The sequence below is a fragment of the Curcuma longa genome, chromosome 11 (genome assembly GCF_044706935.1).
Source record: "Curcuma longa cultivar G26 ecotype Majalengka, Jawa Barat chromosome 11, ITB_CL_G26_1.1, whole genome shotgun sequence".
Classification (NCBI taxonomy): domain Eukaryota; kingdom Viridiplantae; phylum Streptophyta; class Magnoliopsida; order Zingiberales; family Zingiberaceae; genus Curcuma; species Curcuma longa.
The window spans coordinates 17,186,813-17,305,372 of record NC_133871.1 but is presented as its reverse complement, the minus strand read 5'-3'; the positions used below and the strand labels follow the sequence as shown (position 1 = coordinate 17,305,372).

General features: G+C 36.7%; 23 protein-coding genes across 25 annotated transcripts; 16 read left to right on the top strand and 7 right to left on the bottom strand.

Moving 5' to 3' along the window:
• Positions 1-579: 579 nt before the first annotated feature.
• Positions 580-2,885, top strand: LOC141838801 (mitotic spindle checkpoint protein BUBR1). The gene is made up of 11 exons (XM_074726383.1): positions 580-842; positions 930-989; positions 1,064-1,208; positions 1,335-1,492; positions 1,804-1,882; positions 1,951-2,017; positions 2,085-2,139; positions 2,264-2,429; positions 2,493-2,572; positions 2,660-2,746; positions 2,825-2,885. The coding sequence occupies exons 1-11, from the start codon at positions 580-582 to the stop codon at positions 2,883-2,885; spliced, it is 1,221 nt and encodes a 406-aa protein (XP_074582484.1).
• A 1,466-nt stretch (positions 2,886-4,351) lies between these two features.
• On the top strand, positions 4,352-5,740 carry LOC141841511 (putative methyltransferase At1g29790). Its single transcript, XM_074729684.1, has one exon. It carries the CDS (start codon positions 4,358-4,360, stop codon positions 5,597-5,599), a length of 1,242 nt encoding a protein of 413 aa, XP_074585785.1. The 5' UTR covers positions 4,352-4,357; the 3' UTR covers positions 5,600-5,740.
• A 2,308-nt stretch (positions 5,741-8,048) lies between these two features.
• Positions 8,049-9,136, top strand: LOC141840588 (uncharacterized). The gene has a single exon (XM_074728628.1). It carries the CDS (start codon positions 8,086-8,088, stop codon positions 8,701-8,703), a length of 618 nt encoding a protein of 205 aa, XP_074584729.1. The 5' UTR covers positions 8,049-8,085; the 3' UTR covers positions 8,704-9,136.
• On the top strand, positions 8,545-12,419 carry LOC141840589 (RING-H2 finger protein ATL79-like). The gene is made up of 2 exons (XM_074728630.1): positions 8,545-8,690; positions 11,706-12,419. The coding sequence occupies exon 2, from the start codon at positions 11,736-11,738 to the stop codon at positions 12,234-12,236; it is 501 nt and encodes a 166-aa protein (XP_074584731.1). The 5' UTR covers positions 8,545-8,690; positions 11,706-11,735; the 3' UTR covers positions 12,237-12,419.
• A 1,754-nt stretch (positions 12,420-14,173) lies between these two features.
• LOC141841049 (Golgi SNAP receptor complex member 1-2-like) lies at positions 14,174-17,914 on the top strand. Its single transcript, XM_074729174.1, has 6 exons — positions 14,174-14,457; positions 15,610-15,806; positions 16,425-16,514; positions 16,596-16,667; positions 17,123-17,252; positions 17,355-17,914. The coding sequence occupies exons 1-6, from the start codon at positions 14,325-14,327 to the stop codon at positions 17,450-17,452; spliced, it is 720 nt and encodes a 239-aa protein (XP_074585275.1). The 5' UTR covers positions 14,174-14,324; the 3' UTR covers positions 17,453-17,914.
• Positions 17,915-18,181: 267 nt separating this feature from the next.
• Positions 18,182-21,853, bottom strand: LOC141838541 (monocopper oxidase-like protein SKU5). Its single transcript, XM_074726047.1, has 9 exons — positions 21,610-21,853; positions 21,413-21,522; positions 21,048-21,318; positions 20,823-20,961; positions 20,078-20,444; positions 19,296-19,661; positions 19,121-19,199; positions 18,653-18,855; positions 18,182-18,535 (listed from the first exon to the last, which is right to left on the bottom strand). The coding sequence occupies exons 1-9, from the start codon at positions 21,778-21,780 to the stop codon at positions 18,424-18,426; spliced, it is 1,818 nt and encodes a 605-aa protein (XP_074582148.1). The 5' UTR covers positions 21,781-21,853; the 3' UTR covers positions 18,182-18,423.
• Positions 21,854-25,833: 3,980 nt separating this feature from the next.
• LOC141837243 (oleosin-like) lies at positions 25,834-26,438 on the top strand. The gene is made up of 2 exons (XM_074724681.1): positions 25,834-26,194; positions 26,338-26,438. The coding sequence occupies exons 1-2, from the start codon at positions 25,834-25,836 to the stop codon at positions 26,436-26,438; spliced, it is 462 nt and encodes a 153-aa protein (XP_074580782.1).
• A 597-nt stretch (positions 26,439-27,035) lies between these two features.
• On the top strand, positions 27,036-30,434 carry LOC141837986 (uncharacterized). The gene is made up of 6 exons (XM_074725360.1): positions 27,036-27,235; positions 28,477-28,543; positions 28,765-28,887; positions 28,966-29,049; positions 29,896-29,982; positions 30,085-30,434. The coding sequence occupies exons 1-6, from the start codon at positions 27,165-27,167 to the stop codon at positions 30,169-30,171; spliced, it is 519 nt and encodes a 172-aa protein (XP_074581461.1). The 5' UTR covers positions 27,036-27,164; the 3' UTR covers positions 30,172-30,434.
• A 1,149-nt stretch (positions 30,435-31,583) lies between these two features.
• LOC141837985 (glucose-1-phosphate adenylyltransferase large subunit 3, chloroplastic/amyloplastic-like) lies at positions 31,584-42,447 on the top strand. Its single transcript, XM_074725359.1, has 15 exons — positions 31,584-31,895; positions 32,047-32,160; positions 32,267-32,440; positions 33,134-33,226; positions 34,139-34,222; positions 34,300-34,355; positions 34,833-34,926; positions 35,664-35,776; positions 37,275-37,347; positions 38,668-38,748; positions 39,341-39,427; positions 39,643-39,747; positions 39,851-39,957; positions 40,055-40,115; positions 42,104-42,447. The coding sequence occupies exons 1-15, from the start codon at positions 31,695-31,697 to the stop codon at positions 42,203-42,205; spliced, it is 1,545 nt and encodes a 514-aa protein (XP_074581460.1). The 5' UTR covers positions 31,584-31,694; the 3' UTR covers positions 42,206-42,447.
• A 1,099-nt stretch (positions 42,448-43,546) lies between these two features.
• LOC141838686 (serine/threonine-protein phosphatase PP2A-1 catalytic subunit-like) lies at positions 43,547-48,922 on the top strand. The gene is made up of 6 exons (XM_074726233.1): positions 43,547-44,006; positions 44,158-44,272; positions 46,948-47,056; positions 47,147-47,224; positions 47,701-47,892; positions 48,412-48,922. The coding sequence occupies exons 1-6, from the start codon at positions 43,754-43,756 to the stop codon at positions 48,583-48,585; spliced, it is 921 nt and encodes a 306-aa protein (XP_074582334.1). The 5' UTR covers positions 43,547-43,753; the 3' UTR covers positions 48,586-48,922.
• Positions 48,923-49,698: 776 nt separating this feature from the next.
• LOC141840543 (RNA polymerase sigma factor sigC) lies at positions 49,699-53,170 on the top strand. 3 transcript variants are annotated; one of them, XM_074728561.1, is made up of 8 exons: positions 49,699-49,805; positions 50,725-50,882; positions 50,984-51,157; positions 51,236-51,556; positions 51,640-51,870; positions 51,957-52,097; positions 52,186-52,386; positions 52,706-53,170. In XM_074728561.1, exons 1-8 carry the CDS (start codon positions 49,718-49,720, stop codon positions 52,982-52,984), a joined length of 1,593 nt encoding a protein of 530 aa, XP_074584662.1. In that variant the 5' UTR covers positions 49,699-49,717; the 3' UTR covers positions 52,985-53,170. The 3 variants fall into 3 exon arrangements, with proteins under 3 accessions (XP_074584662.1, XP_074584661.1, XP_074584660.1); XM_074728560.1 differs by having other exon boundaries at positions 50,984-51,556; positions 51,957-52,091; XM_074728559.1 differs by having other exon boundaries at positions 50,984-51,556.
• A 397-nt stretch (positions 53,171-53,567) lies between these two features.
• On the bottom strand, positions 53,568-57,050 carry LOC141837397 (clathrin interactor EPSIN 1-like). Its single transcript, XM_074724808.1, has 11 exons — positions 57,010-57,050; positions 56,872-56,923; positions 56,523-56,602; positions 56,351-56,429; positions 56,158-56,241; positions 55,915-56,060; positions 55,573-55,827; positions 55,042-55,220; positions 54,455-54,612; positions 53,857-54,239; positions 53,568-53,668 (listed from the first exon to the last, which is right to left on the bottom strand). Exons 1-10 carry the CDS (start codon positions 57,048-57,050, stop codon positions 53,862-53,864), a joined length of 1,452 nt encoding a protein of 483 aa, XP_074580909.1. The 3' UTR covers positions 53,568-53,668; positions 53,857-53,861.
• An 898-nt stretch (positions 57,051-57,948) lies between these two features.
• On the bottom strand, positions 57,949-64,094 carry LOC141839400 (uncharacterized). Its single transcript, XM_074727137.1, has 3 exons — positions 64,009-64,094; positions 63,611-63,836; positions 57,949-58,524 (listed from the first exon to the last, which is right to left on the bottom strand). Exons 2-3 carry the CDS (start codon positions 63,800-63,802, stop codon positions 58,168-58,170), a joined length of 549 nt encoding a protein of 182 aa, XP_074583238.1. The 5' UTR covers positions 63,803-63,836; positions 64,009-64,094; the 3' UTR covers positions 57,949-58,167.
• Positions 64,095-65,366: 1,272 nt separating this feature from the next.
• LOC141837402 (uncharacterized) lies at positions 65,367-70,443 on the top strand. Its single transcript, XM_074724813.1, has 3 exons — positions 65,367-65,760; positions 67,643-67,924; positions 68,886-70,443. The coding sequence occupies exons 1-3, from the start codon at positions 65,470-65,472 to the stop codon at positions 69,963-69,965; spliced, it is 1,653 nt and encodes a 550-aa protein (XP_074580914.1). The 5' UTR covers positions 65,367-65,469; the 3' UTR covers positions 69,966-70,443.
• A 325-nt stretch (positions 70,444-70,768) lies between these two features.
• Positions 70,769-78,836, bottom strand: LOC141837242 (uncharacterized). The gene is made up of 9 exons (XM_074724680.1): positions 78,729-78,836; positions 77,882-78,109; positions 74,897-76,874; positions 74,625-74,689; positions 74,338-74,415; positions 74,136-74,246; positions 73,937-73,981; positions 72,692-72,865; positions 70,769-71,768 (listed from the first exon to the last, which is right to left on the bottom strand). The coding sequence occupies exons 1-9, from the start codon at positions 78,834-78,836 to the stop codon at positions 70,812-70,814; spliced, it is 3,744 nt and encodes a 1,247-aa protein (XP_074580781.1). The 3' UTR covers positions 70,769-70,811.
• Positions 78,837-79,502: 666 nt separating this feature from the next.
• On the bottom strand, positions 79,503-84,291 carry LOC141840640 (uncharacterized). The gene is made up of 7 exons (XM_074728688.1): positions 83,898-84,291; positions 83,015-83,116; positions 82,764-82,928; positions 80,971-81,132; positions 80,436-80,552; positions 80,256-80,363; positions 79,503-80,177 (listed from the first exon to the last, which is right to left on the bottom strand). The coding sequence occupies exons 1-7, from the start codon at positions 84,276-84,278 to the stop codon at positions 79,866-79,868; spliced, it is 1,347 nt and encodes a 448-aa protein (XP_074584789.1). The 5' UTR covers positions 84,279-84,291; the 3' UTR covers positions 79,503-79,865.
• Positions 84,292-86,326: 2,035 nt separating this feature from the next.
• Positions 86,327-88,635, top strand: LOC141840962 (putative glycerol-3-phosphate transporter 1). Its single transcript, XM_074729072.1, has 3 exons — positions 86,327-86,407; positions 86,825-87,855; positions 87,949-88,635. The coding sequence occupies exons 2-3, from the start codon at positions 86,850-86,852 to the stop codon at positions 88,512-88,514; spliced, it is 1,572 nt and encodes a 523-aa protein (XP_074585173.1). The 5' UTR covers positions 86,327-86,407; positions 86,825-86,849; the 3' UTR covers positions 88,515-88,635.
• A 531-nt stretch (positions 88,636-89,166) lies between these two features.
• Positions 89,167-93,873, top strand: LOC141841034 (uncharacterized). Its single transcript, XM_074729161.1, is given in 8 exon segments — positions 89,167-89,182; positions 89,185-89,238; positions 89,241-89,395; positions 90,246-90,312; positions 91,264-91,312; positions 91,921-91,965; positions 92,940-92,976; positions 93,615-93,873. Coding segments are annotated over 8 exon segments (534 nt in total). The 3' UTR covers positions 93,726-93,873.
• Positions 93,874-94,470: 597 nt separating this feature from the next.
• Positions 94,471-97,409, bottom strand: LOC141836894 (uncharacterized). Its single transcript, XM_074724360.1, has 2 exons — positions 94,897-97,409; positions 94,471-94,737 (listed from the first exon to the last, which is right to left on the bottom strand). Exons 1-2 carry the CDS (start codon positions 97,407-97,409, stop codon positions 94,650-94,652), a joined length of 2,601 nt encoding a protein of 866 aa, XP_074580461.1. The 3' UTR covers positions 94,471-94,649.
• Positions 97,410-97,628: 219 nt separating this feature from the next.
• LOC141842207 (uncharacterized) lies at positions 97,629-98,273 on the top strand. The gene has a single exon (XM_074730430.1). It carries the CDS (start codon positions 97,649-97,651, stop codon positions 98,063-98,065), a length of 417 nt encoding a protein of 138 aa, XP_074586531.1. The 5' UTR covers positions 97,629-97,648; the 3' UTR covers positions 98,066-98,273.
• A 2,320-nt stretch (positions 98,274-100,593) lies between these two features.
• On the top strand, positions 100,594-105,952 carry LOC141838705 (ataxin-3 homolog). The gene is made up of 2 exons (XM_074726261.1): positions 100,594-100,977; positions 105,152-105,952. The coding sequence occupies exons 1-2, from the start codon at positions 100,723-100,725 to the stop codon at positions 105,812-105,814; spliced, it is 918 nt and encodes a 305-aa protein (XP_074582362.1). The 5' UTR covers positions 100,594-100,722; the 3' UTR covers positions 105,815-105,952.
• A 2,487-nt stretch (positions 105,953-108,439) lies between these two features.
• On the bottom strand, positions 108,440-109,643 carry LOC141838706 (protein G1-like5). Its single transcript, XM_074726262.1, has 2 exons — positions 109,414-109,643; positions 108,440-109,236 (listed from the first exon to the last, which is right to left on the bottom strand). The coding sequence occupies exon 2, from the start codon at positions 109,195-109,197 to the stop codon at positions 108,640-108,642; it is 558 nt and encodes a 185-aa protein (XP_074582363.1). The 5' UTR covers positions 109,198-109,236; positions 109,414-109,643; the 3' UTR covers positions 108,440-108,639.
• A 3,838-nt stretch (positions 109,644-113,481) lies between these two features.
• LOC141841488 (uncharacterized) lies at positions 113,482-118,461 on the top strand. The gene is made up of 15 exons (XM_074729662.1): positions 113,482-113,583; positions 113,742-114,147; positions 114,291-114,368; positions 114,467-114,522; positions 114,995-115,114; positions 115,232-115,302; positions 115,525-115,618; positions 115,831-116,043; positions 116,235-116,489; positions 116,708-116,816; positions 117,537-117,604; positions 117,770-117,839; positions 117,929-118,003; positions 118,075-118,166; positions 118,254-118,461. The coding sequence occupies exons 2-15, from the start codon at positions 113,848-113,850 to the stop codon at positions 118,333-118,335; spliced, it is 1,683 nt and encodes a 560-aa protein (XP_074585763.1). The 5' UTR covers positions 113,482-113,583; positions 113,742-113,847; the 3' UTR covers positions 118,336-118,461.
• The last annotated feature ends 99 nt before the right edge of the window (positions 118,462-118,560 follow it).

The window sequence follows — 118,560 nt, the reverse complement described above, 5'->3', positions numbered from 1 at the left end:
TTTAATTAATATTGAGGCTTGATAACTTTAATTGATTGAAGTTTTCCTCATCAAATGAAATCGAAATATTTCTTTTCTGCAGAAGAAAAGAAATATAACTTTCATATTTCTAAGAGAATTGTCAAATTTAGAGTTGCTAAATTTTAAGAAAAAAAGTTTTTCTGATAATTTTAATTAAAATTATTATATTATTGTTCTTAAGTTGTTGATGGATCATGAACTCTAATGATTTCTCTCTAATATAACTATCTATTGACTTCTCTATAATATATATTTTGATTTATTTGAAAGGTATTTAGGATTTAAAAAAAAAACGGGTAGGACTTATTATTTCAATTTTTCCCCCTATATATATATATTAAAAATTATATTTCATGTTTATTGACTTTATAATGTAAAGTTAATATTTCCTTTTTCTGCCTTACTAATTAGGGTTCTTATTGAACAGTAGCCGTTCAAAATTTGAATTCCCATTTGGGATCACAACGGCAACGAAACAACAGAGCGGAGCCTGCCATTTTTATTTAAACAAATCTCCCTTTCACTCACCTACAACGTTACCGACCGTTCCAGAGGATAATGGCGGAGGTGGAGAAGGAGGCGACTTGGGCGGCCGCGGCTCAGGCAGATCCGGAGGGGGCGTTCTTGCTGCTCCAGCGACTTGTGGAGCGGGAGGCGGACGGCGCCGGAGCAGCGGCTGGGACGGCAGCCGGGTTCGAGTGGGAGTTGCATAAGGAAAACGTGAGGCCCTTGAAGCGCGGCCGCAAGATTAAGCTCCTCAACAGAGCCCTCAAAGCACAGGTCGATCGCGACCTTAAGGCCTCCCTCCTCCAAACCCGCAGGTGATTTTCTGTCTTCGAGGGTCTTTTTTTAGGTTCCCTCTCCTGAAAGATTCACGATCATTTTCTTTTTGGTTGTATACGCATCAGGAGGATGATCGAGGCGATTGATGAGTACCAGGGAGAGGATCCCCTTCAGCCGTGGCTCGAGTAAGAATTTCTGTAATTTTTGTGCGATTATCTGCGTCGAGGTTGTCTAATTATTTTACATGACCGGAATCAAGTTGCATAAAATGGGTTCAAGAATCATTTCCGACGGGAGGAGAATGCTCGGGGTTAGTTGTGATGTATGAGCAATGCGTGCGCACCTTTTGGCATGACGAACGTTATCGAGAGGATTTGCGGTACCTCAAAGTGTGGGTGGAATACGTGAGTGGCATTCTTTCATTTCTTTTTTTTTGTTTAAAAAAAAAATTGATATGTTCTCTCCATCTGTATGCTATATGTGATCAGTACTAGTATTATGAATATGATGGATCGTGTTTGTTTCCCAAGGCGGCCAATTGTGCTGATGCTGAAGTCATATACCAATTTTTGGAGGCAAATGAAATCGGGCAAAGTCATTCAATCTTCTACTCATCCTATGCCATGCTGCTGGAGTCTAAAAACAAGTTCAAGAAGGCTGATGAGATTTATAATCTTGGATTAGCTAGGTGAGGGGTCTCTGTTTATCTGCTGCTGGAATGAGTTACACAAGATCATGAAGTGGTTTGTTGATTCCCAGTTTGTCAACTACCTGTTCTGGTCGTTTGGCTGGGTACAATTAGTGCCTTGTTTGGTATTCTTTGGAGTTAAGATCCATATATAAAGCTTTCATCTGACTTTTGTGGAGTCTTCTTTAGATTAGGTTATTCATATTGATGTAGCGAGACTTCACTTATTTCATATATAAATGCAAAGAACTACAATCATTTATCTATATGCACTATCAATCTTCTGATTAGTGTCGTTACTCTTATCGTAGGAAGGCAAAACCAATCGAGAAGTTGGAAGCTGCATACAGGGCATTCCTTGTGCGTTCTACAAAGAGGCGCAACAAGGAAGTAAGTTTCAATGAATTTGATCGATCATGTTGAATCTGTGTTCATTCGCTCCATGTTTAAATGTATAGGAAGAGTTGCTAGATAAAACCTTGCCAGCTCGAAGCTTTGGGACTGTTTTAACAGCAGTGGACTCAAGTAAGCAGTACAACTCATTATTATTTGCATGCCGCACAAAAAAGGTTAATCATTTGTTATTTCCCAGGAAGACAAGCTGCAGAAAATCCAAGCTCATCTAGAAGGATGATCCCTCTACAGAAGTGAGTGAACTGCATAGATTTTGATCCAAGATTACTATGTTTCTTTGTGTTGAAAAAAGAGGATTCAAGCACGCTCTAAATCGATAACTGTTGCATTGATGCGTTTCTATGTTTGTTTTTGCAGGATCAATAATAATCGACCCCTCTCAGTGTACCAAGATGAAAATTCAAATACAAATGATCAACACCCGAACATGAATAAAAATGACAAGTCTTGGAATTCCCTAGGAAGTCGATCCGATCGAAACAAGGAAAATACCTCAATGCCCACCAGATGGACATCATATAAGGTTGAAGAACTGCCTTCAAAGATACCCTCGCTTACTCCATAATCATTTTGTTTCATTCATCAGGTTCCACAAAAAGGACAGGGAACAAGTTCAGCAGCACTAACTCCACTGATTGAGGTGTATGTTGATGAAGAATGTGCAGGGTATATTCACATCAACTTCATTTTTTTTTTACTTTTCACAAATTACTGTTTGACATTTAATCTCACCTCTTATTTTGCATGCGTCAGGATAAACTCAAACTCAGTTCAGGCTGCAAAGAATTTGAAGACTTCCACCTTCAAACTCGGAAACCCAGCTAGCGCAAACTTAAAGAAGTATGAGTTTGCAAACTTCCTTACACACTCTGTTGATTGAGGTTATTTGCCTGATCATCTTGTCCTCTTCTTGAACAGGGAAACAGAAATGCTCAAAGACGATCCATTGAGGAACTTTCGCTTAAGTAGTCTCAGATAGCCGGCATCCAGGTCAATGCTCTAGGTTGGCTGATCTTTCAGTGGGTGGCTATATGTATTCCCGACGTGTGTGCTTCTCGTGTTCGCACTCGAGCTGATTGAATTGATGGAATGTTGTCATTTTAAAAACCGCAATTTGTTTCATTTGAAGCTGCTTGGTCATTCATTTCCTGTGATGTCCAAGCAAAGCAGTCTGTTCCACTGAACTCAGTTAATGATCGCATGCATGAGTTCAAGGACGATTCATTCATTCCTTTAATGTCCGCTTGCATGGTGGTGACCACACATGGATGAAGTAGTTAGTGTTGGACAACTAAGAAAGTGTGATGGGAGGGAGGTGGTGGTCTGGTGGAGAATAGTTGGAAGAACACATGAGCAACGCTTGGGCCTCTCCATGTGCTCCATGATCCCACTCATCTTGTCCATGGCACATTTATGATCCATGAATGGATAGATGATAGATGGATTACATGTAGTGCAATACAAGCAACTATTCCACTCTCTCTACTCAAGTGTTAATATATCTTTTTTAATAGTTTTGTTATTATTTTTTTAAAAATAAATAGTTAGACATCTATCCCAAAAGACTATATAAGAAAGCATTGGACAGGAGCATGTCTTGCATGAAATGGGGCTCCTCTGGCAGAGGACACTCACGCTGTGTTTAATGTGTTTTGCAGCTTCTTCTTCAGAAGCTGCTCTTTTCCATCACCATTCTCATCCACCAAATCGCAACTCCACCGCCGCCGGCGCCGTCGCGGAGAGAGCAAGTGACCAGCTTGTATATCATCCGGCTGCTTTTCCCATACCCGCGGATTCTGCCATCGGCGCGCGTGTCAGCCCACCGGCCGGTGGGATCAATGGTGGAGGAGGTGGCGGAGGCGGCAACGGCGGTTACGGCTACGGATGGGGTAGCGGCAGCGGCGGCGGGGGAGGAGGCGGCGGCGGAGGTAACAGCGGGGGCGGAGGTGGAGGCGGGCAAAGCGGCGGTGGAGGCAGTGGAGGGAATGGCAGCGGCGAAGGTAGTGGCTATGGAGGAGGAGATGGCAGTGGAGCAAAGAACGGTCATGGAAAAGGTAGCGGCTGCGGCAGTAGGAGATGCGGTGGAGGCCGTGGAACTGGACATGGCCACCGCCGTGGCGGCGGCGATTCTGTTGGCCGGAGCTTCAGACCAACCAATCCACGTGGAGATTAAGGATTTGGTCCTTAATTAACAGATCAAGAACGTTTTATGTGGTTGATGGTTCCTCATTGTGCTCTAATTTCTAGAAATGTATTATTATCTTTTTAATTTTTGCCTTATAATTAACATATGCGGGCAGTTTGACGAAACCGACAACGATCTTCGTCATGCCCAAACGCGCGGCAGAAACAAAAACACGTGTCTTTGAACGTGAAAGAGAGAGAAAGAGGGAGGAGCGTCACGTGCTAACTCGCTCTCCCTCACTCACTCCTCCGCCGTGCGACACAACCATGGGCTCTGTTTCCCTCAAGATCGGCGACGGCACCGCTCGCTTCCGCCGCGCCACCCTCTGCTCCTCCGCCCTCCACCTCCTCATGCTCGCTTCCGTTGTCACCACTAACCTCTTCGCCCTCTACGCGTTCACCTTATCCCCCTCCCCCTCTTCTGCTCCCCTCCTCATCGACCCCGGCACCGCCGCCCATCCCCGCAACATCTCCCTCATCTCTGAGAATGTCGCCCTCATCGTACGCGAGATCGAGGCCTCGGAGCGCCGACTCCACCAGATCGAGCGCGAGCTCGCTGGCTACGACACCTTCGATCCAGCCAAGTCCTCTCTCCCGCCGGACCTCAAGCTTTTCCTCGCTCGCAACCCCCTGCCCCTCGGCCGCGACGCTCGTTCCGGCATAACCGAGATGGTGTCTTCCGTCGCTCACTCTTGCGCCCGGTCTTCCGCCGCCGATCTCCTCAACCGCTATATGTCCTATAAGCCCGCTGCCCCTTGCCCCCTCGACGATCCCTTCCTCCCTCAGAAGCTCGTCGCCAAGGCCTGCGAACCCCTCCCTCGGCGACGCTGCCTTTCGAGCTCAACAGCTACCGCTGCAGCCTCTCGCCTTCCCTTTCCTCAGTCTCTCTGGAGCCCCGGCACCAAGAATCCTGGCGCCGGAGTCTATGGCCTAGACAAGCAATTATGGATCAAACCCCGGTGGAAAAGTGATTTCTTGATCGATGCTGTCCTGGCTCTCGGCCGCGGTGGGATCCGGATCGGGTTTGACATCGGCGGCGGAGCTGGGAATTTTGCGGCCCGCATGGCTGAGCGGAACGTCACCATCGTGACGTCGACCATCGAAGTAGGGGGGAAGCAAATGAACGAATTCATAGCTGCTCGAGGCCTCTTTCCTCTGCTCCTCTCCCCTTCACAGAGGTTTCCATTCTTTGACTCGGTATTCGATCTGGTGCACACAATGAATGCCTTGGACGAGGGCGGAGCTCCAGCACTGGGGCAGGCAAGCCGTACACAGGCGCTAGAGTTCTTGCTGTTCGATATCGATCGCGTCCTCAGACCAGGGGGATTCTTCTGGCTCGATAACTACCTCTGCGCCGGCGATGAACGGAAGCGCATGGTCACCAGGCTGATAGAGAGGCTGGCGTACAAAAAACTTAAATGGGAGGTCGGGGAGAAGGCCGAAGCCAGCGGCACGGAGAAGGCACAACTGTATCTCTCCGCTCTGCTACAGAAGCCAGCTAGAGGCTGAAGTGCATCACTGTCGATGGAGGATACATGCTATCAAGGTAAGTGGAAATTTGCAGTTCAATTCTTTGATCCCCATTGTTTTGGTTGAATTTATATGGATATAGTTCCTTGACTAGTAAATTTCATGGAATTCATTGATCAAGTTACTGAATGAAGAATAAGTGTAACACCAGAACTGTGTTTGTTCTCTCATTTAACTGGGCTGCTTCAGGTGGGTTTAGAGTAGCTGATTATGTGCTTAAGGATTACAGTGCTACCATGATTGAATTCCTTTCTGAAACAAAGGAAATTCTCCTACTTCTGTTATAGAATATGCACTTCATTATCTTTTTTGTCGATGTTTGTTAATCTTCTGTGCAATGACTAAATGGTCTTAGGTTCGTCACCAAAGGATAACAAGACATTTTTTATTATCTCAACAGCCAAAGTTTGAACATGTAAACCTGTTATACAAATAGTTTCAGTTGCAGACTTTTATGTGAATCCTTTAAATGCTTTCAGGTACCATTATTGAAATGGTATGGCTGAGAGCATACCATTCTTTATGGTTCATGATTGAATGCAAATTTTATGAAGCCTCTTTCCTTGCATAGTCCTTTATGTATCCATTCTTTAGACCAAGTGTTTCCATTTCCTTTATCATGTGTGTCATTCTTTGAGGCCAAGTTTACCTGGGAGGAGAGTTCAGAAGAAAGAGAGATGGCAAAGGAGAGGATAAGTGAAGAAACTCTTCTCATTCCTGGTTTAATATTCACAGAATTTTATAGTTTTTCATCCGTCCTCTACATTCCTTTTTTTTTTTTAAGAAGTGATGATATTTTTGTAACTTTATATATATTTAATCTTCCTTCCCTTTCTTCCCAAACAAGGTAACACATGTTACGTTAGTGAACCTTCCATTCCTTCCAAATAAGAAGAACATAACTATTTTTTTTTCTCCCGTTCTCTTTCTTCTCTTCCTCTTTTTTTAATGAACTTTCTCTCACCCCATCCAAACGAGTGTAAGTGTCAGCCCTACATTGCCTCGCCTGCCAACCTGATGATTGCAACCACTGTCTCGCCTGCCTAACCCAGCACTACCTTTCCTCAACCTACAACTGCCCGAGTCACCTTCTTGATGAAGACTCGACCTGCTTCACGTTTTTCTTTGATGAAAGGGAAGTGACAAATCAGGAAATTTCCTTCCACAGCAGTACTGCATCTGCCCTGTTTTGGCTGGCATGAGTTTTTTTGGGTACCAACACTTTGTAAAGAGAGGAGGCAGTTTCTTTCCTCCAGATTTGAAGCAAGCAATCTAGGGAGCGTTGAGATACAATCAAAAATATATAGAAAAGATTCTAGAATGATAAGACAGGAGATCTTATTAGTATGAAGCATTTTTGGTAACAGGGAGAGCCTTTCAGTGTGAGTTTGGCAACATTCTTTAGATTATTCACATTTGTATTTCTCTCCTTGGGTGGGAATTGCGAAATAAAGAGAGACCCTTCTAAAAAAAAAATGATAAAATTTAAATGCCTAGCATCCTTTGATTGCGTTCCCCATTTGGAAGAAAATTCTTACAAATACGTCATAGCTGGGGATCGAACCGCGGGTCCATAAGTCACAATCCGAATGTCCTACCGTTGCACCATTGCCCCGGAGACAAGAGAGACCCTTCTCAAGGGATCTCTTTGGATTGTCTTCGTACGAGTTTCCTTCATCGACTTGTGCTGAATAACTATATTAACCTCTTTAGTTACTACACATGCTTCTGCAACACAATGTTAATCTGATCTGTTCTAAGCTAACTTAAAAAGTTCAAAACGAAACTGGAACAATGGGCATTATTACTCTTCCTATGGTTTCAGCTTATTGACAATGCGTACAACTATTATCTAAGTCAACTACTCTTAAAATTTACCAAACTCGGACCTCCGATTTCTTCCATAGGGAGGGAGATCTTTTGGTAGCAATTTTTGCGTCTGGAACAGCATTTTCATATGTTTCTTTATGAAATGTTTATGCTACTTCGACTGGGCTTCTAAATGACAACTATAAGTCTCCATATCGCTAACAGCTTGTGTTGTTTCTATTTGGTCCTTACTTCAATTTCTGAATTACAACGTATTGTTAATCAATGTTTGCCCTTACCTGCAAACTCTTGGTCTCGGATCCCCAACTCAAATTATACACACCAGATTATATTGTGTGATAGATTATATAAATCGAGAAACTGCAGTTGATCATGATGAAAGAGTATATTGTTTCTGCTTTGTTTAGATTCGATCTCGTTCATTTCAATAATTTTATTTCGTTGTAATTAATTCAACGATGTCTCAAGTGCAACTGGTTAAGTAATCACGCGTCGTATGATTTTGACTTAACGGGTCGGATCCAAAGAGATAGATCTCAGATCCGTCAAAGAAATCTGAGGGATATGCGTTTAGTGGACTCGATCGTAACTTCTCTCTTGTTGCCTTTCCGATCGAAAGTCTTCCGACCACTAAAATGAGCCGCCGCCTTCGCCGCGGGGGAGATGATCCGGCTGAGGCCGATGTCGACCAGTTACTCCGCGCTGTGGAGGACGATCTCCTTCTAAAGCTCAGCGTTGGAACTTACTCCTCTCGCTCATCGCCCTTGGACCCACACCTCGCTCGCCGCTTCGAGGACCTGAAGTCGCCCCCTCCGCCTCCATCCTCGGCGGTACAGCCTCGTCCTTCGGATCCTCTCAGAACCGTGACGAAGGGAGGAGCTTCGTTGGCATCGGACGATGGGCAGTGGGGGGAGGTCCTGGGGGATGACCTCGCGATCAGATTCGCGGCCCTCAAGGGATCCTCCAGCTCGGGTGCCGGGAGATCGGATCCGGGTATCAAGAATTCAGGTCTGGCGACGCCGCAAAGGAAACTTCCCTTCGAAGAGGAGGAGGAGGAAGAAGAGGAGGAGGAGGGTGGAGTTTCGAAGAAGGAGGTGGATAAATTGCTGCAGTGGGCGATGGACGCGGCTCGGCTTGATCCTTCGAAGAGCGACGATGAGGATGACAGCAGCGAGGATGAGGAGGATTTGGACTTGAAGAGGAAGATCGGGAAAGACGAGAAGGTGAAGCCCAAGAAGAGGTTTTTCTTCTAGCTCTGATTTCCATTACATACATATGTCATGTTCTTGTCATTACTAATTGTTGGTCTGATATTTAAATGCAATTAAAGCATTTATGACTCTAGATGTGCCTATATATTCTGGTGAATGTCATAGACGAGATTGTTCTCTTTACAATTTTGTTAATCTCAGTAGAAAAAAGGAGAGAATACTCAGTATGGCAATTCAATTCACATCGACAAAGATGCATGTACACACAAATTGAACGGTTACAACACAAAACAATGAAGCAATCCAGTTCGAGCTCAAACAAATATATAGAATGATCTAAAACATTTAATCAGTACACCAAGAAATAGGAAGAGAATACTTTGGACTTTCTTCTTCTTGCTTATTACTAGGGGACCAATGATGATTGGAGTTTTAGAGGAGCTTGAACTAGTGCCTCTACCCTTTTCTTGACCATGCAGTGGAACACCCTTCTCCGATGTTCATGTAACCTGTCTCCACGAGCTCAGCTGCCTTCACTGCTACTTCCTCGCGTGCAAAGGCAAAGATCCACCCTCCTCAATCATCTCTATGAACTCCCTATTGTACCCATCTTCCTTGACCAATCCCCTTTAATGTGACCTTAAGGGACCATTGCCCTTGCCCATTGCAGGTGATGACATGGAGACGATGGGCTTGATGTCCTCATCCATCCACTATCATGGAATGACAATTCCATGACTAAGGCCATAGGGTGAAAGCTAGGAGGGAAGTCATTTCATATAATGTGAACCATGGTGGTGTCATCAGCTTTCCTATTGCTGCAAGGGGTGGCCAATCTTTGGGTTTTGGTCATTCTACCCATAATTCTCTGAGCAGTATTGACCCATTAGAAACTTAAAGATTGGTTAAACTAGATCCAAATATTTTTAAAAGTGAAAATAAAATAAAATGTAATAATTTAATAACAAGATAAGAAAAAGTAAAGCTTCAAAACTTTAACAATATTGAATTTTATTTTTCACTTGCTGATACTGCTAGAAAAGTAAACCATCAAATCTTACCTTATCAGAAAAGTAAAATTTTGTTCACAGATACTAATCAAATCAATAAAATAAGTTTATCAATCAACAATATCAAAAGTTACATAACAGTGTGGATCATGTATATTAAATTATTAATATATGTATAAATAATGTTGGATCATATAATTTATATTAAATAAAATGATTTATTAATATTATTACTAAATATGATATAAGATGAGCTTTAAGTTGATTTAAAAGGATTTTTTAATTTGTATTGCTTGCTTTGTCTTAATTTTAAAGCAATTAGTTAACCATGATAATGATATCATAATCCAATAGTTTTCATATTTAGTTATTAACAATGATTTTAGACTATTATATGTTACAATATTTTCAAATAATATTATTTATTAGATAGATTAATGAGATGCATTATAATAATAATAATTTAATTTAGTCAATTATGAACTCTTGTGGCAAAATGTGATAATGCTCATCCCTTCGTCGTTTGTTATCCTCTGATTGAGGAATTCCTAGTAAGTGCGAGTCATCAGCTCGCGTTGACTACGTCCCTGCCCTTTGTACAAGTAGATGCAGAAGATAATGCTCATCCCAAACATCCATCAATACTAGTTCAATAGCGATTTAAAAGGAGGTAAATCATAGTGACTAAGCAACCTCATCAGGTGGAAGAGATTTTATTCACCAACCCCGAGTCAATTATGAACTAGTCTTAAAGTTATTAGTATTTTTAATATAATTTAAATTATATAAACAATTAAAGTTGTATCTTAAATCATTTTAGTGAATTATCTAATTGTGAATTGAATCCAACTGTAGATCATAAGATTTAGGGAAAAAATTATAAACATTGTTAATAGTACTTTTGATGCTATAAACATAACTTTATGTTACAAATGTTTACATTTATGTTATTTCTTTTTTACTTGGACGTCAAAATGTTGATCTTATCTTCTTCTACAATGAAAAAAAAAACATTAAATTTAGCATATGTACAAGGACCACAACCCATTGCCTCAGCCCCAAGTTTGCATCCTGCTTAATTAAGTTGGCAGATGTGTGCATGATGGCAGTGTTTCTTACTCTAGCAGTACAGATAAACACATCATCCTGTGGGGATTCTTGTCCTTTGTGTTTATTTCTCTGCAGAAGATTGATGGATGATGCCCTACATTTTGGGGCAACAAATGCATATACTTTGCCCTGGTTGCCTTGGTACCATTCCTTTACCGTGAAGAGGAGAGGAAGAGCCTAACAATTACCCTGATCAAGCCTCATTTATTTTCCACTGGTCTTGTCCTTGTATCAATTCTGATATGGCTAGGCAATAATTCAATGTTATTAATGGGTCATTAATTTGCACTGCTGAAAGAGCCTCATCCACCATTGTCACTTGAGATTTGGAGGATGAAGTTCTCAATTATTGAAGAAAATAATTAGCAAAGTGGTTGCTGATATATGTCTGCCAATTAGAAATTTACAAGTTTCTCTTTGCATATGCTTCATCACCTTTTGACCACTCCATCAATTTGATCATCTTCTCCACTAACCTTATCTATCCAGTTTTGTGCTAACTTGTTCTGTTATCTTTCTATGCACTTTTGCAATGAATAGTGGACTTGAGGAAAACCTGTTGTTTTGTTTTGGTTACAATGTTCTGAAATATCTTTGTTTAAACTATGATTTGAATTATGTAAAATATTTATGTCCATGCCTTATCATCAGGCTATTTTCTTTTTTAGCATGATAGCTCCACTGCCAGGTAGCAGCAGGACCATTTTCTTTTTCTCTTAGGTTCTTAGTAAAAGTTTGTTACTGTGAACAGATTCAGTGTTCATCTTTTTTTTTTTTTTTTTTTTTTTTTTGGAGTTTAGACAGATTCAGAGTTAATCTTTTTCATGTGTCTGTAGCATTGCTTTGATTATTTAAGTCGCATCATGCAACTGACTCTTCTGTAAAATCAAAGCCAGAAACTTTCTTCTGTATCTCTCTCTATAGACGACTAGCTAAATCACCAAGAAGGCGACCATGGCGGAGTCTCACGCAGGCACTGGCGGAGTGGTCCACCACCCTCCGGCGCCGGAGCCGGCAGAGAGCAGCAGCAACGCCACAGCCAACAAGTGGGGCCCCTACTCCGGCGTCGGCGACTTCGGCACCAACATGGCCATCGTCCTCGCTTCCCTCTTCTGTACCTCCCTCCTCGCCTTCTCCCTCGGCGCCGCCGTCCGCTTCCTCCTCCGCCGCCTCCGCCGGGAACGCCAGCCTCTGGAGAAGCCGGAGATGATGGAGGCGGCAGCGCCGGCTTTGCTGTTCTCGGCGGGGGACACGAGGCTGGCCGGGGCGGCGGCGGAGTGCGCCATCTGCCTGGCGGACTTCGCGGACGGCGACGCCGTGCGGGTGTTGCCGGGATGCGGACACGGGTTCCACGCCCAGTGCGTCGAGCGGTGGCTGGTGGCCAGCAGAACGTGCCCGACATGCCGCCAGGTGTGCGGTGACGAGGAGCTGACACGAGCGCAGAAAACGGCGTAAATAATCAGCAGTCGGCGTTCGTTTTCTGTCACTTGCGAAAGATAATGAAGGATCGTTTGGGTTAAGTTCGTCACTTCAGTTACTTGTTTTTCTTATCGTTCTCTTCTTGTTCCTTCCGTTTGATTTTCCTAGAAAGATTAAATCAACCTGATAATGAGTTTATCAAATTTCTGGTTATGCTCTCCGGAGTGCATCATAGTTTTTTGTCTTTTTTTATCATTGTGTTCGTCCTCCACCTTATCCATCTATTCTATCCTTTGTCTCTTCCCATTCTTAGACTGCTCTACCTTATCCTCAAGTTGATCTGGACAGTAGACCTGCTATGCTATGTAGCTCTACCATTACGCTTTAGTGGATGATGATCTTGTAGAAAATATTTTTTTGCTTCTGCAGAATACATATATTGAGTTTGATTGCTAGTATATTGAAGTCTCAGAGATACTTGTAGGTTTGAAGTCTTTCTTGGCAAGTGAAGTTCCAATGGATTAAAGAGAACTAGAAGTTACCCTTGACAGTAGCTTTTAGCAGTAGGTAAAATTCCAATAAGTGGAGGATTAGACATTTGACAAGAAGTGGATTAGATATCTGACAGAAGTCTGAGAGATGGAAAGTCCCAACCGATTAAAGAGTATCCGATGCTTAACAAAAAAGAGTCGATGGTGGAGAGTTCTACAACAATTCAATGACACATATTAACTTCTTTAGATTTTAAGTTTTGAATATGAGAAGTGATAGGATGGAAAGTAGAACTTATAGGTGACCTGACAGAGCTAAGTCAAAAATCAAAGTATAAGTGGAGGTCAAAATCAAATATAGATGAAAGATAAAAGTAGCTTGGTCTGTCTAACTCCATCAGCTTGGTCTATTTCGCTGATTCAAGAGGATTTATAGTCTTTAACTCCATCAGTTCGGTCCACTCAATTAAAGGATTCAAACTTTTCGACTCTATCAGCTCGATCCATCCGATTCTAGAGTACTCAGGCTATTCGGCTCCATCAGTTTGGTCCACTCGACTCTAGAGGACTCAAACTTCTCGATTTTATCAGCTCAGTCCATTTGATTCTAGAGAGCTCAGACTCCTCAACTTCGTTAGTTCGATCCACTCAACTCTAAAGGATTCAAATTTCTTGATTCCGTCAGCTCAGTCGAATCGATTCTCGAGGATTCAGACTTCTCGACTTCATTAGCTCGGTCATTCCAATTTCAGAGGATTTAGACTCCTCAAACTCCTTTAGCTTACATCATATGAGTCACTGACAGTTACTATAAATATTTTCAAACACAACACTACGATTGAATGGAGGAATAATTGTGTGGTTGTCAGGCTTAGTCCCTTAGATGCTCTTCCACGTATATGTGACATCCACTAGTGGAAAAGCAGATAATGACTGTCGGATTTGATCTTTCATTATTATTAACATGGAGATGTCTATACCATTCTAACCTCTGTTTGTCCAGTACCTTACTCGCCCTCAAATCGTCTTCTCATCATCATCAAAATAGCTTGAATCACTATTGACTTTATATATAATCATTGACCACTTAATAGTGGTGAGTAGATCCAACAAACACATAGAATATGTATATATTTGCCTAGATATATGAGTTGAAAAATGAAAATCAAGACCGTTCATGTATTTATTTCTAAGACCCAAAAGATATACACGTAAAGCAGTATTTGTTTAAACAATTTAGTTTCAATAAATACATTGGTGGATGAAAAATAAAAATAATTAACTATTTATCTGATTATCCAAGAACAAGAAAATTAAGAAAAATTCACATGTGTAACACAAAAATAAATCTATAACTTCCGTAGAATAATCTAAAAAATATTAATTAATAAAACAATAGAATAAGCAAAAAAAAATTACTCTGAAAATGTTTTTTAAGATATCAATGCACGGTTCGGTTCAATGCACGGTTTAGGGGCAGGGGCAGTTTTGGAAGACCACGAACAGGATTTGCCCGTGTTTCTCTCGCCTCCCTCTGCTTCTCCTCTCTTCTCTCGGCCGATGGAACCACAACCTCCGCGATCTGCGATCTCCCTGAGCACCAGCAACGAGGACAAGGAGAGGAAGAAGAAGAATGAGCTCGACGGATGCCCAAGAATCCGCCGGGTGGGAGGAGCTACGCAAGGAAGCCAGGAAGATTGAGGGTGACCTGGACGTCAAACTCTCCTCCTACGCCAAGCTCGCTTCCATATTCACCCACTCTTCCGGTACGCTCTTGGCCCTCCCTTTCTCTTCTCCGCACTTCTCCATACTCGGAATCGGTGTTTAATGGAGATAGGTGATTCACGTTTCTCCCTTGCGGTGTCCATCGACCACCTTAGTCGATGACTCGATTTCCAATCTTACTGCATATGCGTGTTTATGTACTTTAGATACAAAATTTTCTCTTGAACTTCCGAGAATCGTCAAGATCTTACTGTGCCGTGTTATTTTTGTAGGCTGAGTTCATCTTTGATTGGGTTGGCGGATCCTTTATTATAGTGCATTCTTTTGCCTAAAGTTTATTTTCTTTCGTGGGACGATAGTAAATATGTGTATATCTTTTAATCTGTTCGTAAAATTTGAATCTTGATCCATGGTTGATTGATAATAAATTGGTTGGCAAAGCCTAATTGTGTGATGAATTTGAGCAAATGGGGAAAAAGTGCTAGTAAATGTTTCTTTACTTTGACACTTGTATAATTTCAAAAGGTCAGAACAAAGAACAAATAAACTGTTGGGATACAATCAAAGTCTCACATTGGAAATACATAGAAAAGATTTTGAGATTATAAGAGAGAGATATCTATATTGGTATGAGACCTTTTGGGTAAAACCCAAAAATAAAATCATAAGGATATGAGCACAAAGTGGACAATATCATACCGTTTTGGAGATATTTGTGGATTCCATCGGACCTAACATAAACATCCTTACCAATAACTATAATCCTTTATTTGATGTTTCAGGGAGATTTTTGTAGTTGTTTGTTAGTTGATGCGACTAGCTTGCCACTATTTCAATTAGTTGAGTTGTGTCTTGTTGATCATAGCAAATTTTTGGGGTGTTTTCATTAGGGGATGAGTAGACAACCAATTACTGAGGGAAAGAACAGGCTTTGGTTATATGCTTTTTGTGAGAAAACCTTTATGAATCTTTACAGACAAATGCAGATAGGATAATTGTTGTTTTAGTAATTGAAACTCATTCACTATTTTGGTTTTGTTTTGTTTTTTAATCTTTTTTCCAGTATTTGGTGAAGTATGTTTTAAGTTATTGAAATTTGGTTTTACGCCAGCTTCTACTTTAAGCTTCCATTTATGTCCTAGAAAAATCCATTTAGATTGTGTTTATGTTCATAGAGTAAGATGGATATTCAGGTAATGGAGACAATGGATCGCCCACTGTAGGATCTAACAGATCATGGAAGTCCATGGAGATGGAAATTGAATCCTTACTAGAGAAGTTATTGGATGTCAATGATTCCATGAGTCGATGTGCTGCATCAACAGCTGCTACAACTTCAATAAATCAAAAACTTGCAAGACATAGAGACATACTTCATGAATTCACACAGGTATAACTTTTTTATTTATGTTATTTTTATTTTGCTTTAAATTATTTCTCAGCATCATCTGGGAGCTTTCCAGATGAATTTTCTTGTTGAATTGGAGGTTTAAGCTCAACTAGAACTTAAAGGTTCATTTCCTGCAATCTATTAATTCCTTTTCACTCAGAATTTTTGCAAGCTATTTTCTTGAAAAAGGAAGAAAAATAGTACTTGAAAGGAGAGTTACATTCTGTCAATTATCTGATTTTTTTGTCACTAAATCACTATTTTAAGCCTTAAGAGTACCATGTGTGGTTGTAATGTTAAAACACATAATGTTTTATTCTTTTTGCCAACTATCTGGTACTTATGAAGCTAACAATTTGTTAATTTTCTGTTTGATTCTTGATCTAGATTAACAAGTTTATTTCTGCTAGTTAGAAAATTAAATTAAGAAGGTTCTTCAAGTAGCAGGTGTCTCTTCATCGATCATCCCTGTAATTGAAATATGCATTTATCATCTTCTGTTTTGTTTTGCTTAGTAAAGAACATTGATATATAAGTGTTTTCCTTATAGCTTATGAAGTGCACTTATGCCATTATCATTTTCTATGTTTTCCAGTGCTTGTTACAAATCCTGTTTAGGAATTTAGAAGAACCAAAGGGAACTTGAACTCTATGAGGGAGCATGCTGAGCTCCTCAACTCTGTCAGAGATGATATCACTGAATCCAAGGTGAGCATAAATCAAATAGCGTATCGAAATTATGTCCTTTTTTTTTATGATATGGGTTGTATGATCTATTTCTTTGTACAGGGATCAGGTGGTATGTCACCTAGGGTAAGTTTGCTGAGGGAGAGAGCAGCAATTCACGGAAACATCAGTCAAGTAAGATCTCTAAATCCTAATATTTGGTAGACGGAAACACAGTTGTATGTTTTAAACACCAACAAGATAATATATAGAAGTAGAAGGAACTACTACCAGAAATTGATCCTAGTTTTCCTCATTTCAATAAGCCTTATGACCTCTTATGCTGAGGAAATAGTTTACAGAAAAGAGAATTTAGTTGTTGAGAAACATGTGAATAATTGAGATGGTTTGGACAACTAACATGGTGCTGTCAGATGAACTAAATGTTTACCCTTGCTATATATACACTTGTGTTCATGTTCTTTAAGCCTGCATGCTAATTTCAATCCTACTAACTGTGTGACTTACAAATTTATTTCTCCTGGAAATATGATTTAGGGTAGAAATCCTTCCATACACATTATTTTGGGATAAGAGACTTTTTACATGTCAACAATTTTGACTCGTATACACTGCTCGGTTCCACCCAGATTGAGGAGTTGATAAGTCAAGCACAAGCAGCAAGATCAGTTTTGGGGTCTCAAGGAGCTTTATTTAGTGATGTTCAGGGAAAAGTGAAGCAGCTGGGTGATAAATTTCCTGTTATTCGCGGCGTACTTGGTATGCAAGATCTGTTCATCACACATATAGATTTTTCTTTTTCTTTGTCAAGTAGAAAAAAGAAAATTACTGAACGGTAATTTGTTCTTCGGTGGATCGCAGGTGCCATCAGGAGGAAGCGATCAAAGGATACTCTTATCCTTTCCGCAGTCATTGCATTCTGCATATTGTTTATAATTATTTACTGGCTTTCGAAGTGATCATTGGCAAATTGGTTTTATGCCCAATGGCTATCAAAATTATGCGTTTGATGAATGATCAACACTCCATCCATTTCTCAGATATCATCATCGAGCCCAATTTTTTAGAGCATGATCGCGATATCTCTCATAGGCTGTCCCTTTCCTCAATTTACTTGAGTGGAGTAACTTAAGACCAGTGGAAAGGATGAGGGAATACCGCTGCTGCCATGATCGTGATCATTTTTTTTTCAGGTAAACAACAGCCCAGAAGAATTATCTTCATCTGCACAAACTGCCCTTTTTTCTTCTTTTTTTAGTTGCATATTTACTGTGGTTGATTTGTATGTTCTTTTGCTTGAAAAATAATCAATTTCGTAAGCTTCTATTTAAATTTCTACAGCTTTCATCTGTCTTTCTATCCTATTCCTTGTGTTATATTCTAACAAAGTTTCTGTAGTTTATAACTGTTTCTTATGTTAATATTGGTTCGTTTCTTATATTTTCTAACTGTTTCTTTGTTTCTCATGATTTGTATGCTTGCTTAGAATATTTTTAGTAAACTAGTGAAAACCAAGTCAATTCTTTTTAGATATACATTTTACCTCATGACATCAAAACAAACTAAAGGCATTTCCACATGGATATAAAACAAAAACTATGTTCGTGAGGACTTATGGTAGAAGAGAATATGAAAGTGTATAAAAGAAGAGAATTAAAATTTCTTCTACAACTTGCAATGGAACAAAATTAAGCATTTTCTAACTTCAACTATATAATCAATCCTATAGAGAGAATGGAAAATTGCATTTGTTAAATAATCAATGTATCCTGGCTAAATGAATGACCACGACACATGATGGTGGCAAGAACCGTAACAAACTCAATATCAATAAAAGATGTGCAAACCTAAAACCTGTATCCAAATCTGATTACCTGGGCAGGTTGAAAGAGCTTCCATATCCACAATCGTGCTTTAACTCTGAATTGGGTTAGTTAAAGGAAATAACATTAGAGACCAAAATCAACATCGAAGTGAACAGCAAGCCTCCAGCATATGTGATAAAAGAAGACGAGGTCTGAGAACCATGAGGTGTCTGCTGCCTGCATCGTTGGCAAATTGAATCAATCAATCAACGATGAAAAATATATGCATATACAAGTTTGACTACAATTCCGAATGTAACCAAAAGGATGGTTAAGAAGTGTGGGGTGACTTACTTCTGCATATCACGAAGGAGACCACAATAGAGAACATTATCTGGCATTGGCATTTCGGTCCTGTTGGAGTGGTCTTCCGGATTGACAACTCTCAGATACAACTCCTGGCCAAGGTAGCGTGTATCGAGATTCTCGGCTCGCACATTCCAAAATCCTACATTGTCAAGTGAGACTAGAACAGCAGTCCATGCCCCTGGAAATACCTGGGAGCAGAAAGATGGCAAGGTGGTTAAATATTTGTTAGAGGGAAACACAATGACAAATGAAATCTCATGAGAAGACCTACAAATTTAAAAAAAAACAAATTTCACAAATAAAATGGCCAACTGAGGAACTCAATTCTAGAGGTTAGGGGTGACAATTTGTAGGGGAATAAAATTGTAATTGCTGCCTATTTGGACAAACATATTTTCTTTACACAAGTATCATATTCATTTCATATTACTAGAGAATTCTCATGAGATACACCTGTGTGGTACAGCGAGAAACTCCATCCCACTTGTTATAGGTGCCTCTACTCTCTTCTGTCCACTCTCCAAAGTCCATCCTGCAGTTAAATAAAAATCAAACATATTGTAAATGAATAAACTCATACTGTTTTTTCCTGATTCTACTCATGTAAGAACAAAAAGTACTGAAGTACCCCGCAACGAAAAATGCATATCCATCCATGTGGTATGTCTGAACTGTGGTGTCATTATTTTGGAATATGATTTCCATGAATCCCTTATAAGTGCCATTGATCACAGATGTTCCATTTCGAGGTGATCTATCAAGTGGTCTTGTGGGAAAATCAAGTGTATAAACTCCCTCCTTATTATACTGATCGGCAAGCCTCAAGGGAGTACTAGGATTAGAATATGATATACCATTAAGAGTAGTTCTTCGTTTTCCATTGATCGTCACAGGAGGCATATTTCTCAAAACATAAACCTGGGTCACATTGATGGAACCATATCTAAATGAACCTTGAGGATTAGGACGCGCAGCACCAGCACTTACATTCATCCTGAAAATAAAAATAAAAATAAAAGATCGAAGGTTATTAGAAATGAGGAAAAAATTGAGTAGGGTTCCATTGCCAAGAAAATTGGTAATAACAGGAGCCACCATAATATTTGTTTTTAAAGAGACTTTAAAGAGAAACTGTGGTTAAAAAAAACAAAAAGGATATCTAATAAGTCAACAGAAAATATATAAGAGGTGACTGCAGATTCTTTCCTATAGAAAATTTGAAAAAGAATCACAAAGAGCAAAACATATTAGACTTTATTAATTTTATAACTTGATAGAAAAACTGTAAGAAGTGACTGCAGATTCTTTACTAAAGAAAAAAAAAGGATGTCAAAGAGAAAATCATAATCAGAATAGAGAAATGTTAACTAAGCAAAGGAAATATACCCAAAGTGATGTAAAGCAACATACCTGACAGATCTAGCTTGATTCATTGAAAATGTCTTGTCATAGAAATCATTAGGAGGATCGGGGAGAGGACCAGAAGCATTACCTCCAGAATTTGAATAATGTAAAATGGCAACACCAGTTACTCTGGTCCATAGTGATTCATTCACGAATCTAGCACTAGCTACGATGTAATAATCACTGCTTGCATTCTGATCCATGGTGACCAAAAAGGAGTATGATTGGCCAACATGGATATCAAGATTGGTAAAATTCTGTTGTACAGTATATGTTCCTTCTGTCTCTACAAGAAGCAGGTTGTGATTTTGAATTCTAAAGTTCAAGCTTGTTGATGTCCCGACATTGTGAACTCTGAAACGGTATGTTTTTCCTGTTTCCAAAAAAGCAACTTCCTTAGGAATTATAAAACCATACTTCAAAAAAGAGATTTTTTGTGCTACTTGCACTGCAAATAGCATTGGATTGAAATCAATGTTAACGTGGTTATACATTCGAGATTTTCTACTAGTTCTCTATGGAAAATGTTAAAGCAGCCACATTTATTCACAGAGCTTTGTAGGGTTTGCTTATATTCTTTCTTCATGTTATAGGGTAACCAGAATTCTTGCCATGGCACTATCTGATCAATTATTTAATGATCTATGCTACTACTCCAGGAGCAACTCACAAATACAATCAACAGTATAATCAAAACAATCTTTGCTTGTGTTCATATTTCATGTTTAAAGTTCATGGAACAAACAATTACCTGGTTCAACGTTGACTGTTTCGTAAGCAATGGCAGCAGGGACAAGTGTGGTATTATAACGATATGGCCCTTTTCCATTCATCAAGACACCGTCAGGCATCCCAAGGTCCTTGCCATCATCAAGTGCCTGCCTTAAATCCTACAAGAAGAATCCATCCAAGATCAAGACAAGCACATACCTAAATCATCAAGAGACAGACATTACTACTCCACAAAATCACACACCGTGTGATTCCGGGTATACCAATCTCCAATGAAGAGGGTGATGTCCCCATCTGGCTTCCCAAACGGCACAGCGATCACATCGCGGTTATTGACAGTGATCCCACCATATCCTCCTGCAGCACGATGGAGGCCCAAGGAAGGGAAGTAGAAGTAGCTGCCAATCTGGTCCTTCACTTGGAATTGGTAGGTCCAGTTCCAGCCGGGCGGGATGGGGCAGTTGGTGCCCAAAACTCCGTCCTGCCAACAATTCTTTCGCTGCTGAATCCCATCCCTTATCACCAAGCAGTCAAACAAACACCAAATAACATCAGCAAAACAACCAAACAAACAAACAACAAACACCAAATCAATACGGCACCAGATACCATGTGATGAGGAGGGGCTCATCCAAGCTATTGAGCACATTGACGACCACATTCCAGTTCGTAGTCAAGTTCATAACGGGTCCAGGAAATTGATTCGAGATCGCGATGACCTGCCATCAACCAACAAGCGCGATCTCACAACTTGCACTAATTTCGAGATCTAAAAAAATCGATGTAGGGCATGAGAAGTGACCGACCTGCTGAGGGACGCCGAGGGGAGAGGCGGTGATGTAGGTCACATCCCAGTCGAAGTAAACGTAGGGGTCGGTGGCGAAGCAAGGCACCGCCAGGGCGGTGGCGCAAAGCAGCGCCACCACCTCACAACACACCGCGTCCGCCGAGCTCAACCGCGATCGCTGCTTCACCATTTCGCTCTCCCCCTCCCTCTCTCTCCCCTTCTTCCACTTCCTATTCGCTACTAGGTATCCGGACTAAGTAGCAGCCTACTGCACATGCAGTCGGTAGGTGCAGAGAGAAACCGAGAGGGAGGAGTCGGCTAGTTTTTTACATATAAAGAAAAAAATAATTAATAAGTGCTAATTCGGGCAGAGATAAATGAGGAGAACGTGAAGGGCCAACCGCCTGGCGTCGTTTCCGGCGTGAATTGAATGCCACGTCGTGCGTCAGGATTTCGCTTCTTCGATTTTGGGTGGGGTCCATCAGAACCACCTGTGGGCCTAAAATTTTTGCAGGGAGTGTGGGGTTTTACTGGCCGAAGCTGGCGCCCATCTTTCCAGATCCAGTTCGATTTGATTTTGATTTCGCGTGAAAGTCGGCGCCTGATCGTCGGCGCGGCTCGCGCTTCCTGACTTCCTACTTCTCTTTTCCAAACGCATCCCCACGCAATTGGGCACCAGTTGGAAACGTTGAGGATCTAAACAATGCACTAAGTTGTCGTCAGCTGCGTCCAGCTTTCACAAAATGACGAACTGCAGGGAACTGCATTTGATCGAGGTAGAAGAATGAGCGGCACCGACATTGCAGTCCAACTCAGATAGGACAAATCGTAAGTAGCAATTCCTTTGCTTCTGGGATTTTGATGTGGCGGTCAGGCTCTGACAACCGCCTGAAAATTTTCGTAATTTTATTTTAAATTACGATGTTTTGTTTTTCTACTTCGCATTTAATTTTAATAAATTTTTATCATCTTATATATTAACAATGAAAATGAAATAAAAAATATTTTTGATGATAAAGGAATTTAAAATTTATTTTATATATTTTTAATTTTAATGGAGTAGGTAACGAAGTAAATATCATTTTTAAAATGATGATTATAAAAGGTTCAGAAATTTTTAAAGTGTAATTCAGTTGCATTTCCCGAGCGAGCGATCGTGACATGATCGTCGGCGCGGCCCACGCTTCCTGACTTTCTACTTCTTCTTCCAAACGCATCCCCAAACAAGTGGGCACCAGTTGGAAACGTTGGGAATCTCTGTATTCGATCGAGGCAGAAACTGAGGTATTCAGTGATCACCAGCTGGGTCCAGCTTTCACAAAATGACGAACTGCAGTGGACTGCACTCGATTGAGGTAGGCGAATGAGTGGCACCAACACCATTGCTGTGCAACTCCAACTTAGTCATACACTCACATAGGACAAATCTAAGTAGCATTCTTTCATCTCGCTTTGGCTCATGGGTTTGGCATCCGACGGTCACTTGAAAATTTATGATTGAATTTTCAATTACAGTACACTGTATAAATATTTTTTTAATGGAATGACAAATCTAACAGGTTGAGACCGCTTTTGGCACAATAATTATGTATTTTTTAATTTACTTCGATAATCTTTGTCGATAAATTTTTTTTTATGATATTAAATTTATTATTTTAAAATTTAATTAATTTGAAGAATTAGATATCTAAATCATTAAAAAATATTCAAATCTCTCCTAATTAGTCCGTGAAAGGCTCTCTTACTGTCCTTGTAAAGTTGTTCAACGTTAAAGTGAGTATTCTATCTAGGAAGGCAAAGACACTCATCAAACATAAATTTTCTGTCTAATTTAAGTCAACTCATATGCCTCGAACCATCAACTTCATGATAACACTTAGAGGTAAGAAAAAAATTTAATTAAATCAAATAAATCGATCGAATTTAAAAGTTTAATTCAATTATTTTACTATTTCATTTTTTAAAATTGATTATATAAATTAATTCAGTTCGATTTCGATTTAAAATCTCATATTTGATTAAACCAAATCGAATAAATAAAAAAAATAATTTTTTAAATAAATAAATTTATAAATCTCTAAATAATTTATAAATTTCTTATAATATTTAAAAATTTTGATTAATTTAATTGTTGATAGAATTAATCGATATTTTATCGATTCTGATTCGATTCTTATTTGAAAATGAGATAGATTTAATTAGTTACAAAAAATAAATTTATCCTATTTTGATTAATTCAATTAAACTCTGTCCTATCGACATTGAACACTTTCACCGTATTGTTGTGCCCACGGGGCCACATCGACTCACATAAGATGAGGCCAAATGTGGTTGGTTATACGCCCATAAATGCAAAGGCTGTGTTAAAAGTAGGATTTAGTATCTATTAAAATCGAATTAAATTGAATCCAATTAATCAAAATTGAATCTTTTTGAATTACGACTAAATGTTTAAATAAAAAAATGAATAAACCAAATCGATAAAATATCAATTAATTTAATTTTTGATCGAATTAATAGAAATAATCAAAATTTTTAAATATTATAAAAAATTTATCAATTAGTTAAAGATTTATAAATTTACTTATTTAGGAATTTATAAATTATTAATTTGATTTAACTGAATAAAAAAATTTCAAAATCAAATTAATTAAAATAATTAATTTAAAAAATAATTAAAATTTTAAAATAATTAAATTAAAATTTTAAATTGCATTAATTCTATCGATTTATCAGATTTAATGGAATTTTTACTCACTTAGTTGAAAGAACTCTTCCTAATCTACTTTATCAACTCTTTATGGATAATAAAGAACTCTTTTAATTTTGGATAAAATCACAGGTGGATTATTCAAAAGGATAATAATCAACATATCCATTTAATCTTAAAAAAAATAATCATTATAAATATAAGATCGACATGAATATTTATCTGTTGTCTACTTATCACGAAGAGAACGAGTCCTGAACTTCATGATCGACATGAATATTCTATCCAATTTAAGTCAACTCATATGCCAATAGAGGATCGAATCCTGAACTTCATGATAACACTTAAAGGTAAAAAAAAATTTAATTAAATCAAATAAATCATCCAAACCCATCGAATTTAAAATTTTAATTAGGTTATTTTACTATTTTATTTTTTTAAAATCGATTATATAAATTAATTCAATTCGATTTTGATTTTGAAATTTATTATTCAATTAAATCAAATCAAATAAATAAAAAATAATAATAATTTTTTAAATAAATGAGTCTATAAATCTCTAATTAATTTATAAAATTTTTATAATATTTAAAAATTTTGATTAATTTAACTTTTAATTGAATTAATTGATATATTTTATCAATTCTTCGATTTTTATTTGAAAATGAGATAGATTTAATTAGTTAGAAAAAAATAAATTTATCCTATTGGGCTTAATTCGATTAAACTCCATTCTATCGACATTGAACAGTACTTTCACCGCGTTGCTGTGTCCGCAGGGCCACATCGACTCACATGAGATGAGGCCATATGTGGTTGGTCGTATGTCAAGGTTAAAGGTTGTGTATTCTAAAAATCGTATTGAATTAAATTAATCAAAATTGAATCAAATTAAAAATTTTTAAACTAATCATCAAATTTTTAAAAAAAATTGAATAAACTAAATCGATAAAATATCGATTAATTTAATTTTTCATCAAATTAATAGAAATAATTAAAAATTTTAAATATTATAAAAAATTATCAATTAGTTAGAAATTTATAAATTTACTTATTAAAAAAATTAAAATTTTAATTTATTTGATTAATTTAATTTAATTGATTTATTAAATTTAATTGAATAAAAAATTTTAAAATTAAATTAATCGAAAAATAATTAATTTTTTAAAATAATTAAATTAAAATTTTAAATTAAAATTTTAATTCAATTAATTTATCAGATTCTTCCAATATTTACTCACTTAATTTGACAGAACTCTTCCTAATCTGCTTTATGGATGATAAAATAATCTTTTAATTTTGGATAAAATCACAGTACGATTGGATTATTCAAAAGGATAATAATCAACATATCCATTTAATCTAAGAAAAAAATAATCATTATAAATATAAGATCGACATGAATATTTATCCGTTGTACTACTTATCACGAAGAGAACGAGTCTTTAAATTTGCAGCGAGCGACGCCATTAAAATCACTCCCCCGTCTTCTTCCTCCGTCTCCGAAAAGGGACGTGCCACTGCTTTACTTCCATGGCGGAACCGTGGAAAGGAGTTCTCCGCAACCACGTGCCTGACTCCAACCAGCTCGTCGGCCTGCTCACCCTCGTCATTTTCGGCGGCATCTTCGTGCTCCTCGCCGGCGCCACCCTCACCTTCGCCCTGCTCGCCTTCGCTTTCCTCGGCCCCATCCTGCTGCTCACCAGCCCCATATGGCTCCCCGCAGCCATCTTCCTGTTCGTGGTGGTGGCCATCACGCTCTCGGCCTGCGGCTTCGCCGCCGCGGGTGTCGCCGGCGCCATATGGTCGTACCGGTACGTGAACGTACGGGCTCGCGGCACCAGCAGGATCTCCGAGCCGCGTCACGGACTACGCCGGCTACCTCAAGGACGCAGTGCCTGGGGCTTGATTCCGGCGAACCGTCGTCGCTAGCTCTTGTCTCTCCTCCTGCGGCCGCTGCATGTCTTTTCTCATTGCTTTTCTTAATTACTCGACGTCTTTAATCGATAATCTGCTTCCTTTTTTCTCTGTAATCAGCGTGTACAGGACGATACGACGAAGCGGATGAACTGGTGCAGTTCGCCGGCGGCGGCGGTGCAACGCAGTGGGTTCTAACTGAAGCTTTAACAGGGTTTTGAAGCTGCTGTTTTGACTAGTAAATTTTGTTTATTGGTAAATTTTTTTCTATAAAGAAGATTAGCATTGATAATGTACAGAACGATATGGTCGTTTCAATCATAATCATCATTTTTATTTATTGAGATTGCGTAAAACCCTAAACCCTTTTATAATAAAAGAATAGATATTAAATAAATTTGATAGGTTTAGTAAGGAAGTAAAGACATATATAAATTTTTTAAAACAATTTGCTAATTAAATTTTTGTATGCGTGTATTAATTTTTTCTCAAATATTATTGTTTAAATTGATGTGTTTCACCTAAAATTTAATTTGGATAATATACATTCCTTACATTATATCTTTTAATTTTTAAGGATTGTATTTATATTGTTATAATTCATGTCAATATAATAATTTAAAATTGTAGGATTCTTTTTTCCTTTTTAATTTAATTTATATAAATATTCAACAACATAAATTGATCCTTAACGCACTACAACCAGAGGAACCGTTCGAGCCGTTGGTTCCCCAGGGACCAGAACCGTTCGAACCGTTGGATTCCCATATCAACGCTCGCCCTTCGATAACACTCTGCCCTCATTCGTACCCTCGCTCAGCTTCCCCTTGGCGGCGGCTAAGGCGACGGCGACGGCGACGACGACGACGGCGACGGCAACTGCGACGGCCACGCCTTATTCGAACGATTCCCAAAGAAAGTGGAAGAAATAAAGGGTGTGGGAAGAAATGAAGGAATTCCAGGTGAACGGTACCACCTCTCTCTCCCTCGCTCTCTTCACCGACGTTACCAATAGCAGGTTACAACCTTCACCTATTGTTCTGATTTGCGTTTTTTTTCCTGATGTTTCTCTATGTGCTCCTTCAAATTTCTTTTATCTGTTTTTTTTTGTTTAATTTTTGCTCAGTTGATTGCATCAATCATACTCAATGAACTAAGTCGAGTCTTCTGTTCAGATTCTCTTGTTTTAATCATCTCCAGCATCCTTTTCTTTCTTTTCCCAGCTCCGGATGAGCTTCAATTTTCTGAACAGGGGAAAAGGAAAAAGAAAACAGAAAAAATGAACTACTTTTCGCTCCTTTGAACCCCCATGAGCTTCAAAAGAAACTTGACTGCTTGTTTGGAATGTCAACAATAACTATTTAATATCGTTTCAATTTCCCATTATTAAGAACTATCTTCTTGATATTCTCTAAAATTAGGCACTACCTTATTATCTCTAGAATTAGTTATTCATTTAATTCTATCTAGAATTTGTTCCTTTTTCAGATAGTTACTCTATCACATGCTTATAAGAAATACTTGTCTAGGAAGGAATTAATTTTATTTGAGAAGAGATTTTCCATTAAAATGAACTGTTTCCCACAAAATTGCGTAGAACAATACCACGTAACCTACTATGTGAAGGGCTTCTTAAACACATTCTTGCTCTTTGATCTATAAATATTTGATGGGTCAGAAATGAATGATCCTTAAATTTCCATCTTAATTGGAACCTTGTGGCAGGTGTGGTTATGCTTCTGTGGTTTCTTAAGAATGTGATTCTGATGGTTCTTATCCATCAAAAGAAACTTAAAGTGTGTTGAACAACTGCCTAAGCCCTAGTATTGGAAGGGCTTCTGAAACATTATACGGCTTCTCTTTTCTATGGGAGTCTAAGATCTGATGAATCTTTGGTAACATTTATTTATCATGTGCAAAATCTTAGTGTCTTACACTCAATTAGAATGTTGAATTTGATGAGAGTGTATTTACACTTGAAATTCACATGTTTAACACACATTGTTTAAGGTCCCACATGTTATGACAAAAGTTTGAATTATAGTGCATATTTTGCATGCGTTGAACCTAAATATTGTTAGCGATTGCTAAGTATATTTATGTATTTTTTGGTCGAAATGTATTTATATATTTTGTTTCACCTGTCAAAGGAATTTTGACATCCATGGCCTAATTTATCTGTGACTGTGAGTATGTAACTTGCAAATAAATGCTTTATGTTTAAAGGTTAGTTAACAATTTTTTCTTATTAATTGCCAGGCAACTTCTTGACTCTGTACAGACAGGAAAACTTGAACCAGAAGTAGCACTTTTAAATGCATCGCTAGTATGCTTGTCTTCCTCCTCTCCTTTTTAATTGAACTTCTCTTGTTAAAATAATAACTTTGTGCTCAAATATTGCTCAAATATATGAAGTTTTCATCTTGGTAGCATTCTTTACACTTCACAGTATGCCTGGAACTGGGCTGTGTTCTTAATGTGGTGTTTCTGATATCTGTTGATTTCCAAATTGTGCCTTTTAGCTTTTAATTTCCATTATCACTACAGGTACCAGATGTTTTCCCTGTTTTAGCGGCTGCACATAAGGCACTTCTATCCAGATCAAGGGAATCACTCACTACACGAACTCTTCATTCAGAACTGATCTATAACTACTCAGGATCCAAACATGTATTAAGTCATATTCCATTTTGTTGTATATTGTTTACAAACTCCATATAACAATTCATCAAAATGGTATTTTTCTAGATTTCTGAATCCTTGAAGCGATGTGGTATTTCTGATGATACAACATATGTTCTTGCAGCACGATTTGCTGCATCTCAAGATGAGGTACACTGATCTTAGTCTTATAGTCTATAGCTCTCTTAGTTATGTAGAAATGCCTAGCTGTCTGGTAATTTTTTTTCATTATTTTTAAAGAAGAGTGCTACTAGAATTCTGAGTTTCAATTTTTGTATTTTATTTATTAACATTAGTTTCTCTTTAGCCCAATCTATCATTCTAAGATTTTGGAAAGTTTTGTTTCATGCAAAAAACCACGTGCTGTTAGACCTTACTGTACAGTTGGAAAATTCAGGTACGTAGTCTAGTCAATGATCCAACTTAAAATATAACTTAAAGAAAAACTACTTTTGATTTATGGTTATTATCTAGAACATAATGTGTTCTTTTTTCTTTATTTATGTGGGCACAAGATAACTGACCATCACGATCCATGTCTGGTTATTCCCATTAGTTTTCTGGTGAAAGTTGTGTTTATACAAAGGTGGATATTGGATGCTAGCTGCTGTTGACCTACCTTTCTTGAATTTTGGAAATGGTCTTATTGTAGGCTTCTTAGCTTCATTCCCTATATATTTGATTTAGTGGTTTTATGCTAGCTGCCTAAATTGCATGTCCCTACATGAATATACATCCTTCTGTAGATCATATAATCTGGTCAAGTTTATTAAATTGAACAGGTGTCCGACTACTAATCTGGGGTGAAACTAAGAGACCATGCACAAAATAGATTGTTGCTACTCTAGATTTGAAATTGTTGGAAGTTGAAGAAATTTTCTAGCTATATTAACAATCAAAATATGGATTCTTAAGAAGTTTACCACAATTTTGTATCGCATGGAACATAGATTCTCAGTTTAAACATACATTTAGAAACATTTTCATTTTACCTAGATGAAAGATGTGGCAGAGCTGATAAATGGGAAAGAGATTGATCTGGCGGAGTTGGAGACGAGAGCGAATACCTCACACATTTTAAAGGTATGCATCTGATTCTTGGCACATCTTATAATGTACACTCTTAACTTCCCCTGTTTGATAAGTTGGTCTTACTCTGTTTTTTATTTATTTGTCTCGTTGCAGCATTATAAGATAACACCAGAGGAATTGGCAATATCTTCCTTGCCTGATGCAATTGTCTGTAGGATTGCTGCTCGAGATGCCCTATAAAGATTGAATATGCCAAGATAGATGGCCCTTTTCCTATTTCGTTCTCCCTCTTTATTTTGTTTGCATTTAGTTCATGTATAATTTGCAGTTTGGTACTACTCTTAGAGTGTACCAGCTCTTTCTAGTGAACTATTGTGTCTTGCGATTGATGCAAATTCCTATGATCTTCTTCTATTTATGAACCATCGAAAGCAGGAGCACTTGTAAGTTGTGATTGAGAAGAATTTGTTGGAGATTTTTCATTATGGATTTAGTTCATGCTACGTTTGATAGATGGATAGCTCTGATACTGCATTTGTAAGTCAAAAGTTTTTCTATTCCCAAACTTTTATTGTTTCAGCAATTATATATATATATATATATATATATATTGCATTCTAATATGAGAACCTAAACTATACGAACACTAAAACACATTAGAGTGTGCAGAGTTGCAGAAGTGAAGAAGAGTTCGAATTTTGACGAAGTTGAGATAATATTTTTTTTCGTCGTGGTTAATTATAATTTCTTGATTTACCTTCTTTCATATGACTATGGAACCGATTGTGATCGTTGGGTGATGGATTTTATCTTTTTTAGAAGAGAAGTTCAAATTGAATTATCTTTTGTACTCTTGTTTATATTTACGAGAGAAATTAACTTATTATTATTTTTAACTTTAGATTTATAAAAATGATCAATTTACTCAAGTGAAGAAATGTAATGGATATACTTACTCATGAAGAAATGTAATGGATATTTTGAAAAAAAAATGATAATTCCAGTAGCCACATCTCTGGGGGTGGTCAGTCCGGTTCCATGGAAGTTTTCCACCGACCATCAGGGTAAATCGAAAAGTGCATACGACGATCAATCCAGATGTCCAGCATCCTTTTGATTGTGTTCCCCATTTGAAGGAAAATTTTTGCAAATATGCCGTAGTTGGGGATCGAACCGTGGGTCCTCTGAGTTACAATCTGGATGTCCTACTGTTGCACCATTGTCTCGATACATAATGATATTTTGAAATCTCTTGGTATGATTGAGTTGATTAATGCGAGATTAATTTATTGGGTACGGTGAGAAGCATAATATCTTCTCTGTAGTAGTGTAGATTTTATAATAATGAATATTTTGAATAAATCAAAAGTGCTATTTTAATTTGTTTTCCAATAAAAAAGTGGCTCAACAATTTATTTGTCGATTCGGGCCAGCTTGATCCGTTTCCCGCTTGGCGCGAACACCTTGGCGGTGCTTCTTTATTACAAACACATTCGTGGCGTCTCCTCGAACCATTTTGAATCGGCGGGGTCCACCAGCCCCTCAACCGGTCCACTGTTACCCGTTGCATCCTGTGGACGCCGTCCTCTCTCCGCCAGATAACGTGGCCGCGCCTTCTCTTTCTCGTGAGCTTTGCTTCCCCCTCCAATCGATTCAGAACCACACTCTCTCTCTTGCTCTCTCTCTCTCTCTCTGTCTCTCTCTCGCTCGTGGTCACTTCACGCCGACCATTTCCTGGTCTCCGCCTCCTCCACCTCGCCGACATGGTAGTAGTGTCCATGAACACCCGGATGCTTCGACCGGCCACCGCCTCCCGCTCGAGATCCGCGGCCACAGAAGGCCGCGAGTTCATCGGAACTAGGCTCGACTCGGAGCGCCTGCGAGGCGCCCGCATCTCCGTCGCCCGCAAGCCCCTCGTCGTTCGAATGTCCGTCGCCACCACCGACGTCGCTACGGATGTCAACGTATTTGTTTCCCTTCGATCTTTCCTGTTGCTCGGGGCCACTGTCCCATCTCTTCTACATGATGAGCTATATGTGGCTGATTTGGATTGGTTGTCTAGTAACTTGTTGGGCTGTATTACCGACGAGAAAATGTGACGGTTTGGTTTTGCAGTTTAAAGAAGTGGATCTGCAGCGGAGGGATCCAGGGACAGTTGTGGCAGTTATTCTAGGAGGAGGAGCTGGAACTCGTCTCTTCCCTCTCACCAAGCGTAGGGCAAAGCCCGCTGTAAGTAATATCGGCTCGTCTTTCGTTACTTCTAGTGCTTTCATTACATGATTATGGATCGTTTTTTATGCGTGATGAAATCGTTTGGAGGAATGTTTGTAAATAGGTGCCAATTGGAGGCGCATACAGGTTGATCGACGTGCCAATGAGCAATTGTATCAACAGTGGAATCAATAAAGTGTATATTCTCACTCAGTTCAACTCCGCTTCATTGAATAGACATCTTGCACGGGCTTACAACTTCAGCAATGGTGTAAGCTTCGGTGATGGCTTTGTTGAGGTACAGAATGCTGGCCATTTGTATTCTTCTCCTCAGTATATTTGTTTATGATTTTTTTTGTCTCTGCTTATTTGTAAGATCATCCTTTTTCATTTTTAAATGCCCATTCTGCAATAAACTAGCAGTGTTACATAATCTGCTACCCCCAATTTGATCCTGATTTAATTGAAAATTATGTGAAAGTTGTATGGAAACTTGATATGGTGAAATCAGATCACAATTCTTTCATTTAAGGTTGAATTTTTCACCAACTTTTGGGTTTTGTTCTCTTTTCAAATTTTCAGTGTGGCTGGATTTCCATAAAATCTGATGGGATACTTGTGAACCTTTTAATTAAGATGCTTCATGATAGTTTTGCTTTATCAATGATTGGAATTGGGCATATTCTCTATGCTACTTGTCGATGGAGTCATCACTTATTTTTCCTTCAAAAAATTATTTCAATATTGTTTTATACAGAACATGAATTTTCAGTTTGCAATAATTCAAGTTGCAGTTAGGTACATAACTAAACTTTTAAGTTGGCCAATGATCTTATTCTGAAGAAAATATTAGAAAGTCTCATGGAAAATTTGTGTTCTTCCTATGTATTTTACATCTGGAACATCCCTGCATAAGTACAAATTGTCAATGGAGGTGGATGCATCCTAAACATAAATAAGACTACAAGTATGCTAAGATTAGTTGTATCAGGTGTTGGCAGCCACTCAAACTCCGGGCCAGGAAGGAAAGAGATGGTTTCAGGGCACTGCTGATGCTGTTCGGCAATTTCATTGGCTTTTTGAGGTATGACATGCCATGTATTCTAATTCATTATGCTCCTACACTTACCGTATCATTAGAGTAATTCTGTTTCGCTGCGTCTGATATTAGGTCAGTAATTTCTTTCTTGTTTCAGTAGGGTAAACCATTTTTATCTGAGTGCAGTAATAATTTGTTTTCTTTTACAAACTAATGATCATAGCTTTAGATGTGGAATTTAAGAAATTCAGGGCAGTTATACAATTGATGCAGGAGCAAGGATAAGGGATCTTACACAGACAAATGAATAATCTCACTTAGAGACCGAAACTCACAAGAAGAAATTTACGAAGTCAAGTTGATTAACATGAGGCATGGGGTATTGGGTCCCTTTTTAAGACTCCAAGCCAAACAAAATTTGAAATAAATTAAAATACATTAGGAAAGAAATAATTCTACCTAAAAGCATGGTTGCAAAATCAATTGATGCCAGTCCAGATTGGCCGGGTTGGATTGTGATCGGGTGATGTTGATCTGATTTTGTTTGAGAAATAGGATTCCTACTAGGGAATCTTTCCTGACCAATTGACATTTAATTTTTTTTAGGAGCAATATCAAAATCGAACCATCAAACCACCCAAGAACTTGAAACAAAGTTGATGAAGCTAAGAAGATATTTACCTCACTCAAAGGAAAAACTCTCGCACAAAGGAAGACGAATTGTAAATTGTATTAATTCAAAAATGATAAACTCCATGTCTGATATCTCTGAACCACTTTATCGATTTGGCTCTAAAAAAAAGAGTAAATAAACAATCTAATTTAGGAAAATACGCTAAAGTTATTTGCAATTATAAGTTTTTATGTATTTTCAAAATAAGGAATACTAATTGATTCTAGATTACTAAATGATAAAAATCAAATTTAAACTTGTTGTGATGCATTAATATATTGAAGGATGCTAAAGGCAAGGATATAGAGGACGTGGTTATTCTCTCTGGGGATCATCTATACCGAATGGACTATATGGACTTTGTTCAGGTATACCTTTAAGAAATCTTCATTCTTCAATATATTTGTTTTAAACTCACAATTTTTTATAATTGTTTCACTTTCAGAGTCATAGACAAAGTGGTGCTGATATTACAATTTCTTGCATACCGATGGATGATAGGTACTTAGTTCTGACTTTTTGAAAATCCATCACCGTACTAGGAAGTAATTAGTAAATGATAGTTCTCTAGAAAATTAATAAGATAATTAACTAGAATGGATAGCCTTGGGATCATAATGTGCTATACAGTTTGCTAGAGTAAACTTTATAAGCTTTACCCAAAAGTTTGTCCATTTCTACTAATTAGAGGCCTTTTGTTGGACTTTGTCAGCCAAATATTTAAATGTGGAGTTTGCAAGTTTCAAATCAAAATTAAAGCTACCCATGCATAGCCTTGCTTACTGTCAAATTAGTGATAAGATATATAAAACTGATTCCAAATGTTGGGCTAACATGGCTTGTTGATGCTGATGTATAGTTCATATTAGTTCATATCTTCTATATCGAAATGTATAAGTTTTATATGGCAACATCTAGTTCAATCTGTGTTTATCCTAATTCTTAAACGATGTTCTATGTTTTTTATGTCAATTTCAGCCGTGCTTCAGATTTTGGTTTGATGAAAATAGATGGTAAAGGAAGAGTTATTTCATTCAGTGAAAAACCAAAAGGAGAAGACCTGAATGCGATGGTAAATTCTCCTTGGCATCTCTATATCCTTTCTTCGTCATTAATGGATATCCAAGATTGTCAATTCAGAGCTTGCTACTATTTCCCTGTTGTTTGATCCTTTGATCTAGATAATTACTTTCCTGTTTGTTTTGTTGGTTCATAGTAGGTGATGCCATCCCACAATTCGGATTTGGTATATTGACAAGTGCTTCAGGTCCTATTTTATGATCTACTTAATCCCATGGTTCTTCTATTTGTAAGATTACCTAAATGGATTAAATGACTTGCAAAAAATGTAAAGTAACCAGGATGACACAAAAGTATGGGAAATATAATTTGGAACCTATTTTGATAATGGGATCTATATTTTCTCTTGGTTTCTTCCTAGTTCTATTCACTTTTTTTTTTGTTCTTTTTGTCTAATAGAGTAATAGAATCAAGGCTCAAACCATATTCTTGCTCAAGTTTTTATGAAATTGGTAAGACATTTGCTGTTTTATTTGAAGCTTTTCTATATCATAAAAATTTTCACATAGCTTTGTTGTTTGCTCCACTATGCATAGGAACATATATAATTCTTTACCTTCGTTAAGTTTTTGGATTTGGAGATTTCACTGAACACTCTTCTTGACAATTTCTTGCATTTATGTGGAACATTTCTTTGGGGCTGAGTGTTGTTGCCGAGAAGTCAGACCACAACATGATCAGTATTGAGTGTTATTTACAAAATGTACTTTGTTTAATGATCATTTATAGGAAGTCGATACCACTGTATTGGGGTTATCAAAGGAAGATGCAACAAAGAAACCATATATAGCATCAATGGGAGTATATGTATTCAAGAAGGACTTACTTTTAAATCTTCTCAGGTATAACCCTTGAACCTAATTGCATTGACTGCTATGTACATTATCCTTCCATAATTTCTCAAGTCAATTTAACTTTGCATCTTTTTTTTATCATAGTTAATGAAAAATAACGGATTGGTTATCATGAATGAATCCAAGAGAGAAAAGATACATCGTGAAAAATATTTTAAAATTTAAATAATACATTAATTTAATATTTCCCTTCAAATTGAAGCATAGATATTAACCATGCCAGCTAGTTTGATAGCTTAGTGAAATGATAAATACTAATAAGGCCTAGAATAGTTATTAACAAATTGGTCTCCAACATAGGGAAGAGGTATCATGCCATCATCACAATGCTATCATAGAAAAACAGGATTAGCAACAATGTATATTTCTATCATGGATTTTTGTTTTTTGTTTTTTTGAAAACTTTGAGATTAGGTTCCTCAATCAGGGTTTGACTCACACTATCTCACAAGCACAAAAAAAAAAAGATAGCTCAAAACTTAGCCTGAACTAGAATGTAATTGAATGCTGTTTTTTTGGTCTTGCAGATAACTAGATTTCTACTAACAAATATGCAAAACCACATACAACATATAAATGAATAGATAAGCAAGGATATCTTATTTTGTTTATAAACTTTTTATGCACACAAATATTCAAAAATATCAAATAGAAAAACACCAAAACAATGTAAGATGTGAAAAATGAAAACAAATGAGGACTTTTGAGAAGATTCACATGATAAATCTCCATTAAATCCAATAGTGAAATATGCCTTAAAGCAACACCTAATATCCTGATTTAACACCCCTAGCATTAGCCTCTAGATTTTTCTAGAGGCATCAAGGAGATATTAGCTAAGATAATATCTAGTAGGAATGTGGCAGTATTTATGATAGCAAAGGTGTTAACTATAAGATAGTGAGTAATGGTAGATATAGCAAATCATGTAGCAATGAAATGTTGTCAAGATATTGTGTTATAGTATCTTAGTTACCTTTATTGTCAAAAGCAAGGTATAAAATCTTGTTCCCAATTGAAACTGTTTTGTATCGTTTAGACTAATAGCATGGTGTTGGTTGCTGCATTGAAAGTGATTTGGAAGTAAATGGAAAATGCAAATAGAATGGAAGAACCCTAAATGAATCAATAAGATTTCCCTCTTCTGGTTCAAACTTCCCAAACAAGGGATTTAAATCCTTCCCTTCTTTTTCTCTTCCCTTCCAATTCTCTCAATCCAGGCAGGACTGATTTTGGCTTGAATGTCTTTAAGGCAGTATCAAACTACATATCTTGACTGCTTCATTATCAAAATTTTTTTTTTCTTCACAAAAAAAAATAGTATGCTGAAAATTGATGGAATGACTCTTCATCAGCATGTTTCTCATCTCTGTATAACATTTATAAAATGCTTTCAGAAAATTGACACTAAATATTTGAAGAGTAACTTCATTTGTCATCAGGATTACATTGTTAAAGAAAAGTTTTATTCATTATGTTTGCCCAGATGGCGGTTTCCTACTGCAAATGACTTTGGGTCTGAAATAATTCCTGCTTCTGCAAGAGAATTCTACATTAAGGTATGTTAGTTTTTTCTCAATATAATTTAAAATCCTATGGAGCCTTTGGCTTTTACTAATCTTTTTTTTTTCTTTTCAGGTAATCTCTTACTTAGTAAAACAGTAGTATAGGTATTTTCTTTTCCTCCCCCTTCTATTAGTATCAGAAGTATTATTCTCGAATTACCAATTTACCATTCATTAAGGACAAGTCTATATAAAGTTAATGACCATAGATTAAGTAATGTTGTTTATGTAATTGAACATCCAAATTACAATGCTAATGGAATTGACAAAGCATATTTAAGGGAGATATAGGATGTTGTAACCAGGGTTTGATTTTAATCTCAAGCTACACAGGATTTCAGTCCTTGGAAGAAGGAGAAGAAGAGGGCATCAGTGTCAGAAGAAGAGGAAGAAGAGGAGTAGGAGTTCTCAGAGGTGTGCTGAAGGAGGAGAAGGGGGCACAAGTATGGATGAAGGAGAGGAGGAAGAAGGCCAGTGTTAGAGGAAGAGGAATATGAAGAAGAGTAGGAGAATAGGAAGTGAAACTAGAATGGAGCCACTACTAGAGTCCAATGGAACTAGGGTTTCCACTTTGATGTGTAGGAGAGCCATGGAAGAAGGTAGATTTCGGTTTTGACATGGAGGAGGAAGCCACAAAGGAAACTAAATGTGTGTGTCGAGTCTTGTGGAAGATGCTGACAATGAAGGAAGCAATGACTCACTTGCCGCCCATATCGAGGATATCGCATGTTGGTCAGGAAGCAGAATGAAAAGTTTTGCCTTGTAATAAAAGACAGGATGATGGGAATAATAACCTCAATTTTTTCTTTAAAGAGTATAATCATCCCTTCTTTAGTCCTAAAATTAATTTTTAATATCTGTTTTTCAAAAAAGTTTCAGATGTTTCTTTTCTATATAGAAGTTTCAAATGTTTCTTTTCTATGTAGGAGACTGTATCACAAACATGTCATTTATTATCCCAATATACTTACTGCACAATTACAGTTAAAGGTTGATACATCAAAAGAACATTGGGTATCAGCAAGTACTCCATGGGATAGTATAGTTTCCTTAATTTCAGTATTGCAATAAGCTTTTGTTTCTATGTGATGTAAATTTCTAATTGTTTTTTTTCTATGGATTGGTCAATTTTTTTCACCTTGTTAAGGTGATATGGCTCTTTTGTGTGATTAATATGCTTACTTTTTGTTAATGGAAATTAATTTAGTAGATCATTGTAACAATGATCAGTTTCTTTGCATATCAGAAACCAAATTCACGCTGTTTCTATTGTTTGTGCTTCATAAATAACACATGCTACAAGTCCTTCAACAGGCATATCTATTTAATGATTACTGGGAAGACATTGGGACCATTAGATCCTTCTTTGAGGCAAATCTTGCTCTTACTGCACATGTAAGTGTTTTTCTCACATTATTATGAGAAATTTTTAGTTCTTCAGCTACATTTTCCAAATTTTTTTTCTCATTTTGCCTTGAAATTTACTGCAATCTGACCCTTATTTAACACTGAATGTACATCATTTTAAATAGAATTCTTGGTTTCTTATCAAATAAAATATTCTTGCTGCATTCCTTCATGCTTACCTTACTACTTCAGTTAATTTCAAATAACACCTTATGAATATCATAGGTGATATCCCCGTTACAAGAACAAATCTACATCTTTAAGTTTTATCTTCTCAAGTCCATAGCTCCTCCTCTAGCTCAAAGTCGACAACTTTCAAACAAACTGTAATCAAATAATGTAATATTTTGCATTAATCTACTGTACTCTGCTCAAGTCTCAGCCATGCCTGCATCATCAGAATGTCTCCTTTTATGCAGTTTAACACTTTTCCCCATCTTTATTGACATAATGAAATATGCATACTAGAAGTTACAAGTAATTCTATGAACTTCTTTGTTTATAAGACTTGAATATTCACATTATTTTGTATATTGTTAAACTATATGATTGATTTCTAATAAATTGATGTTCAATGCAGCCACCTCGCTTCAGCTTTTATGATGCAGCAAAGCCAATGTATACTTCACGAAGAAACTTACCTCCATCAAAAGTCGACAACAGCAAGGTTGGTTGACTGACCCAATCATATTTATGCCAAGAATGGCATTGGTTTGATAATAATATATTTTTATTGAAATTACTTCAAGGGTAATTATTATCATTGCTTAAGACCATCAAATGCATGTACATTTTTAGCCTGTCATTCCTTATGTGTGGTCTGTCATATACCTACATTTCTTTGATTAATTCTGACATTAGCTCTTTATGCATCATTTCTAGATTGTTGATTCAATTGTTTCCCATGGAACTTTCTTGAACAACTGCTTCATAGAGCATAGTGTAATTGGTATACGATCTCGTATAAGCTCTAATGTCCACTTAAAGGTTTGTTTCTTATCCTCGAAAAATTTCATCTGAAATGCATCTTCTCTGCTTGTGCTTCCTTGTCATATTAGTTGGTAAGACTTATCCAACTACATACATGCAGGATACGGTTATGCTTGGTGCTGACTACTATGAGACTGATATTGAAGTAGCATCATTGCTAGCAGAAGGGAGGGTCCCTATTGGTATTGGAGAGAACACAAAAATAAGGTACACCTGTTTTACACTAAATGAATTACTAAAACCTCATGGTTTCTTTTACTTGTGATCTGATATTAACATAGTAGATCCTTTTGTCTGCCTCCAGGAACTGTATAATTGATAAAAATGCAAGGGTTGGGAAGAATGTGATGATCACAAACTCGGATGTATGTTTCTCTATCTCATTGAAAGATAATATATACCACATATTAGTAAAAAATTTCTAATTTTTTGAAATAATCTCCATACCATTCATAGCTCATTCTCTTTCATAGTATGAATCATTTGGATTGTTGAATCAATTTACCACCTTGAATTGAAAATTAGATCATTTCTAATCCTCCAAACAATATGTACTCATTGGATGCAAGTGTTGATCACCTTTTTAGTTCCTGCACCATGGAACTTTTGCCCACTAGCTGATGGTGACCAAGGGAGGGTGAGCATGGTTGAAGTATGTAACAGTAATCTTCCATCTGCTAGGGGCAAAGTCACATTGCAAAAACAAATAAATGTATGATTCCTCAATGTGAATATGATTTTGAGAATCAATGTCCATCAATCCCTTCCTTCTTAGTAGCAGTTTGTTGTTAACTGTGAGGACCTTTTGAAGCCATTTCTTCTTTGAAATCTATAATTCTCCATGAAAACTAATTGCATAGGCAGCTCACTGTGAATTAAGTGGATTGCCATCTCTTTACTGATGGAGAGAAATCGACATTGGTGATGCTAGCATCTATATAGAGAAGATCTTGACAAATCGTTAAGATTAAATCAGCTGCTATAGGAGAGACCAAGAACTATGCTCTGAAAAGGGTTTAGGGGTTGATGGATCAGCAACGTGGTCCGTAGTGCATGTACACCATGCTATCTGTAGTACTAGAATGATAGTGATGCTAAAATCACATAAGTCCCTGATCTCAAAATCCTTTTCCATACATCACCATAATACTCTAGCCTCAGCCATTGACCAAGGAGTTCTGCTAAAATATTCATTTTCACCACAGTGCTCCATGTGGTTTGTGCATTGCTCAACGCCCACTACCACTTGCATAAATGTGTCTTATTGTGTAGAACTAAGTTAGAATTACAAGACTTTGCAACTAGGCCGTCCTTTGATCTCAAGATGAAAGAAAATGAATAGTTGAAAAATCAGCTTTTGATGCCAAAAAATGTAATTGATACAGAAGTTTTTGAAGAAAATGATGGGCAAATTTCATGCATTAAACTTAGCCTGTCATATTTATGATATGTTTTCTTTTCTTTTTTCTTTTTGGATTTTTAGGTGGTCTAGAATGTGAAGCTTCATGGTTTGCTTCTCAGTGATCCTATTTCATCTTTCTTGTTATTTCTCTATCATAAGAACTGTTGATATCATCTTGGTAATCCGCCTTAATGTCTAAATAACTATCAGCAGCATTTTGATGGGTTTGATGCATGATAGGATCACAAATATTATTTTTAAGAAAATAAATAAATAAATAATTAGAAATCTTCATTTTGCTGAAAATGGATTTTGAATCGACTTTTTTTTCTTGACTTTGATCATGAGGCAGCCCCATACTATGTCGGATGTGGGACTCACCCGTTTGTGGTAGGAGTGACAAGGTTAAACCAATCCTGTCGTTATACAAATTTAGATCTCCACACATTAATGTGTAAAGTCCTTTGGATCTAACTTGTTTACCACTAGGCTAATCAATTATTTATTTTTGAACTTAATACTTTGACAACAACTTCCCTATTATTTACCAACTTAGTAAACTGACACTTCTTGAATGCCTTAATTTTCATAAACGGAGAACAATGATACTGAATTTCAAAAAAATAAGTTTAATATTCACTCCATTCTGTTTCTTTTTTTGATATATGAACAAAAGCCTGCATTTCAATTAAAGGCAGATTCTGAATCCAGTCATTACAAAGTTGGTAAGCTGGCAATAGATGATCCTATTTCCATCTATTTGTTGATTAACTAAGAAATTTTCAGTAGATTTGCCATGTGTTAAAATAAAAGCTCATATCTTCAATCATTATTGTTCTTAATTATTAATCAGTTTTTCTCAACGGAGAATTTCCTCATTCAGGATAAACCATTTCTATGTTCTGGAGTTTATTCCAAGTGAAAATTCCTTAATTTTGTGCATGGTTATAGGGAGTGCAAGAAGCTGACAGATCTGCTGATGGTTTCTATATACGATCAGGCATCACCATCATTTTGAAGAACTCAACAATCGCAGATGGGCTTGCCATATGATCAATTATTATTTTTCCCTTAAATTTATGAGTTACTCTTGTAGAATCATAGGAAATTGAAAATTTCCTAGAATAAAAATTTTTATGGGAAATTGATTCTCATGTATACTGAAATGTTTTCTTTGGTTTAATGGAATAAGATGCAAACCATCTTCCAGGTTTGATTTGCTTCGAATGTAATAAATATATTAGGAAAGAAAGAAGAGAATAACAAAATAAATATACAAATTTGGTGATGCTGCCTATGATCCCTTATCCTATGTTTCTGCTGAAGTAAAATCAAGCTCTACATTTGAAGTATGTTACCTTGATGATCAACTTGTTTTATGGGTTCAATTTGTCTTGTGTTAAGTTTTGGTTTTCGTTTTAATAAGATTTGTAGCAGATTTTGTTCAAGTATTCTAATCTGCATGCCTTAGCCAAGAACCAAACAGAATATGTTGGAGAATTTTAGTTCTTCTGTTGTTGAAACTGGTCAAATTTTTATGATTGTAATGTTTGATAATAAGTTGAAGTCAATTGACTAGAGTTATCAACTATGATAATTCACCATAGCTGAGATTCAATTTTTAAATATTTGTGAGACCATGTAAGTATTCTGCAATTGCACATTGCACTGTAACTCTGAGGGTTGATGATTTTTGTTTTTCAAGTAAAAAATGGAAATTCATCACTTCAACAGTTTTACATGTTTAGTTTCACGACCATTTATGAAGAAGTAAATCAAGAAGTTACAGTTTATCATTATAAGTGAAAGTATTGTTTTGACTTTGTCAAAATTCGATCTTTATCCAATTTTAATAAGTTTATCCGGTAGTAATCAACTTAATTATATTTTGGAGATGTTGATGACCCTCTTAAGCTTATGCATGTATCAAAGAAATTAAGTCCCCGAGGTCATGGCGCCGCGATAGGACATTCAGGTTGTCACTCAGTAATCAACGGTCATTTCCATACGGCGTATTTGTAGGAATTTTCATCCAACTGGCGATCGCAATCAAAGGATGTTGGACATCTGGATTGACCGCTGTGTGCGCTTCTCGATTTATCCTGGTGGTGTGGATGACCTTCGTAATCTTACGCTCGTAACAAAGAAATTAAACTATATAAAGTATAGGCAACAAAACTTTGGATTCAAAGTATGTATCATCGTTAATAGATTCAATAACATTTAAAATACCACAAATGTAGGATTGTCAGACACTTTTGAGCAAAAGTATAATTATTAAATATTTTTGAGAAAAAAAAAGTATTTGACGATCCAAATGACCACAAAATTTTTCAGATTAATGAAAAGTTATATAAAAATACAATCACAAATTTTACTCAGAGACGGTGACGAACCCACGGAAAGGGGAGCCCGCTCGAATGACGACCAGATCAACCAGGCCTCGTTGCGGACCCTAACCCTATCCATCCTTGCGAATTCCCGATCATCTCCATGCTTCCAGCTTCCTAATTCTTCCTATTCCGAGCTACCCTTGCTCGATTCTGTCCGTCGCAACTGTGGCAGCTCGCAGATCGTGGAGGGGGCTTCCTGGACACAGCGATGCCGTCCTATGCGGATCTTGACCGCCAGATCGAGCACCTGAGGCAATGCAAGTTCTTGCCGGAGGCGGAGGTGAAAGCCCTCTGCGAGCAGGCACGGGCGGTGCTCGTGGAGGAGTGGAACGTGCAGCCGGTGAAATGCCCCGTCACGGTGTGCGGGGACATCCACGGGCAGTTTCATGATCTCATCGAGCTGTTCCGGATTGGTGGCGAGGCGCCCGATACGAATTATCTCTTCATGGGGGACTACGTAGGTCAGCTTTCTTTGAGCTGCAGACCTTCTACTCGGAAAAATAGGCATTTTTTGGTTTTTGAAGAAAATACATCTGTTTTTATGGCTCATTTTGGCGTTGTTCTTAACCTTTACCTTTGGAATTTTTCTTGATGTGATATGTTTTGATGCAGATCGTGGTTACTATTCTGTTGAGACTGTCACACTCTTAGTTGCATTGAAAGTTCGTTACAGAGATAGGATTACGATTCTTAGAGGAAATCACGAGAGCCGGCAGATCACACAAGTGTAAGCATCTTTAGGTGAAATTTAATATATATTTTTTCTGGATCTTTAAGGTCACGATATCTTATTGTGTACATTGAATATTAAAGTACTGGAATTTGTATTGTTGAACAAATTATTAGACATATTATTTAACTTAGTATCTGTGGTTTTGTTAATAGCTCAAGTATTTGATTTAACAAGAATTTTCCATAGGCTCTTTAAATACTCTTGGTTAATCTACTAACTGTAACTTGATAGACTGTTGTGCCCATTGTCTTCAGGATGTCTATGGCTGTGAGAAACACTAAACCTATGGCATGGAAGATCAACTTGTTGAGTGTTGCCAAGGGTGGTCCTTATGTTCTAGCTTGGATAATGGGCGCTCATATATCTTCTTTTTTGTAACACTCTGACAATCCATGGCCTCACCTTGTAGGATTCTAGTATAATTCCTGCCTTGGCTGTTTCAATATACATTGGTTGGCTTGGTATGTTGTGGGATCTCACCACATAAATGACTACTACTGACCTCTTGCTGGAATATTCACCATTAGCAACATGACTCCAAATCAATGTATTGAAAAGTGGCCTAGGCGTCCACAAATCATTTGAGCCAAGGGATCTTATCACCTAAAAAGCGATGAAAATTCTCAACATTCTAAAATATGTCATGACTCTAAACCAATGTTTCCTTGGCAGCCACTGGGCAATGCTATGTACGGTTCAAGCGCTAGAGGGTCATGGGGAATTTGTCACTAGATGGATTTTCATGCAGCGAAAGGGGAAAATGCTGATTCAGTTTGTGTCATGGTCAAGAACTTAAGAAGGATTTTTCTTTTATCATTTTTCTTCACTAATTATGATTCTTATGATTGTGAAACATTAAACTAACTTTCGATTTGTAACATGTAACTTGTAAATGTTAACTAATATTTATATTATATGTGATAAATGTTTTATGCATGTTATTAGTAAATGTGACCTATCCTATAATGTTATATAATGTGTTTTTCATCATATTATTGACATTGACTTTTTCTATGTGGAATTGCCAATTAAATATATTGATGAATATACTTTGTTGGATATATGTCGATCACTTTATCAATATAAATATTTCAAATATTTTCTATACCTATTTCTTATGCCCCATATCATGCTCTATGTGCACCATGTAGTGGGCTGATCGCTTGCCGCCCAAAAGTACCTTTTAAAACCTTGCTACAACTACTGACAATCCAAATGTCATCCTACTTAAAAGTGTGAGGATGTGCAATGCCCTTGCAGATCACAATGTTGGGGGCTCTTCCATTCCTTTTTGGATATCCTAGGGACTGAGATAGTGGGTGGCATCTTCATGAGTTGGAATATAACTCTTTAGTTTCCCATTGGGGACCAAAATAACCTATGGCCTGCACAACGCCTCTAGACACATGGTATTTAACATTGCTCTTTCAATTTCTAATGTCTATGGCCCTCTTTCACAGAGTTTAGAATAACATTCTTCAAGAACTTTCCTTGATTTAACACTTGCTTGGATGCCTCCTGATTGTGCCTGGCAACTTCAGTGCCATCTTATTTTGGTAGAAGTGACAAATGTCACAGCAACCTCAGAAACTCAGAGGCTTTAAGAGGTAATTATTGAAATGAAGCAAATGGACCTTTCATACTCTGAAAGATAGTTACTTGGTTCAACTAGTGGGTCCTCCATCCATGGCAAGTCTCTATCAAGCTTTACAGTGTGCTGACCAGACAGTGTTCGGCAACTCCCTGTTGTCCTTTTGGCAACATGGCATTCTAATCACTATTCACTCTTCTAGATGGCCTCTCTAGATTGTATCACTATTAACCTATCCGGAGTGAGAATGCTTGGCTCTCACAATGGGAGTTCCTTAATCTCTATATTGATGCCAAGGCATGTTTTGGGGATCCAATAAACCTCGACTATGTTTTGATGATGTGACTGATCTTGTTTTGAGAACTGAAAAGGCATCATAACACTTGCACACCAATCACAATAATAAAAATTAGTTGAAAATGATAAGATTTGAATTTCATTATGCAGCTGTTTCCACCAAGATCATCCATGATTTCTGTATAGCTTTTTCTGATAAGATCATGCATATGCATAATTTGCTACTAAACAGAAAAGTTCACTTGCTACTAAACTTCACTTTTTTTTTTATCTCAACTTACTCGACTCTTATCTTGACCTTATCCTTTATCCTCAGAACTCCTTACCTCAACTAACTTCACTCTAAACTTGGCCATATCCTTTTCCTTCAATACCCTTTATATCAATTCTCTATTTCAACCTTTTCCCTTTGAGTTTTGTGCTCAACAATGTATATCTGCTAACTGCACTCTTTATCTTAACCTATCCCTTGACCTTAACAATTGCTACTCTTTGTTGAGTTCCATTTGAATAATATCTCGCCCTTTCTTCTCTAGACTCTAATGTAATCACCACATAAAAAAAACCTATGGAAGTCCAAGGAGGTCAGTTTATAACTGTGTTTTAATAATACTCTTGAATCTTTAGTAAGTCTGCATTTCTTATATATTAATGTAAGAACTTTTAGATTTTGTAGCTCCGGCAGCATAATATATTAGTTGGAATACACTACTTGCTACTGTTGTTCTAGCATCTATTTCTATAAATAATTTTCTTGATGGCCTTTAGTTTTCAATTTCAGGTATGGATTTTATGATGAATGCTTAAGAAAGTATGGAAATGCAAATGTGTGGAAATACTTCACTGATCTATTTGATTACTTACCTCTTACAGCTCTTATTGAGAATCAGGTCTGGTTCTTTCTTTTGTATGGTCTAACTCCTGTGCAACACTAATTTATTAACATTCAGTATCAGACAATTCATTATATTTGTTTTCAGATATTCTGTTTGCATGGTGGTCTCTCCCCATCCTTGGATACATTAGATAGTATCCGTGCTCTAAGTCGCATTCAGGAGGTAAGCATGCATTTAGCAATTAGTACTCTGTCCTTGCAAATTATTAACGTGCTGTCAAATTAGAGGATAATTTTCATTTTCCTACAAAGGTAAAAATCATTTTGCTACCAAGTTGCAGCCCATTATTACCTTGATCTCCAAAGTTTCTTTTATTTTTGGAAGGGAAATGATGCTATTTAATTAGGACTAGGTAAACTTGAAAATTTTATGTTTTATGAGTTGTAAGATTTATTTTGATTGGGCCATAGCAAATTAGATAATTTTCGTTATAGTTATGGATATTTTTGGGGAATAAGTTATTTTTTCATGAAAATTTTATATTTCTGCTTATGTATTCATTCAGAATCTATCTAGAATAGGATTATGGAAACTTGATTTTGTTCATCATCCTCTATTTATGGATGATTTTGAATGACATGCTTTGAGTGTGTAAGTCTAAATGTTTTTGTACATCTGAACTTCTCTATGCTCTATAGGTTCCACATGAAGGTCCTATGTGTGATCTTCTCTGGTCTGATCCGGATGATCGATGTGGGTGGGGGATATCACCTAGAGGAGCTGGATACACATTTGGGCAGGATATTGCTCAACAATTCAACAACACTAATGGACTCACCATGGTGGCCAGAGCCCATCAACTGGTTATGGATGGTTATAATTGGTGCCAAGTAGGTTGAAACTATCATACTATTTACTTTCTAAATTATGTATATCTTCACCAGGTGCAATGCATTTTAGTATCATATGGACAACTTAGTAATAGCTTCTAAGAAGAATGCAGGGCAGATAATTGAATCCTGATATATCAATTATGTATTAGTAGTCACGTAGATATCTATGGTAAATCTGGACGGTGACATATTTATTCTGTTTGCTAATGCCTACTTAATAAAGTTACTATCAATCTCCTTGTTCTTGCACATTCCAAATGTTTATTGATTCTGGAATTTCAACAGCACAATTTCTCGATTATATTGTAAATGACAATATTTGACAGAAATTTTGAAATTATATCGACTCAATTTTCATGACCACTTGTTTATAACTTTCTTGAAGAAACCTTATCAGGTCTTTTTACAATAAATTCTCTTAGCCGAGGCTATCACATTATCATTGTCCCTAGCAGTATCATTAAGCATTTTATTTTAATTTTGTTTTTGTTGATATTTGATTTCGCATTGATGCAGGATAAGAATGTCGTCACAGTATTTAGCGCACCAAACTACTGTTACCGCTGTGGCAACATGGCAGCTATAATGGAGGTTGGGGAGAACATGGAACAGAATTTCCTTCAGTTTGATCCAGCACCACGACAAATTGAGCCTGAACCTACTCGGAAAACTCCTGACTACTTTTTGTGATGTCGATAATTCTCATGCATCTTCTACAAGCTTTGTTCAGCAGATTCGTTGTAGAAAGAGTTTTGGTAATTGGGGAGACCATCATTCTTTTTTTTGGCGAGATTACACCAGTTTTATAATCGTGCTTCTGGTTGTGTTTGGGGCATTAAGCTTTAGGAAGCATGATTCTCTTCTCAGTTCATGCACATTTCGGTATTGGAAAAACACACAGTGGTCCGTTCCTCGAACTGTCGAACATGCTTGATTGTATCTTATTTTTCTTTGATCTTCGGTGGAGGTCTGGAATATTTTATACAATTATACCGGTGAATGTAAAAACAATAGCATGTTCCAGACTTATGTGGTAAGTTTAAATTGCAACTGGGCATTGTTTGGTGTGTGTCACTGTAGTTCAAATTGATGAATTTTTAACTGGAGGATGAAATTAATTGAATGGTAATTGAGTTTATTAAGCAGGCGACTTAAATTAATTAGGATAATTGAGTCTCAGCTGGGGTACATTGTAGAGAAATTTTCATTCAGTGAGAAATAGATCTAAAAACGTTGGTCATGAGTAGTAGGATCGGTTATTTCCATGATTAATTGTGGATATTTAGATTATTAAAAATAATAATAATGAAATAAATAATTAGTAAATAAATAACATATTTTTTGTTTATGAATTAGATCGTAAGTAGGGGTTTCAACTTGATAGTAAAAGATGAAATTCATCATTCAATGATTTTATATGGTTGATTTCATAATCATCTATGAGAAAATAAATTGAAAAATTATAGTTAACCATTTTTGAGAGGTTTAGAGGTCAATTACTACCTTTGGAGTATGATTGAATTGGTTACTGCCTTAGTGGTAATTTTTTGATTTATTTTGTCATATATAATCATAAGATCGATATACGAAGTCGATGATAAATTTCACCTTTTTACAACAAAAGACCAATTGCCTATTAATCATCATAATTTATAAATATTTGTTAATTTCAAATAAATTTTTATTTATTCTTATTTATACAATTTTTAAAAGGAAATAAAAATGGCGATCCAATCGCTGTCTTCCACAGATATTTTTGTTTTTTTTGAGCCTTCAAGTGGTGGGCACTCGTTGCGAGCTTCATCTCTGTGCTTCGACTCGGATGGGGCTCCGCTTCAAGGGACCGCCTTCTTCAAGCTACGCTCCTCCTCTTCTTCTTCTCAAGCCAGACTTCCTCTGCTCTTCTTCCTGTAAGTCTTCGACCCAAATCTCGGTTTTTTCTACGAGCATAGTCGAAATTTGCTTCTTACTCCTCCTTGCTGGATGCAACTTGTGTAAACCATTCCGTACGCGCCGCTGCTAGTCGGAAAATTTAAATATTGGGGGTTCTGGTTGCTCCCTCGATCGGGCTTTCTCCAAAGGAATTCGGGAAGTTTTAGGTTTCTTGATGATTTCGACTCTTAATGTAATGGCTTGAACACGATTTTGTATGTCTGCATCAGTTCATCTCCTTGACCGCACATCTGTATCATGTTCTGTTCAGTTTTTAATTATACGCTGACCACGCACTCGTATCTTGTTTAGATCGGGGTGCATGTATCAGTTTAAATGCGGTCACGGAGTGTATATCCAACCCTCGCAGCTTGTGCTGTGGTAGCAATCATGCCTGTGCTAAAACATGCCAAAATAGATAGGATATCATATTCTTTTATTAATCACTCGCAGCTTCAATGGCAGTGAAAGGGCAAGATAACCAGCTCGGTTTATAGCTAATCTTCTGGTGTAACATTAGCTACTGGGATTGTAGTTTAGTAAGTTCATTGATTGCTGAGTTGGTGGTATTGGTCATTTTAATGACTGATAAAACTGATTAGTTCTGCAATGAGTCTATGACAGTGTTGTTGGCATTCTTGTTTTTTGTTTTGTATAGTTACTGTCTTGACATATATTATTAGCTTTATTATTAGCTTTATTTTGTTTTATACTGGGATTGTAGTTTAGTTTCATTGATTGCCAAATGAATCATATATCATTATTAGCTTTATTTTGTTTTATTAGTATTTGTTTTATCCAAAGAATCATATTGGCTTGTTTTGTCTCCTATGTTTAGGTTGTAAACAATGCATGTTGTAGAGCACAATTTAATTGTTTCCATGTGGTAACATGCAGCTGTATATTTGGTCCATTCACTGAGAGACAGAGAAGTCTGTGTTAAATTTGGACTTCTATTGCACAATACTGATGAAGGGAAATTATCTCATGGTACCGCGACCTACAAAGCCAAAGCATGTTCCTTTGGACAAGTACAAAGTGTTGAACAAATAAAGGTATCTTCTCTTAATATTTAATTTGGAATATATACTTAAAAATTAAGCCCATGTCTCTATTTGAGGAGACTATAGCTGAAGTCCACTGCTCTAACAACCAGGTTAACTTGGATAACTGCACTTCTAAAATATGCCAAGATGTAGCCAAACAAATTCTGAAAGTGGAGGATTCTTCATTTATTCATACAAATTTGACCCTGAAGACTGCTGCAGAATTAGCCATACTAATGGAAAACATTGATAGGATAGAAGATCTTATTGTTGGAGCAGACACGGTAAGGTTGGAAAGAGACATTTTGACTCATTTAAGAAGGCTTGGGGCCATGAAATTATTTACTACCTGTTTCTCCAAGGCCTTCACAGAAACCATAATCGGGAGTTCAAACTTGGTGAATAAGCATCTTGATGCATATCCCTTTGAGCTTCGCTTTGATGAGAAAAAGGATAGCATACTTGTCCACTCTAACAAAAAGGAACAAAGAAAAAAGAGAAGAGCACGAAGATTGGAAAAGGTTTCAAGGAGATCTGTTTTACAAATACCAACAAAATCTAGACACAAAGATGAATTATTTTCATTACATAAAAGAGGTCTAGGAAAATTTGCTGGTCTTTCTGGCTCAAAAGAAAGGGAAATGATTGCTAAAAATGAATCAGAAATGTCTATGGGAGTTAAGGTACTGATGTTTTTGAAATGTTTTAGGCTTTTAGCTCTATAGAATTGTGAGGATAAAGATAATTGGTTTAATTTAATGACCAGGAAATGGCAAATCTAGAAAAGCTATGCAAAAATTTGGAGGAAGATATGGGAAAACCACCCAGTTTTACAAGGTGGGCAGAAGCAGCAGGGCTCGATCAGAAGACATTGCGATCACGTCTTCAATTTGGATGGTATTGCAGAGATAAACTTATAAAGAGTACCCGCTCTCTGGTTATCTTCATTGCAAAGAATTACAGAGGAATGGGGATTGCATTTGATGATTTAACTCAGGTTCAGAAGAAGTCCTTTGTCCATTTATTAGTAAGTTGGATAAATATTAGTGAATTTGTTTTTATGTCCATTCAATCGTACCACAGGCAGGCTATGTTGGAGTCCTTAATGGCGCAGAAAGATACGACATCAAGAAGGGATATCGTTTTTCAACCTATGCACAGTACTGGATTAGGAAATCAATATTGGCAATGATAGCATGGCATTCAAGAACAATAAAAGTGCCTGTAATTCCTTTTAAAGATCTTAGAACTTGGAAATTACTCATTTGATTTCACTGTCATTTACACAAAAGTTTGGTATTTGATTTTGTAGGTAAGAATGGAAAGCATGATCAATCAAATACAAAAAGTGAAGGGAAACTTCCACACCTCAGAAGGAAAATACCCAAACGATGAAGAGATAGCAGAGTTAACTGGTCTCTCACTAGCTTATGTTAGACTCGCTAGCCAGTGCTCTAGGTCTGTTGGTTCAATTGAGCAGGAAGTCAGGGACGGATGGAACACAAAATTCATGGTAAGGAAGAGATCAGAATAAAAAATAGCTTGAAATGAGTAATTCCTTAGTTGCCTTCTAACTATCAGAATTGATTACCTAATTGGAAGTACTTTTTTTACTCAGAATGCTGTCAATTCATCATTTAGCAAAAACTCTATCTTCTGTTTATAACCATGTGCTAATACATTGTTTAATATCTTTTTGAGAAGTAATCTACTTTTTGTAGGACTCGTCATCTATAGTACAACTAGACTCTATGCTATTCAACAATAAATCAAAGAAGCAAAAGAATAATCTTATTGATAGTTTGAACTTCATTTAGTTTCTACTGTGTCAGGAAATTACGGCAGACACTTGTGTTAAAATTCCCTATGAGTTCATTGGGAAGGAGCATGCAAGAGAACAGATCTTAAATCTTCTCCAAACTTTACATCCTAGGGAGAGGCAAGTATTAGCTCTTAGATATGGTTTAGAAGATGGGAGATGCAAATCGCTCGAAGAGATTGGAAGGCTTTGCCATGTTTCAAGGGAATGGATTAGAAAAATAGAAAAAGAAGCTTTGTCAAAGATTAGAAGCCAAGAAATGCAAAGAAGTTTGTCACATTACCTTCAATAGTCATCTTCTAACTGAGAATTGTTCTTTCTGGTAGTAATACTATTTTAGTTGGATTTTTTTCCCCTCTTTGTTTAGAACTTTGTAGATTTTACATAGGATATTTCATGTGTACAAGATAAATTTCTTTTCCAAGGATGTTATTCTGTAAAATATGCAAGTTTGATTTGACAATACTTGAATTTTTCATGTTCTCAAAATGTATATATATTACATTAACATTTTTTTAGTCATTGATGAGCTTAAATTTAATGAAGCTAGCTCTTATTGTAAAACATGTTTTGAAAGTTCAAAATAGTTGTCATGAATACAAACCACAAACAACTTATCATATAGAATAGTTAGAATAGAGCTTGGAGAATTTGTTACTTGAGATGTTGGAGAATTTGCTTGGAGTTTACTAGGATGATCCAAAATGACTGTTTATGAATTGCCCATTCTTATTATTTGCGAGCGAGCGAGCGATTGTAAAGAATATCAATGCATTTTTTTTCTTCAAAAAACAAAATAACTCAAAATTGAGTTTCTTTCATAGATTAAACACTGTTCCATTCCCTCTTGTTAGTGAACATGATCCTCCCACCAATCGCCTGTCCCTTTGTTGTCGCTTCACCTGCCACTCGACAATGGCTAAAGCTTCTTCAAAGCCTCCCAAAATACAAATCTCTTCTTGCTTAACTCGGCTGGCTGCATATACATGAAGAACACACAAGTCAAACAAAAAACAAAATTCAGCAACCAACGAAATACTGCTATTAACTGACTGATCAATTATGCTAAAGAACAAGGAATCAAGAAACAGGAAGATTCAAAGAAAGGTTCTCATATATCATTCTTATCAATTAATGAGGTAACTTCGCAAAGTAACTACTCACGAGCACTAGTTGAGGTCCATGATTCCATGGGTTAAGAAGACTGCCGACGTCGATGCTGTCGAAGGGGCTTTCGGGTCGTCGAGGATGTTCTCTGAAGAATGCCGTGCAGACTCTGCGTTTGCTTCTTCAAGATGGGACATTACGGAATGAAAACTGAAGGCCTCTTCTAGGTTGTGGTAACTGTTTCTAGTAGAACTCTGTGAAGTCTCCGAAGGTAAGATATTAATTGGAAATGCAGCAAAGGGATCAAAACTTTCATCGGTGATCGTCGTAGAAGATTTTTCTTCTGACTCTAAGCTTGTGTCTGGAACCCCAAAGAGGTCCACATTTGAAGGAAAACTAGCGGGAAAGGCAGGTTGAGAGGCAAAAAGATCCATGTTTCCCTGCGCATTGAAAAGATGAGCAATGCCAAGAACATTCAATTCACTGACCAACAAATTTATTTGAATTTGAAATTGCACTAGGACACGAAAAGCTCCAACAGGCAATCTATATGAACTAGAGTTGGTATTGACTGAACTAGTTTCGACATAATCATTCAACACCTTCAGTTTATATGACTTCCAAATAACTCATTGACCTTTGGAATTAGAAAAACCTGATTGTGATATTTCGATGTTGCTTCAGCGTGTATGTCTGACGGAAAGATGGCACCAGTAAAAGGATCGATCTGAGGACTAGCAGTGCTCTCATTTGTGGGTGTTGTTTTCTGAAAAGATGGGTCTGCTAGTTCTGCATTCTTGAGATCACCAGATCCTGCAGAGTCAATCAGTTGGATCACCAATCCTGCTTCTAAGTACCGATTATTCGGGGTTCACTAACCATATTAGATTTCCTACAAGTATCATTAAGGAAGACATTTTCATTGTAGAAACTAATCAGAAGTCAGCCTAATATGTCTACAAGTGACTGACTGGTTACTGAAATATGCATTTGTGTCTTGGTTTTCAGCTCTGAAAGCTCCACTTGCACAGAACTAAATCTCCAACATTGAAGGATAACTAGTTCACGTCGTTATGCATGGTCACACATGAAGATGAATGGAGAAGTAAATTTGCTATGAATTTGCTAGGAGAATTCTACAAGACTTAATTCGAATAACAAATGGCAAAACCATCAAATAGCTTTGTCTTTCAACTATTGCGCTGGCCAAAATATTGAGTGCATTAAAGCATGGACACTCACCAGATGCAGAAGATCCACGCGGATTGAAGTCATCCAAGCGTGGATCAAAGTCATCCAAGCGTGGGTCAAAGTCATCAAAATCATCCTGCCGGCATTGCGGTTGGACATTTTTTCTTGTTGAACTGCTAGTTGGCTTATTCGGCATCCTGGGGGGTTTAGATGCTACAGAATCTTGATTCCTATAGACAAAAGTAAAACAGGTATCAGAGAAAGAACTAGCAAAAGAGGTAATGAACCCAGTGAATTGAACTTTTTCTTTGACGAATTGATGACTATTCTCTATATGCTTGTCCTCTTATAAAACATAGGATTTGTGGCTATATGTATTATAGCTTAGCTTGATTGTCGCGCTAAAGTTTCATTAGCTCTATAAGAGTGTATCTTAGCTCGGTCATCAGATGTTACAAACTGATAACTTCGCTTGTGAATTGTGATGCCTTACCAAATGTTAATAAAACTTGATAGTCAAGCTAACTGATGAAGGGTAAATGGATGAATTAGAAAATGGACATACTACTAATTTGCATTTACCGTGTTTCATCGGGCACAAGCTTCTCGGATTTGCTCATTTCATTTTCACAACCAACAACAACTTTTGGCTTATGGATATCTTCAATAGCATCTTCGCATTTGCTTTCTGTTTCAAATTGTTTGTCCATGTCAAAACTCATGGAATTGCTTCTCCTTGTGAATCTTGGATTTCCATAGTGATCATCACTGTTGCTTCCATCATAGGAGAGTGAACGTGATGCATATGCATTAGTTGTCGATGATCGTCTATAGTACCTGATGAAGTGGATTGATAGGAAAAAATTTGACCATATCGAATGACGAGTTCAGCATTAACACTGGAAGAATTTCAATGAGCCATACTTATCATGAGGAGCAACTCTTTTGTCTCTGATTGCTTGTATTTTCTCCCTATCGTTTAGAAGAGCCAAGATAGTCTCTACCTTGATCCTTACATTTATTCCGACATCCTTCCCCTTAGGCTCAACATATTCAAATTCAGAAATCGCCTTCACAAATACGTTAGTAAAATAAGAAGTACAAGAATGAAAACAACTGTAAATTGAATGCATAAGATAATCTCATTTAGGGTAATTAAGGCTATACTGAAATCCAAGAAATATGTGCAAGAATGTCATCAAGGGCACTTTCTGATCCATTAGCCACCAAGTACTCAATAACAGTCAAAGCCTGATGTTCAACATTCGAGAAATATTAGTTCGAATGTCTTAGTTAATTCGATATAGCAATTAGGAAACTAGAAATCTGAGGAAGAAACAAGTAGCAGCTGAAGCACTACCTTATACACATGGCGCCAATTTGGTCCTGTGTCTGTCAATCTCGTCCATAGAACATACATAACTAACGGGCAATCCGAGCTGATGAAAGTATACAGTCGAATGAATATATTTAGCATTGATCTAAAAGTATGGAAAATATTCAGAATCAAACCAAAAAACAAAATGGTTTACAGTTTTTTTGTTGCTTTAGCGATCTCTGATAAGGCAGTTACACTAGGACCCCAAGGTTCATCATTGGTAGCATCAAAGACCTAGAAACATTTGGGTAGTTGTTAAACAGATACTACGAACTGACCGAATCGACAGAAACAATACAAATTGCGAGTTTATTTGAGTCTAGTTCCTAATTTAGCATGGTAGACTTCCGACTTTATCTTAAGAGACATGAGAAAACTTTAATTTATTGTCATAAATATTATTGTTTCGCATAAACACGCATTGACGGATGCAAAGGATAAACGAGATAATGTCACATTACATTGACTGGATAGGATTATCGTCAAAACTATAGAAAACTAACCTTTTGTTCGATCTCCGGGATCTTGAGCACTTTCAGATTGACCTCCCTCTTTCTGGATTGGATTGTCGGTAACGGTTAAAATAGAGCAGTCTGGAAAAGCATTAAACAAAGAGAATCCTCGAGGAAAAAAAAACTCACATGTCCCGTACAATCTGATCGATAGCCCTCATGAAATCCATAGCCAAAGCTGCGGAACGAAGGGAAGCTTGACGTTCGGATGGCCAAGAATTCAGAGGGAATGGAGAGGCGTTCTGTTGTTTTAGATGGCTTTAAAAGAAGAAGAAAGGAAATGCCCCTTTTTAGGGGTTATTACTTATTACGGAGGGAGGAATGAATAAAAGTTTTTGCTAGGTGAGTATTAATCGAATTAATTGAATCGGAATTGAATCAATTTTTTTTTAAATTAATTGAATCGAATTTTTTCAAATTAATTGAATTGATTAAATTTTAAATAAAAATCAAATAAATTAAATTAATAAAATATTGATTAATTTGATTTTTAATCGAATTAATGAAAATAATTGATTTTTTAAAAATATTATAAAATATTTATCAAATAATTAAGAATATTCATGTAGTTGCTGAGGAAAAGAGATTATTCATGTAGATCGTTGAGTTCATTGATTTATTTGTTGGGTATGGATCAGTTTATTGCCAAAATTAGCACGGACGGGGTAGGATCTAGGATCTAGGAACAGATTGCATAGGAATGGGTGATGGGGTGGAGGTATTTATAGAAACAAAATTTTAAAAAACAATTATGATTTCTAAAAGAAATTTTAGCAACTATATGTCAAAAGAACTAAGGAATGGAGGAAGAGCAAATAGAGACTAGGCTTGCAAGAGTTCATCTAAGAAATGAGGTGTAATGGGATAGAAAAATAGAAGAGAAAGAAAAACATGGATAAACTAAAATTGTGTAAATCATGAGTTTTACATAGATGATTAAATTTTTTCAGGATACAAAAACAAAATGCTAAATTGAAAATTTTACTTTATCACGTCAGCGTTCTGTTAGATGAGATGGATTGAAACAAATTTTCTTAATTTGCAATTGTATCTCAAGCTGGTAAATGAAAAAAAAAAAAGCGGCAACTTGGATTCATAACGAATTCAAGTGAATTAATTATTGGAACATTTTGGCCAGCTTGCATGGTTTATAAACAATAACTTGGTGTATGTTTGACTAGGAAAGAACGTGACACTAGGAAATATAGGGAAAACATATTCTAAAGCCTCAAACAATGTCTTCTTTTGAAGAGAATACAGAGATGATGCATGTAAAGGATGTTTCCTTCAGGTCGCTGGCTTGCCAACTCGCTCAGCTATCCATCCCAACCCATCATACAACCCCTCGCCGGTAAGCGCACAGCAAGCCTGGATGTGCCAGTCATGGTTCTTGATGCTATGCAGCGAGAGGGCTTCAGTTACCTCAGCAGGGGACATGGCATCTTTCAGATCCTGCTTGTTCGCAAATACGAGTACCACAGTGTGCTCAAGGTCACCATGTTGGAGGAGCCTGAAAAGTTCATCCTTCATGATACTGATCCGAGCTCGATCAGTACTGTCTATTACAGCAATAACAGCGTGAGTGCCACGATAGTATGTCGCCCATGATGTTCTCAGCCTTTCTTGTCCACCTAGATCCCACACCTGCTCATCATGTAGGGGTAGCTCAGAGTATTAGCACAAAATCAAATACTATATATTTAAAGCAAAACATGTTATTGAGTTCTGGTGTCTAACTCAAGGACCCTTATGGAAACAATGGAAAAAAGATGTTGTAAGCATCACCTTAGAGGAAAGTGCAACCTGGAGATGTTGGTTACACAAATCAATGAAGTAGAAAGATTAAGAATATGCATTTCATAGTATGCCATAGTTTTGGTCATAAAATGATATAGATGCTTCATTCTCATGTCTATACTGAAATATAGCAAATATTTCATAATTTGTTCATAGAATGAAATAAATGGTTCGCTTTATTTTTACATCTGATTTCATGAATTATACAAGTAATAAAGGAATAAATAAAATCAAAATATCTTCACAATTCATGTGTTTTCTTATCACAATTTTGTGAGAGAAAAAAAAATCTGATAATGATGAAGGAATAAATAAGATGGATTTAAAAAGGATACCTATTATGGCTGAATTTTCTTTTAATCTATTCAATCAACAAAACCTAAGGACAGTGCTTACCCTCAAATCCATAAATATGAAATATAATTTCATGCAAATCAAAGGTGCATTTACGCTACAGCAAACGAGCTTTAGAGCTTTTATTGAGAAAAACAAATTCCAAATAGATTCACTTACATTCATGCAAACAAATAAGTTCAGAATCGTATTGTTTAAAGCAAGCTTTAAATTGTTGTTCTCCTTAATAGGGTAGAATAATATATACACGAAAAAGGAATCTATTTAAAATCTAGAATTTGTAATTAATTTTAGTAATTATTCTAGTCAAAAGTTTGGTATCTTTTAATTTGATAAGAATATGTTCCTATTAGGTATCAGAGTTTTCTTGTACTACATCAAGTAAATTAGCAATTTTTTAAACTGTTGAGACAAATATGCACAAAATTTTAATTTGAAAGCAAATTCAAAAATCAATAGCTTCATCAGAATATATTTACAACTTCATTGACAGTAAAAAAGATGTTATTGAGTTCTGGTGTCTAACTCAAGGACCCATGGAAACAATGGAAAAAAGATGTTGTAAGCATCACAGAGTAAGGAAAGTGCAACCTGAATATGCTTTCAATTGCACAAATCATAGAGGAGAAAAATAACTGTCTGTAGTTACTTTCTGATAAATCCAAGCAGAAAACCAAATATGTGGGTAGTATCTATTTCAAAACTTCCATTCATTTGCAGAAGTAGCATGTGATTCTTAGTGAGCTCAAGCCAAGCTTCAACCTTATTGAACTCAGCTTGGACTGTTAAGAGAAAGAAATGAAAGGCTAGGTAGCAGATATACATGCAGGCACAGGAGAGAGATGGGGTGGGGAGAATAAGTGAGGAGAGAATGCATACCTTAAGAGCATGGTTGCTCAAAAGAGAAGAAACCTAGAAAGATCAAGAAGAAAAAATAATGGCAGAGTGAAACTAACATTAGAGCAAAAGGGTCTTCAAATCACTATCATCTTTTTTAACCGTGAGGGGAGAGACAATCACCAAAAGATAGTAACTCAATAGTCAGCAGCATGGTGGTACTAATTTTCCCTAGTAATATGCAAGTGAGCCATACCAAGCTTATCATAAAATTATTAACCTTTTACAATTGGTTTGCATGGGTTATATACTAGATATAACTAAACTTCTACACGCCAAATAGATGCTACAAGATAATCAACTTTTTGGATATTCTTCTAGACTAATTCATTCACATTTGAGGTTGTTAGCCATAATAATATTTAATGGACTAATTCATTATTTTAATTCATGTTGATTAGAACAAGTATTTCTGATGATTCTAAACCATTTGTTTGGATTATGACGCAAGATTTTAAAATTTGGGTTTTGGAACCTCTTCATAATACTAGTCCACGTAGAGAGTTTCACAATTTTAATTCCACGAATTATCACAAAGTTAGTAACATTTACAATGTGATTGCATCGAATATATACTAGGCAAGATAGATACGAACTAAACTTGTACACAACAAATAGATGTTTTAAAGAAATCAACTCTTTTCATATTCTTCAAAACTAATTTGTTCACTATCAGCCTCAGTATTTAATGTCAAAACTTATTGATTGTTTTAATGCATGTTGCATTAGATAAAATATTTGTTTAGGTGATTCTCAACCAATCATTTTGATTAGGTCACATAATTTTAAGATTTGAAATCATAGGCCTCTTTATGATCTCAGTTCCATAGAGTTTTAAAATTTTAACTGTGAGCAAATAGAGACAGAAATATAAACCTTATAAGAATTGAGGGAGTGAATGAAAGAGAGACAAATGAAGAGGCAATAGACTTTCAACTGTCATACCTATCTATACCATCGAGAAGTCTCTTCGGAGACATCCGATATCTATACCATCGAGAAAGAGAGAAAAACCATGAGAAATTCAACACGATGACAAACAAATAAAATATATTAAAGAAAAAATATTTTATGATTAGTAGTTATTAGATTCCAAATAGAATAATTAACTAAAAATCTAACATATGTGATTGCAAATATAGTAAATAGATTGAATTAGGTGCATTAAAGGAGCTCACAAACATAATCACATATGAACTGTAAAGGGTCACAAGTTGTTTTAGCAATCCAAATTAATGAATCATCAAAGGAAACCAATACTCTCTTTTACCTTATATCAATGATGGGCTTAGAATTTTTTTATACTTAAATGTGGCAGAATAGTCTAATCAGACCAGATCATTCGCCAATTCACTGCTTTTTCATTCTTATCGGCCGCCAATTTGGCTTCTTATCAGCAAAGAGCATTAAACCTCAAGCTAAATCACACTTTGAATTTGTAGATAATCCTTAGCAAGTTGACAAACATTGTTTGCAGCTCATTCATGATCAAAGGAGCTTATCCACGAACAAGCACATTAGTGCAGTTAAATATAAACTTTAGCTAGTTGATAAACTAAAAGGGCAGCCCGGTGCATAAAGCTCCTGTTAATGCGGGGTCCTGGGATAAGATCTATTGTACGCAGTCTTACCCTGCTTTACAAGCGACTGTTTCTGAAACTCGAAAGGCTCAGAAACAAGACAAGACAGAGGCTCAGCTAAACTTAAAAATAAGCAAAAACAAATTGTTGAAGATTGTTATTTATCATAATAATAAAGCTATTGAAAGTAGTTTGTTTGTAACATTAGATGATCTAAGTCCAAACCATCATACATTGGCATACATTTGAGATTCTGAGAAACCAAACACAGGTAACTCTGTAAATTAAGGCAATAAGTTGCTTTGTTATCCATTGACAGAATTATTATCTATTGCTTCAATAACTTGTTAAATACCCAGCCTAACCTGTTCAAACCCCTCATTTAATTTGTAATCATATTATGACATTGTGACATGTATATACAAAGGTATATCAAACATCATTTGGAAGGAATCCTCAAGTTAGAAGAATAATCTCCCTTCCAAGAAGTAACCACAATGTTTTCTCTAAGAAATCCAAACGGTTTATGAAGCAAGATACTTATATTGAATATAGGCAAAATACATGTATTATGATTGCTTCCTAAAATCAGTAGTGGCAACTGAAATTGTGAGTTGTTTTGTCAACCTGTAAGCTGATTATACTAAAAACATTGATATAACTCATTTTTAAGGAAAAAGGGAATGTTTCAAGTTAACCAAGGAAAAGATTGACATATGCCCTGTGCCAGATGGCATATCAATGTGCCGAATTTTATATCACATTTGATTTTTCATAACATCTTATTGCACCTACAAATATAATGCCAAAATAAAATTTCTGGTAGTACAAGTATGCACATTGATGCCTTATATTAAGTAACATTGCACATAAGCTTGTACAAATCCTTGATTTTGCCTAATCAACATGACTAGACAAACTATAGTTTGTATTTCCTCCATCTCAATTTTGCCCTCTTAAAACAGGGATTATGTTCAATTTTTGGTGATTTAAATAGTGTTCTAAAGCAATTGAACAGAGGAGTGTAAAAAAAAAAAGGAATATTCAGTTAGGAACCTAGGGGTATAAACACATTAACAACAAAGCCTGCCAACTATAAACCAAGGAGTATCAACATGCTGTAGGAAGTAAAAGGTACTAAAAAACAAATGAATCCTATTATGATATTTGTTTTAATCCCCTTAAAAGAAAGAGAGACTTGCTCTAACCATCATAGCAACATCAGACTTCCATTATTGTGTTTATTGACTGATGTTAAAAGGAAAGGCTCCCTGAAAAAGTAAATAAAAAAATTAAACGATAATGCTTCTTAGGACAATATCAGGTATTCATAATCCACATGTTTGTTTGCAGTTTTGCCTTCTCTAAACGGAAATTTACAGCAAACTATACCAGAGGGAATTTTAAAAAAATGGAAATGAAACAAAAGACAAGATATTTTGACAGACAGACAATGTCAATGTTGGATCAAATGAGAAAAATTTTGGAATAAAAGAGGAAAGACTTGAAAAAAGGAGGATGGAAAGTCTAATTGGGTAGAAGAAGAGAAGAAAAAAGTATCTTGTAAAAACATACAAGAGTACTAAAATGAAACTAAGTCTCTCAAGCATAGAGAGATTATCTCCAAGTATATCAGACCTGATGTAGATGAAACAGCAAAACAATTAGAATGCTGAAGCCAATGAGAATGATGTCCAAGATTCCAATGTCCAACCATGCTGTCACGTACATCTTATCCGAATACTCAGTAGTTATAGTCCCAGTAAATACTATGATAAATATGGATTGGCTCTTCCTAAATGGTAAAAAATAATTTTTTTAACGATAGGGAAGAAATAGCTGAAATTCGTAGGTTCATGAACTACTGTACCATAACTCTTACATAAACAAATTACAACAAAGTGCCCACTCCTATAAAATTTCCTGATCATATGTAATTGTATGTCAGACGCTGCCAAATGAGATAATCTACCCATGTCGTTCAACGAATTCATCAGGCAGCCTGCTTCTTTACGTAATCGAGTTAAAACATTTAAGTTTGCATGACTAACAACGCAGAAGAAAATATACAAAACACTAAAAGCAAAATAATGATCACTAACCTCAAATCGTATGTTCTTATAGACGACCTCCTCCACGTTGCTGCCGACCGTGGGACTGGTGTTCACAACCTCCCCCAGATGCAGTTTGTACAGCGTCGTAGTCTTTCCGGCATTGTCCAACCCAATGACCACGATCTTGTACTCCTTCGCGGGAAACATCAAGAACCAGAACCTAGAAAAGAACGCCCCCATCTCCTCCCCGATCTAACCTAGCCACCAACGGAATCTGGCAAAAAAAAAAATCAGAGCCATTAAACACTCACGTCGAAAACCCTAATCCATGAAATCTAGAGAATTTCACAAATAGGAATCAGGACCGATCGACGACTCGAGGAACCAAACAGAAATCAAAAGGCCAAAAAAAAAAAAAGTAGCCCCAATTGGTAACGAATCTGCACCTATCGATCGCGGGAACTGGGATCTGGACTTCCGACCGGAAGCTTCGCCCTCGCCTGAGAAATCGAAATAGCGAAGGAAAAAAAAATGAAATGAGATATATTCCCAACATATGTGATAAAACTCCTTTTATATTGTTCCACAAAGGGGAAAGGAAGCGGAGGCGAAACCGACGCCAGCCCGAGCCACGTCTGCCAAGTCACAAGTGGGCCCACCAAACACCGCGACGACCTACAGGCTCGGGCAACTAATCCACTTCTCTTAAATAATTAGCAACTAATTTAATAAACAGGTATAATTAATGTCATGGTTTAAGCAGCAAGTCTGCTCTCCAGTACTGTGAAAATCTAGATACTAAATTAAAGAGATTTTTGCCCCTTGTATTTTTATTTTTTAATTTTATAATAATTATTTTCTCTTAAGTAAGAGTATTGCTAGCGAACTATTCAAGTTTGATTAAAAAAAAAAAATTCGTTTGAATTTGTTCGATTAAGTTAACGAGCCAAATTTAAGTTTGATTTTGAGCTTGAAATATTATCGAGTTAAATTCGAGTTTAATAGTATTTGATTTATGAGTTCGCAAACATGTTTGTTTAAAAGCTCACAAGTATATTCGTTAAGAGGATCGCGAATGTATATATATATATATATATTTGATATACTGCACGACGATTTCCTACGTGCCCGTAAGCAACACGGGATCTACTGTTCATCACGCGATCGCGTACCAGATCTGACCGTCTAAATGTGGGAATATACAATGTTCTGCCCTGACCCCCCACCGCTGTCGCCGCGCCGTCCGGCCATGCGATCGAGCGCGATCGACGCGTCGCTTGTCGATGCGCCAACCATCTTCGACTGCGATTTGATCGGAAACGTTCGGCGTGCACTACTGCCGACCGCGTTTCACGGTCAAATCGATCGATCGGAAACTGGTTGGATTCCGACCACAATCCCGCATTCGGAATCCGATGTCGGCCAAAGCGTCGACGAGCGACGTGCCGATCGCGACCGGGCCAGTGGGCGACGGTGGTCGGATGGCACGGCGGCATGGGTGGATCAGCTGTGTCACTCATAAGATCACGCAGTATGGATCGCGTAGTATATTTTTTCTACTATATATATCGAATTCGAACTTTTGACTGTTTGATTCAATTTGATTCGATTACACCCTGTCCCTAAGGATGAATCATTTGTCTATTTATCTTTTTCTATCAAAATAAACAGGTCCGCTTGGGTCTGTCCCGAGCCGTGCCCATCCTTGTCGCTCTTCGTGAGCCGTATGGTTCCGAACCGACTGCTTGGATTTCTATATATGTTATTGTTTCTGGAAGCGTCTCTTCTCACGCCAAATCTGAGATCCAGTGCAATCTCTCGCCTCTCGCCTACCGGAGAAGAGAACCCTAAAATTGTGATCGCCGCTTAGCTCGTCGTATCTAGCTCTGATCCGCAATTTCGATCCCATGAACGCTTCCAAGTTCATGGACAAGCAAATCATGGAGCTCTCAGGATCTTCGCAGCCGCCCGACAAGTTCTTCGACCTCATCAGCCCCCAGGAGGAGCATCCTATCAGCACCGCCGCCGGAGGAGACATCAAAAAGGAGGAACAGCATCAGGAGCCTGAGATCCTTCCGAGCTATGATTTTCATCCCATCGGATCCTTCTCGCCCCCGACCAGCAGCGGCGGTGGAATCGGTGGTGCTTGGCCCACCTGGGGTTCCGGCGACTCTAAACTGGCTTCCTTAAATCTCAAAGTATGCAAGTTTCTTTGGATTTTCGTGATATTTTGTTGATCGGTCTTTAGTATATTATCATGGATTTTAATTGGATTTTGGTAGATCTGATGTGTTCCCTTCGTTTCACTGTGAAATGATCCTAGTTCCTGTTCTCTCGTTGTGAGCTGGTGTAGAGATTCTGATCCTAGCATGAAATTGGACCCCCAAAAAATTGACAATCTGTTCTGTAATTGGGATGGGCCATTTGTAGATTTATTGCTTTGGAAGATAACTCCTGAAGCTAGTGGTATGACTTGGGGCTCAGATCTGTTCAACTTGCTGTGATAAGAAAAGAGAACGTTTAATTAAATCTTCTGATCTGAGAACTAATACGATGACTATCATACCCCATCTTAGGCCCTTTCACGTTACTACTGGGAATGACCACTTGATGACGATGCAATTTCATCGGAACAGCCTTCATACTAGTCAAAGGATTTGTATCAAAGTCATAAAATAACACAAACTCAAAAAGGCATTCCAAACTTTAATTCCAGAGGTAGTAGTATCTTAGAGCAGTCAAAGTAGCAGAGTAGCCCCTACTAGCCTTGTGTTGATCTAGGAACAAATAGGATTAGGATTGTCATAAATTGATAGAAGAACCTCTCTAAGGAAATCAACCAAAATGTATATAAGTATATAATGGAGATATGTCATAGTCTTTTATTCTACTTGTTTCAGTGGCTGGATTTTGTTTTACATTTCTATGTCCTTACTTTGGTAGGGAAACTCAATCGTACTCATAAAGGGGGTGCATGTTGCTTATATTGACTAAGGGGCCATTTTGGTCATAGTCAAAAAAAAAAATTTCCATGTAATCTCCAATCAGGAGCTAATGATGCCCGATTGCCACAGGCTTATAATTTTTCGAGCTGTGTAATCTTTGTGTAGGTAGCAACTAACTATTTGTGAATCCTAACATTCAGCATGTCATTATCTAGTGTTGGCAGCAACTAACCCAAATGGTAATTATCTAGTGTGTATTGACTTTCTCATGCATGATTGATGCAAGTGGTTAGTTAAGACTATTGCACAAATTTCATTGAAATTGTTAAATCATTTCATTTGGGGATCACCATTCTTTGATACTTAACCTCATGTAGCTGAATGCATAGTTAACTTATGATAACTCCTAGTATAGGGAGCTGAGGTTGGTTAAGGTGTAAGCAACTTGGCTGAAGTGAACAAGGGTGGGATTAACTCGGTCTTTTGATTATTGAGATATATTATATGGTTTGAATCTTAAGGTTCACTGTGAAATTGAGGTGAGGAAGAGCAGTGGCCAATTATGCTAGAGTGGAGATGACTAGAAGGAAAACAGGATGCAACAAGTTGTCATCTGAAAATCGTTGGAGTCCTTTGCTTTTGTAGTTGACCTTCAAAGACCTCTTTACATATTGCCCTTGATTCACTTTTATAGGTGTCAAGTTAATGCCCATCTAATGGTGGATCTCCTTGTGGCCAAGACGTCCATGTGGATAGTGTGTTGCTGTAATGACCCCCATCTGTTGACCAAATTGACCAGACACTTGCCCTGTTCTTATTGGTTTTAACTAGGTCACACAGATTGAGCCTCGTTGATGTTCATCACAATGATGCATGGGATTAGTGAGTAATATTATCCACAACAAAAGTAGGTCATAATCTACTGGGTTTTGAAGGGTGCTTCGTGTTATTAATTTTATCATATTCAATTTAGATCACAATCTACTCAATTCAATTTATCTACAACATTTCATGCTATATTTTAGAACGTTTTAATTACTGTTTCTTGTTATTACCCTGAATAAGCTTGTATAATGCTTCTTTTTTTTCAACAATGATCTTGATCATGACTTTTTTTTTTTTCATATTTTTGCAGAATGCTGGTACCACCCCAGAGCCTCATGGATTTGCAAAAGTTGGTCATGAGAAAGAAAAGAATTCATATGATAATGTAATTGGATCTGACATTGATCACATAGTGAAGAAACATGCTGATAAACTGATGGATGCTATGGAATTTATAAGTTCAAAGCTATTACAACTTGACAACAGGACTCATCACCTTGAAAATTCTTTAGCTGAGATTAAAATGGCTATCGCAAATAATAATGGCAGTACAGATGGAAGGCTAAGTCAACTCGAGAATATTCTGAGAGAGGTACTTTTATTTATTGTTATATTTTACTTATTTGCATGTCTATCATGTGAAAGTTCAGTTTATTTCAACTTCCTTTCATTTAATTTGTCATACTGTTAGCATCCCTTCTTGTTTAAGTTAACCTAAATTTGACAAAGAAAAGAAGAGGAATTAACTTAGACAGTAGTTTGCATGTATTACACAATTGTGAAGAAGTGCAAGTCATGAATCTCATGTGATTAAGAATTCCTTTTATATTTTTTTTGCCTCTGCTTTATATGTTCTTATTGAATTATATGATGTCATCCACTTCTAATTAGTTCTTGCATTGCCTCCTTGTTGAGTTGTTTTTTCTTGTGTAGGTTTCAATGTGATTCCTTGATCAAACCCCTTTCATGTCTCTTAATTGGTTGACTTCTATCTGGATCAACCAATTTGGATCGCTATCAGCCTTGTGGCTTGCAGTTTTCAGTTATTCCAAAACTTATCTTTATAGCTGAGAAGAATCCCAAGATTCAATTACTGACTTTCGTCTTCACATACTATTACCTAAGCTTTGTTAAGCACTTAGTTAGCTGACATTTGTTTAGGATCCATTCTGGATATGAGGCTGAATAGTAGCTACCGTTTCTGTCATTCTACATTCTTTTTTCCTTTTTCCTCTCAAAGTGCTTACTATATTCTGATCAATTCTTATGCTCTCTGCATATATTTCCTTTTTTTCTTGGTAAAATAAAAAAATTGAACATATTTGTTCTTTGAGCTATGCAATAAATTTAACCCGAATGGATGTTCATAGAGGATTTAATTATTCTAACATATCCATATACAGTTGTATAGGTCAACCTTGTTCCCCTATACTGATAAATGGCACAAATTAACTAAAATTGAATGGGTCACATGTTCTCTAGTTCAGTTGTATGTTGGCTAGAGAGCCTATAATTCCATGTTTGGTCATTGAGCTTTTAATGTACTCTTGCAGGTACATTCTGGGGTGCAAGTTCTGCAGGATAAGCAAGATGTCGTGGAGGCACAGCTGCATCTTGCACAATTGAATGCTCCTAAGGGAGAGCTGCAGTATTCTGAAAGTTCAAAAACTGCGCAACATGAATTGCACCAACAGATACCTCCACCACAACAGCTCATCCAACAATCCTATCAGCACACTGTCCCATTAGCTCAGCCAATTATGCTTCCTTCTGCATCTGTTCCAAATACTCCGCTACCTGTACAACCCAATTCATCACTCCCGATCCCTCCGGCGCCTCAATCACAGGTTCCTTCAGTGCCATCTTTGCCACGAGATCCTTACTTTCCTTCAGCAGCTCCACCAGTAGAGGGCCCATCTAAACCATTTCAAGTCACAGCTCAGCAGCAGCAAGCAACGGCACCTCCCCCACCTCTGCCACAAACCTACCAGTCCTCTCAGCTTCCACAGTATCTCCAGCCACCCCCATCACACCAACTTGTAAATCCCTCGCCGCAGTCACTTACCATACCCCCTCACTCTGAAGAATCTGTACATGTGCCTCCGCCTCAGAATTATCCTCCGAGCATCAGGCAATCTGCTCCTTTTCCACAGCATTCCCCCTCTCAACAGTTTTATGGTCCCAATTCCAGCACGTATGAACCACCTACAAGCAAGCAGGGCCCTGGGTTGCCATCATTTTCCTCTAGCTATGGGCCACCTGGTCCTAATTACTCAGATTCATATGTTCATACTGGGTTTGCTTCAAACCAAAGTAACTCTGCCATGAAACCCTTGCCCTTTGCGTCCTCTGTGCCACCTGGTGGAAGCAGCAATTATCCACGTTTGCCGGTGGCCCGTGTCCTACCACAAGCTGCACCGACTGGGTCTGGTTCAGGTGGTTCTCCAGGGGCCAGAGTACCAATTGATGATGTGGTGGAGAGAGTTACTACAATGGGGTTCTCAAAGGACCAGGTCAGGGCAACTGTGAGGAAACTGACTGAGAATGGACAATCAGTTGACCTGAATGTGGTTCTTGACAAATTGATGAACGATGGGGATATCCAGCCGCAGAAGGGTTGGTTTGGTCGGTGATGAATGCAGAAATTTCATGACGCTGTGTATAAAACTCCTATTGCTGGATCGACTGATTTGAGAAACATCTTGTGGTAGTGTTGTGCCTCCCAAGCACAATGCATCAACTGAATTTGTTTGTTTACTCTTGCCTCGATCAGTGTTTTCCATAAATGCTCCAAATTCATGGTCAGTTTAAGGTTGTTCCTTAATGACAAATGCTTGGATAAATATGGTTGTTCAATAGTACTTTCCCATTTTAACCCGAGGAAGGCAAATAATGTGGATGCTGTAAGGATTTACATTCGTCCCGCACGATCTCGTTTCAGCAGGCGACTTCATCAAGTAATGTTCTGCAAATTATAGTAACATCTCAGCAGGACGAGCCTTTCAGGGATTGGGTTTCGAATTATCCAAAGTAAAGAATATTTGTGTAAATAGCTGGTAACGTTTTTTATTCGGTTTGAATAAAGGACAGTCTATATAGTCATACATTAAATAAAACCATAATAATATTTTTTTTTATTTGTAAATTAATCCTGTCTTTACGGTGTGGATGTGATATTTAGAAAACATAAATAAGAAAAGTTAAATTTAAATCTTGAACGAATATTGAATATTCTAAAAGAACGAATATTTTAAATTTATTGAGAGGGAAAATCGTTTATTTTAAATTTGTACCTCTAGATTATTTATAAAAAAAACAGAGAGAGAAAAAGAAATTTTAAAATTTGATTATTTGTTGCAATGCTTTCATGGTAGTTGGTGCTCGCCCACGCCATTGCATTGGTGCAGTTCACAAGCTAGTAATGAAATAAAAAAGAAAAAAAAAAAAAAAGAAAACTTCGTAATAATGCCAAGGTGATTTTACCATTGGTACTTGGCAGCGACCAGGACTTGTTCATAAAGCTGAGCAGCATAATCCCAACTAAAGTCTTGCATCATCCCTCTCATCTGCAGCTCCTTCCAACTCTCCTTGTAGTTCCGATACGTGTTCAAACAATGCCCTATCGCATCTACCATCCGGTTTGCCTCCGCCTTCTCAAACGTCCAACCCAGCCCCGTACCATTGAACGGATCGAACTGCTTCACTGTATCTCTAAGACCACCAACGGCATGCACCACCGGGACAGTTCCATACATCATCGCATAAAGTTGGTTCAGGCCACAAGGCTCAAATTTTGATGGCATCAGCAGCACATCTGCGCCGGCGGTGATTCGGTGTGCCATTTTATCAGAAAATCCAACCCACCCCCTGACCTTGCTGGGGTACTGAGCTTGGAACCTTCGAAGCATATCTTCCAGGTCTCTTCTTCCAGTGCCTAGCATGACTAACTGTAAATCCTGACCCACAAGCCATGGCATGGCGGCTTCTATGAGATCGATGCCTTTCTGACCATCTAACCTCCCAATGAATGCAAAGATAGGAGCATCGTCCCGCGCCGGAAGACCGAGCTCGCGTTGCAGAGCGGCCTTGCACTGTGGCTTTCCTACTTGAAGAGTTTCCAAATTATAGTTGGTGTAGCCATCTGAAGTTAGGAACACATCGAATTTAGGATTCCAAGTTTGGGTGTTGATCCCGTTGACAATGCCCCGGAATTTCCAGCCGATCTCGTTAATGATCCCATGCAAGCCCCATCCACCTTCAGACGTTTTTAGCTCCCAAGCATAACCATGGCTAACAGTGACCACCTGGTCAGCACATTTCAGACCAGCAGCAAAGATATTAAGATGTTCTCCTCCGACAGGGTCATAGAGTCCGAAGAGGTCCATGTAGTGTCCTGGCAAATCTAGACGGCCGAAGTGGTCTAGTGGACAACGACCCTGCAAAGGGAGAGAAACTTTACTTAATTTAATGAAATAGATGAGAGAAAAATTTACCTACAATGCTGTGTGGTCTGATAATTAAGGCACCAGTGCATATAAAAGGTTATTATCATATCCATAGTTCATGTCACAATTCATGTCATAAGGTATGATACATCATATAAAAAAAGTCAAATTTGAAGGAATTATGATGATTGTACATGACTTAATAGAAAACAAAGGTTATGTGATTCCATAGAAGCAAGCTCATCAGAAATTAATCATACTTGTTAAAGTTTAGCCCTGGACATTATAAGATTAAACCAATCCCCCTATAAAAAGAAAGAAAAGATGAATCATCTTGGTTATAAGAGTGGATTGAGTGGCAACTGAGAAGAAGAATCTGGCCACGCTGAAGTGTCTTCCTATATCTCTCTTCATATGGCCTCCTCATCTTCTTTTCAGCTATGTTGATGCCATCAAGGAACTAACAGAGAAATATCATGTCGTCCATTTCATTAATGAAATAGACAAATATTCTAGTCAACTGATAAAGGTGGAAATTATTAACGTATTTTATTGTGACCATGATCAGCGTGTCTCTTTAATGAGGTTATCTTATTAAATATGACATTTTGTTATTTTTTATCTATTTTAGGATCTAAAAACTATCTTTCTAAACCTATTACAGTTTTTAAACTGAATTCACAATTCCAATACATGATATCCCTTTTGTTCAGGATCTATTTTAGGATCTAAAAACCTATCTTTTTAATCTCAAACTACACATGATATGCCTTTTGTTCAGCTTAGATAAGAGAATGATATCCACTTGCCTACCTTCAATAATTAACCAAATGTTGTAATATATTGGAATAATAGATCTATAACAATTGATTGCATGATGATAACAATGCCGATAGAGTTTTTATCATATATACCTGGTGGGCTATGTTGTGTATCACCAAAACACATCTGGTGTATATCATCAATCCGTTGTTACGATAATATGCTTTCAGATAAACAGGAAGCAGGGCTGTATGCCAATCATTAGCAATGAAAACTAAGTTCCCATCTCCATAGCAGGCGCCACCACATGGAACATACCAGGGAACCTGAAAGGCTGAAACAAGTTTGTTTACATTGTTCCATGTGAATGAAAGTATCGATTAAATAAATGTTGAGAACATATCTTTGGTTACTGAAATATAATATAAGTTATTAGGTAGAATACCAATAGATCAAGTTCAATTAATTCCTGAGTACCAAGCATCAAGTAGGATGATAAGCAAATTAAAGAATACTGCCACAAGTGGACTAGTTATTCAAATTCTATTTTTGGAAGCTTTTAAAAATAAACAATGATAGCAAGTATTCAATAACAGTTTTCCTATGTCGATCAATTAAAAAAAATAAAGTATATTTCCTGCAAATAGACCCGTAAACCCCCAGTAACCCATAACTAAGGTTTAAAATGTCAAATTGTGACAGAGTTTCTATCTCTAACTAGAAGGATACAGTTTCTGTGGCCTGTCATGTTTTACCAATATAGTTTAATTAACATTTTATTGAAATTAATTGTTTACTTAATAATTGTTAAATTATGTTTATTCTTTTTATATTTGTTGATTAATTTGACCACATCAATATCTAATTAAAAATATTTACAACCAATTAAATTTAAATTTTTAACTTAGCCACTTGTAAATTGTAACTTTTAGGTGCCATAATGATTTATAATCAATTCAACTTATAAAACGTTCAAATGATCAACAAGAAAAGAAAATGAGACTTTCTCTAGTCCTTTGTAAATTATGGCATTCTTGCTTTCGGCAACTTTGAGCAATTTCAAATTTAAAAACCCGAAAGACTTTTTATCATTGAAGATAAAATTTATTTTAAACGGTATATTTTAATATGTTTATGTAATTGTATATGAAATTTATTCGTGACCATTTGATAAAAAAATTTAAACATTAAATATCACTTTATTTCTTATATTTTGTTTGATAAAATCTAAATAAAACACATGGATGCAGTCAAATACTACAAAATTTTATGAGTTGATTTTAATTTGGTTTATTTCTTCCATATAACAATAATAATACTTGGTTTATCCTTCTGGTCATGAATCACAGTGTCATATTAATTGATCATGGAGAGCACCATCATGCTCAAGAAAGTACCTCAACTGCCGCCTTGCAGAACAAAACCATCCTTTTCAGTATATCCTACACGTACACCAGAAGAAACATTTTTTGCCATAAGATTTTATTAATATTTATAGTCATCAAAACAAGATGCAAAGTTCAATTGAGAGTTATGAAAACAATATGATATAATCATTAAAGTTTAGTTATGAAGACAAGTAAAAACAAGGATTACCTGCCAGTTTCCTCCATAAATATCATTTCCAATGTGGCGGAAAACAGGGCTATCAATAAAGACGAAATCAACAGAGTCAATGTAGGCATGATGATAAGTAACTTCCAGATCCTGTAAACAGAATGCAAAGTCTTCTATAATGTATCTGTTATATTTTATGTGCTAGGATTTGATACAAAGGTCATGTTTAACAGATAAATACCTGTCCGTCCGCCTTGTACCTTCTCAGGACACCTAATTCTTTGAGTTCAGAATAATTGCCATACTTTGGAACCACTACCTAATTAATCAACAAATCAACTTGTAAGTGGAACCAAGCAATTTGGCTAATACTTCAATTCTAAACAAAAATGAGGCCAGCAAAACCCATTGGTTCTGATGAAAAGGGAGATAAATTAGTATTTACGTCCAATTGCTGTTTACATTCCCACTTTATTTCTTTCACTTTAGGTTGACTAACAGAAAGAGGATAATCATAGTACTAATTACCATTACTCGGTGTCCTCTCCTGGCCAATGCCTTAGGTAAATCTCCAACAACATCTCCAAGCCCACCTATACAAAATCATCAAGAAGTGTAAATACTAGGCAACAAATATAATGACATTTTTTGTAACAGTTAAAAAGTAGAATAAATGCCTTCACTCAAAAGGACAAACGATTTTGGCATTGAAGAATAGGACATGCAATAAAATAAATGTCAGGAATGCTGAGGACTTTTATCAAAAAGATTAGTTTCAAAGTTAAAGTGGATGTAAATGCCTGTTTTAGACCATGGAGTACATTCTGCTGCTACCACTATGACATTCATGACATTTGAGTCAGCCAAAGGAAGAGAGTCTAAGTTTCCTTCCTCGGATGGCAGATCTTGTTGCTCATCTGAAACCGGGAGATCTGTTTCTCCAGTGAACTCAGGATTGTAATCTACCACAACATCAGAAATAAAGGTGTCAAGGAGGACCGGAGGTATAATTTGAGGCTGGGATTGCTCAAAATTGGTTTCTTGCAGTTGTTGAAGATCATGTGACATAGAATTCTCAATTTCTAAGTGATTTCTGGGTTCATCATCATCACTGACACCTACTTCATTTGACTGAACAAAATCATCAAAAGAAGAAGAAAAGTCATGTGTCCTTTCAAGCTCATAGATATCCGTATCAAGTTTTGACAGAGAATCTTGACTCTCACTGTAAGAAACTGCTTCAGCTTCTTCCGGAATCATATAGTGCACAGGCAACCCTATGATGTCCATTACACTTGAGCTAGTCAAAGGAGAGGAACTTGTGTTCCCTTCTTCGGATGGAACCTCTTGTTGTTCATCAGAACCATCCATGTTAGTTTTTGTAGTGACCTCAAGGTTATTATCTATCATAAGAACAGAATCACACATTCCAGGTAGAACAATGTGCGGCTGAGATTGCAGATGATCAGTTTGATTTAGCTGTCCATGAGCATCTGCCATGAATTTGCCAATAACTAAGTCATTTGTGAGTTCATCATGATCACCTACACCAGCTTTAGATGACTGAGCAGAACTAGAGTAAGACAAAAGGTCATATGTTGTTTCAGTCTCTTCATTATCCATACCAAATTTTGTCAAAGAACCTTGACCCTGGTTGTAGGGAACTGGTTCATCTTGTTCTGTGGTAATATATTGCTCAGGTGGAAATATGGCATTCACGACATTTGAGCCAGCTAAAGGAGGGTGGCTCAAGTTTCCTAGCTCAGGTAGCACCTCTTGTTGCTTATCTGAATCATGAATATTGAATTTTGCAGTGATATGAACGTTCTCATCTATTACATCAGAACTAGACTTGTCAGAAGGAAATGGAAGTGTAGTTTGATACTGAGATTGCTGATAATCAGTCTGCTTCATCTGAATAAGATCATGTATACTAGCTTCAGTAGATTGAGCAAAACTATCAGAGGAAAACAAAAAATCATGTGTCTTTTCAAGTCCATCATTATCCATATCATGTTTGGGAATAGAATCTTGACTCTGATTGTAAGAAACTGGTTCATTTTTTTCTGAAATAATAAATTGTTCCACATTTCTTTGTTTTAGTTCTCCAGCAACTTCTGCGGTGGACTTTTCAGCTTCTAAGCCTTTCATGAGTTTTTCACCATCATCAACATCAGCATGAGTTGACTGAGCATAGTTGTCCGAGGATGTCCAAGAAGCACTTTTTCTAGATAGTTCTCTAGCGTCACCCATAACAAGGAACGGAATAAACTTACTCTGATCATTAGAGTCTGGTTCCTCTTCTAAGGTATATGGCTCCAAGCTCTTCTGTTTTAATTGCCCAAGATGTTCATCTTCTAAGCTATTTGTAAGTCCCTTATCATTGTTGATTGTGACAGTTTCAGTTGACTGACCAAAGCTGTCAGACAAAGTCAAAGTATGTGTGCTATCAAATTGGCCATTTTTCCCAGTATCAAAGTTCAACAAAAAATTCTGACTCTGGTTGTAGGACTCTAGTTCATGTTCTTCTGCAGTTATCCTATTATCCAAGTTGGTTACTTTTAGTCGTCCAAGAGCATGTTCCTTGGATTGTTCAACTTCCTGTACATTTTTCAGTTGGTCATCATCAACTACACCAACTTCAGTTTTCTCAGCAACACTGTTATCAGTGTCAGGGTTTGAGAGAGATCCAGGATTCTGATTACCAACAGTGGGTTCGTTTTCCTTTGTAATAATACTATCCTTCATGGATGTTAAGTCCTCTCTGCTCTCAACAATCTTCCAAAAAAAGAAAATATTTAGCATCAGATCCAAATTTAAACAAAAAATAAAAAATAAAAAATAAATTTATGAACTCAAATCATTATAATCCAAGCTTATAGGTGGCAACCACCTATACTAGCTTGGTACTCAATTAGGGAAGTTGGATAGATCTGAGAAAGGGAAGAGTTGCTCAACTGACATTTGAACTGAAGTTGTTTTATTCAGTTTAGGTGAAATAGTCTAGATTGTTATTGGTATTGGCTCTGGGCATCAAGAATGTATCCTGAAGGGGAAGGGCTGAGAGTTGGTTTGCCAAGGTGGAGATAAATAGAAACAGCTCAAGGATGAACCAATGTGGAGATAACAAGTCATTACTAGAAGATCACCTAAAGCCTTTGGTGATAACTGTTCCTTTTTATTAGCTTCAGAGTGTTTGTTGTCCAATTACAGAACTCCATATTGACTAGGATGTCCAGATGGATCTAATTTGACTAGGATGTCCATATTGAACTAGACAAATGTCCTTGCCCCATTGGTTATATCTGGGGCACATGGATTAAGCTATGTTCTCACTTTGATCATTACAGTGGGTACATATCATCCTCTCAAAGATGTAGGGATTAGTTGAAAAATTATCCACATTAGTTATTCCGTCTCAAATCAAGTTTTATGAAGCTTTTTTCTTCCTTGATTTTCATCATCATTACCAAGCTTAGGTCATTCACCCACTCATTGTCACTCCTCTTCCATAAAATGTTTCATCTATAAGTAATGGTAGTTGAATGAAAAAGTTTCATCAAGTTATTGTATTCTTTTGGGAGGTAAATTGATTTCTTGAAAGCTCAAGAAGTCAACTGTATAGTCAATAGTCAAGTAGAGCGTAGAGGTGCAATACATGGCTATGACTCTATCATATATGAAGTCATTAGATCAAACAGTCAACAACCAAGTTGAGACATATTCCCAAAGAATCTATGAAGTTACAATATGACAATCAATCTTTCAATGAAATATTATTTTACCAGATCCCTCTCCATTGCCAAATTACTATTGCTCCATTTCATGACAGCCACAGGTGGATCATGAATGGTATCCTCATAATTTGCCTCAATATCCTCTTGCCCCTCAGCACTATTGCTTTTTCCAGCCACAGGTCTTCCATGTGTTCGGCCATTTGGAAGTAGACACACAAACGGTCCATGGTAGACTACATGAAGAAATTTCTTGGTGAAAGCGGTTCCATATTGGCTCTGAAGGAGAGAGAATATTAATCTTAGAAATTTGAAGATATAGAAAACATATCTTGAAAATTGCTAACTCCTTAACCTGAAAAAGCTAAGCTAGGAGCTTATGAGGAACAAACAAAATTACTTGCAAGGGTAACAAACAGATGAAATAGTCTCTTCTTCTTCTAGGATCAACATGTAAGAAAGTCCGGTTGGATTGATTAAAGAAGCAACTTAAAATCAAGATTAGACAGACCACGACTTGTTGATTCCCATCAAGAAATAAAATCAGAAACACACAGTGTATTTTTATAATAGTAATAATAAAAATAAAAAAACATTGCTCGCAACACAAAATCATCAATACTTCCTCCACAAATATATTTAAATGATGAGAAACAGATCGTTTTGTGTTCATCAAAAGTTGACGAACGGATCAACGCATCCGTTACCCAAGGAACAATCTGGAAGGCAACTTTTTGTGTTTTTTTTTCCTTTTCGAGCTATTCTCACTGATAAAAACCATTTTCCCCAAGAAAATAATTAAAAACTTTTGCAGCTTCATGTTATGATCCGATTGAATGTCGTAGTACTAGTCCATGTAGAATGAGCAAGCATACAGAGAGGGAGGGGGGAAACTCACACTCGAGAGCGAAGAAGATCGCCGATGCCGGACCCCATTGCGAGAAAGGCCGCAGATGGCCGCCTCGCGCGGTCGCAGAGACGGGACTCGAAGAGACAAGGAGAGCATTGTTGCCTCAGCGACGATCAAGTGCGTGAGCGATCGCTCTGACCCGCTTCCGGAAACTACACTTCTCCTCGCGATGCTCAACTGCGGTAGCAGCGTTGCAAGCTTTTTCGCTTTGTTAGGAGAATATTAAATTTAACCCTTCCAATTATAGTATTACACAAAGTACCACCTATTTCAGCAAAAGGCACTTGACTGCGAAATACGGCATTACAGACGTTTTTAAAATGCCCCTCGAAGTTTAATTACTATCAAAATAGCTGATAACATTTCTATTTTGAGGATGCTTAAGCAACTGACGTTGTTATTTGCAGAAAGAGACAAAAATAAATAAAGAACACAAGAAGAACGGCTTGCTGATGCGGCACCCTTTTGCCCTCTTCCTTCTTTAAGCTTGCGATGCAACGGAAAGAAACGTGTAATCTGCACTCTTCGTCAAAATATAATTTCGTCCCAAAAATCGATTCCACGATTATAAAAAAATAAATTAAAAATTATAATTATTCAGTGTTCTCTTTACAAATTTGACATTATTTTCCTCATTAAGCATTGTATTCTTACAAAATATAAGATATTGTTAGGTGCGATTGGAACTTTCCCCTTTAATTTTTTTACCATTTTTTAATCTTTTTTCTAAATGGATAAACACTATCATCAACTCGGTACACAAATTAATCAATACAGCCCTATAAATTAAATTAATTTCAAAGACATAAACAATCAATTCTACAAATTATAAATATTTTTAAAGAGATCCGAAACCCAGATTTGTGAGAAGAGGTCTACAGCTTCGCTCAGGAAGTTTGAACAAGCTCCAAGTAAGTTTTGGATAATTCACTGGTCTCAACTTTGTGACATTCAGGGAACTGATCGCAGTGCAGCACCGAAGGCAAGTACACCCCCAGGTGCCAAATTGTAATAGCCGAGATGTGATTTCCCCACAAGTACACTTGAGTGTTCGAAAATTGTCGATCTTTTAATGCTGCGAATTCTCAACCATGTTCTTGCATGAGTATGATAATGAGTTCCAGTTTAAGACCATTCCTTCCAAACCTGGGAACCCGAAGAATGCCCGCTAAAGCCTGACGAATAATTCTTCCTTACCCTTTTCACAGTTGTCCTGGGAGATGCATATTTAGTTGCTCCGAATCTCCTTCTGGGAAGATCACCTGGATCATCAACAATCCAACCGCCCTTTATCTTAGTCTTTGTAGGCGTCCTCCATCTTTCTTCATACACCCAATCCCTTTTAGGCTTTTTTCCAAAATCCTGTGGTACAGATTTAGAGCCCCTGAACCTCCTTTTGTCCTTATTTGATGTCCGAGGGGTTGACGACTCGCCCATCTGTTTAGCAGATTGCATAAAAAGCTTTTTAAAAGAAAAATATACACAAAATTGAAGTAGGTCAAAATTTTCTTCAACCTTAGTCTTCTTTGTACAACCCCGAGCGAAATGTCCTTCTTGATCACAAATATAGCATGTAGGTGGTGATGCAACTGTCGTTCCATATCCTTGTGATTTTGCACACCCCTAAATGAATTTCCAAAGAAAATTTTATCAAACTCGACTGTTACGACTACATTATTAAATGTTAGGGCTTACCAAGCCAGTGTGACCAGTTTGGGCACAGTTGTAACAAAAGACTTCTCTTGGACCAGCATCCATTAAGTTAGCGCAGCAAAGATGGCCATAACTTTTGCAAACATAACATTGTATCTCCTGATATAAAAACAGAGACAATGTAAAAGTTAGCATCATTATTATCATTGTCATCAAGCCGTGCTTTTCTTAACTATTTAGACTATTGAATTTCATCCCTTCTTGAGTTCTATACAAGGTTGTATCACTGGAAATGTTTCAATAATCAACCACAACTAGGATTCCCCAAGTAATCACATTCAGCACAGGTTGACTATTACACCATACTAAAATTTAAATTCATATTCATAATCCCAAACGACCGATACAAGTCCCAACCTCAGTAGCCAAATTTACTTAGGGCTAAACAAACTTCTTGCATCAAAAGTAATGGCATAAAATAATCTATGGCATGAAAATGTTAGCTTCATTCTCTGCCGTGGTATGGCCCATGCTGGAAAACAAGAGTAGAATAAGAAAGTGGAGAAGCATTATTAACCTTCAGATCATCAGGTGAATAGTCATTTCTACATGATGATATAGTATGTCTGGTCCCTCCGCATCGTAGACACATTTCAGATGCCTGAGGAATCTTTTTATTCTTGTCCGGGCAGTGTTTAGCAAGATGGCCTCTTCTTTTGCAAATATAACAATCTTGACTCTGCATATATCAATCAACATAATGGCAGTCTTAGAGAAAAAAAGTATGCAAGCAGAATCAAATGGATAAACAGACATTACACATGCTAGTGATAAAAATATGCAAGATCATTAATAACTTCAATTTAAGGGATACACTTAAATTGCAGAGCTTCAATTCATATAAGAACTAACAAATATGACATTTTTCTATTAAAAATATGGCATAGCCAGGAAACAAACTGTAAGGTTTTCTCAAACGCAAAATGTAGATAATTGCACTGCAATCATGCTAACAAATCTAAAATTTTTCTATTCAAAAAAATGAAAGTAATCTGCATTATTCAATACAAATTTTGTATAGATGGCCACTACAATTGCAAAACCAGATTGAGAATACTTAGCATTAGCATGGACAATACTTCTCAAGAAATGTTGTGAATTTGTATCTTACACTACAATGCTATATGCAATTAGGTCTTAAGATCCAATAGTTGTTCTTAAAAGGTAAAATACTGAAATTGTTTACACCAATCTTTAAAGTCTCATCTCATGTTTTGGTGTCAGGACAAAATGAGACAGGTATTGTTATTTGCTAGGATGCTGAATATTGATATGAGGTTGTGTGCATTGGCACCAATAAAGCAGAGAAATAAGTAGCAGAAGATGAGAAGGAAAAAGAAGACAGATCAGGATGGCATTAAATCCAACCAACCAAAACGGTATGATATTAAAACCTTGGTTTAGTAAGATGGCATTAAAATCTTGGTTTAGTCTGCAGAATTAAAATCTTGGTTTGGTCTGCAGAAATCCTCTGCATTGAGGTATAGGTTAAAAGACCTTAAAAGCATTTGACATATAAAGCTATAATTGTTTTGATGATTTTTAACTTCCATGTAATGCAATTCTCAAGCTCATATGTATACATTAAGCAAAATTGATCAGATTTACAAATTCGGATGCATGATCATAGCTCAATGAATTCCTAGGTTCTGGATACTTGCAACATAGATTATATTTCTCAGTGAAAGATTTAAAAGTTCACCAACTAGGTGTGTCTTCACAGAATTATAGCAGAAAAAGAAAAGCTAATATATGACCTGTAACAAACATAAGAATGTACCTATAACAGCAATACTATGATATCTTAATCACACAAGGAACCCAAGACCTTTACGAGTTTGTATTCTGAAGTTTAAGACTCAATGAAGATAAATTATACACACAAAAGCAACACTCAGTATCTAAATAACCTCAGTATATGTGCTAAGGCTTAATAATGACTACACTTATTCTATTACTCATGAATATATAGCATAAAAATTGTTTTATTCATCAACCCATGCATGAAGAATGTGACCGTTTAGAGCTTATATCATCATGGCAATTCCTAAATAACTAAAATTTTGATGGATTGCAACAGTAGAAAAAACATAGCTCAATTTGTTCATTCATGAGCAATAAAAAGTGCCAGTGAACAAAGCTTTAAACATTGAACTTTTTATATAAAGAACTTTGTAATAATGAACAAGTAAGAATCTTTCTTGCCTAAAACAAGTTCTAGAGACACTATGATTAATATAAGTAGGCAAAAGAATATTTCTATGTAAATTATAATTTATTTGGGCGCAATTACAATAATCTGATCATTACCTGCAAACACTGCTTTGAATTATGATCAAAAAGACCACAAAAAAAGCAAGGTTTCCTCCGCCTTTCCAACAAGCAATCTGCAGCTATATGTCCCTCCTCACCACAATTGAAGCAAGTGGGAGTCACCCAATTGTTCTCCTCAGGATCAAAATATCTTGGTCCACGCTTATCAAAACCACCAAAGAATCAAGATCTAGACTTCTCATCTCACAAAAAACATAATTAAATTGAAGAAAAATCATTTGGCTTACTAGAAGCTTCCTAAAAACTAAATTGTCAGATGTGTTGTTTGCTTCATTGATCACTTCTTCGTCCCTTATTGATGGCTTCTCTTCAGTAACTATAACACCCACCTGCATCTCAAAAGAATTCCAATCAGAAGGCATCCTATAAAATAAAATTGATGTCACAAATCTAAGACATCTAGAAATGAGTATATTCTAGTAAAATCTTACCTTTTTTGGAACCATAAAAATATGGAATTGAAATCATATTCATAGTGTTTTTAAAACTTGGATTTCACAATCCCATCAAAAAGCATAGATACATGTTGAGAATTAATGATAGTCATTGGGATCCGCCATCATAGATTAACCAATAAAACCCTGCCTAAAATGTTAGAGCAAAATAGAGAGATACTCATGTGGAGTCTATTTTCATATGATTGCTAAATTTTGAAGAAAAAAACATGGAAAAGAATAGGAGTTCTCATGTACTCTAACCAATTTTCATGATTTGTTCTTTTGTTCAATTTGACATAAAGTACATGAATGAGACTATAAGGTGGCCCAAAATTTTTTTTTTTAATTTCTAATGACAATGCAGATGTTTGGATTTTGACTATTCAACACTAGAAAGTTTTCCAAAGATAAGAAAATGTCATCGAACAGGAGTTTAAATTCATATCTATTGAGCATAATTTTTAAAATAAATGAAATTAAGTCATAACTATTGAACATAAGGTTCAATTTATTTTTATCTGATGGCAAACATAAGAAAACGAACTTCTTCCTGCCCAATTTTTACTCAAATCCAACCAAGAAATTACAGTTTCTGATTTGAAATGAACATTCTCTTAGCCAGAAATATAGATAAACAATATGAAAAAGTAACCATTTGAAGCATAAAACATACAGTTTTCTTCTCGTTATCCTCTTCAACCTGTTGTTGCTTCTTCTTCACCTTCCTCTTCCTAGTCATCCTCTCTCCATCCACGGGCAACAGAAGACCTCCGATAGAAGATGTAGTGTCCCGGCCAGGTATAAATTCCACCTCACCAGACGATGGCGACGCGGAAGAAATATCCAGAACTATCACCGGCGGGGAGGCGGGTAATGACGGGAAGGATGCATCAACGGGCTTGTTCCGCTTCGCCTGCCGTTGTCGCGCTTTCTCAACGATGGCGATGCTTAGATCTGCGTTAGCCTCGTCGTCGCTGCTGCTGAGGATGATGGGCGCCGCCTCATCCTCGTCGTCCGGGAGGAGATTTCGCTTGGATCTGGACTTCCGGCTCATCGCAGGGATGAAAGCTAACCCTAAACCAAGACGAATAACAATCAGTTGGAAACCCTAAAAGGTGACTAAGTTAAAACTGAATTTTTTTTTAATAAATCTACTGAATTTTTAGATAAAAATTAAAGATATTAAATCGATAAAATATTGATTAACTTAATCATTAATTAAATTTTTTTAATATTATAAAATTTTAACAATTAATTAAAAATTTATACATTTACTTATTTATAAATTTATAAATTATTTTTTATTTTAATTTATTTAATTTAATCAAATAATAAATTTTAAAATTAAAATTGAACCGAATTAATTGATATAATTAATTTTTTTAAAAATTTAAAATATTCAAATTTATTTTAAATTTAATCGATTTATTCGATTTAATTTAATTTTTACTCATCTTACTAAATTTAGTATTCTAAATTCATCTAAATCACCATATTCCTTCGTGTCCAAAAAAAAAACTTAACCATCTATTTAATAGCATCTAATAGTTTATGTTAAATCTATTTTGTGAGTTTTAAGTTCTACAAAAATTATAAATATTTTAAAAGGAAAATAATAGTGAAAAAAGTGATACAATTCTATCAAAATAAAATTAAAATCTCCACGTAAGTGAGAAACTATTTAAAATATTTAGACATTATAAATTAAAAATAATTATTTTAAAATAATAATAATTATAATTAAAGTGATATAAATTTTATAAATTTGGACGCAAATTAACTTTTTTCTCTATGTAAATAAAAAATTAATAATTTTAGTTTAAATTATATCATGGTTTTTATTAAATTATCTTATTTATAATCTAGATCAAAAGTATTATATAAGTTCATCATAAACTGTAAAAATTGATCACGCAAACATTACCGTACGTTCAAGCTGGACCTGCACTCGACGTCCTTGTCAACGTTTAACTCCGATAGAGAATATCAAATATCGAGTGACCCACTTTAATTTAATATTAAAAGGATATTTTATTTTACTATTGATCGGGTATTATTATTCAAATATCTTTTAATATTATTAAATATTATTAATTTGTATTTAAATTTTAAATAGATTGAATACGTTATAATATGGAATAATTATGGTTTTATAATATTCAATAAATTAAATTTAAAAATTAAATGAGAGATAAATTGAATAATATTGAAAATCAATTAAGTAATTATATATAATTGAATAATAAAAAAATTAAAATATAGCTTCTTTCACAATTAGAAGGAAAAAATACTTTTAACCTTTGTCCTACAATTAATATCTTAATTACATATTTTTCACAAGTCTATGCGTGCATGTGTCTATGATAGAATATTCAAGATGTCTGAAAGGATTTCGGATGTTCAAAACATGAATAATAATTTTTTTATTTTTTTATGATTAAGCCATTTAAAACTTCTTTAAAATTTAAGAATTGATTGTAGTATTAAATAAAAAAATAAAAAAAAAAGTTTAATTGTTCATGAAATATACTAAATAAGAAATATTTTATAACAATTTAACGTATCTTGAGTAATTAATTAAAATTTTTTTTTATTTTAAAGATTTTTATATATTTAATATTATAAAATTTAATTAAATAAATATTTAAAATGATTTAATTGTAAATAAAAATAATAAAAATAAAAAAATGAAAAAATATTTCAGACGAATCAAATATTTTATTGGTGAATGTTATATTTTAAAGCGCATTATCACAGATTATTTTTTTTTATCATCAAATCCCTATATAATTAATCGTCATCCTTTATTTATTTACAGTCGACGGATTGAACTGGTAACCGATCATCATGGAGCTTGGACCCCACTCGAGTTTGGAAGTCTTTCTTTGCACGGCTTCAATTGCTGCTATGGTATATTCTCAGAATATCTGACGGCCGTTGGCTGGCAGGTTATGTAAATGGTCGAGGAAGCCCTTCGCCCCTTGCATCACCGAGGGGTATCTGAGTCATTTAGGTATTGGAGTACTCCCCACTGCCATGCCACCGAGCTAGCCCTTGTGTGCCTATAAAATCGCGCATCTCCTCTTACCTTCAACTTCAAAGAATCGATCCACCGAGCGCTTTAATTCGAAGAAGCATCCGAAGTTAATTATCTTGATCTTCCCCCCAAAAAAGATTTCTCAGGTAATCTTAATTCTTCCTTCGATAACTGATCCATTTTGTCTCTTCGTTCATTGTCCAATCTTGCAACTTCTCGTCTCCTCTTTTGATTTGATGCTTTGAATTTCTTCCTCTTCTAGTGTGATTTTGGTTCTGGATTGCATGATGGGATTTTGATCCTTCTGCAGTATAATTTAGGGTTGGAAATGGTAAGGGATTTGATTCTGGATTATACGATGAAAATTATGTCGGGAAAACGACTGGGGCTGTTTTTCGTAGGATGGTTGAGTGTTCTTATGCAAACCCTGCCGTTTACTGGAGATTCGAGTGAAAACTTTGAAATTTTGTTTAATTCGTGTCAAGTTATTAGCTTATTAGATTTTGGATTTCGAACGAGCTTTTGAGCGGTCGCCGAGTTCATCTATTTCATCCTTGTTCCAGGATAAGGCATACTCAAATTGGTTTGATGGGATCAGCTGGAGAAGCGAGTGAACGGAGAAGGGAGATGCAAAACCAAAGGCCAGCAGGTGTTAGATTCTTGGAGCACATTAGGGGCACAAAGTTTACCTTCACAACATACCAAGCAATTGTGCTGGTCTTGACCTTCTTGGCCTATGCAACTTACCACGCCACCAGGAAGACGACAAGCATCGTCAAGAGCGTCCTGGATCCGAAGACAGCCCAGTTGGGCTTCTCCCACTGGCCAAGGCTTTACTTCCATGGCGGAGTGCAGGGTGCGGAGCAGAGGCCAGGGCTTAAGAATGGCTGGGCTCCGTTTAACGCTCCGGACGGCGCTGCCTTGCTTGGCCAAATCGATGTTGCCTTCCTGGCGAGCTATTCAGCCGGAATGTACTTTGCTGGGCATTTAGGCGATCGGTTCGACTTGAGAATCCTTCTTACGATTGGAATGATAGGGACTGGAATCTTCACGTCGTTGTTTGGTGCTGCTTACTGGCTCAATATGCACAGCTTCTATTATTTCCTATTGGTTCAGATCTTCGCCGGCCTGTTCCAGTCGACTGGTTGGCCATCAGTCGTCGCAGTCGTCGGGAATTGGTTCGGGAAGCAGAAGAGAGGGCTAATCATGGGGATTTGGAATGCGCACACCTCAATAGGCAACATAACTGGATCACTAATCGCTGCTGCCATGCTCAAGTATGGCTGGGGCTACTCCTTCGTCGTTCCGGGAACCATCATCGCCATTGTTGGGCTGATGATCTTAGTTTTCTTACCTGTCAGTCCAGACAAAATGGGGATAGAGAACGAGGAAACCGGGCTTGCAAAATCCGCCGAGAATATTAGCATCAGCGAGCCTCTCTTGGAAGGGCACTTGGAAGAGAAGGAAAGAGCAGTGGGCTTTCTCGAGGCATGGAGGATTCCTGGTGTTGCACCATTTGCTCTTTGCCTGTTCTTCTCCAAATTGGTGGCGTACACCTTCCTTTATTGGCTCCCCTTTTACATCAGCCACACAGGTAGTCACTCCGAGAACTCCATTCACAATTCAGCAACAATATCGCAAGTTGTTTAAATTTTTGATAAGCGCGTCCAAACATGTTCATACGCAGCTATCGATGGAAGATACTTGTCTGACTCAACAGCTGGGACACTGTCGACGCTGTTTGATGTTGGAGGTGTGGCCGGCGGCATCCTTGCCGGCCACATCTCCGATCGACTGGACGCCCGAGCAACTACCGCAGCTAGTTTCATATACTGCGCCATCCCTGCTCTCTTCTTCTACCGCATTTACGGGAGCATCTCCTTGTGGTGGAACATCACTCTCATGTTTGTTGCCGGTGTGTTTGTCAATGGCCCCTATGCACTTATAACAACAGCTGTGTCGGCTGATTTGGGCACACATAGCTCCCTAAATGGCAACTCCCGAGCCTTGGCCACCGTGACGGCTATCATCGACGGGACTGGCTCGGTCGGCGCTGCCATTGGCCCTTTGCTAACGGGTTACATATCGACCCGGAGCTGGAACGCAGTGTTCACTATGTTGATGGTGGCAGCTTTGGTAGCCGGGCTGCTCTTGACCAAACTCGTGGTCGCCGAACTGTCTGCTAAGATTAAGTCTAGATCGCAAACCGGCGGTCGGCCGTCGGGGTCCTCTGTTCCACAGACACTTGTGTGAGATTAGGCCGAACTTCTGCAAGACAGTTCTTCAAATTTTTGACAGAGGTGGGCTCGTTGCTTGCTTGCTGACAATTTGCTTCCTGTAAATTAAGTCTCTTCTTTGTCTCCTTCAAGAAGTCCCATTGCCGGGGATCGCATTGCTCAAACGTAGTGGGCAAACTATATGGTCTTATGCTATCAAAATATAATCTTGAGAGTGGAAAGTGAAGTAGGATCGACGAGGAAGTAATTAAGCAGGATTGTGAAGATCCCACCTCTATTCCATCTTCGCATTTGTTCTTATCATCTCTTGTAAGTTTAGTGATATATCGTCGTGGTTGGTGTTTCTTTTGGTTTTGCTCATTCTTCATTGTGCCATATAATGTGTGAGATAATCATTGAGTTTATCTTATAATTTGATATACCAAGTTTATTCACACCACAATCAAAATATTTGAGATGGTAATATAAAATCATTATTATTTTTTATAATATTTTTAAAAGACTATTCATACTTTTAAAACTATTATTTTAATTGTGAACCATTTGTTAATAAATAAACTTAAACTAAAAATAAAGCGTGGTAAAGCCCCATTTTCGTTCTCTTCTTTTGTACCAATCTCTGTTCAATTTGCAGAACCCTCCTCCTTCCCTAAATATGGAACTATAAAATGATCGGCATGGATGATGCCAGAGAGGACCGGCAGCGGATGTCGTGGCCACTAGCCAAGGGGTGACAGTTTTGCGAGATCTCCTACTGAAAACCCTGGCGATGGCAATCCGCCGCCGGCTGCTCTCGCCGACATCCTGAAGGCGCTCGAAGTCGTGGAGAGGGATTCCGTCGCCATTACCCAGAGCTTTACCTCTCTGTTCTCTTCCCTCCGTCTCGTTCTGGCAGAGGTTTGACGTCTTTCATTCCTTAACTCTTCTCTCCGATTGAGGCGTCTTATCCACGGATTGAATCCCTTTCGAAATCATGGATCGTTTTGGTGTTTGTTGTGTATCGTCCATGTTCAGTAGTTATTTTGTATTTGACGTCAATATATCTCTCCATCTAGGGTTTTCATGTGCTTATCGTGCAGTCGTTGCTAGTTGACTGCCGATGGAATGAATTCTTTTTTTTTCCTAGTTATGTAGGCGACAACAGCTCTCATGCCTAACGGCAGGTGCGAGTGTTTAAGAATCTCCTCCTTTTTGTTATGCTTGGGTGAAGACAAATAATTAACTTGTTATCCAGTTTTGCCTTAGTTCATAAATCAGAATCCATGATCCAGTTTTCTTAGTTCATAAATCAGAAAAAAAAGAAAAACCCTTTTATATTTCCTTACTCTTCATAGACATAGACAAAGGATACCACTGAGGTTAACACAAAAATACTCTCTTGAGTAGGAGCGGGCATGTGTTTGATTATTGCTTATGTTCTTTTTATTGTTCAGGATGATTAATAGATACTATAATGATTAGTAGCTATTAAAAGTAGCTTATTAAGTAGTATGTACCATTGTGATCTGTTTTTAAAATAAAAAATCTGATTTAAACAAACCCAAACCAGATCCGAATTGAAATTTACATTTCTGTTTCAAGCCAAACCATTTCAGTTTGGTTTTGGGTTGATTTGGGTTTGGGTTTGCCTATGAAATTGGTTAACCGAACCATGCCTAATCCTTCTCTTTAGGTTCTGGAGAGAACCTCTGAACTTTTTCATTCACTCATAATGGCTTTTGTCCTTGACAATATGCACAATTTGCAGGCCTCCAGTACCTCCCTTGTGAACATGCAGTGCTTTAATGATGTTGTTGGTCGTCTACAAGAATCTGGTACATGGCTATTTCTTGCATATAGTTTAATGCTAAATTTTAGTTACACTGTTTTATAGAATGTTAGATCTATCAGACATCGTCCACTTCCAAATTATAATATCAAGAATGTACCATCATTAATGATTGAATAAGCTGCTCACATATATATCTAAGTGGTCTCCTCATGTTGAAGCATAGAAATCAAGCATTCCCAACTTGATGAACAAAGTACTAATGAAAAGATAACTGTTAGATGAGCAGTGACATAGTGAAATTAAAGTGGCACCTAGTTATCTTAATCTGAATAAAAAAAACAAAAGAACTCTAGAGGAATACCAAGTGAAGGCCTTGGATCCTTCACATTTTGCCTAATACAGCAATGCTTCTTTTTTATGTTCCTATAATCTTATCTATATCGTCCATCATGCAACATTAAATTCATTATTTGGAATAAATTTTATAGGAACACAAACTGAATGATTTCTTAGACAACATAGTTTTTGTTTTGTTGTACCCTTATTGTGTCATTTGGAAGTCAAGGAATTAAATCTAATGCCATACACAATATATGTTGAAAAGATAAATCTAACACCATATGTCGGAGGCCTTATGCATTAGGTTTGGCTCCATTTATCTATACCTAAGAGATGTGGATTAAAATCTGTCGCTCATAGTTCAGTGAGGGGACATACCAGCCTTTCTATATGAGATTTGTGTGATCTGAAACACTGAGATCATGATGGAAAAGCTGTGGGAGCAATTAATGATCTGCCTTCAGACCAAGTCATTTTTTATTTTTAGCCTGAGTAGTAACTTTTTCTTGGAATTATATGTGTCTTGTATTCTTCAATGACATCTCTTTAAGTTGATGCGGTCAAAAAATATGCAGAATTTTCACATACATATTATTAGACTCTTTCATCATGATCAGCCTAACCATGACTTTTATCTTTAATCCTTAATTTGCAGCTCTTGATGCTGCAACGAAGGGCAATCATTACATAAATTCATACCTGAGGTTCTTTCTTATTCAGTAGCTTAATAAACTCTTTCCATTTGATTAATCAAGCCTTTAAACATTTAATCATTAGTTGTTGTTTTTTCAATCCTTGAACATCAACCAGCATATGAAAAATTCTTGCATGTATATGTTTTCCTTTTGTTTCCTTTCCATTCTTTCTTAAACTGCAATTTCCTAATGTAAATGTTTACTATGTTTTGCATTCACGATTTTAGTGATCCATGTTTTACTTATTTCTTATTTCCTTTCACATGTTACTTCAATAAGTAAAGATCCACAATTGTAAGTTTAGACATTTTGAATGTTAGTTGTCAAGGCCTAATGCAATCCTTAACCTTTTCTTATTTGTGCTTGGAGGTGACATTGGTAGTGCCATCTATTGTGTTAATTGATGGGTGTAATTTAATTAACTTAAATTTTCCATTTACAAAATACTACAAAATAAAAATTCTTTCATTCCATTTATGGTGAGACAAAGTCTAGATTCTTTGGCTAGTGACAATAGATTGAATATGAAAAATAAAATCTTTCTTCTGATTTGGTGGCTCCACTGCTCTTGGATTATCGGTGTACTAGTGGTTAATGAAATGTTCTGTTCTTTTCAGATTGCATGAGGAAATGAGGAGCCTGGAAACTCTTGCATTGCAGTTGTATCCTTGTTATTCTCATCTTTCTATATTTCTAGAAAATAGTATTGTTTTATAATTCTGCGCTTTCGGCAATTGATCTATTTATTTCTTTTACTGATAATAGCTTATGATTGGGTTTATGTTTGATGAAATGTTCTCTTTCATGTATCCTTGTTTTGTTGCAACAGTTTTAGATGTAAAGCACCAACTTCTTAAATTTGTTATCTAGGTCATACTAATTATGGATAGAGAAAATGAGTTAGGGCAGCCCGGTGAACGAAGTTCCCGTCATGCGGGGTCCGGAGAAAATGAGTTAGGAGATTGTGAAAATTTTATTATCTATAATAAGTGTGATTATTATAGCTGAACAAAAGAATGTGTTTATCAAATGGGAAGGATTGCTACCATCATGATGTTAAATTTTTCGTGGTCCATTGCAACCTAGTAAGACAAAAGGTGTTCATTTCAGTTATTGATTCCTTATGTTTGTGATGGTATGCGTGAGCATATATCAAGGTAAAAAAAACCATATTTTTTTTGGATTTGCTTTTACATTGTGCGAGGAGTTATTTCCTGTCATCTCTTATTACTTTTTTGTTGGAGTATAAATTTGTACTTTTATGAATTTTTTTCATTCCTGAACGACTAGACTAGCATAGGATGAAAAAGTAGTGGATCTTGGTGGTGTGCTAAACTCAGCAGCACTAGCTGCATCATCCCCACATATTATGCTCTTGATTCATTTTGTATTTCTCTTGGCTTAAGGATAAAATGCCTGCCTTATCAAGACTGTTGGATGTGATGCAACATGTGAAAAATGTTACATTTTCAAGTATAATGAAATCAAAAAACATAATAACTATCTGTATTTTATTATTAGATAAATGTATAATCATAGGTTAACCAAACCCAGATAGTTTCAAATGAAGAACTTCTATTGCATGTATAGTAGTTTCATACTTATATTTTCAGTCCATTCTTAACATTTGCTAAAGACAAGTATTGAGGAAGAATGTGGACTCACTGGACCAGGTTGTTGATCGACTTTTGCTTCCATGATTGAACACTATTTGTGAGCATTTGAAGATTGATATTACAGGTTAGCTTATATTTTTCCATTTGCTAGAGAAATATGGTGGATTAATGTTACAAAAACCACAATCTGATCAAGACTGATTTTATTGTTCTTATTTACAGAGTGCTCCGAGCACCAAACTCAAATGCTTTTACAATGAGCTCTTCCAAACTTATCAACATACTTTCTCTACTTAGTGCAGTAACCTAAAATCAGAATTCGATTAAATAAAGAACGAATTGTCAATTTGTTTAGCTCTATATGATAGTCGAGTGATTTGTTACATGCAATATTTCATTGTGTTTCAGGTGCAGGCAATTGTATATTAAACTTCAGTATACTTATGCATATGTTGTTTATGCATATGGATCAATCATGACATTGACCACATGGTATCAGCCTATATCATTCATGGTGTCGGCCTATATCATTTATGGCGTCGACTTATATTATTAATGCTGTGGCATATATCACTTAATGACATCAATCTCATATGTATAGTTGAATTCACGTACAAATTGTCATTCTGTCGCTTCTATATATTGTTTTTGAATTGCTATGCTTTGTTTATTGAAAGTGATGTTCTTGCTTCCAGATCTACGAGGAGGAAGAGCGAGATCATAGAAGGCTCAAAGATAAAGATAAAATTGTGTCGCAACTGTTTTTACAGCCATCTAAGTTATTAAACACTTTGCTTGTGTGGTAGTCTATAATTCTTAAGTTGGTTTGTTCTCTTGTGGGACGATATTTAGTGGTCAGTGATGTTGAGCTTAGTTTGGGTGTATGGGTACCTTTCTTCTTGTTTGTTGTGTGGTTGCTAATTTATAGTACTTAATGGTTTGGTTTGTTGACAATTTCATTTACCCTGGTAATTCAATTTGTGTTTGAAATGCAAGGAGAGTGTAAAATAAATATAACAGAGAAACTTATAGATTCAACATTTTGTAATTCGAACATAAAGAATCCTTCAATTCTTGATATGATTGACCTTCTAATACGAGCTCCTACTTTACAACAATGAAAAAACAACTATGATTGACCTTCTAATACGAGCTCCTAGGTTATAAAATTACATTCTATATTGGTAGGATACTTACATGCAATTACATCCTATCCAAATTACATAAAAATAACTTTCCAGGTTTTCAATTCCTCTATATACAAGCTCACAACTTTATGCTCAGACCAACATGCCCGTCATCTTTTGTTTGATTCAAGTCAACCTGCACATAAAAACTCATGAGAGACTAACAGGTGTTTGGCACAATACATAGATCAGTCACTAAGCAATAGCCATGGCGGCACTATGGTAATCTACAACTTCTCTATTAGCAGTATTAATGTTATCACACAAAACTAGCATTTTTATAATCAAAATACTAGAGTTGAACGATGCATCCACCCATCACTACATGCTCCATCTTAGTGGATGACAAAAACATACCTGAAGCTTGACCTGGATGGCTTCGATGAGAATTGAACAGTCCAAGTCAGAGAGAATCAAATATGAAAATGGGGCCAACTTTTCAGGCCAATGCACAAGGTAGGACCAAGTATGTTATTCCGTATTGATGAAAGAATTAAAACCGATTGGTGCTTTCCCACTCATCCATGAATCAATATCCTGCATTCATGGGGTTGTGAATGTGATGCTTCCTTGACCCCAGCCCTTTTGGACTCTCTTTAAAACTTTCAATGCTATTCCACTTCCATCATCTCTGCATATACAGGATTGATTAAGAAAACTTCATAACAATCTCATTAAAACAATCATATATGAAGTAGAACTAAGAATCCCAAATATGCAATATGTTTCATCAACTATGACACTTGAATTTCCTTGCACTGAAAAGTAATAGATAAAACAGTCTACTTACTTGTGTAGAAGATTGTGCCATTCATTTTGAGAGGAAACATCTTTCTTTTGTTTTTGGATTATCAAATTTGATTCACCCGACATACGACTGGTTAAAGAAACCTTGGATCCATCATGATGAGCAGCTGCCATGTCCATCATCTTCTCGGAAAGCTTATCAGTCTCATGTTTCTTTCCCCTGTTCTCCATTGCATCAATTACTGGCATAAATGCTGCAGGGTCAAATAGATGACCTTTAGCAATCATAGCATTGAGTAAGTTGTGCCCATCATCTATCTTGTCTTCCTTGCAAAGGCCCTCGATAAGATTCTTGTATTGGAAATACCTCAAAGAAAACCCCTTGTCGAGAGTTATTTGAAGTATTTCCTTAGCCTCTGACACCTTTCCATATAAGCAGTACTCGTTGCACATTACACTATAGAGAATTTCTGTTTCTCCACATGCAATTAAAGCTTCATTAAACATATCCCGTGCTGAATTAAAATCAGAAATCTTGCAGAAGCCCTTAATCAATAGACTGAAAGAAGCTACATTAGGAACAATGGAATTTTGAAGCATCTCTTCTAAAAGTGAGGCAGCTTTACCCACCATTTCACGATCACAAAGGGCATGAATCATGTTGTTATAAGTTATAACATCCTTCTGAACTCCTTGTTGCTGCATTTTATTTATCAGATCATGTATTTCATTTAGCTTGTCTTTTCTATCCAAAGCCCAAATCAACAAGTTGTAAGTTTTTGTGCTTAGTGGACACCCTTTCTTCTCCATGTCAGTTATAACCTTAAAAGCTGACGACACTTTTCCTTGCTTACAATAGGCATTTACAAAAGTGTCATAGATAAGAGAATTTGGAGCAACATTCTTCCCAATCATTTCAATTACTAACTTCTTAGCTTCATCCAATCTTCCATCCTTACACAAGTGATTAATCAAAATTGAATATGTGATCACATTAGGGCAACATTTATTGTGTTTACTAGTATCTATCAGACCAAGGAAAGCATTTCCAAGTTCACCCAGGGCTGCACTTCCATGCTGCCACATTCCATTAACAATCTTAACTGCTTTATCCAACATACTGCTTTCACATAAACCATTAATGATGATATTGCAAGTTACAATATCTAGATTGTAACATTTCTCAATCATTTTTTGTAATAATTTCTCTGCCTCTGAACTTCTGCCCTCTTTCCACAAACTTTTCAACAGTATATTACAACTAAAAAAGTTTGGAGAACATCCACTACTGGCCATTTCGTGAAGAATTCTGATGGCTCCTGAGACATTTCTTTTTGTGCAGTACCAGTGAAGCAGGCTGCTGTAAGTGACTGTGTCTGGTGATAATCCATTCTTTCTCATCAAACTCATCACTGATCTAGCACCAATGATCATCCCTTCTTTACAAAGTCCATCAATGATAATGTTATATGTGTATAAATTAGGTTCGACACCCTGTTCGACCATATATACTAACAGCTGTTGAGCCTCTAGCGGCCTTCTGCACTTCACCAACCCTGACAACCATATATTGTAACTCTCTGTGCTTCTAAACAATCCCCTACCTTTCATCAAATCTACCAAGGACCTGGCTTTCTCCAACATGCGTGCCTTACAAAACCCATCCAATATTACATTAAATGTAATTTGATTTGGCAAAGGCAAACCCAACTCTTGATCCTCCTGCATGTCCTGGAAAATCTGGTAAGCCTCCAAAACCCTGCCTGCCTTGCAAAGAGCAGAAATCCTAGAATTAAAAGTGACTACATTAGGAAGAAGATCATGTTTCCTCATGCGCTCGACTAAATTCTCAGCTTTGCTGACTAAACCTTCCTTGCAAAGGCTAGATATTAGTGTATTATAGATCACTATGTTGGGCAAGCACCCCTGCCTCTCCATTACGTCGAGAAGCTCAAGTGCTGTGTCACAGAACCCTAGTTTACAGTAACCACGTACCAAAATCCCGAAGGTGAATTCATTGGGGCGGCAATTCTTGGACGGCATTTTATCGAACAACCGGCGAGCTTCCACAAGGTGGCCTGAATCACACAACGAGGACATCAAGATGTTGAAAGTGTAAGTGTCGAGGGGGACGCCGGCAAGGAGCATGTCCCTGTAGATCACCTCGACGAGGTCGGGACGGCGGAGGCGGAGGGAGCAGTCTAGGAGAGCATTGTAGAGCCGGAGAGAGGGGGAGTGAGAGGGGAAATGGGAGCGAAGGGATTGGAAATGAAGGAGGGCTTCCTCGATGAGGCCGGAAGCGGCAGTGGCGGAGACGATGGAGGAGACGGCAGCATGGGCAGCGTCGGGAGGGCGGCGCGGGAGGAGAAGGAGACGGAGTTGGTGGAGCTCGGGGAGCATGCCGGAGGCAGCAAAGAGGCGGGAGAGGGAGGCGATGGTGGGGATGGAAGGGGTGGAGCAAGAGGGGGAGGAGAGAAGTTGCCGGAGGAGGCGCCATACGAGGGCCGGTCGCCGGGAGTTGAGGCGGAGGAGTTTGGCCGCGAGTGCGTCGTTCATCGTGATGGTTATGCGGACGGCCGCGGGAACGGTAAATTGGTAAACTTACAAAAAACACCCTGTATTCTTATAGAAAACTGTATTACAAATAAACCCCTGTATTCTTATGAAAAACAGTAAGGACCTCAACTCCCTACCAGCCGTCCTGCCAAAGGAACCCTAAAAAGTAGAAAACCCACCCGGTCCGTTGCACCGCCTCTTCTTCGCCACCCTCGCGTCTGGAATTCGTCCTTGATTTCATGTCGACCTACGCTTCCTCTGTTCCGGACCATCTGGGTGCTTCCGATCCGCCGGCATTGGCCGCGGACGACAGGGGCGAGATCGCGGGAGTAGAAGGAGAGGGGGAGGTGGCAGGGGAGGATGGAGAAGAAGAAGAGTGCCCCTTCTGCCTCTTCATGAAAGGCGGCGGCTGCAAGGAAACGTTCGTCGCGTGGGAGAAGTGCGTGGAGGAAGCGGAGAAACTCGGGGAGGACGTCGTCGGGAAATGCTCTGCGGCCACGGTTCTTCTGAAGAAGTGCATGGACGCCCACGCCGAGTACTATGAGCCTATCCTCCGAGCCGAGGAGGCTATGCTCGACGCTGCTGCTTCTGCTGCTGATGCCGCCGCCTCCGATCATCAGATTACTGAGGAGCAAGTCGAAGGGAAGAATTCTTGATTTTTCTTTCAATCTTATTTATTTGCCTTCACGTCTTCAGGCTTTCGATCTCACACGGTTTGGCACCGGATTCATGGATGGATAACTAAGTTTCCCGTCAAACTGTTTCATTCGAATTGTGAGAATGATTTAGCAAGGAAAGATCCCTCTTTGAGGAACTTGAAGCGAAATTCCTTTGCCGAAATAAAAATTTTGACGTTAAACTGTTCCTTCTATGTCTTTTTTTGGGTTTAGCATCTGCAATTCTTTCAACTGCAATATGTCCTTTGAGTGTCTCTTCTACCTGCAGTTTACTGACCTACATGACGCTGATAACTGAAAAATGACTTCTATAATAACAATTTTTGTTGTTCCTTTCTTTCTTTTGCGTGCAAAGTTTTTCTTCTATGATATGCCGTGTAATATCATTGCTTTGGAAGTGCTGTTACTATGTTAATCTTGTTTCTGTTGTTCCTTACTATTATTATTTTGCCAGTGTGCCAGCTATGTAGGATTTGGGAGGCCATTTTGACATGGAGATCTGAATTTAGTGATGAATTATGTTTAAATTTTTCTACTGTTGTCAATTTCTTATCTTCTTAAGTCGATTCAAATGGAATTTATCATGAACAGCACTTCTCCTGTTGCTACTTATATCATCATGTCTATTATCCTTTTGCTATCTGCCAAATTCCAAAGAACTGAAACTAAGTTGATCCACCATGAAGTTTTTGTTCTGATATGGCACACCACTTCTGTTTATTTGTTTTCTTATTAATTTTCTAGCCAAACCAATTTTTACTTTCTTCTGTGTTTATAGAGGTGATGTTGCTTCATTCTCCCTATCAGAGTTTTGTTGATATATACAAGAATGCTAGTTGAAGATAAACTCCTTTTGTGCTGCAAACATATGGAGTTCTAATAATTAAACTTCTTAGTCTAATGGGCAGATCATATAGCCTTGGATCCTTTTAAACATTGTTTTTGAAATAATGATGTCTATTTAAGATTTTCTATACATTAGTATATTTGTTAGCATTTTATTTTATTTTTGATAATGTATCATCTTTCAACTCAAAATTGCCATTTGTTTATTTATGTGGATTGATTAATCCTCTATTTTGGTATTATACATGCATACATAATTGTAAAAGTTTTCCACATATATCATAGCCATTGCCATCATAATGCGTGATGAATTCATGACACCAAAAGGAAAAAAACAAAACAGGAAAATTTTAATTTAATAGAGTTCTTGTTGATATATATATATTTTTATTTTAATATTGTTTTGTTCAGATTGCAAGAATGGTTTATAGAGCCCCTATTTGTGGAACTAAAGTGAAATCCTTCATAGAAATAATAAATTTTGATGTTCCACTGTCTGTTTTCTTAGTTGCATTTTAGCTTCTGCAGCTCTTATTTTTGATAATTCAGTATTCAGATCTTACGATATACTGTATTATAATAACTCTTTAGGTGTGTAATCGATACGTGAATAACAATTTAACTTGTTCCTTTCTTTTGTATTAAGAATTCTTTTTTGATACAATTTCACAATATCACAAGAAGAATGAAAAGAAGCAAATGCTTAGAACTTTAGACTGAACTTTAGATTTTAATTTGTGTTTTTTTTTAATATCAAAATCTAATTTGTTATTTTTAATATATTATAAATAAATTAAAATTTATGTAAATTAATAAATGAATTTATTGAAAAATTATTTATTAGATTTGTTTATAAACATTAACAAAGCCGACTTATTGCTGTTTAAATTTATTTTATTTTATATATTGTTTTAGAGCATCCACAATGGATGTTCTAACGGGTTGTTATAACACTGTTATTAGTGTTAAACACCATTGTTTACCACATGAACGAGGGGTACTATATATAGAGAGAATAAAAAGGCGTTATTAACGCGTTATTAGTTGAATGCGTTCCAAAGGGTGTTAATTTTAGTTGAACGTGTTCAATTAAAAGTAAGATGGGCCAGTCAAGGTTCCACCTATGTATATTTTTTATTTTTTAATTATATTTATTAAAACGGTTAGTTTTAATAATCATTTTAAAATTGAATATTTTTTTAATATTATTTTTTTAAAAAATAATAAAATTATTATTTTAAAAGTAAGATTATTATTAAAAATAATAATAATTTTAATTTTTGGTATTTTTATAATATATTTATTTAATATGATATAATTTTAAGATTATTGAGTGAGCGGTGGAATTTTTAAATAATAAGTATTAATATTAAAAAAAATATGGATTAAAGAGATATGTTGTTATAATGAGTATGTGGTAGTATACTTAATGAGATAAAGGGTGTTATAATAAGAGTGAGTTATTATTGAGAGTGGGTTACGAATGCTCTTAATATTAAATAAAAATAAAATAAGTTTTTTCAAACTAAATAAGAAATATGTTCAGAAAATATCCCGTTCATTTACAACCCTAATTGGAAATCGGCGTGCGTTTGTTTGTTTGTAGCGATAAATTTAGTCGTTGCGTTTACAGATGGAACCGTCTGGCGACGTTTCTTATTCGCATGGTAAAGAATCTTCTGCCGCTTCAGCGCCGCATCGCTCAATTTCCATCTTAGAGATCGGAGAGACCGCCGGCGATCTCTCGGATTTCGTTGCAGCTGTTTCTTTTCTCCCTCTTTTGTGAAGGAATGGCAGGCCTCAGCAATGGCGGGCTTCTCTACCATGAGATCCAGGAGTCGAAGCTTTGCGCCGTCCACTGCGTTAACACCGTCCTCCAAGGGCCCTTCTTCTCAGAGCTCGATCTCGCCGCGCTCGCGTCCGACCTCGACCAAAGGGAGCGCCAGATGATGCTCGAAGGAGCGAGCCTTGGCGGCGCGTCGTCTGGCGATTTCTACTCGGATGTCTCCCACAATGTATCGATGGGCGGGGATTTCAGCATCCAGGTTCCTTTTCCTATTCCTATTCGATTTTTTTTTCTTTGCTTTACTTTAATTCGTAAATAGCAATTAAATAAGTTTGATTTTGAAGAGCAACGGAGACTGAAAACCCAGGCGTTGTAGACATGATTCTTTTTTCCGTGCAAAATTTTCCTTGATTCTGTTGCTCATGTTTTTGGTTATCCATTCTACCAATAAAATCTCATGTATTTTTTTAAGAATTTTTTTTTGGCTGATTAGTTTGTTTTCATTTTGGTTCCTGCACCATTTTTAAGGTTGAATCCATGTTTCTGAACTTTGTGGACAGGAACTATTATGAACTTAGCTGTTAACTGGGCATAATGGATAACAACAGTATAATTATCATGGTGGAAGTTCCAATTCAGTCCTTATAAAAACGTTGCTTTTTAAAATTGTGGTAGCATAGGGGACTTATGGTTATTTGGAGTTCACAAGATTATGTTTCAAATTAAACATTTCAGAAAGCAGAAGGTCAAATTGCATTTCCATGGAATGCTGAAATTTTAATTTCCTTCTATGAACATTGATGATAGAGATACACTCTTTGTTCCCTGTAGACATCTCTAATCTCTATAGTTTACTAACTCTGATGGGACCGGGTTGCATCCCACATGCACAATCCCTTCTTCCCTTTTCTCTATGTTGTGCTTGTATAATTACATTCCTAATTATTTCTCCTGTTTTCGCCTTTTACTTTTCCTGCATAACCATTTTCAATAAACCAGGATAACATGAAGGAAAAGAAGGAGCTTAACAGTTAGTGAGAACCACTTTTTTTTTTCTTAACCTCCTTACCTGCTCTTCCATCCTTTATGTCCTTTTCCTACTCCGCTTGTCTTCTTTGTCCTGTTACTTTTCTTTTTGGTACAACATCAGTTTATATAAATGGAAATCTTACCTGATAAGATCTTGTGGGGTGCAAGATGAGAAACAAGAAATAAACTTGAAGGTGTTTTTGTGAGTTCATCTTACAAGATTCCTAGTAATATAGCAACTAGTTATTTTAATTTCCATGCTTGGACCGTTTGGTTTTGTTTTATACTTTGTAATCTAAATTGTCAATGTAATTTAAATTAGAATCTTAGATAAATGAATCAATATGGGTTATCTTTGACTTTTAGGTGGGATGACAAGTCAGATCGACACAATTACATTTTGCCTTTTCTCAGCAAAAATTATCTTTTCTAGAATTATCATTGTGAAACTTCGATCCAACAATCACTTTTCCCCTTTCCTCTCACTCAACACATGACATCTTAACTGCACGACATAGTGAATTTTATGTGGTACTTCTAATCTGTCCACCTCATGTCACATTGGAGTGAATGCTTTATTCAGAACTAGTCAACTATGGAAGAATTCTTGGAAAATTAACGATTATTTAATAAGTTGTTAAATTCTTGGAAAACATATGCAGTATTGTTTTATCTATGATTATGGTCTCCAAACATACTGTTTTGGGTCCTTGACTAGACCAGTTTGGTCTTAGTTCAGATTCATAATAACTGTACTAGTTGATACAATTAACTCATACAGATTGATATCAGTCTCAATGCTCTCTGTTCTTCAAATCCATTCATAAAACCTATTTGACAAGGAAGAAAAGATTCTACTCATTTTATATTGTAATAAAATAGATAAAAGATAAGTATTTGGAGCCTCTTTCTGCTACTAACCTTTGGAAGAGCCTCATTAATTGCAATGAATGTTCCATAAGAAAGGTCTTCTTGGCTCTTGCAAATAATTAACCAATGTAATGTTACCTAGCAGTCTTTCTGGATATCTTAGATGAGTAATCTGTCTGACGTTGTATAGGAATCAACCCAGAGGACTTAACCATCTATCCTATTGTTCACAGAAATTCTTAATGTTGTGAAACTGTTTGTAGTCTATCCATTGCTAGTTCCAGTGGTATTCACATTGATTTGGACAATGTTACATTGTAAAACAGAAATAGTGATGATCATAAAAATATTAATTTACTCTCTAGATGGCACAATGCTACAAGGAAATGATAATAGATTCCTTGTTTTGGTTGAAAATAGACTATTGCTTTGCTACACATTAGCTAACAGTACGACCAATGCCATATTATAAAGAGGTTGCTCTTTTACCATGTTGACATGACTTGTAAGTGATTTCAACCCTTGAGATTTTTCTGTTGCCTCTTTTCCAATATATTATAGTTGGAATCCATCTTGAAGGAATTCGAAACTTTGGACATACCATGGCCATAAATGATTTAAATCCTTCTCTTTCTATAAATTTGAAAGGAAGTTCATCCATTATAATCATTTTAGCTAATGTTTTTCTAGATGTATCTTGATCAAATTTCCAAGAAGTCAGGCACACCTCACCCTCTCTTGACCGTAGTTGTAAACTTAACTGTGTTTGAGTTATTTCAACAACATGAGGGAATTTTTATATGAGGTAATATGAGATCTCAAACTTGTCGTTCCATTCTTATTTGGATCACAAAAAAATTCTTTATCACAATATTTGCATTTGACTTTCATCTCTAATTCATCATTAGTAAACTTTATGAAATGATCTCATCCTTCACTTCTTGGTTTCATTGCTTTTCTCTTCACTACCTTTCCTTTTGATTCTATAGTAGTTTTTGTTCCCACTTAAGGACCAATATCAGCTTGTGGTATCAAACAACTATTTTAACATCCATATTTGATACATCGATCAAATACTGATCACAGATGCACAAACACTGTTTAAAATATTGCAAGGTGTGATAATACTATTCAAAATATAATTGACTAAAACTAAAAGATAAATATGAAACTCAACCATGACTCTGAAACTAAAAGCATGATGATACTATCAGGATATCTAAATATTGTTAAATACTTGAGTTCAACAAAGAATATCATGTACATAGAAATGATTGTAGCAGGGACATCGTGGATAAGCTTTAGGTCTTACTGCATAAAAAATGACTACTAAATCAAAAGTAGAGAGAATATATATAATCAATCTAATAGTTTTTGGTGGGTGAGTTATATGAAGAAGAAAGAACTGATGGCAATTTGTGATTCAATATACGAGTGTGATGGATAGTACAAGATAAGATTATAAACTTTAAAATACTGAGCAAAATAGTATACCTGTCGGCGATCGATGGCTATTGCAATGTGAGGATTAGAGGACGAGGGGACTCAAGTCTCAAGAGAAATAGGCAAGAGGCGGCGAGACGACAAGATCAAAGGAGGCTCAAGCCGGCAACAAGAGCGACGGGAGGAGGGTTCGAGCTAACGGCTAGACTTCACAGATTCTCGGCTGCGAGAGCGACAAAAGGAGAACAACGGTGAGAGCAATGGGAATGGCGAGAGTGGGAGGGGATCGGGCAATGAGTCTTCGGAATCACAGACAGTGAGGAGCATGACGTGAGTCGCCAGTGAGGAGAGTCACATATTTGGGAATTTAGAGTTTATTCAGGGATTTGTCGTATTTTTTTATCGATTTATTCAATTAAACCGAATAAAGAATTTAAAAGCCGAAACCGTATTGAATTAATCGAAAAAAAATTATTTTTTTAAATGAAATTCTGAAATAACCAAACTAAATTTTTAATTTCGGTCGGTTGTTTGTTCGATTTAATTGAACTTTTGTTCACCCTTAAAGGGGAGCAGAGAAGGCTATAAATGGAACTATGTCATGAATTGTTGAACTCTAGCAAATTTATGACATTTTGTTCCTTTGTCAGGTAAATATTTTCAATCATATTTGTCAGGGCTAATAGTAGTTGCAAATGACAACCTTGGTTAAATGCCTTTTTATGCTGATTCAAAGGAGAACGCTAGACCAAATCTGAACTGGTCTCCATTAGTAAATCATTATTGTTCTATGAGCACCGACATTTATTCTAGGAAAGGTTTTGACTTTGCTAGATCACTGTTCATCAAGGAATTCTGACTAGTCTTTGATTCTGACCATATATATGGCCGTACATGCATCTACATGATGCAAATGCTTTAACTAATAAGAGAGCGGTGAATGTGTGGCTAGATGCAAAAATTATAAACAATGAATGATGCATTTACTGTTGGTCGTTCACTTCAATTTTCACTGTAGTGGATCAATTTTTGCCTAGTGTCATTTTATCTTCTTTTTTTTTTTTTGTCTGATTTTGGTATCCCCTTAACAGGTTTTGCAGAAGGCTCTTGAGATCTGGGATCTTGAAGTTATCCCTCTTGACTCTCCTGTAGCAGAGCAATCTCAGTTTGTGCCGGAGCTTGAGAATGCTTTCATATGCCACTTGCATGACCATTGGTTTTGTATTCGAAAAGTCAACGGGGAATGGTACAACTTCAATAGTCTTCTCCCGGCACCTGAGCATCTTTCCCAGTTCTACTTATCAGCTTACATAGATTCCCTGAAGGATTCCGGTTGGAGTATATTTTTGGTTAAGGGTAACTTCCCAAAGGAATGTCCAATACCACCAGACAATTCAACTGTCTTTGGCCAATGGCTCACTCCGGAAGATGCACACGGTATAGCAAAGTCATTCAATCAAAGGAAAGTTTCAACTCGAGGATCATCATCTCTCGAAATGGGCAGTATAGTTGACGATGAAGAGGAAGATCTCAACGCGGCGATTCAAGCTAGCCTTGTGGATTCTGCTGGTTTTCAAACAATATCTGACACAGTTGAAGATGGCCGTACAACTCCACAATCTTCGACTATCAGCTCTAAACCTGATGTGCCAAACCCTGTTGCCAATTTGACAAATATTCTCCCGCGAGATACTGCTACTGGTGAACCAAACAAAGATGTTCACAATGTAACCTCTGGTCCAGAAACTGAATGATGAGATGATGGAATAGACCATTGAAAATGTTTCCTACATTGTGGAAGTTTATTACCATCCCACATGTTTTGCACCTTAACATATATAATTATCCTTATGTCTTCTAAATACTTTCCACCATAAACTATTCTTTGTTTTGAGGAGGTTTGTTTGACATATTTCTGTTCGCTTATATTCAGGTGTTCCTGCTGCTTAAGTGGTGGTGCGTGATAGTGTTTGACATCTACTGTTACAATAAATTAATTTCGCTAACCGAATAAAGATAAATCTGTTGAAAATTATTTTAAAAAAAGGGAAAATTCATATTTGTTTTGTACTTGTGTCGTTTATTTATATTATTTAATTTGTATATTGCTACCTTGCCTTGTGATGTTAAATTAGACTAGATAAAATATAACTTTAACAATAAAACAACTTTATACTTTGGAGAGACACCTAATTGTATAAAAAATTTCTTTCCTTTATTTTTTAAAACTGAATCAATCACTTTTAAGATTACTTTTGGGGTTATTTGGATCATACCAACTGAATACTTAGATTATTAAAAAAATTTAAAAATATAAAACACAAAATGAAAACATGAAAGAGAAATACAATTGAAAATTCCTCATCGAAGAGCACTTTTGAACTTTAAAAAGAGAAAGTGGGACCCAAATAAATAAAAAGTTATGAATTAATTATCATTTTAAATTCTCTATTATTAGCGCAATTTGTATTATTTTAATTTGTCGTTATAGAGATCAACTTCTAAAATATTTGTTAGATTCGAACTCTAATCTTTTTATTTATTTTTTTAAATATTTTACTACTACCTCATATCCGCAGAGGATAATGCCAGTCATTTTAGAATGCAATTGCATTAATGGCCAAGAACTTAGAGTTAAAGAGAAAAGAGAAATCGATGATGGAGATTAGCATTAGGTATCTGACTCATCTTCATATGGATTAATTTTAAAGATGATCGATGATCAAGATAAATCAAAAGGCATTGGTAATCTACTCTGGTCTATGACCCGCTTTTTCAGATCCACTACCCACTAAAAAAACATCTTCTACAATACATCGCAACTGAATCTCGACTCTCAAAATGCCTGAGATCCGCACTGAAAGTCTAACCACTGTACCCTAAAGTGCAATTTTGAACTTTAAAAAGAGAAAGTGGAACCTAAATAAAGAGTTATGAATTAATTGTCATTTGAATTTGTATCACTTCTCTATTTTTAGTGCAATTTATACTACTTTAATTGACTCATTTTTTCATATAAATCATTGTATTTTATTAATAATTCAGATGTTCATCTTATTTATTTTCCTAAATATTTTACTATTATTACGATAGCACCCATGGAGGATCATGTAAGTCATTTTAGAACTTTAGTTTTTACGACCAATTTAGTAGCCTGAAAACCTCAAATGCAAGTACCACTATGATGCCTTATCACTGCATACAAAGATATTAATATATCATTCCTGAAAAAAAAAATCATATATATATGTTAGAACAACATATATATAGCACAAAGAATTCTAATGATGTTATGTGATGATGATACATCGAACTATAGCAATGAAAATTTTCACTTCAAAGTTTAATTAATTGTCTGAGCAAATATTATATATATATTAATGCAGAACAGGAAAACTATACTTTTACTGTATTTTATTTTATAAATTTAAACACGGATCTATTATTATTATTTCTCCATGACTGTTTAGCACGAGGACACATGATAAGATTCATGCTTAGTCAAAATATATATGAGAGATTAGTAGCATAATTAATTAATTAATTACACAGATAATATTTACAGTACTGGATCTTGTCATTCATTAAACTCGATCAAAAAAGGAAATCATTGTGTGTCATTCATCTCTATACATCAAGTAATGTCATATTCATATATTTGCTAACAAATACATAATAATGCTTAAGAGGATGCATCAGTACATTCAAACACTACCATGAAGCATGCATAGAATTGGAAGACCAAGTTTCAATTATATATTTCTGTTTCAGTGAATCATGCAGTTGTTTCTATTTTATGTATCCATTCAATTAATCATTAAATTTCCGAGATTATAAGATCAAAAGGAAGTTTGTGTTTCACCTTATTGTTCACATGATATAAGCAAACAAGATAGACAGGACAAAACAACTATGAGAAAAAGCTGCAGAATCCAAGTTCCTATATATACACACAATGAAATCTCCAGATACTCTACATGAACATCACCAGAAAGATCAAACACACAAAGGCCAAATTAATCGTAAATCTGAGCACTTAATCATGGTTTTTCTGCACAAATGAAATGTTTAAAACTTCTAAGTCGTAATTAATCACCTTCACAGTGCCATCTTATTCTCTTTGCTTGTAAGCAATGGCAGGCCAGGAGAAATGACTCAAGTACAACACTCACTTCCTGATTCATGCACTGTTTCCTATATATAGATATTCTTCCATCGAAAACGATAAAAAAATGACTACTAATTTCTTTAATCAGTCCCATCGCATTAAAGTGAGGCATAATAAAATCAAATGAAGGTACAGTGAGAATTTGTAGACATCAGGATGCTGAAGAAGAAAACAGAAATGAAATCTGTAGATCAAGCAGACAGACATCCAGTTCTTGGTCTCAAATTCGTGATGCATGTTTCCAAATAATGAAAGCTCATGAAATAGTAGGAATATAATTATGCAATTACCAGTAATGGTCTGAAGATTAAAAATATAAATTATAGGAGTCGATGATGATGATCGATCGATGAAGGTCACGCATTTCTAGCAATAGGTAAAGCGTATGCGTAGTGATGAAGGTGTCGGTGATTAGGGTGGAAGCGGAGGGTGGTGATGATGATGATGATCTGGAGGCGGCGGTGGAGCTATCTTGCGCTTCTTCTTCTCGTAGCTGACGCCGCGGGCCTTGGACTGGAGGTCGCGGACCTCGCGGAGGTAGAGGCGGATGGCTCGGGCGGCGAAGGGGTTGTTCTCGGGGCGGCCGCCGTTCTCCTCGTAGGCGGCGCGGAGGCGGCCGACGAGGGCGTCGAGGCTGCCCCAGGCCTGGCGGAGCGGGCAGGGGCATGGCGCCGGCGGGGAGGGGTGGCCGAAGAAGGGGCACACCTGCACGTGCACCTTCGTCTTCCCGAACTGGTCCAGGTACCGCAGGAACTCCAGCACGTGCGCGCCGCTGCACCTTGCCAGCGACAGCGGCGGCCGGTGGTTCCTCAGGTACTGCCCGAACGTGTTCCAGTCCCGCCGCTTCTGCGACTCGTACCGGCTCAGCGACGGCGACGAAGACGACGACGACGACGAAGCTCCGACCGCCGCAGCCAGGGGTTCCTGATCGGAGGGAGGGCTCTCTGGGTTGATCGGTATCATGTCCATCTCTCTCCTCTTCTTCCTATTCAAACTAAATTCACTTCCCTAAACACAAGGCACAAGCATGTGATTACCGAACAGATTAATTCACGACGATATCGTAGATGTTTAGCGTGCTGTACGTCCCGTAGCCATGGCCAATTACAACATCTATCAGCTCGGGGAGGAGGAGAGAGAATTAAGTGGATGTCTAAATATGGATAACCATATATAATACGTTACCTTTGGTGGCTGGGGAGCGCAGATCTGCTGCCTGTCAGAAGGTCGAGAGTTCAAATTAAGTGGACAGACAGAGGGCAGTAACGCAGCTGAGGGCTAGCGAGTGGAGGATGCCAACGATCCCACCGACTCGATCGGCCACAGGGCGTTGTTTCCTGCTCGAGGAGGAGAGAAGACGCAGAGATGGAGAAGAAGTAGCTTTTTGCGCAGAGGGAGAGGGACGATGGGTCATGGTTTTAATGTCCACGGGGGTGTACGAGCACCAGAAGAGAAAAAAAAAAAAAAAAGAGAGGGGGAGAGGGAGAGGGAGGAGAAAAAAAGAGGGTTAGGGTTTTTTTTTTTTTTTTGGAAATGGAGACCAAGTTGGTGGGATGTAAGGTGTGATGTGACAGCAGAAAAAATAAAGATTTGATTTGATTTTTTTTAATAAAAATCAAAAAATCCCTTTGTTTTATTAAAATTGTCTTTTTTTTCATTCATTATGAAAATAATATCCCAATCATCCCGTGTTAATATTTTTTTTTATTTCTCAAACTATCCTTACTTTTTAAGATTATTATAAACAAACAATTATAATAACTACTATTTTATAAGAGTTGCTACATAATTATAATAATTACTTTTAATATTATTATAGCTATTGCAAGTTCTCAATTGCTACATAATTATATCCAATAATTACTATATAATTATATTAGAATCATGCATTGAAATGACACCTCTTTTTCATTTATTATCAAAATAGTCTCATCCCGCATCAATATTATTTTTTAAATTTATTTTTATTATTATAGTAATTATGATTCCGTAACTGCTATACAATTATAGTAATTAAAATTTTATAATTACTATAATATAAATATTTTAATTTTAATCAATGCTAATAATAATATATTTTTGTAGCTATAATTCATAATTATTATGATATTAATATTTATTTCTGATAATATTATATTATAATAATATTTTAACTATCAATATTAATTAATTAATAACATTTTGATGATAAATGGAAGAGGAACATTCTTTTGACAATTCCAATAAAAAATAATATTTTTTTAATTTTTGCCTTATTTTTTATTTTATATTAATTAATAATTTAAGGTGAAGCTTTGGTTTTGCACCTTCAAAATTTGCCCATCAGGACTAGAAAATTTATCAAACCACACCCTTGAAACATTCCGTACGGTGTTGGCTCGTTGCTCGCCTATGAGAAATGATTGATCTCTTATCATGTGTGTGTATATATATATATATATACACGTATATCGATAGCATCCTCATGGTCTTTATCACGTACGTATACGTATATATATAGTGACTAAACGAGTCATATATAAGAGCTTGTATGATAGAGCTAGCTAGCTAGCTATTAGGTAGAAACTAATGATTGCTAGGTGCTAATTAATGCGTATTATTCTTTATCATCAATTTATTAATTACATGTCTCCCCTTTGATTTTAGCAATTAAATAATAATCATTTTAATCATCAAATGAAATTTTCTTGATGCGAGGGGCTAATCAATATCTATATATATACTTGGTTTTCTTGTATGTATATATATGTTTACCCTTCAAATTACAGAGTTAGATCAAAGGAAGTTTAATTAAACAATAATATTCATTCTTTTAATTATCAATTATACTTTTCTTAAAAATAATAATTATTCTATTGTTTATCTAGCTAGCTAGCTATTATATATAAAATTTTCCAAATCAAATTAAACAAACCCTACTAGCTAGCTATCTCATTTGTTCTGTCTCTTTTGTCTGGATCTCCATCCTTCCCCAACCTCTCTCTCTATGTGTATATATATATATATATATTCAGATCAAACTGTTGACATACTATTGGCAATCTTATATCTGACGAACAAAACAAACTGTTACAGTTAAACCAATTTACTAGGAACCAATCACACAGCTAATTTCTCTTAAAAAAATAACTACAGGGGAGGGAATTGTACGTACGTCTTTGAGAACCAACAAACTATATATTCAATACAATTAAACTCCTCCCCTGTGCTGTATTACACATGCCAACAGTTAATATTCAACTCAAAGCATATATCTATCTATATTATTATATATATATAAAAGCATGCAGCAGGAGAAAGAAAGTACAGGCAAGGCATAAAAATTTTGGATCAGAGAGCTAGCTAGCTAGTCAAAAGACATGCAAGGAGGCCTTTATATCCTCTCTCTCTCTCTCTCGCTCCTCTGAAGCAGATCGAGAAGGAACATATATATGGTCGTCGTCCACTTCCCATATTTTTTGGCAAAGGGAACAAAAACACAGGCTATCAAGAGCTGAGTACACTTGCGTGCCTCAAACAGACTCGTCGAACGCTAGCTAGGCGCTGCTAATTAAAGTTTGGGCCAGTTCCGAGAGAGCAGCTAGCTAGCCAAACTAGCAGCGGCATGCAGCATCATGTGCGCTGAGTCTGCCGGCCTGAGGCCAAAAAAACAGGAGATCGAGAGCTGAGTACACTTGCGTGCCTCAAACAGACTCGTCGAACGCTAGCTGCTAATTAAAGTCGGGCCTGTTTCGAGAGAGCAGCTAGCTAGCGGCGTGCAGCATCATGTGCATGCGCTGAGGTAGCCTGCCTGAGGCAAAAAAACATCCGATCGAGAGCTGAGTACAGTTACGTGCCTCAAACAGACTCGTCGAACGCTAGCTAGCTAATTAAAAGAGGGGAGTTCAGTTGAGCCATGCAGTTATTCCGAGAGATCGAGCAGCTTGCAGCTAGCTAGTAGTGGCATGCAGCATCATGTGCACTGAGCCTGAGGCAAATTTTTTTTTTTAAAAAAAAGGACCACCAAAATACGCAAACAAAGCGAAGGCTGTACGTATATTAAATTAAGCAAAGTTGTCGTGAGAAGTAAAATTAAAATTAAAAATGAGGTTGTGAGTCTCGTAGCAGTACGTACGTACGTACTCTCATGAGTTTATAAATACTGCAGGTTTTATGAAGTATGATGAGTTTCACGTGCCAATCGAGATACGGCCCAGGGAGAGAGAGGATCCAATTGTTAATTTGTATGGGATGATAGATAGATTGATAGCCCATGAGACCGACTGAGGTATATGGGCTGGGCCGACTCAGGTTCGGCCCAGGGAAAGGGAAGAGATTGAAGGTGGTTAGCTCTGGTTCTATTCATTTCAGATTTCACATGATTTAATTTTGATATCTATTGATAGCTTAAGTCAAGTCAGTATCATCTTAAATGAATCTCTTAATTTATAATCAACATTCAATTCCATTCCACATCAAATCGTCATTTTATAAAATTGTCTTTTAAGATTTATTTTAAATCTTATAATCACGGATAACATTTAATTATCGTCTTCCTTTGGTAATGTATCCAAACGTTATTTGTTTGTGAAAAATATTTAATTTATATTCGAAATTATTGAATTTAAATTGGGTTTTGATAAAATTTTTAATAGAATTTAAATTTATAATATTTTATTTGATTGTTCACTAGTCGCTTGTGAGTCGAACTTAAATTGAATTTTAATTTTTTAATATAATTTTAATTTAAATATACTCATTCGAGTAATGCAAATCAAACTCCAATTTAAATCATTTTGAATTATAGTTCAATTATGTTCAAATCAAAATTCAAATAATTTAAATCAAACTTAAGCTCAAGTCAAAATTATTTATATTTGCGAGTTTTGAATCGAATTCAAATATCATCAAATATTAATATTTTCATATTATGCAATTTTATTCGATTCGTTTGCTTTAATCATAAATATTTATATTAATCAAAGAAAGAAAAAAGAGTAAATTTTTTAAAATAATAATAATAATAAATAAAATTTATTCAAGTAAAATTAAAAATATAATATGTGATCGAGGTTAACAAGTAATTTGCCATGAGGATAGCAAGAGGATGCATATGTCTATATAATCTAATACATACCCGGGGAGTTTGTTAATATGATGGCGGGGGTCCAATTTAGAGAAGCAATTAAAGCGCAGGTAGCTGAGGGGGTAATTTACGTCGGGGGAGTGTAAGATTGCTCATCGCACAATGTATTATCGATCTGCACCACGTGATTCGGCCCTTGTTTAAGCTGCTGAATGCTCGCCATCTCTCTTCCTTGGGCAATTCTTGGATTTGTGATCGAGCGAGCTCTCGGGATTCTCGGATATGGCCGGGTACGTTCTTCTCCAAGGCCTCGCCTTTTTCATATTTGCCTATATTTGTTCTTTCTTTCGTCTCGTTATTGTCTTCTCACGAAGGATTAGGGTTTGGTAGAGAGGCGTATGAATGGTTTCAAACTGATCCTTGATGTGGTCATTTCATGATCTGTAAGGTTCGACCTTTGGATATCCGCGTTGCTAGTTCAATTTCACTAGGTAGATTGAATCCGCCGATATCCTCGTATGCGGGGAAGAAAGATTTGATTTTGAGGGCGGAACATGTACCGTAGCGTGGCAGAAAACGCCACGCGCGGTGGGATGGCGTCGGATAACGGAGATGCGGTGGTGACGCTCCATCAGTTGCCGCGTTGGAACGACGCGGATCAGAGGTCTTACGTTTCCGGGGATATATCGTCGCCGTTGTCATACTTCTCGGATCCGCTTACTGCGCCTTCTGAAGCTGATTCCGGGGTGAAATCGAGGTTCCCTGTGGATCACGAAATCAATTCTAAGATTTATCTTTGGCGTGGAAACCCGTGGAATCTGGAGGTTGATGCGGTTGTGAATTCCACTAATGAGGTGAGATTTGGAGTTTCCTGTTATTCTCTCTTATCCTGGAATGTCCTATTGCATTTCGATGCATCCTCTTCCTCTCTCTGTATATGCATACATTTTTTTTTTTGGGAGGATTCAGATTTCACATAATTTAGATTGCTTTCTAGAATTTGGATGAAGCACACAGCAGCCCTGGCTTACATGCTGCTGCTGGCCCAGGTCTTGCAGAAGAATGTGCATCTTTGGTATAATCCTGAAGCATCCAATTGGCTTATTTGTTTTCCCCCCTTCATTTTATGTATTCCTTGGATTCATGGCATTAGCTTTGACATATTCTGTGCAGGGTGGTTGTCGAACTGGAATGGCTAAAATTACCAATGCTTATGATCTCCCTGCTAGGTATGCATTAGCATTAACTATCATAATTAGAGAATACACACTGCTGAGATGAAAATTTAGTTATGCTGTGTTTTTTTGATAGCATGTCGTATGTGTAGTGAGTAATATTCTATCATTCCTCAATTTTTGAATGTATGATTTGTATCTTTGTGCAGTGATGAGGTTATAAGTTATATGGTAAATAACCCATAGGTTGAAAAAAGGAAAATGAAAGTTTTCATGGTTTCTCAATGTTTCCTTTCACATAACACTAAAAGTATGTTCAAAAGACATCTTTCTTATGATTGTAAGACATGTGCAAAGTATAGACTTAGACATATAAATTTATGTGATAATTTTGTTCAAACAGGTTATTATTGTTTATGCCCCTCTTATCAACAGTTTATGTTGTTTATATGATTATCTAGTTGTTCCAAATATGCATCTTGTTGTTTGTTGACTTTGAAAACTTGTATTCAATGTCATTGTGCAGAAAAGTTATTCATACAGTTGGTCCCAAGTATGCTGTCAAGTACCATACAGCTGCAGAAAATGCCCTTAGCCATTGCTATCGGTCTTGCTTAGAGATCCTAATTGAAAATGGACTACAAAGGTTATTGTTTTTTTTTTGTTGAGATTTTTTAGTGTTTTTTTTAAAATTTGTTATTGACATCTCCATTATTTGTTTTTTAATACGCCAAACTGAGTATTTTCTGACATTCTCTTGCAGTATTGCAACTGGATGTATTTATACTGAGGCCAAAAACTATCCTCGTGAACCTGCTGCACATGTTGCCATAAGTATGTAATGATGAGCTATCCTATTTGTCTATTTCTTTTCAATATGTTATTCTGATGAAATTAGTTGATGACGTTAACATTCTTCTATTATCTTTTTCACATTCATATTCGTATACATCATCAGGATAGTGCACATGGTGGTTTGTTCATTTCTTTTTCTCTAAATGTGTGTTTATATTGTTCAATTACTTATCTTGGCTCACTTCTCCATCACTTGGGTAGGGACTGTAAGGCGTTTTTTGGAGAAACAAAAAGATAAAATCACTGCAGTTGTTTTTTGTACTTCCACATCAACTGATACAGAAATATATAGAAGGTACGTGCTTCTACAAGGTTACAAGCTTAGCATGCCCATGTCAATCATAAGCATGCTACCAAATATAAAAATATTAGATGAAACATGTACACTTTATTTTGTCATAACAGAGATTGTGAAGAGCATTCAATCCTTCAAGGATTCTCCTTTATGCAATGTTTCAATGGTTCATTTTCAAATCTTCTTTTCTTTAACTTCTATACACTTTGAAGGTTGCTTCCACTTTACTTTCCGAGGGATAAGCATGAAGAAGAGATTGCCGTGTCAAAACTTCCTGCAGATGTTGGAGATGAGAATGGTGAGACGGTTATTGATGAAAGGAAAATCAGAATAAAACCTTTGCCTGCACCTGTGGTAGCTGATGCAACTCCTACAACAATCTCATTAGATCTTCCAGTTTCTGATGTTGGATTGACTCTGAGACGGTTAGTTGAAGTTAACAAGCATTGACTGATATTTTAGTTTCTGGTTTTCTGTCAGTAATTTGCAATAAGTTTTTCTGTGCAAATTCAGTTTGATATCCTTTTCCCACTAAGCTTATACGTTTTTGTTGGAAAATGTATTTCTTAATAAATTACAGCATGATATCTTTTCCCACTAACTTGTTTTCTTTCAGCCGAAACTCTAACAGCTTGGAATCCTACCTCGATCCTACTTTTATGTCGTTAATTAAGGATCCTGACCAGAGAAGGAAAGAGCAACAGGAAAAGGTTGCCCAAACACAAAGTGGTTTCAATTGTGCCAAGCTTCTTGGATATGGTGACCTTAGTGGCCCACCACTCTCTGCTGCTGAAGAGTACTCTCTCCATTCAAGATATCTTGCCAAAGCAAATTCTCTTAATCTCACAGATATTGCTGAAATGAAGATAGTGTAAGTATCTTATTAAAACTGAAAGTATATGCAACTACATTTGTGTATGTTTTTTTTATTGTTCCTGATATAGTTTTACAACATTCATTACTGAACTGAGTGGGCTTTGCTCAAGCATTTAATGTAATGTATGATGGCCTTTACAACTATATAACAATGTGGAACTGATGTTTCACCCAGAGTGGTTAACAATTTTTTTATTCTTTCATCAATTGCAGCTATCGTGGTGGTGTAGACAGTGAGGGAAGGCCTGTCATGGTTGTCATAGGAGCTCATTTTCTTTTGCGGTGCCTTGATTTGGAGCGTTTTGTGCTGTATGTTGTAAAGGTATGCAAGTAGTATCTTATTCTTTCTTCTTTGTTATGCTTGTTTTCCAGCTTTATATGGTGGCCATACAAATTTTAGACAATGAGGCTTTATTTTAATGAATTTGAGTAAATAATCAGCATATATTAACTTAGATATGTATAACTAGGTGATTATGGGCGAACAACGAGCTTCTCATATTAACTCATTCTGGTTCATCATTTTAGTTAAAATGTTGTCAAGGGCTTTTCAGTTAAAATATTTATAATTCAGGAACATAACTCGGATGAAATTGCTGCAACTGTGGGATTTGCTTCACCCCTTAACTCTCACATTGATCTAAAACCTAATTAGATCACAGCCTTTCTGATTCTTTCGTCTAACATCTTCTTGGAGCTACCTTTGATGAGTGGAGTTGAAGTGTTAGGCCACCATATTGTTGTTGCTAACCCCTGCTGCTCATGGTGTAAATTAACTTAGAATTATCTTTTACGACAATGAACTTAATCCCTTATCATCAACACAATTATATTTAAAAGTTCACTTTTAGTAATATTATAGTCCTTGTGATCTATGCAGTTAGATCTAGAAGTTTACTTTTATTAATTTAAAAATGAAAGATTATTAAATAGCAATTGACTCTATGGGTCAATTCAACTGTGTGCTAACATGAGAATTCTTCCCATATTTACTTCCATCGTCCTTAGTATCGTTAAGTCTAACAGTTTAATTATCTAACAGGAGTTTGAACCCTTGATTCAGAAGCCATACAGCATTATTTACATTCACTCTGCAGCCTCTTTGCAAGCGTAAGTATAGTAATAGTATATGATCTGTTGAAGGTAAAAAATGTAACAAGACTTTTGTAACAAAAAACTGAAGATTGCTAGTGAATTTATGTGCCAGTACGCAGAAGGATCTTATTCTAGAATTACTTTGACATTCATTTAACGTGAAGTTGTTTATGGACGCAGACAACCGGATTTGGGATGGATGAAGCGGTTGCAACAGATCTTGGGTCGGAAGCACAAGAGAAATTTGCATGTATATATTCTGAATAAACCATTCAGATTTCCAGTCGAAACAATTAGTTAGTTCCTTTTCTCAGACTTGTGTTCGTGTTCATCTTGTAGGCTATATATGTTTTGCATCCGACACTGGGATTGAGGGCAGCAATCTTCTCCCTGCAGCTTTTGGTGGACGGCGAGGTACACAAACTGACTCCCATTGTAGTTGTTGCCTATGATACCTCATCGCTCTCTTGTTGCATGATTCATAGGTATGGAAGAAAGTTGTGTATGTGGATCGACTCCTGCAATTGTTCAGATATGTTCCTCGCGAGCAGTTGACCATCCCTGACTTTGTCTTCCAGTGAGTGTTCGATGGCTCTGCTCCCTTCGTTTTGTTTTTCCAATAACAAATAGAGAATGTGATCGATCGATGAACATGTTTTTGCAGGCACGACCTCGAAATAAATGGAGGGAAAGGTTTCATCGTCGATCCAAGAACGAAATATATCTATCAGAGAGCACCTGCATGATTATATGTTCTGTTCGATCTCGTGTACAGACAGACAGACAGACTCGAGTACCTTGTGTTTTTTTTTTTTTGCTTTCATGATTTTAAGATACATCTGCAGTGTCAAATAAAGCGTTGGTTTTTGTAATTTTTGATATATTTTTTTCATCATAAAAAATCATTTTAATGATAATTACGATGAATTATTGTTTTAAAATTTCCCCTTTATAATATTTTGGAAGTTGAT

Excerpts from the sequence above, each read along its gene's own strand:
- LOC141838801 (XM_074726383.1), top strand. The coding sequence starts at position 580 with ATGGCGGAGGTGGAGAAGGAGGCGACTTGGGCGGCCGCGGCTCAGGCA. Across the intron at positions 843-929 it reads TCCCTCCTCCAAACCCGCAG|GAGGATGATCGAGGCGATTG; the intron begins GTGATTTTCTGT and ends TATACGCATCAG. Across the intron at positions 990-1,063 it reads CCCCTTCAGCCGTGGCTCGA|TTGCATAAAATGGGTTCAAG; the intron begins GTAAGAATTTCT and ends ACCGGAATCAAG.
- LOC141841511 (XM_074729684.1), top strand. The coding sequence starts at position 4,358 with ATGGGCTCTGTTTCCCTCAAGATCGGCGACGGCACCGCTCGCTTCCGC.
- LOC141840588 (XM_074728628.1), top strand. The coding sequence starts at position 8,086 with ATGAGCCGCCGCCTTCGCCGCGGGGGAGATGATCCGGCTGAGGCCGAT.
- LOC141840589 (XM_074728630.1), top strand. The coding sequence starts at position 11,736 with ATGGCGGAGTCTCACGCAGGCACTGGCGGAGTGGTCCACCACCCTCCG.
- LOC141841049 (XM_074729174.1), top strand. The coding sequence starts at position 14,325 with ATGAGCTCGACGGATGCCCAAGAATCCGCCGGGTGGGAGGAGCTACGC. Across the intron at positions 15,807-16,424 it reads TACTTCATGAATTCACACAG|GAATTTAGAAGAACCAAAGG; the intron begins GTATAACTTTTT and ends AATCCTGTTTAG. Across the intron at positions 16,668-17,122 it reads TTCACGGAAACATCAGTCAA|ATTGAGGAGTTGATAAGTCA; the intron begins GTAAGATCTCTA and ends GGTTCCACCCAG.
- LOC141838541 (XM_074726047.1), bottom strand. The coding sequence starts at position 21,780 with ATGGTGAAGCAGCGATCGCGGTTGAGCTCGGCGGACGCGGTGTGTTGT. Across the intron at positions 18,856-19,120 it reads TTTCTCGCTGTACCACACAG|GTATTTCCAGGGGCATGGAC; the intron begins GTGTATCTCATG and ends TTCTGCTCCCAG. Across the intron at positions 18,536-18,652 it reads CTCCTTCGTGATATGCAGAA|GCAGCAGACACCTCATGGTT; the intron begins GTAAGTCACCCC and ends CCAACGATGCAG.
- LOC141837243 (XM_074724681.1), top strand. The coding sequence starts at position 25,834 with ATGGCGGAACCGTGGAAAGGAGTTCTCCGCAACCACGTGCCTGACTCC. Across the intron at positions 26,195-26,337 it reads CCGGCTACCTCAAGGACGCA|CGTGTACAGGACGATACGAC; the intron begins GTGCCTGGGGCT and ends CTCTGTAATCAG.
- LOC141837986 (XM_074725360.1), top strand. The coding sequence starts at position 27,165 with ATGAAGGAATTCCAGGTGAACGGTACCACCTCTCTCTCCCTCGCTCTC. Across the intron at positions 27,236-28,476 it reads ACCGACGTTACCAATAGCAG|GCAACTTCTTGACTCTGTAC; the intron begins GTTACAACCTTC and ends ATTAATTGCCAG. Across the intron at positions 29,983-30,084 it reads ATACCTCACACATTTTAAAG|CATTATAAGATAACACCAGA; the intron begins GTATGCATCTGA and ends GTCTCGTTGCAG.
- LOC141837985 (XM_074725359.1), top strand. The coding sequence starts at position 31,695 with ATGGTAGTAGTGTCCATGAACACCCGGATGCTTCGACCGGCCACCGCC. Across the intron at positions 32,161-32,266 it reads AGCGTAGGGCAAAGCCCGCT|GTGCCAATTGGAGGCGCATA; the intron begins GTAAGTAATATC and ends GTTTGTAAATAG. Across the intron at positions 37,348-38,667 it reads CAAGAGAATTCTACATTAAG|GCATATCTATTTAATGATTA; the intron begins GTATGTTAGTTT and ends GTCCTTCAACAG.
- LOC141838686 (XM_074726233.1), top strand. The coding sequence starts at position 43,754 with ATGCCGTCCTATGCGGATCTTGACCGCCAGATCGAGCACCTGAGGCAA. Across the intron at positions 44,007-44,157 it reads CTTCATGGGGGACTACGTAG|ATCGTGGTTACTATTCTGTT; the intron begins GTCAGCTTTCTT and ends GTTTTGATGCAG. Across the intron at positions 47,057-47,146 it reads CAGCTCTTATTGAGAATCAG|ATATTCTGTTTGCATGGTGG; the intron begins GTCTGGTTCTTT and ends ATTTGTTTTCAG.
- LOC141840543 (XM_074728559.1), top strand. The coding sequence starts at position 49,718 with ATGGGGCTCCGCTTCAAGGGACCGCCTTCTTCAAGCTACGCTCCTCCT. Across the intron at positions 50,883-50,983 it reads AAAGTGTTGAACAAATAAAG|GTTAACTTGGATAACTGCAC; the intron begins GTATCTTCTCTT and ends TCTAACAACCAG. Across the intron at positions 52,387-52,705 it reads GATGGAACACAAAATTCATG|GAAATTACGGCAGACACTTG; the intron begins GTAAGGAAGAGA and ends CTACTGTGTCAG.
- LOC141837397 (XM_074724808.1), bottom strand. The coding sequence starts at position 57,050 with ATGGATTTCATGAGGGCTATCGATCAGATTGTACGGGACAT. Across the intron at positions 56,430-56,522 it reads GCTAAAGCAACAAAAAAACT|CTCGGATTGCCCGTTAGTTA; the intron begins GTAAACCATTTT and ends TACTTTCATCAG. Across the intron at positions 54,613-55,041 it reads GCGTGGATCTTCTGCATCTG|GATCTGGTGATCTCAAGAAT; the intron begins GTGAGTGTCCAT and ends TTGACTCTGCAG.
- LOC141839400 (XM_074727137.1), bottom strand. The coding sequence starts at position 63,802 with ATGGGGGCGTTCTTTTCTAGGTTCTGGTTCTTGATGTTTCCCGCGAAG. Across the intron at positions 58,525-63,610 it reads ATAAGAACATACGATTTGAG|GTGTGGGATCTAGGTGGACA; the intron begins GTTAGTGATCAT and ends CATGATGAGCAG.
- LOC141837402 (XM_074724813.1), top strand. The coding sequence starts at position 65,470 with ATGAACGCTTCCAAGTTCATGGACAAGCAAATCATGGAGCTCTCAGGA. Across the intron at positions 65,761-67,642 it reads TGGCTTCCTTAAATCTCAAA|AATGCTGGTACCACCCCAGA; the intron begins GTATGCAAGTTT and ends ATATTTTTGCAG. Across the intron at positions 67,925-68,885 it reads TCGAGAATATTCTGAGAGAG|GTACATTCTGGGGTGCAAGT; the intron begins GTACTTTTATTT and ends GTACTCTTGCAG.
- LOC141837242 (XM_074724680.1), bottom strand. The coding sequence starts at position 78,836 with ATGCTCTCCTTGTCTCTTCGAGTCCCGTCTCTGCGACCGCGCGAGGCG. Across the intron at positions 76,875-77,881 it reads TGGCAATGGAGAGGGATCTG|ATTGTTGAGAGCAGAGAGGA; the intron begins GTAAAATAATAT and ends TTTTTTTGGAAG. Across the intron at positions 74,690-74,896 it reads TACTCCATGGTCTAAAACAG|GTGGGCTTGGAGATGTTGTT; the intron begins GCATTTACATCC and ends GATTTTGTATAG.
- LOC141840640 (XM_074728688.1), bottom strand. The coding sequence starts at position 84,278 with ATGAGCCGGAAGTCCAGATCCAAGCGAAATCTCCTCCCGGACGACGAG. Across the intron at positions 81,133-82,763 it reads ATTCAAAGCAGTGTTTGCAG|AGTCAAGATTGTTATATTTG; the intron begins GTAATGATCAGA and ends TGATATATGCAG. Across the intron at positions 80,364-80,435 it reads AAACTGGTCACACTGGCTTG|GGGTGTGCAAAATCACAAGG; the intron begins GTAAGCCCTAAC and ends AAATTCATTTAG.
- LOC141840962 (XM_074729072.1), top strand. The coding sequence starts at position 86,850 with ATGGGATCAGCTGGAGAAGCGAGTGAACGGAGAAGGGAGATGCAAAAC. Across the intron at positions 87,856-87,948 it reads CTTTTACATCAGCCACACAG|CTATCGATGGAAGATACTTG; the intron begins GTAGTCACTCCG and ends GTTCATACGCAG.
- LOC141836894 (XM_074724360.1), bottom strand. The coding sequence starts at position 97,409 with ATGAACGACGCACTCGCGGCCAAACTCCTCCGCCTCAACTCCCGGCGA. Across the intron at positions 94,738-94,896 it reads TGGCACAATCTTCTACACAA|AGATGATGGAAGTGGAATAG; the intron begins GTAAGTAGACTG and ends CTGTATATGCAG.
- LOC141842207 (XM_074730430.1), top strand. The coding sequence starts at position 97,649 with ATGTCGACCTACGCTTCCTCTGTTCCGGACCATCTGGGTGCTTCCGAT.
- LOC141838705 (XM_074726261.1), top strand. The coding sequence starts at position 100,723 with ATGGCAGGCCTCAGCAATGGCGGGCTTCTCTACCATGAGATCCAGGAG. Across the intron at positions 100,978-105,151 it reads GCGGGGATTTCAGCATCCAG|GTTTTGCAGAAGGCTCTTGA; the intron begins GTTCCTTTTCCT and ends TCCCCTTAACAG.
- LOC141838706 (XM_074726262.1), bottom strand. The coding sequence starts at position 109,197 with ATGGACATGATACCGATCAACCCAGAGAGCCCTCCCTCCGATCAGGAA.
- LOC141841488 (XM_074729662.1), top strand. The coding sequence starts at position 113,848 with ATGTACCGTAGCGTGGCAGAAAACGCCACGCGCGGTGGGATGGCGTCG. Across the intron at positions 114,523-114,994 it reads GCTTATGATCTCCCTGCTAG|AAAAGTTATTCATACAGTTG; the intron begins GTATGCATTAGC and ends GTCATTGTGCAG. Across the intron at positions 116,044-116,234 it reads GTTGGATTGACTCTGAGACG|CCGAAACTCTAACAGCTTGG; the intron begins GTTAGTTGAAGT and ends GTTTTCTTTCAG.